This window comes from Urocitellus parryii, chromosome Y, assembly GCF_045843805.1.
Source record: "Urocitellus parryii isolate mUroPar1 chromosome Y, mUroPar1.hap1, whole genome shotgun sequence".
In the NCBI taxonomy this organism is placed as follows: domain Eukaryota; kingdom Metazoa; phylum Chordata; class Mammalia; order Rodentia; family Sciuridae; genus Urocitellus; species Urocitellus parryii.
The window spans coordinates 19,460,536-19,604,714 of record NC_135548.1 but is presented as its reverse complement, the minus strand read 5'-3'; the positions used below and the strand labels follow the sequence as shown (position 1 = coordinate 19,604,714).

The following is a 144,179-nucleotide window of genomic DNA, read 5'->3' as shown; positions in this document are numbered from 1 at the left end:
TCTAATCCCAAACTAGACTCTCCACTTTGAATCATGCTTTCAGATTTTGCCACCAAACCCAGAAAAAAAATCTCGCTTCCCTCTACAAGTGGGATTCAGAGTTGGTGGTCAGGCAGGGAAATTTGGTGTCATGATGAATCAATGCTTTGGCTGGATCTTTGACTGAGTTTTTCCCCATTTGCTTGAAAAGTTAAGGAGAAGGCCAGATGATAAGCAGGAAAATTCATAAGTGGTGGAATGGTTTCTTCCAAGACTGCTGATCAAATATCCATGCTAACCTGAAGGACCAACTGTTGTTCTAAACGCCCCTCATGTGCACCTTTTAATTTGGTATGAAGGAGTTTGTGGTCATCCAATGAGAGGCAGCAAGTTGAGTACAGGATTGGGAGAGGTTATGACTCATGCCATGGATCAAGAAGGATTTCAGGGGCTGGAATTGTGGCTTAGTGGTAGAGCACTTGCCTCCCATGTGGGAGGTATTGGGTTGGATCCTCAGCACCAAGTAAAAACAAATCAACAAAATAAGGATGTTTGTCCATGTACAACTAAAAATAAATAAATAAAGGATCCCTGAAGTCCTCAAAAGCTGGCAGGACATTCCCATGTAACAAAATGTAACTTAGAAAATGGAATAAATGTAGCCTTCTTAAAGGCAAACAGCAACATATAGTTCTCCCCAGTTTCTGATGAGGAAGATGTGGTTTGAGCAGCAGAATGTTTAAAAAAAAAAAAAAAAAAAAACAGGAGTAAAGCTAACTGTAAACTCACTGTTAGTCACTGTGATGTGGCTGCCCCCCCCCCAAAAAAAAACATTAATGCAGTGTTGGGGTTTCTAGAAAACCCTGAAAAGGAGAATAGTAATTCCCCGGGGCTTTGCACACTTGGTCCCAGCTAAACACTGCCTGCTAAGGGCCCAGAGGCTTAAGAGTCTGTGTTCTAGGTGTGGAAATTGGATCCCTGGGAGCTAGGGACCTTTGTGCAGGATGCAGACACCTGAGACCAAAGGGAGAAGTGAGTCTGGAGAAGGCAGGATGGATTACAGATTTCCTATGATGGTTGAGCTGCCATGTAAAAAAAAGATGAATCTGATTTCTTCAACAAGGTCAAGGTTTAAAGGTTTAAAATAAAATACAACATACAGAGGAAAGAAGGGAGGAGGAATATATATACACTTATTCCTCAATATCTGCAGAGTACTGATTGTAGAACCTTGCAGATAATCAAAATCTAAGGATGCTCAAGTCCCTCATATAAAATGTCACAGTACTAGCATCTAAGCTAAGTACATCCTCTGGATGACTTATACTTGATATAATGTAAATGCTGTGTCAATAGTTATTTTACCCTTTTATTTGAGGAATAATTACTAGTTAAAAATACTATGTACATGTTCAGTACAGGTGAGTTTTTTTCTTTTTTCAAACATTTTCAATACTCAGTTGGTTGGACCCATGGATGCAGAACCCTCAGACACGCAAGGCCAACTGAATGACAGTTGCCCATTAATGTGTTTGTACCCTTGCTAATTTGCCGATGTCTCCCAAGGCAGATGTCCCTCCCAGATTGAGGATAAGAAAAAGTGACCCAATAAAGCCAGCCAGCCTAGGGCCTCCTTTCTTAAGTGGCAGAGGCTGGACCAGAACTCAGATTTCCCACCTTACACCACATTCATACAGAACCTAAGTCTTCAGGTTGTCCGCGCCTCTGTCTCTGTGCCCAAGAAGAGCTCAGAGGAACCTGCTTTCCAGAATTCTGATAGAACCCGAAATGCTCACTGTAAGCTCATCAGCATCTAGCCATGTGGCCCTAGAAGAAATGTGGGCTTTCAATACTATTAATAGGTGTGGCAATGATGGAGGCATAGAGTTTTCTTAAGGCATTTCATAGGATACATTTAAGAAACAACCCAAAACAATTGGTGTTTAAAAGAAAACTCAGTACTTTTCTTTTTTAAAAAAATCCAAAAGCACAAACACAGGTCTAATAGCACAGGTGTTGTCCTGTGCATCCATCACCACTGTAGAAGCAACACAAACATCCCTTGAACAAGCATCTCCATTTGCCAGCCTCCAATCTGCCACTCATTGCAAATGCAGTCTACACCAAAAACTTGCTTCATGTAAACAAACACCGAAAACATCCAACTTGATCCAACTTGACAATGCCGCCATCTGTACACTGCAGCAGTCAGCCTTCATTTTAACAAGAGCTGGATAAAACACCAATTTAGATGCCCTTTCAAGTGAACAGGACACCACCTGTGTGTGAAAGACTTGGGAAGATGAAAAATACATTGGAAACCCCTCAGGGGTTAAAAATGCAAATAAAAAAATACTTTAAGGAATCACTAAAAAACTCCTCAAACAAGCCAAGAGACCTAAAGACAAATAATATTTTAAAAAACACCTACATTTATATCTTATGAAAAAACTGGTACAGTTGCCAATGAACTCAGCACTGGCTTCCTGAAGAACAACTTAGTTAAATATAAAATAACTTACATGTTGACCTGGTCCTCCACCTGTTGGAAACATACTGCACAGGGGGTGTGGGTCATTTGCATGAAGATGTTCACACCTGTACCACTGATCATAGTGAAATCATGAGAACCCAGACAAAGTGCTCAGGGAAATTCTCAGAGGAAAAGTTAAGCAATACCAATAATGATATACTATGAAAAGAATATGGGGAATAGTTGCACATGAAAAGATTTATATAAAAATGTAAAGTGACAGAGAATGGAATTTACATACTTATTATAACTACAAAAAATCTATATTTAAAGTTACATGCAATTAAAAGATCTTAGTTCTCTTACTGTTATACTGGTTAAATATATTTAAAAATATATATAGTCTGTCCGCAAGGATAAAGCTGTCCCCCTTTCCTGTGCATCTGCCTCTAGAGCCTTTTCTTGTGGTCTGATTTCCTGTGCTCTTCATGCAGCCAATGGAGAGGGTGGCCAATGTTCTTGCCACAAAGCTAGACTAGAGAGCACATATGGCACATACAATGGAAATTTCTGGATCCTATCAAAAAAATCAGGTTTGGGGTAAACAATGCAGAGACATCTCAGTGAAATTTGACAGGAGAGACTGAGACCACAGGAGTTACCCCTGATTCTAAATAGTCTGTCAGGAACCCAGAGTGTCTTGCAAGGGTTCAAGATTCCTTCCTACACTGCGACTGTGGGTCGCTCTGCAGCCCTCATAACTTAGCCCCACCTGGGCCCTTCTCTCACCCCTCCCTGCTGTCAAAGGTCTCATTTCTGAGAAATTATACAGAGCGCTTTCCTCGCCCTGCACCAGCCTAGCACTTCACCTACACCATGAGTCCATTCTGTCCTAATAACAGCTCAACAGGGAGGTACTGGTATCCCCTATCTCATCCATGGGGCAACTGAGGCTAAGCAGGTAACTCCCAAGGTCACACAGCAAGTGGAGAGCAGAAATGGGACTCCAATGGAATTGGACAGGGCTCCAGATGAGGGCACTTTGCTGCCCCCGACCTGCAGTGATGAAGGGCCTGGCAGTAAGCCATAGTCCAGGCCTGTCTACCCAAGAGGCCTTACCCCACAGCACATCCAGAGAAGTGCCCTGGGGGCTATGGATTTTAAACTTTCCATGTTAGAAACATAACCTGGAGAAGCACTATGCATCCCTCTCTCCCCCTAAACACACGATCAGTGTGTCACCAGGGGAGGTCAGGCTCGGACCTCCCAGGTCTGAGCTCCATACTAGAATGTAGACCTGTGTGGATGGGCTCAGCCTTCTCTATTTGTGATTTTAAAAAACATTTTTGACAGTCTCACTATGTTGCCCAGGCTGACCTTAAACCCCTAGATTCAAGCAATTTTTACTGCCTCCTATGTGGTGAGACTATTGCCATGTGCCATCAAGCCGGGTTTTGATTTTTAATAGTTTTTAACTAAATTTTTTTTAAAAAATTGTGGCAATGGAGATTGAAACCAAGGGTGCTCTACCACTGAACCACATTCCCCAGCCCTTTTTATTTTATATTTGGAGACAGGATCTTGCTAAGTTGCTCCTACCTGAGGCCCCCAAGTAGCTGGGATTACAGGTATGCACCACCATGCCCCAGCTTTATTTTTTTTTAAATTAGTTGAAATTGTATGTCCAATTGTACGTAGAATGTGTAATATTTTGATATACATATACATAGTGAACTGATAATTGTGATAAAGGTTGTTAACATATTCATCTCTCCATATAGTTACTGTGTGTGTGTGTGTGTGTGTGTGTGTGTGTGTGTGTGTGTGTGAACATGTCAGATCCACTCTCAGCAGATATCCAGTACATAACACAGTGTGATAAATTACAGGACATTAGACCTCTAGGGCTTACAAATTCCATGTCCTAGAAGTTCTGTCTCCTTTGACAACCATCTCCCCATTTTCCAGGGGGTGATGATAAATGCCTGCCCAGTGAGAGTGAGGAGCTACTGCTCTGGTCCTTGCCTAACAGGTGAGAACTGAGTTTGAGAGATTAAGTGGTGCAGTCTCTCAGCTGGAACTGGGGTCTCCCAGTTCCCAGGTGGTGGACGCCCCCCCCCCCCCGTGCATCCCTTCCTCCGAACCACATGTTCAGTGTTCAGGGTGGTGTCCACACCAAGCTTGGTGTTGCAACAGATCTTAATGGGCTACAATTTGTAAATGCCTATGTGTCTCTGGACCTCTGATTTCAGAGTACAGTGCTGGTTTCTATTTTAGTTTCTTCTGGTTATCCAAGCCCTTTATTGGGAAATGGGCAGAAAGAGAAAAAAATAGTTTCAATTGTTCACAGCATACAAAATTTGGGGGAACTTTGGTCTTCTGAAACTCCAGCCATGAAAGTTCGAAGTGGAGAGTCTGAGTGTAGATCCAAGACTTTCTCCAGCACAAAGCTCTTCTCCAGCAACTTCCCCACCACTTCTCAAGCTTATTAGTAGTTTTCCTCCCTGATTAGAGAGTGAAATAAAAGAGAAAACCTCATTGACACTCTCCTGAACGTGAACAGTCGAAATACAACTCTTGGGGTTTTAAGAGTTATAGAAGAAAATGATCACATTGAACCAGAGCCAGGCATAAAAGTTTAGACCTGGGAGAGGGCTGGGCAGGAAAGAACCAACCCTTAGACTTGCTTGTGGACTACAATTTGAGTAGCAAGACCCTGAGAATGGGAGTTTGTGGACAGATACCTTAGCATTCCAAAAAAAAAAAAAAAAGCAACATCATGTTTTTGCCATAGTACCATCTCACCTGGGTACAGAGCCTCATTCATAATTAAGTAATTAATAAGCAGACGGTTCAATTAAAGTAACTCATATTCAATTAAAGGAATATGCAAACTCCAAATATTATATGCACAGTCACTATACAAATGTACTCCCACGGTGTTATGGTTTAAATATCAAGCATCCCCCAAAGACTTGTGAGTTGAGGGCTTGGAACCCAGTGCAGTAATGTTCAGAAGTGTGATATTTTGGGAAGTCACTGGAACATGATCTCATTAGTGAATTAATCCATGATAGCTGGATGGATCTGGGAGGTGGAGGAGGCTGTGGGAGGTAGAACGTAGTGGAGGGAGTGGGTCCTTGGGGACATGTCATTGGGGACTACACCTCGTCCCTAGGTCTTACTCCTTCTCTTCTATTTCTGCCTGCTTCCCAGCTGCCATGAGCTGAGCAGCTTTCCTGAGCTGCAGCCTTCCACCATCATATTCTAGTTCACCTCAGGCCTAGAGCCATGGAGCCAACCATGGACTGAAACCTCTGAAACTGTGAGCCAAATAAATTCTTCCTCCTTTCACTTGTTTTTTCTCGAGTTCTTGTCACAGCAACAAAAAGTTGATAACATGCATATTTACAATTGAGTTTTATAGTAAGAAGAAATAGAGAAATTAAAGCAGTTGTAGTAGAGAGGAAATTGTTTTTCCCATCAACACTGGCTTGGTTTCAATGGTGAAGGATCACTTTAGCTCTCTTTTAGATAAGTTTGACCCAAGTCTAAAAATAAAGAGGGTCCTAGCCCCTACTTCCAGCCCCCAAGCAGTTGCATTTGCTCTGCAGCCAAGCTGGGGACAGAGTGGTCAGAATCATGGGTTTTATCTGTCAAAGTCATGAATTCAGCTCACATCAGATATAAGCTGGTGTTTGGTGTAACGGTCCCTGACCTTTATTCCTTCAGCTTTCATACCTTAAGGTTTCTGAAGAACACAGGAGGTCAGAAAAAAGCCCACTTCATAGCTCACCACAGTCTGAAGGCCAGAGGGAGAGAACAGAGCCCAGAGGCTCAGGTGACTACATGTGGGTCGCCTTCCGGGGCAGAAAATGTTGGTGGAGCAAGCAGAAGAGAGTGGGGTGTTGGGCAGACGTATATCCACATCCAAGTGTTCAAGAACCACCAAAGGGAGTAAGCTCTCTTTCTGCTGACTGGGAATATTCTAGTATGTGCCCCCCCCACACACAAACACAGTCATGAAAATGATAAGAGTTTATATTCTTTGGAATCACATCCAACAGATATTCAAGAAAGATACTCAGAAAACTTTGGCAAGACATCACATTTGTCCATTTGCTGGAACTCAGTTTTACTCATCTCAGAATCGGGAGATTAGGCAAGAGAAAAAAGACTTGAAGGAGTAGTTAGGAAAGGAAAGATGTACATTACTGGGATATAGAGAAGGGGGAAATAACAACGATTGTGAGCTCCTTGAGAATGGAAACTGGAGCTTCAAGGGGTTTCAGGTCATTTGTTTTACTTCCTTTGTTCACAGATAAGACTGAAGCTGAGATGCTAAGTGACTTCCAAAGGAACAAAGCTGAGGCCTTAGGGAACAGAGTAGGGGTCCTCTGCTGCCATAGGACAAAGGACCTCTGATCTTGTCAGGAGGCCCACCTTCTCAGGGATGCCCAGGCCCTGAGTCTTCATCTAATGGTGGCCTCAGTACAAATGCTCTCCCTCTCACACATTGCTTGTGGTAGCTTACCTCCTCCCCCCCCCCCCCGGTCTGGAGATGATGCTGGCCCTTTATAGGGAGGAGCCACTGGCTCAGAAAGGACCAAGACCTAAACTCAATTGGAACCAGAAACTGAGCAAGAAGAAGCCTTTCAGGCTCTGCCCAGGGAGGGACTCTAGATAGGGAAAGTTCCACCGTTTTGGGTATGGAGGAAACTCATCAGTCAGCTCCTCTGAGACAAATCCTGGTGCCTTCCCAAATCTCAGTGTGCTTGTCCACTGAGGTTGGGCATGTGAAACTGTCTGTCTTAGAACTGTTGTGACAATTAGTAATCCTCATCTATGTAAAGCACTTAATTGTAAACTACACATTGCCAATGCCAGCTACTGGGCATGATCACAGATCCTCAGGTTCCTTCAAGAATCTGCATAAATGCTTTGGACAGAGGGATCCATCTTGTTGAGAAAAGCCATCTATTTCCTCTACATTGTTTCATGTACAAACATGTTGAAGTATAAGCTCACCACAGCTTGAATTTTCAGGTACCTCAGTGTATTGGGGAGCAGTGAACTTTTCCTGAAATTTGTATTTTCCAAAGTCAGAGTACTCTCAAGAATATAACTGTGATGGCAGTAGGATTATATATGTGTATGTAAAAATAGATATTGTGACCCAGGCGACAGAGACAGGGAGTCAGGAAGTTACATATTTGTTAATTTTAAAAATTCATGGAGAAATAAAAGGAGAAAAATGTGTCAGAGGTTGTATACTATGTATCTAGGATGAAGCAAAAGCAACTCCAAGTATACACCATGCCTCCTATCAGATGCCTCTACTTCTATTCTTTAGGATTATTTTTATAGATGTTACGATAAGTAGTCAGAGTCTAGTAGGTTATGGGTTAGTGTCAGAGATTCCATATTTCAAATGGCAAAACGGAAAATGAGTCTAATATATATGCGAACACGTGCCACATAAAAATCTTCCACTGTCATCCACCACAATGCCTTGACATTACTATCAACCCAAATAAGACACACTGACAGGAGAAGAGGAAAAAAATCTGTGAATACATATCTGGAATTGGAAATTCTGAGGAGCTCACAAACTTGGGTGTGGCAGAAGAGATCCCAAAAGTAGGGGACAGGGTAAACATTCCACAAACATGGAACTTTGCTGGCCTAATGACTTCTTGACTATCTGCCTCTGACATTTGTGCACTAGAAATATAGCTTTGTGCTTTAGCTTCCTTTGCAGTGAGACCATGGAAGCTTGGTCTCAAGTAGAACATGGTTTCATATTTTCCAATACGAACAGGAGGCAGCAGAGCTGAATCCTCTCTTTGTAGGTAACTGTAGCCATTGGGGTATGAATGTCTCCCTGGGTGGATTGTGAAGCCTTTGGCTCACCCTCCAGTTTTAATGGCATTTCTTGCAGCTTCCCTGGAAAATTGGTGTTTGTTTTTGAAATACATAAAGGTCAACTGGGACACAGTGCTTGAGGGAGCTCTGTCACGTGGGGTGAGTCAGGGAATGAAGGAAAAAACACAAACTGGGCTGCTACCCCACATATCTTTCCCACTTGAGCGTAGCAACTTGATTCTGAGCATCGCACCAAATCCTCTCCCCACAACAACATGCCTTTATATTTTAGGGTCTGCTGGCTGCATCTTGTCAGTCACATGTCATTTGGAAGCCAATGACAGAAGCACAGGGGCCCACCACAGATGTTGGTCACACACCTGCACTCCATTGCTCCAGGCCCACTTCCCTACTGGCTCCTACTCACTGGCATCTCTGTTCTTCACCATGGTCAGGAGTTCCACTCAGTCAAAAACGGCACTGGCTGGTTCAGTCATGATGACCAACAGGAGATCTAAAGGTTCTCCAGGGGTTTCTGGTCATGGGATTCTCAAAAACTTCATGGTATTGGCCTAGCCATATTTCAAGAATGAAGAAGTTGGCACTGTGGGTTTTGATTCATTCAGGAGCCAGTAAGTGTTGAGGAATCTCCTTTGAGTAAAAGCTCTGGAGATCGCATGCAGGCAAGACTTTTCATGGAGTGGCGGAAGGTCACAGGAATCCAGGCCCATCGGCGTCTAAAATATGAGGTTCATGTGAGTTTTGGCTCTCAACTATAGCTGAAAAGGCTTTAACAGCCACATCATGTGAAATCCAGGCTGAGATTCACAGTGCTGTGGAGAAAGCCACCCTCGGCCTACATCTCAGTTTCCAAAGGCTCCTCTAATGCCTGGCCTTGTAAAATCCCAACACAATTCATGGCTAGAGTTCTCTAAGATCAGTTCCAGAACTCAGTCTCTAATGGCATCACACCAGAGTTCAAGCTGAGGTGGACCCAGTCATCTTTTCCAACCACCACACAAAAGACCACAATTCTAATAAAAACACTCCCACATGGCCCTCCTCTTCTTCCATACAGACAATCATCATAACATTCTGGCTGGGGGTTTCCATAGGGGGAGCAGTCTAAGATGGTGTGCAAAGTAAGGTCTCATGCCCATCATGTGCCAAATGTCATGGTGGCCTGGACACCCTTCCTGAGAAACAGGATAGATAAAATGGGCCTGTAGTGAATACTGCTCTGCTTCTCCAATTAGAGGCCTCCTGCCTGCCAGGGGTAGATTCTTTATGCATACTGGACTCATGAAAAATCCCAAACACCTGTGTGCTACTTACTGGAGGGCTTACAACAACTCATTTGACCCAGAGGATCCCTGTTCTTACTTCATAGGGGTCAGGAGCCTGACCAGAGGAAGGCAAGAGACTTCATCCAATATTACACTTCTTTTTCATCCTTTTAGATTTGGATGGACACGTGGGATTTTTCTTGAGTTTCCAGGGGTGCTGAGAATGTAATTCACAGCCACACACAGGGCCAAGGGTCTGATTCAGACAGCTTTTATAAAGCACTTTACCTAAAGGCACAGATTAGGCCTCTACATTTCCATTTGAAACTGTTTTCCTGAGGATTCCCAAAGGAGTGTCCGAAGGCAAACAGCTCCCGGACATTCAGGGGAACAGAACAATAGGAAGGAAAGAAGCCTGGAGAAAACTTTTCTTTAATTGAACTCTGTGGCACTGACAGCTCCTAATCATGCTATCTATCCAAGCAGGGATTCTCCAGAGAGATCCTTACCAGTCATGCTAATATTTGACTTTTCTGAGATGCTTGGCATTCCCTTCAGCAATCCAGCCCATGGCCATGTCACCGAGCTTGATGGTGGTACACGTCTTGGACACAAAACCATGAACCCCTTCCGAGATTGGCCCAAATTCAGGAAGAATACAGGAACTTAGGATCTTGGTAGGTGTTGCCCATCTGCAAGGCAAGCAGCAGTCCATTCATAAATTGGCCATGAGGAGTCCTGCAAAGATTTCCACTAGACAGGACACATTCACGGCTGCATTCTTCTCTCTACTCTCTTTAACCACAAACCCAGTGGGATCCACTGACATAGGAAGACTCACTAGTTAACAGTCCATTTCAAACCAACAACAACAACAACAAAAAAAAGTTTTTCCTTTATGTTCTCAGAACATGAGACAAAATGACAAATTGAAACACACAACCACTTAGACACACAAACCACCCCTGTATTTGGTCTGCATCTATCCACTCTGTCCTCTGATTGGTGGGTGAATATATGTTCTCCAGCAGTGGCCTGTCCTGTCTCAGCTCTGTTCTCCTTGGCCATCTCTGTGTAGTTGTCAGGAGCCAGCAATGAGCCAACACTTCTTTCTCAGGAAAGGCCCCTGTTCAGACCATTCCAGGCATTTGGCTATCCACACATCAGTAGGTGCCAGGAAAGAATGACTCTGGCCTTCATACAGACAAACAAGTGAGCCCATTGGGACTGGAACTGCCTCTGGGTGCCTCGCCTCCTGGATCCCAAGTTCAGAGAGTTCCATCACCACGGAAGTGAGGTGAGGTCACTTCCTTCAGGGAAGTGAATGAGGTCACTGCCTTGGCAACTGCTTTGTCCTAACAAACAGTTGTTTCCAAGGGTCCCAGGAGATGGAGGCTGCCCCACCTTCCTGTGACATTTTCACAAGACATAAAGGTCTATATATCCTAGGAGCCCAGGATCAGCAACCCTCACAGGCCTGATTGTGTCCATCTTCCCTCCACAGAGATCAGGCTCCACCCTGCACTGACTCCCCTATGGAACAATACCCAACAGAGTTCAGCCCCAGCTCAGGTCAGCCTTGCTGAAGGGTTTTGGAGCCTGGCCCAAGTTAGGCCTGGCTCCATCCCACCACCGGCCGACCCCCACCAGCGCTCAGGTCAGACCCATGTCCGCCTCTGCCCATAGGAAACACCTTCAGGAGCTCAGGCTCCTGCCTGATCAGCAAAGGCCAGGTGCATGGGAGCCTGGGCAAGGGTAAGCCAAGTCCATCTGGCCACCTGTATACCCCTGAAGAGGGCCTGATATGCCCCACTGTACTGCAAGCCCTATTCCATTCCACCACTGGCTTACCTCCAATGGAGCTCGTGCTCTGTCCTTATCAGCCTATTCCACCTGTGTGGGAGTCCTTACCTAGGGTAAGCCTTGATCCATCCCGCCACTAGCTGGGTTTTGTGAGACAATATAGAATTATTCAGAGGTGAAATTGAGTATATCATGAGAGCTGTAACCTAATCAGGGGATTAATTCATTTGGTGGGTTAATAATTGGATTAATTAGTAACCTGATTATAGGTGAGTAGGATGTAAACAGGTCATTATGTGTGAACTTTTATGTTTATAATTTATCCCTAGCCAGTGAAGCTCCCTCTCTCTGTTCCTCTCCCCCTCTCTCCCAGGGGCCATGAGTTGAGAAGCATTCCTTTACCTTCCACTATGATGTACTGCTTCACCTCAGGCCCAGATCAATGTAGTCAGCCTAGATTTGACTGATCTACTGAAACTCTGAGCTGAAACAAGGTTTTTCTCCTCTAGGTAGTTTGTTGTGTATTTTGGTGACAGTGATGGAAAGCCAACTCACAGAGTGGATAAAAGAGGCACCAAGACATTTGGGTGCTGGAGAGCTCAGTTGATCATCATGCTTGAGGAATCAGCATCAGTCAGTCTATGGGGATACACATGCTCTGAGGCAAGTCTAGGATGAGGCAGTACCAGATGTACTATTAGAGTGTACTCTATTGTCAAACCATACAAAGATGTATACAGATAAAAATAATCATTGCCTCAGTTTCCCTACAAAATTTTCCTTCACCTCCAAAGATATATATTTACATTTATATTAATATAGACAAAACAAATGGTGTTTGAATTATAAAATAGTAGTATGTGGCACATTTTCATGCAGCTTGCTTTATCACTTAACAGTTTCTCCTGAATGAGCCAAATGGTCCATACACAGACATATAACATATTTTTTTTTATTTAGAACACCATAAACTGAGATTCTAATTTAATTTGCACTGAAATGTGTTAAAACAGAAAAAAAATTATGAAACTATGTTTCTATCCAGTAACATGTCATACATGTTCACTTACTGAGGCATTATTATGTCAAGAATTTTACAATATGCATATTCTAATTGTTTATTAAATGTCACTTTTTACAGTTTTGTTTTTGTTTTTCCTATTATTAAAAGTGTTCTGTGACCCTGTGGCCCTGAGATGTGTGCTGGGGTTTTCAGGAAAGGCCTGGCAGTGACATGGAGCAGAAGGACTCTATCCTGAACCATCCTGACCCTGGTGAACACCCCATAAAAGTGAGGGTTCTACTGCAGAGATGACTCCATCTGATATTCCTATCACCCATACACCATTAACCATGGACTCATGACCATCACAGCCACCATCATCCTGCTCTCCACAGAGGAAGCCTTCTTTGTGTGAACCTACTGTCTCTACTCCTGCTTCCTCTTCTATAATGACATGGCTGTCCTCTACAAGGTGGTGGGCACCTTCCTGATTGGGGTGGCCATGAGCCAGTCTTTGACAGACCTGGCCAACTATATGATCAGTTGTCTGAGCCAGACTGGAGATGGGTCAACTGTTTGGTATATGTGCAGCTGGAGAGGATGTGCAGGAGGAGCCCTGCCAATGTCACTGAAGCCAGGCTCTCCTCCTTCTGTGGACACTCCTCCACCAGGATGTACTGTGTGCTGTTCTTGCAGATGCAGTTCTGTGGGAAGTTGGCACAGCTGCTGAGTCCCAATGTGCAGTTCTTCGTGGTGGCTTTTACCCTGTACATGGGCTACACCCCCGTGTTGGACCACAAGCCCCACTTCCATGATGTCCTTGTTGGCCTACTGCCAAGGTCACTGGAAGCTGACCTCACTTTTTGATATGTCTTTTCAAAGCCTGACTCCCTCATTTTTCTGTATGACTTCTTCAAATCCTGACCCCCTCATTCCTTCCTGGAGGAAGTGGCAGAGCACAAGCCCAGCCTGTGTTCGAAGTTGATTGTGGGAGAGGCTATGTACAATCACTGTGGCTGACTGGTCTTCTGAACCAGGATGGCCAGGTGGTCATCTATGGGCCAGCCATACCCTGGGCCCTGGTCAGCAGGAATGCTCAGACAAGACCCAGTTTTCCAACTAGCAGCAGTGGTGAACCTGTGGTCCAGGTGTCTTGGGGGCTGGCCTCCTTGGTTCTTGAATCAAGAACATCCTGATTCTTTTCCAGGATAAAGGCACCCCATGCTGCATGGTAGGTGTACACGTGGGTTTCTACTAAAGCAAATGTTTGTTGAGGGCCATCCTTCCAGAATGGCCACCTGCTTATCTCTGGCCTGCACATGGAGTTCTCTCATGCCCAATGTACCTGAGCAGTGAGCTTACATGTTGTGGATCCCAGGGCTGTGGCAGAAAGGAGGTCTGGTTGTGGATACCATGGGCTGAGTGCACTGAGGGAATGCAAGCCCTTGGTGAACAGCGAGACACTGAAGCCTTCAGTAGCTTCAGAGACCAGCCAGATTTGTTCCACTTCCTAAATACACCCTCACCCCTCCTCAACCCTCTATATACCCCTAAGGTCTCAGAGTCTCTCTATGTGTGATGAAGATCCTGCCCTCTGAACTGCCTGTCCAGCAACACCCCTCAACCCTGCACAGACTTGGTTTCCAGGCTCTATAGGAAACACTGTCCATACATTCTCTGTGCCCCCAGTCCTGATCATCTGTCAACACAACTGGTTCTGAAGCTGGATGTTGGGTTGGTACCTCTCAGTCATTTCAGAGCTTGCCTTTCAGTGGGAGACTTAGTCATAAATTTTGTTTTTTACCAAAAATATAAAAGAATAAAAATTGGTTTTCCATTTATATCTGTTTATCATTTGAATGTTCGACTTTATTATTGGCCATTACCTCTTCCCTACTTGGTAAGAAGATTATATATATCCATGCTTCTTCTATATACTTTGAGTGATTAGTCAACATTTTGGCACCATAATGAAATACTGGAGGCAGGCTACTTATGAAGAAAAGAAGTTTATTTAGCTCACAGTTTTGGGAATTCAAGAACATGGTGGAGCACCAGCTCAGTTCTGTACAGAAAAAGCAGCAATCAAGATATCAGCACATTTGGATCAGTTTCCTAAATCTCCATTCCTGCAGTGGTGATGTTAATGGGTACAGATATATACCTGGATAAACACTGGGCTGCATTATAGGAAAAGTGCACTGGGCTTGAAATCCCATTATTTTGTCACATACAGTGAGCAAGATGAGTTAACTTCTTCAGAAGTAAAAATTAACTCATCTCTCAAGGTTTCTCACTTTAAAAACAACCCTGATAAAATGATGGGTAGGAAAAGATCAGGTTCTTGCATATTTATCATATCTAGCAAGACATGTGAGAATGTGACAGACCCTTGTAGGAGTTTTCTTCAACAATAACCCTCAGCTTTCTTGTGATGTTAATAAGAAAGTTTAGCTATTATGAGTCGCTGTGACATATACAGTCCTTTGGCTATTCAACAAAGTTGCAGCTAGTACAGAGAAAGTCCATTGATACTTGTATAATTATTTTACATTTTTCCATTTCACCTAATTCTATTATTTAAAAACATGTTTTAATATTGTTTCTTGGGCATCCTGGGTATTATAGCATCTGAAAATAATGTAGATTGCCCATGGTTTTCTAGTACTGAAAGTAACTCATTTACTGGAAAAGGAAACATTCCTTATTTTCATTCATATTTTTTTCTTCTGTATTAACACAAGTTTTCAAATCAATTTTGAATAATAACGATGATAGTAAATATGCCATTTATGAGGTTATTATATCTTAACTCCAAATCTACCATTTGATACTAAGCTTGTGATACTTAGTTTGGAAATTTGCAATTCAAATCACATTTTTGCTTTACATTTTGGTTCCCCATCAAGTCTACAGAGAGAAGTATTGCAAGAAGATCCCAGGCTGGGTTGTGATTTAAACATAAAGAAATAAAAATAAGTTTGTAGGGTATGTGACAGACTCAAGGATTCTATTTCAGGGAGTCAAAATGGGAACTTGAGGGGATTTGTTTTTCTTTCAAAGTGAGTTTATTAAGACATACACATTTCCACATTCACGTTAATTATATAATAAGTTTAAAATTCAATACAATTGACTTAAAGAAGAAGTTTGATCAAACTTTTTCACCAGCCCTCTGGAATTTTAATAAAAAGATGAAAATATAAACTTCACATCTATTGTTGACATATGTTAGGCAGCCCCCTCCTTGTGTAATCTGTATAGTTTGTTTTTGGCATTTTCTTTGAAAAATTTGTTTTTTCTCTTCTGAATAAAAAAAATAAGTGTATTTGTGTTAAATTTAGAATGTTTAGCTTTTCCATTTATCTTTCAAAATAATTCCCAGGCTGTGCTCCGATGTTGTGTAAAAGTTACCACCCAATATCATGTTTTCTAAGAAACCTTTTCTTCAAGGCACTGGCAATTGTAATTTAAAAATAAAATAATATAACTAGTATTGGAAAACTTTCTGACAATGGGTCTCAAGAGCTAAATCAGATTTCTTTTAAGACAGAATTTAAAAAAAAAATACTGAGGGACTCATACCTGACAATTCTGATAAAACATAAAACCTCCCAAAGCCCAAACTATTAGATACATCATTTAAACAGGATAGAAAATTATAAAATGGAATTTCACTTCATTTTATTTCTCAAATACATATAAATAAACCATTTTAACCATCATGTTTGCTAGCAGAATCATGAAATAAAAACAACTTCTGCATTCAAGGGAAAAATTGTAAATGCTCTTTTTTTACCTAAGAGCTCAACTTATTCTTTGTTGTTTTCTACACCTGTATTTAAAAATCATTACCAAAGGCCAAGAGTCAATTGGTTTACCTGAATTGAATAGTCAGTAGGTTCTATTGTTGCTACATACAGCATGTGTGTCATTTAACAAGCCCAGGACTCAAAATGTTGGAGCTTTTCTAAAAAAAAAAAATATATATTTAGGAATACTTGAGAATTTCAAAGTGACTCTGAAAGTCGCATCCTAAAACCTAGTAGACATTCATCCTGAGCATTTCATGGGTACTGAAGCATGTCTAGTATGCACACAAAATTACTTGCTCAAATTGACTGAAAACAGAGAACAATACTTAATATTAACAGAAGTTGCATAATTAAGACTACTCTCCTTTTGTTGCTTATTTCACAATCTTTTAAATTTTCTCACAATAAAGAGACCCTCAAGCCAATTTTTCTGATTTCAGTCATTGAAAAATTAAGACATTTCTTTCAAATCCATTATTAGTGAAGAATGTTTTGAAGGAAAATGTTTCCCACAGAACCTAATACAATTTCTCATTGTTTTTCAAAGTTAGAAAGAACTAATGCCTGGATTTGATATTTTTTCAGACTAGCAAACAATACTGATAGGATTCATACATAGATTTTTCTGACATAAGCAGAAAAGTCTGCTAACATTCACAACATTCCTACCACTCTTCTTTCAATCAAAAATATGGCTGAGAATTAGCAGTTATTTGTTGTCAGTACAAATACACATTTAAACTTTTATTTTTTGGCTAAAATTTTAAATAGTCAAATTTTATTCCACTTCCAGGGCTCAAATAAAAAAAAAACGAAAATTAAAATGGGCAACAAGGCCCATATGCCAAAGTTATTTTTAACCAGTAATTGTAACCTATTGCTAGTAATTATTTACATATATCTGCTTGTTTTATGAAATAAGCACTGGTAAGTTATATAGGAGAAAATTTGCAAGAATGGTACTTGCCAATGGGTTATCTTAAAGCTTCTGGAATAAATAAGCATTTAGAAAACATCAGCTCTTAAGCTTTTTTTTTTTTTTAAATCTGTAATTTGAGTTAACAAAACATTTTCTAATATTACTTTTCCACTGTTATATTCTGGAGAGTCTAGTTACATGTAACAAGGGTGATTTATTAAAAAAATAACTAAGTCACATGTAATGGAATGCTATATATTTGCTTTTAATATGATATGGAAACAGTTTAAAGCAGAGAAAACAATCTTTCAAATCAAAGTACTGTAAATAAAGTTCATTTTATGTACCCCCAGCAGAAAACTGTAAAAACATCACAATCAAAAGATTACCCACTCTCCTCACCAGGCAAAAAAAAAAAAATCATCACAATTATTTTATTGCTGAGCTTAACATTTCCCTAGGATGTAATTAGAAGTTGCAAAGCACTTAAAGCTTCAGCAGTAACTGTTAAAAGTGACACAGTACAAAGCTAAAGCTCAAAAGGTTTCAGACTGCCCACCCATCATTCACCACTTCTCACCCCACTAATATGTAAAAGCTCCTGTTAATTTTTTTTTCTTTTTTTCCTTTTTGAAGTTTTTTTTTCTTTAAAAATTTATTTGCTGATTGTTTTTCTTGGTTAGTTAGAAATATTAATGCTAGTTTCAATAATAAATGAATTAATTAAATATTTTAATAGACAGAAGGAAGAAAAATGTTAAGCAAATATAAGGGAAAATTACTTAGGACACTTTTTTGGTTTTAAAAGGGAATGTGACACTTTGCAGTCTTGAAGTGCTGCATTATTGCTGTTTGTTTGTTTTATCAAAATCTCAAATTTTGAGAATCACTGAAATCTAGACATGGTCTGAATGGAAAAATATGGTGGAAAAAAAGCAAAAACAGAATAATGAAGGAAATTTAGCAAATATATAGTTCCACAGCATCATCTTTTCCATTTTGAAAATAAGTCTTTACAGGTGTGTTTCCTATCTTGATTTCTGCTCAACAATGTTTATTATGTTCTGAATTCAACAGTAATTGATGTGTGCTGAAGGCTCATTTATTTCTTACTAAATGTCATTAATACACTTTTGTCCTCTTAAATTTGAAAGAGCTGCTACCCATAGGAGGTGCTAAATCTTCATATAATTCTGGATTCTGTGTTTAATGTCTGTCTATCAAGGGGACAAGGGAACAATGTTCTTTAATGCACATATTTTCTCTATCCATGTGTAAGAAGCTAAAACTTTAATTTTGTTAATAAAACTTACGATTGAGTAAAAATAAACACTGATTTTTAGTGACATTTGAAGCACTGTATTTAGTTTTGCTTGAAGTACCGTAGCTCCTAATGCTGCTTTGTTTCTATAGAGTTATATATTTTTTTGTATGTTTTTTTTAGAGAGAGAGAGAGAGAGAGAGAGAGAGAGAGAGAGAGAGAGAGATTTTAATATTTATTTTTTAGTTTTCGGCGGACACAACATCGTTGTTTGTATGTGGTGCTGAGGATCGAACCCGTGCCGCACACACGCCAGACGAGCGCGCTACCGCTTGAGCCACATCCCCAGCCGCAGAGTTATATTTTTAAATATTTGTGAATTAGAGGAATTCATTTACTGAAAGAGTAGCAGAAGAGGCCAAATGGGATGTTAAAAACAAAGCAAAATTGGAAAAGAAAACATTTCTTAATTTTAAATTGGTTTATAATTCATTTGCTGATTATATTTTAAAAATTGATAATCTTTTAAACATTTATTTGAAAGGAAAGCAACAATTGTAACTTTATCAGTGAATTCTTCATAATATATAAGAAAATATGAACTTCAAAATCATCACTACATTCTTGAATTTTCAAAATTACAATGTTTTGTCACTTTACCTTGTGTTTTTATTGTTATATTATTGAGAATTGATTATTTTTCTTTTAGAATTTCTTGAAGAACAACAGTTGAATTTCCATAAAGGTGATTAGTATGTTTCAAAAAAAAGTTAAAAATTATTTTCATGTGGAAAATATTGGAACCCTGGTGTTCTGCCCTAACCCTAGGGCAACAGTTAGTTTTCTGTGCTTCTGGTAGTCTCTTTCCCTATCTGTTGAATTCCACAAGCCCACGCACAGACTTTGAGCAAAGCTCCTGTTAGAGCTGTTCTGACAGGGGTGTCGATGTCCTGGAAGCCCATGAGCCTGGGATAGTAACGCCATCTGTGCGCAGGGGCCAGTGATGGGAGCATGGAGCCAAGTACAGGGAGGGGCGCCGAGGATGAACCACCTCTATCCTGCTGTAAAGGCAGAGCCAGAGGAGAGTGCCTGGGCCAGCTTGCCTGACCTCCTGAACTCAGGTATGAACTCAGCAGGTCTTCACTCCACCATGATGTGCCTGCTGCAGGAAAACTGAGTTTTTACATATTCTTGCACTTTCCTAGTTTTCTTTTGGCTCCCAGCCGCTGTCACTCCTGTTGCCTTGTTTGCTGTGGGCATTTGAATCTTGGAAGATCAGGGGAGCTGCTGGACATGGTGAAGGCATTCATGCTTTTCAGAGCGGGAGCCCGCTGTTCGGGGAGAGAGACACCAAGGTTTGGGAAAGCCAGGCCTCACCCAGCAGGTCAGGGTCATAACTTTTCCCCACAGAGGCTGAGAGAGCCTGTGAGCCAGGGGAACATGCAAATGGACATGCCTTTTAAACATTTCTGGTGAAGGGATTTAGATTTCTAATCCTTTCTCCTCAGTCCTTCAAGTGGAAATGTGAAGTCTGGGATGTAGAGTGCATTCAGATACTGAGAATCCTTATGTCCAGGCTTCCTGTGAGATCCTGCCAGGACCCAAATCACTAAGGATAAGTTATAAGATAACTACCTAGCCTCAGTTTCCTATACAAGCTAATTTTAAAGATCCTTAATTGCAAGAGTGCAAATATAATTATATGGACATTTTTTTCTTGTAGAAAACAATGTATATAGCCAGTGATGAACATATCAGGCATTTAAATATAATTCATAAAATGCTACTTCTTTTAGTTACCCTTGTTTTTGCATATTACCTTTTTGCTCATAGAGATTAGGAGTGCTAACTAAGTACTATTTTTTTTGTATTTTTAATACTGTAAATGTAATAATAAATTAAATAATTTCTGTAAACTTAAATTATGAATTGTGATTCATAGTTTCTTAGATTTTTTTACACAAAAACTAATGACTAATAATTGGTAAGTGTGGGTGAGACTAAGATTTAGTGACAGATAAACCAAATTGTCACCCCAAAAGCGTAATCATAAGCAAAAGTTATCCCTTTCCTGTTGATGGAACGCATAGCTTATCCATAGCTTCCTACTATAATTATAGTTCTCTTTGTTTCCATCCCACAGGCAGCATTTTTTCATTTGGTTCTTTTGTTTCAAAGCTGCTAGTGTCAAGTTCCAATTTTGAACCACTAATCTGTAGAGAGATAAATATTAGAATTTGACACTATGAATTTAGACTAGTAAAATGATAATTTTGTCTGCTTCAACCCACTCTAGTGATATTTTGCAATGTTGGTTGTCACAACTGTGTGTGGGATATATAGTGGGTTTATGCCAGAAGCATTCTACCATTCATCTGACCACCTCCTAACAAAAAAAGTTGTAAAAGCTCAATGCTGCTGATGTTGAGAAATTGTATGAATCTCTCCTATCACTTCATTTATTACTTCCCTTCTTTCCTCTGCTGTCCTTTCCACTCTGCTCACATCACTCTTTCTTCCTGTGTTATGTCTCTATAACAGGGACAACATATCTGAGATTAAAATTAGAAAAGATTTATTTTGGCCTGGTATTTTGGTGTGGGTCAGTCCATGATTGCTTGGCCCATTGCTTTGGGTCCGTGGTGGCACAGTACAACATGATGGGGAGTGCATAGTGGCTGGGAAGCAGAGAGTGAGAGAGAAGGAGTGGAAGAAGGGGTTGGGATGCCAATAAAACTTTTAAGGGCATGTTACAATGAACATACTTTCTTCCACTAGGCTTTTTTGCAGCACCTCCCAATAAGGCCACAGGCTGGCAACCAACCTTTAGTACATGAACCTTTGGTGGACGTTCAAGATCAAAACCATTATTCTGTCGTGTTCTGCTCTGCTCTACTCTCCTCCTCTTCTTTTTCCCCCAAATCTTCTCTTCCTGTGTTATCTTTCTATTTTTAATCTGTCTTTCTCTTGGCTGTCTCTCTCCTTTCCTCTTTATACTTTCTACTTTCCCCAATGGAGGTGGTAGTTTTAAGTGGCAAATTCCTGAACTGGAACAAAAGGTTTTGTTTTGCTGCTTTTAGTTTGTTGTATAGCTGGGATAATTTGGTTCATTAATTGCACAGAAAATAATTCTTGAAACTAGTGACAATAACTTTAAATATTTTTGGATGGCATTGATCTAGAGCTTTTGTGTTTTTTAAACTATGAAATTTTTCTTATAAAAGTAATTAAATTTGGGCATTATACAGTCCTGCATTGTAACAGGTTTGCTAGAATAAATTTTGTTTATTTTTATGTACATACAATTAGCTGTCTTAGAGTTACTTGACTATATATTTCAATGACCCTTTTTACGTTAGTTTTCATATGCCATTGTCATATAACCCCCGTAAAATACATAGCAATACATTATCTTCATTATTTGATTTAATAAGGAAACAGACATAGGTCAAAGGACTTTCCATATTGTTGGGGCAAGTTAGTGATGAGGAAGACTAAGATTTGGAGGTAGGTATTAATGCCTGGGATCCTTTTAAAGTCACCAATTATTTTTAGCCCATTTAATCTTCCTAAAAACCCTTGAATTGAGTAATTGTTCCCACTTTATAGATAAGGAAGTTGATTTAGAGAGATTACACTCTATATTCAAGATCACCAAACTCATAATGTAATTTAAAAATATTTTGTTTCAGTTGTAGGACACAATAACTTTATTTTATTTTTATGTTGTGCTGAGGATTGAACCCAGGGCCCCCCACATGTCCTCAGCAAATGCTCTAAGCAAGCCACAACCTCAGCCACTCATAATGTAATTTTTACTGTTTGCATTGAGCTGTGTTGCTTCTTAAATTATAATTCTTCAAAAAATAAAATTGTCAAATTTTGTATAAATTCACAAAATCTATGATTACATGACTAAATATTTCTTTTGACATGTAGGTTAATTTGCCACTTGAATTGGTTGGTAAATTGAATGTTTGTAATACTGCTCAAAGTTGAACCTCTGAAAGTTCACTGAGTTTTTTTTATCATAAGGTAGCTCTTTTTGCTATTTAGAATATATTTTTTGAGACCACTTAATCCAAAAATAGTCCAAGTGGTAGCTCTCAGCTGTTTTTTGAGCATAGTTAAGGCAGGTGTCCAGCATGGTGGGATTTATGTTGCCATTCTGATACAGATAGATTTATGCAAAGTTAAGCCTCCCATTTATCTCATTTTCTAATTTGATCATATAGACAAGTGAAATAAATTGGGTAGTCATTTTTTGCATCATGTTTGAGGCTGTTTCTTTCCATTATAACCTAAACCTCAAACTGACTTGACTTAACAACAGAGTAAATTATAGTAATACAGTTTTTATTTTCTTTGTGAAACATTTGGAGTTTATTCTATGCTAAATGAGCATGTCATTTTTGTGAGGTGATAGGAACTGGTGATAGTTATTTTATTTCCTAATTGGGGAATTTAGGAGTTTGTTACATTTCCCAATTAAATCCAAGAAAGGATTTTGAATTTGAAGTGTCAGGTTTTACAGAATCAAGCTAGATAATCATATTATTAGGTAAAAAATATATAAATTTAAATAGTTAAGCTGTATTTAAAAGATTTTTGATATTATTCAATTCTTTGTATAAGTTTTAGTGGTTGAATATTAAAATATTTTATATAGTACATTCATTGGCTGGATTTGGACCATTGATAATATGATATTGTGGATTTTGGAGGAAGGGAAAGAAGGAGTCTGACTTTTGCTAGTGTGCATGTATGTTGGACATGAAAAAATGCACTTTTTTATAAATGATGAAGATTCCAAACTTGACATTATGTTGCATTATTGTAACAAATATTTGTATTACTTCAGTGAGGAAAAATACTAATATCTAAATACTCATTTATTAGAATAATGAGGAGATCACCATTAAATATTGCTGAAATAAAGCTGAATTGCATACTTTCTAAGCAACAGAGAACTCTGCTTTTTGAGATCACTGTTCTCCCAGAAGGCGAAAAATGTTCTTATGTGGAGTTTGAAAAAGCATGGAGTTTTAAGTTTGGGGGATTTTCAAAAGTTAGACAATTTAAGGATTGGTTAACTTTAAGCTTGAAATTTTAGAGACTGACTGACTTTGAGGACATTACTAAATTCAGGAAGTTGGTGATTGGTTGATTTTCTTCACTGAATAAAAAGTCGACCTTCAAGATTGATTGGTCATGGCAAATTTAAAACTACAATTGTAGTTGAGTTTTTTCCATCTTGGGGCAAGAGCAGAAGAATAATCTTTTTCTTTCTTGAAGTTGAAGAATAGGTACTCTTTATTCTCTACATTTATGTTACACATATTCATGTTAGCTATTGTGATAATAGAGTTCTGGTTTTACTTTTGAACTTTTAAAAAAAAGGTAACAAATTTTACATTTTGTTATCTACCAAAATCAGGATTATTTCATATTTGGGACTCAGGCTGCTTCAAGAATCATTTATATAGTGAAATGGATTTTTTTTGGTAGAAGTATTGTAAAAATTATGGTAAAGATTGTGTTACTTTTAGGTCTATTATTCTGGTTGATCATGTATTTGCCAAGATTAACCTTCACAGATGATGAATTATGGAACTGAAAGTTTTTGTTTTTTATTAGAGATATATGTAAAATAGAATATTTTTGGAAGGAAAGTTAACTAGCAATTATTCCTGTTAACATTTTAGAAGGTTTGATGATTATATCATGTCTTTTATTTGATAAGATATGCTGAATCATTTTAGTATCTTTGAATCACACTACAACAATTATTATATCATAGCACTATGTATATAAATTCATTCAGTTGTTTAATATTTATAATATATTTATTTTTCAGAATTAAATACAATGTTACCATTTATGACTGCTGGAATTTTAATAAAACATTTTTTAAAATTGATATATTGTAATTTCATTTAATTTTTTTTCCTGTATAGATTTAAGATAAAGTGGGGCATTTATTATCTTGGAAGGAAGGGAAGCCAAAGAGAGTTTTTCATATAATTTCTTTGTTATATTCAAATTTTATTTTAAAGTACTATATTTACATATGTAATAATTTCAGAATAATTTTTAAAATAGTGGGCATTTATTTTATATAAAGCCTGTACTTTTTTTCTTAACCTCAGTTTTTGTGTCATAACTTGTGACTTCCAGATAGGTATTATTTAGTAATGAAGCTATAATTGTGATTTTGATAAAATAATTTTACATGAAATCTCTTGAAAAAAATGTAAATTCTGACTCTTATTTTTGTTTACTGGCCAAATTTATTAACCTATGAGGATCACCAATTACATTAATCTTAACCCAACATTAAAATTGATATATGCAAAACAGCTATTGTTCTACCACATGGTATTCAGGAGTTTTATTCTTAAGAGTTAAACTTCACAAAATTATACTTAATTAGCACCTGTATTTTATAAGGAAAAAATTGTTGTTGTCCCAAATGTGGTTATTTGTTTATTTCTGTGATATTTATGATATAAAGTAATTGATTTCAAATGTGTCTCTTTGCATATCCAGTGACTAGTTGAGCATTTATTGCCTAGTTAACTGATTTTAAAAAGGATCATAGGTGAGGAGGTAGGCTGTCTTTTTTAATTAATTGAAAAAAAAGGGAGCATTGTACACTTTTCAATAAAAGCTTTGTTTTCTAGTCTTTGCTAATAGGTAAAATGTCATTTTCTGTTTAATTTGCATTCTTTGATTGCTGGTAAAGCTGAACTTCTCTTTATTCGCTTGTTAGCTGTGTGGATTTTACCTACACTTGCCAAATTTATGAAATAAAAATACCTCTATTTTTATATTTTTGCTATTATAAATGTGAATTTCAGATAAATAACAAATATTATTTTTAAAGGTGTCATGCAATATAGGGGATCTACTTATGCTTGAACAAAAGTCAGTGTCTATCTGAATTTCAAATTTAATTGGGCATATTGAATTTTCTTGTAATGCTCATTTTTTTAATATATTCATTTTTAGTTTTCCATGGAACTTTATTTTATTTACTTATGTGTGTTGCTGATAATTGAACCCAGTGCCTTACACATAAGCTCTACCAATAAGCTACAAGCCCAGCCCATGGAAAAATCATTCTACTTTCTGGTTTTTATCAAATTGTCAGTTATATTTCCTGTTTTTGTAAGAGTACTTTGCATAAACTGAATATTAGTCCTTTGTCTTTTTTAGATGTTTCAAAAAAATGCTTCTGGTGTTTTCTGTCTTTTAACTTCATTAACTTTGTTGAAAAAACAAGTCCATAATTTCAACAGAGTCAGTTTAATTAAAATTTCCCCATGATGCTTAGACTTTTATTTTATTTAAAAATTTTCATCATTTACAGTTGCAAATATATTATTCTATCTTTTATTTGTCTTATAGTATATATATATATATATATATATATATATATATATATATATATATATATTTATATATTTAGTCTATTTGGTTCTATTTCATGGGAAGAGAATTGGTGGCTCCACATTTAAAATGGCTACATTTATGATGGTTTGATTCAAGGATTTTTTTTATCTTGAAAGTAATATATATTCAGTAGGACAGTATTTCAGATTTTGAATTTAATCTTTTGTTACACTAGTTATATGCAGCATAATATTTGTTTGTAAAAGAAATTAGATCCAGTGGTTAGCTATCACTGAGCTACATTTCCAACTCTTTTTTATTTTGAGACAGGCTCTTGCAAAACTACACAATTTGACCTGCAACTTACAGTCCTCCTGACTCAGCTTTGTAAGGAGCTGAGATTACAGGCAAGTGCCATCATCCTTGCAGGATCTTCTTTTTTCATGCTGAACAATAGCATGGAACTGAAGATCCCAGATCATAAATCCACCATGAAGATAAATGACTGGTACTCTAAATTGTTTCATGCTGCTAAGCTGTGATGTTTGGTAGGACAGGTATAATAAACATATACCTGAAATTTATTTTATATTATAATTGTTTTGAGATGTAACTAATTTAAGTTGAGGACGATTTTTATTAGGGATGAGGTTAGAGAGATAATGGGAGGAACAGAATTGGGAAGACTTGTAAACCATGGTGAGGACTTTGTTTTTTACATGAAGTGAATAGGAGGATTTTCAACAGAGGTGTCATAATCTGAAAAATGTTTTTAAAAAGAAGCTTTCTGATGACTATTGAGGAAGGATTGTATGAGGGTATGGCTAATTCTAATTAGAGACAGCTAATACTTCTCCATTATCCACTTCCTCCTCCTGTATTTCTAGAATGAGATGCCCTGTGGTTTAGATGGCAGCATGGCTATTGGTTAGACAATCTAGATTATATCATTTTCTAATGTTAGTATTGGCGGTGTGGTTAGGTTTAGGCCAGTTATATATGAAGAGCAGTGAAATATGCAACTTCTGAGTTGTCTTTTTAAAGGTCCTTGTCCTTGATTTTTTTGTGTCCGTCTTCTTTTCCCTTCCACTGACTGTAATGGCAACTGCCTTGAACTTATATGGAATTCCTGTCATGAGGGTATCAGCCCCAGAAAACCTTGTGGAGAAAACCAGTACTGCTTGCTCTCCCAGCAGCCACCTTTGTAGCTCCATGTTGTTTCATGAAAAAGAATACATTTTTTTCTTCTTTGAGCCAATGTATTTTGGTATCACTTCATTAAAAATATTTAACCACTATTCTATAAAATACCAAAATTGAGTACCTGAAGTGGGGTATTTTATAATAATAAAGTTAAAATGCATGACACATGCTAAATCATTGGCTGAAATACTTTATAAAAGCATTATAAGCTAAAAAAAATTCAGTGACTCTCAATTATACAGTGGTACAATATTTGGTGAAAATGCCACCTCTGATAATATTTATATGGCATCAATTTCTCTATCCTATCTATACCTCCAGGGAAGTAGTTAGAATCAGATTGCTAATATAGTGAATACTGCTTGTTTCTTTACTACAAGAGGGCATCAAACAACAAGCAAGTTAGTTTGTATTTAGAGTTCAAAGTGTGTCTATAGTTTATAACTATTGGATATTATTTTTCTCCATTGTTAGTGGTCTGAACTGTCAGGAGGAGCATTGAGGTGGTTGGAAAAAATTGCTCCTGTGTGCCAATCAGTGATGATTAAACTACTCATTCTCAAAAACCTCCTGCTAGGGGGAGGGGAGGGGGGATAGTAGGGGATAGGAAAGGTAGCAGAATAAAACAGTTACTAATAGGGCATTATGTAAAAATGTGGATGTGTAACCGATGTGATTCTGCAATCTGCATTTGGGGTAAAAATTGGGAGTTCATAACCCACTTCAATCTAATGTATGAAATATGATATGTCAAGAGCTTTGTAATGTTGTGAACAATCAATAAAAAAATGTAAACACTAAAAAAAAAAAAAAAAAAAAAACCTCCTGCTAGATTTTCTCGGCTCAACTCTGGAAGCTAGCCCAGGCAAGAATCAAATTAAGTATTTGCTTTTTACCTGAACCAGTCAGTTGAATTAAATAAAAGCTACAGTTTGAAATATAGTCTTAATTCCCTATAAAATAAATGCTTATTTTTTTAACCATGATATGTTAGCTGTGGCTCTCTTCTATGTCCTCTGTCACACCCAAGATTTAAGCTGAAGAAATATTGCCATGTGTGTGTGTGGGGGGCAAATTGCCATTTTTGAGACAGAGGAAAAAAGAAATGGCAGAACCAGCTTATTGGAAGTGACATTACATTTGTTTATATTTTACTGGCCAAAGCAAAGCAAGTAAATGACTGAGTCTGAAATCACTCAGGTAATCAGGATCATCTCAAGTCATTGATGTCATTGGGGTGAAAAATCCTCTTGGTATGAATCAGATGACTTCAAGGAACTTAGTTGTAAATCAAGAGAGAGAGGGTTAGATCTTTCACTGGTGTCAGAAAAAAAAAGAGTTGACAAGTTTAATATCCATGACAAACAAAATATTTAGTTGTGATTACTTTCTTGTGGCACTGACAGAAAACAAATAGATTTGGTTTTCGAGAGTATTTTGTTGTCCAAAATCAAAAAAGTTTGACTTGCAAAAACCTGTGGTGTTTTGATGTTGCTTGACACTTAAGTAGTTGAGTAACTCTTACTCCCAAATATACACCAGCAGGAAGTATACAATTAGATCTTTGCTTCTCTGTTGAAGCACATTCTCTTCTGTGTCCACTTCATATATGGACAGAAAAAATATTGGAAAAGAAAAAATCTTCCAGAGGCCAAGACAGGGCTCCCACCATCAAATGGATAAAAAATTTATTTCAGGGAACAGAACTTTAATTTAACCAAAAAAACATTTTATTTTGGAGCATGGGTTCTTTGCAGTTCTTTTCCAACAGAATTTCATTATTGATAAACTAGGTGTTTGGAATTCTTTTCAGAATAAACACTTAATTGTATTTGACCATTGTATATTAGGTGTGATGTTGATAATATATAGCAAAGATTAGTTATCTGTTAGTTATAGGTCACTGATAGGGAAGAAGCCACATGATACCTGTTGAAGTGGGTTGTCATCATCCAGAGCTCCTAGACTTTGAACAAATTCCAGTAATTGAATGGAACTTTCAATTAACTCTTGAGAAAGGAAATGTCTCTTGTATACTGGGAAGAAGACATACCTGCAACTCTGATATTTAGCTAGGTATATAGTCTCTATATAAAAAGAAACTATATCTCAGGTTTCTTATTGCTAGATAAAGTCACTAAACCAGTTTCTAAGTTTGGGCAGTGAGGTGAGAGTGAAGGTGATGTGTGATGCTACTCTTAAAACACATTTGTATTACAAAAGATGTTTGTCTGTCATACTCTTTTACCCATCCACTTTCCTACCCATGAAGTGTTGGTGAGCTAGGGACAAGAGAAGTGCCACAAGAAAAGCTATAAAGAGCCCACTGGATGACCTGGCATTGGATGACCTTGCAGAGATGAGCTGGCTACCTCCCCTGAACCATTTGCATGCCCCTGTACCCTCTGTAAAGGCAAATTTACTATCTATCTATCTATCTATTTATTTTTAGTCATTGAATTTTTGGTCTTGTTTTATAGCATTTTAGCCTATATTTTAATGAATACAGATGGCAGTGCTCTAAGTAATAGATACACATAGCAAGTTATATTTGGAATTATTTTTATGTTTTTTTTCAGTTGATTTTTTTTTTTACTTTTCTTTTGGAGATGGGTGTTGGGGATATGCCAGGAATTGAATTCCTTGACATTTGACCTCTGAGCCACATCCTCAGCCCTATTTTCGTATTTTATTTAGAGACAGGGTCTCACTGAGTTGCTTAGTATATCACTTTTGCTGAGGCTGGCTTTGAGCATGCAATCCTACTGCTTTATTCTCCTGAGATGCTGGGATTACAGGTGTGCATCACTATGCCTGGCAATGTATTAAGCATGATTAAAGATTGATATCCCAAATACATGAAGAGTTTCCTGAAACTTAATTATGTAAAAATATTAAAGTCCAGGGTTGGGGTCTTGACTTAGCGGTAGAGCATACACCTTGCATGTGTGAGACCCTGGGTTAGATCATCTGCACCACATTAGAAAAAAATAAGTATCTGAATTAAAGATATTGTGTCTGACTATAAATAAAAATTTAAAAGTTCAATGCATAAGTGAGGAGAGTATTTTAGTAGTTAACAAGTAGTACAGTAAAATGTGGGAATGTTCCCATAATTTTTCCCATAACTGGGAAATCAAATAAGTGCATTTTAAATCAACCTTGAGTTACCACTTCCATTCTCTCAAAGTACTTAAAATAATTCCATGTTCTTGAGAGTTTTAAAGGAAAGGAGCCCATTCATACCTGTTTGTTTGTCATGCTTTATTTCTAATCACTGCTTTTCTTTAAATATTTTGTGTGATTTCAGACTCTTGTACCTCATAAGTATTTACCCATTACCTCCTGGTCTCCTGTCAGATCTTCACACTTTCAGAGCTGCAGTGAGAAGCTGGGAGCATTCCCCCCAACTCAGCATTGGTGAGCACCCTGCTCTGTGGCCATTGGCATATGAGTCAGTCCTTGCCACTGGAAAGTGGGTCTTGAGGTTTGGGATGGTCAGATCTTCCGGTAGGGTGTGACACCCATTAACCATTAGATGACTGTTGTCCTAAAATCATTGAATTTTGATGAATGTTTTAATGAACTAAAGCATGTTGGTTGTTGAAATAACATGATTATTGGAGGTATGAGTTTGGCAAATTTTTGTAATTAGTACAAAATGATATTTTTAATGTAATTTTAACTGTACTTGAAAAGTAATATACATAAAATGAGCTTCTTTAAACTTTTAAACTGTTGATAAACTTCTCAAATTTACTGTTGTCTTTATGAAAAAATATGTAATTTTAAAAAATCAACTGAGGTCTGGGGATATATCTCAGTTGGTACAGTGCTTGCCTCACATGCACAAGGTCTGTGTTCAATCCCCAGCACCACCATAAATAAATAAATAAATAAATAAATAAATAAATAAATAAATAAACAAACAACTGACAAACTTGACTTCTACATCCTCCATCACAAAATTACCTCTGGGCTTCCTGTACTTTTATGTTTTCTAACATGTAGCAGTATGGGCCTCCATGTTTTTGTGAACTTTTAAGTTTAGTTGTGTTTATGTGAGTGGAATTAGGTCCTCAAGCATATTTGAAATTACACTGTATCTTGATGCATATAGCTTGAGATATTTTATTTTCTAAATAATTGTATCTTATGAGTGTATAGAGCTTCGTTTTTAGTTTACAAATGTGTTCCCATTACTGGCAATAAACTCTATAGTTTCTAATGATGTCAAATATAATTGGTAATTGATTTCTTAAACATATTTTGAGTCTTGATCATCTTTCTGTGACCAATATAGAGAATTTCTGTAGACAAACTTTTGTTCATTAGGGAAGAGAGACAAATCCAGAGGCACTTCATATAGTTCCCTAAGTGCCATGAGCATGTGATGAACAAAATGCAAAGGAAGGCAGGGGAGAGAAGAAGTTCTTTTTTTTTTCTTTGTTTACCAAAGGAGTTCAGTTATATGCAAGATTCCTCACTAGTGAACCCTTCAGCCGGACTTCAGAAAATGGACAAAAATTTTTGCCAGGAGGAAGGGATAAGAAAAAGCATGAACAGAAAGGCAAAGGTATAGAAGTAAAGGATATGTGGAGAAGCCACTGAAAGACGTTAGGTATATAACATGATCAGGTTTGTTCTTTTGAAAGAAACTTGAGGTCAGTGTGGAGAATGATTATAACAAGAAGACAGGAGAAAAGTGATTCTTAAACTCTTATGTTTTGTTTTGTTGAATGTTTTTCCATATAACAGTTAAGTAGGCATCCCCATATTTTAGAATGCAACATAGGTAAAACAAACTGTATTATACACAGTTCTAGCCAGTCAGCTTTGTGATCTTACTATAGCTGTACATAAGAGTGTCTCTTCTGATATTCTGAGTAAGAACCAGTGGACTAAGGAAAGAGATCAGCTAAGAGGCCATTGTAGTGTTCCTCTATATTTGGCTGTGTAGACTTGGTGTCAGAGTGGATGTATAGGGGTAGGGATAGAAGGAATTACAGACCAGTGTTTCTCAAATTTTTATGTGTATATTAATTGCCTGGGAATTAAAAGATAGGTTCTGATGCAGATGCGGAAGGGCAAGGCCTGAGATTTAGCATTAGATAGGTTCACAGTGATGTCAATACTCTTTGTCCATGGACTATGTTTAAATAGCTACAGTAAAATAACTTGACTGTGAAGCTCCAATGACTTTATGATGATGTCATCATTTGAAATGGGGAACATAAGATAAAAGAAAGGGGAGAATTCAAGGATTTTGTGTCTTTGTGGGACATTCAGGTAAAAAAAATGTTATTGATAACTGGAAATTTTGATATTATGGATAAGGGGGAAAGTGAGACCTAGAGATAAAAAATTGTAAATCAGCATTTTATACCTGGTAGTTAAGGCTGTGAGAATTAATGAAATTACCTGCAAGAAAGAGGTGAAATAATATTTTAAAATGTACTGATTTAAGAATTTAACTGAATCATAGAATTTTTAAAAACTTTTTTTGTTTTTAGTTGTAGACAGACAAAATACCTATATTTATTTATTTTATGTGATGCTGAGAATCAAACCCAGTGCCTCATACATGCTAAGCAAGTGCTCTACACAGAGTTACAACCCCCAGCCCCTATTTACTTTATTCCATTGACCAGCAATTGGGAAGAAATTAGAGAGCTTCCATTCTTGGGGTAAATTTAGGAATGAGATAGTTGCCTTTGGCATACAGCCTTCTTCTTTGGTAATGACCATAGATGAAGTTAAATATTTCGTAGATCACTTTAAGAATGCCTTGAAATATCCTTTCTTCTGAAACACTGTTCGTATAAATATACATATTAAACATCTTCAGTATACCAGGCATTCTTTTCTAAGCTCTGGTATAAAAAATAGCAAATGAAATGAATCCAAGATACACTGGCAATCATGAGGAGATGGAAAAAAGTAATTACAATACAGTATGGTAAATGCTGTGATAGGGAAGTGTATGTAGGGTGCTACTCTAGCACCTACATCAGGAGCACATGACTTAGTGGAAGACTTGGAATGACCTTCCTGAGGAAGTAGCATTTAAACTGAGACCAAAAGCCTGAGTGGAGTTGAACTAAAAAAGAGAAAAAGATGGACATGCCAGCAATGTCACAGAGGGGAGAAATCCCTGTAGGTTGGTGGAGTTCAGTATATCTGACCCAGCGATATGTAGGGTGAGATTGTTAGGAGGTGATCTTGGAGAAGTAAAAAGAGTTTATACTAGGCAGTGACTCCTGGAACTTGGGATGAGTACAGAAAATGATGTAGAAAGATACACTGTTATTCTACCTTGGTGTGGTTAAAGTGGTAGTCTTATGCTTATGGTATAGGCTTCAAAACCTGTATTATAATTTAACTTTCAAAAAAATTTGACAATTTGGGAAGTGCTTGGATAAAGGCATAACTTTAGTGCTTCTGGGTATCCATGCTTAAATGTGCCTTTACTGGTATTTTTAAATGGGGCTACAGTGTTGATTTTCTCACTCTCTGATATAAATCAAATGTATAATTTCACACATGTAGTTGAATTTTATTTTCTGGACCAGATTTATAAACTATATGAAAATAAATATATAAATATTTATAAATTGTTTGGTTTTCAAAATGTTCCTAAAAGTTAAGGATTCCCTCTGTAAACTATATTATAAGATATCCTATATACCAGCAAAGTATAAAAAATGAAGTAATTTTCTACACATAATTTTTTACACATAAGTGTAATTAATAGAATGTAAAAGGTAGTAGAATGAAACGGTCATTATTAGTGTATGTGTATATGTGACTACATGACCAATATGATTCTGCAACATGTGACTCAGAAAAATGAGAATTATATCCCATCTATGTATGATATATCAAAGTGCATAAATGCATTCTACTGTCATGTATAGCTAATTGAAACAAAAATAAATAAAAAATTGAAATATAAATTTCAGGACTGTTCCAGAAAGTACATAAAAAAAATCTATGCATAAGAATTCCAAATTTAGATTATCTCTTCTCAAAAAAGTAAAGCATAATCTGTACTCCTTAAATATGGGCTATCTCTACACAGTGGAAAGGAGAAAAACAGAATAGCCTTACTCTAGAAAACCTTACCATCACTACCTTAGCCATGTGACTAAAGTTAGCATCAAGAGTAATTATCTTTATAGTGTGAACACCCACAATAAGGTTCTGAGAATAGTGCTTTAGTTTTGTAGTCTTCCTCCTCCACACATGTAACACCAGTCTAATCATGACAACAATGACAGACACATTTCAATTGAGAGACATTCAGAACTTTCAACCTCATAAAACAAGAAGTCCTAGATCAATTAGATTTGACATTAACAAATAACATCAATCATAATTTGCCCACTATTAGGGCTAGACAAGGTTTTAGGAAAGAAAAAAAGATTAGTAGAACAAGAACAAGGTATAGCAGCACCAATTCAAATAGATAAAGAAATAAATAAACATGGATTGGGTTTTCAGAAGGGATCACTGAGACAATAAAAATTACTTGGAAATCAGAAAGACCAGTATGGGTTTCTCAGTGGCCCCTGACTAAAGAAAAGATACAAGAAGCCCATGACCTGGTCAAACAACAATTAGCAGAGGGACATATACAACTTTCCATATCTACAAATAATACTCCCATTTTTGTCATTAAAAAGAAATTTGGTAAATGGAGACTATTGCAAGATTTAAGAGCCATTAATAATTAGATGGTTATTATGGGACCTGCTCAGTTGGGGATTTCCCAATTGTCTGCTTTGCCAAAAACCTGGTATGTTTTAGCTATAGATATTAAAGATTTTTGTTTTGTCAATTCCAATTCATTCTAAGGATAGTCCAAGTTTTGCATTTACTATCCCTGCACTGAATCATGAAGGTCCTGATTAGAGATATAAATGGAAAGTACTACCACAAGGGATGGCTAACAGCCAGCCCAACTATGTGTCAAATTTATGTTAACAAAGCAATCCAGTCACTTAGAAATCAGAATCCTAAACTACAAATATTTCACTATATGGATAATTTATTGTTAGCACACAAAGATAAAAACACATTGCTAGAATGTTATGTCACTATTACAAACTCATTAAAAATTATAATCTAGAGATAGCAATAGATAAAGTAGAATTAAATTTTCCAATTAATTATTTAGGAGTTCTATGATCCTCAACCATGGTCTGTCCCCCCAAAATTCAATACTAGTAGATCAACTTAAATCACTTAATGACTTTCAAAAGTTATTAGGAGACATAAATTGGGTAAGGCCTTATCTAGGCATACTAAAAGGAGAGTTGAAACCTTTATTTGATATCCTAAAAAATCCATCAGATCCAAATTCACCCCGCATGTTAACACCTGAAACAAGAAAAGCATTAAAAATCATTGAAACATATATGGAAAATATGCATTTGGATAGAATTGATATAAGTTTGCCATTATTATTTATTGTACTACCAACAAAAAATATTCCTACAGGAGTGTTTTGGCCAGAAGGTCCATTATTATGGATAAATTTAACTTATTCTTATAACACTATTATTACTAGGTATACTGAGGCTGTAGGACAATTGATACTCAAAGGAATAAAAGCAGCAATGAGAGTGTTTGGAATTTCTCCCAATAAAATTATTACTCCATATACTATGGATAAAATTGATGACTTGGCTAATAAGTTAAATACTTAGGCAATAATCAATTGTAAATCTAATGTTTCATTTGATAACCACTTACTATCTAACCCTTTGTTGTATTTTTGGTCATATCATCCTATAGTTTTCCAAAAATGACAAGAAAAACACCTATCATGAATGCATCAAATATATTTACTGATGGGTCAAATAATGGTACAGCAACAGTAGTTACCCCTGATGAGACTTTTATATTTTTAGTGCCCAAACAATCAGCTCAAAAGGTGGAGCTTAGTGCAGTATTACAAGCTTTTGTAATGTTTAAGATTCGGTATTTAATTTATTTTCTGAAAGTCAATATATAGTTAATGCTATAGTATCTCTTGAAGATGCCGTGTGGCAGCTTGGTTATTTTGTGCCCATCCAGACTTTGGCAAATGCAACCATCACAACTCTTTAATTCTACAAAATCCTTATTACCTCAGAAGGAAACTCTGTGCCCATTGAACAATCATTCATTCCCCAGCTTCTTTATCTGGTTTGGGATGTTTCATATGAATGGAATCATAATATGTGGCATTGTGTATGCTTCTTTTAGTGTATTATTGTCCTGGTCTGTTCATGTTGTAGCATGTAACAGTACTTCCCATCTTGTTTGGCTAAATAATATTCCATTGTACGCACATAGCACATGTTATTTATCCATTCATGAGTTGATTAGTGTTAGAATTGTTTCCACATTGGTACTATTAGGAATAATACTGCTATGAATATTAGCATGCATAAATTTGTAGATGTGTTTTCATACCCCAGAATATATGCTGAAGAATGAAACGGCTGGGTCATTGCCAGAGGTACCCATTCTGCAGTCAGGACTGTCATCCCTTGTCATCATCCTGCCTGAGAAACTACCATGTCTCATATGCAGAGATCAGTATCTCTACTTCCTTTGTTCCAGTCCAGAAAACTCACCAGTTTACAAACCCCACCAACCTATAACTTACTTCTAATTTGGAATTTATATCATATGGTGTCCTCACTTACCCAGCCTGTGCCTTGTGTTGAGCTAAAGTCAAGTCTCACTTGAGACATCCTCAGCTCTGTGACAAAGATTGGGCCATGATCTGAGTTTGGCTTTCATTTGCAATCCTTTTACCAATTCAGTCTGACAGCTCCTACTGCTTCTCTCATTAGTTTCCCAAAACAATACATCTTGATATGTTTATTCTATCACCTATATCTATATCTATATCTATCTCCTCATGAGTCAGACAGGCAACACTTACTGTAGAAAGAGAAGACCCAAAGTAATATAGTGTGTGGCTTTAAGATGACTGCAGAATACCTGGCACTCAGGAATGGGTCTACAGCAACAAAGCTGAGGAGTGGACACACTTTCCTTGCTGCTGGATGTTTTGCATTCTTCTGCAGTTTTGTTTCTTTGCATTGATGCACATGACCCATCCAGCCAACCCTGGCTGGCCCTACTGGTCACATTTGAGGATTTTGTCACCCTTTGGGCTCAAAACCCTAATGTTTGAGTTATTTTTATTGACAGATTTGTTTTATGCACACCTCATTGGTTGCTTACCAATAACATCTAGATTTGGGTTCTTTCATACCCAAACCACAACACATTTGTGTATCCTAATAGTTTATACTGTGTATATTGTTTGTTATATGAACCTAACCTTCATGTTTTTCCTCAGATTTTTCTCAAAAAAAGTACCAATCTACCTTGTTCTAGTGGAGCTGTTTTGGTCAAATGTAAGCAGTTTGGGTTCTGTTTAGGTAATGAATTCAAGGGTTTGATGACTCAGTTTGAACTTTATTTCACATCAGTAATAGAGCAATTTATAATTTATCTGAATAAAATATTTCCTTTTCCTCTCACTGTATCTTTAGCCACCCCCCACTCCTTGTTGCTGAAGAGAAAAAAAAAATCACCTTTGATCGTTTTTTATGGATTTTTTTTTCCTTTGAAAGCAATGGTGTACCAAAAATGGGCGCAGTGCAGTGTTCCAGAATCTACCTTCAGTATCAGTGTATTGGGCCTGAAGAAAGTAAGACTGTAGGTCTTGGGCTTCAGGCATCTTCAAGGTTGAAGGGAGCAAAATCAAGAAGGAGCAAGATGAGGGAAAGTGAACCTCTGCACCAGTACTAATAAGGAAGGTTCACTTAGTCCAGAATTATATTTTGACATACAATATAAAACCTTGTTTACAAATGATAAATTTTTTTTAAAGAAAATGAAAGAAAAAGGCTTAAACTCCAGTGCTAGAGGTCATATAAATAGGGCTAGGGCTTTCTTTGCAGTTGCTAGATGGAATCCTTTCAAGCCACACACATGATTAAAAAGAAAAAAAAAATTTACTAAGTTCTGAGAATCACACCAAACACACACACACACACACACACACACACACACACACACACACACCACACTCCACAAAATAGGCAACAACTGGCTGTACCCCTGTGGGTATGTACCTGTAGGTAATTTGCATTTAATGTCGAGATCAAATATGATGACTGGAATTGCAAATTTCCAAGTAAATGGAGAAAATTTCTGTGACAGAATCAGACTTTCTTATCTTTAAACTGGGGCCAAATAGCTTATAATTAACTTAGGACCATTTCCATATAGTACACAAGTTGTTAATATTCCCACATAGTAGAGTGACAGTGGACTCAACTTTAGGGTAGCCATGAATATCTTAAAAGAACTCTATGGTTGTATTTCTTTGTATAATTTTAAGATCTACTCACTAGCCCTTCCTCTAAACAAATCTATAGTTTAAGCTTATGACACTCTACACACACTAAATCATTCACCAAGTATGTTTTAACAACGCATGATTAGGGAAGGGGTCCCAAGATGTCTGGTGGAAAGACCCAGAAATTTAATGCCAGGCAGATATAAATGGGAGAAGTGGCTCAGCAGCAATAATACCAACAAAGAAGATAATGACATATGCCCTTGGAACCTGTCTATTTCATCAATAAAAGAAAAATTAGAATAGCCATTTTCCATTGTGCTTATATTAGAAGCAATGTTTAGACACTACCACTTAGCACTACCACCTAAGATTAATATATCAGGCAGAGGATATAGCTCAGCAGTTGAGCGCTTGCATGGCCTATGTGAGAAACTGGGTTTGATCCTCCACATCACATAAAAAAATAAAGATATTGTATCCATCTTATAAAAATGTCTTTTAAATCAATATATACTAGATACCAGCCATTCAGCCCATAGTGTGTTGTGATTCATTGCCTTCATGCTGACTTTTTTGGCCAATGGCATAGGCACCATGGGACTCACATAGCCATGTGCCCTCAGCAACTTTCACTCTTGGGGAAATTGTACTTCCCATCCTATAGAACAGCAGTGCCTTTGGGGACCTAGCCAAAGGACTTGAACACATTTAACACTTGATGGAGGGAATTGAGCTCATCCACAAGTACTGGTTCAATGTGTTTCTTCTAAGTCAGCCTCCAATTCTCATTGTATTAGTGAGACTTGTTTCCCATCAAACAGGGAGAGGACATTGCAGTCCTACTGGCACATGAGACACAAAAGACTCTCACTTTTCAAAAATCTTTAATAATGTAACAAATCTATGGGCTCTGACCTCTATGTAATTATCTTATGCTCTAGGTTAGTTCCCTTTACTACTACCTCTGGTACTGAATCTCCCTCCTTCAGTGATAAGTGGTTACAACTGAGAAGCCAGAGGAGACACATTGAAATAGTTCACCCCATGGGACAGTGTCTGAAGGGATTAAAAGTGGATATGCCTTTCAGGAGACTTAAGAAAGAGTTAGGTGGCAGAGTAGTCCAGCATGTGAGGTTGGTTTGACATTCAGAGGGGTGGGGCAGAGGGTATCTCCAGAAAGACCATTGGAATGAGGATGTGGTCTGTTGATTTGGCATTCGGTTAACTACGGGATGCTGTGCAGCCACCAAAGCAAGTTGCAGGAGAAAAGGGTCCTCTGCCTTGGGTCTGCTAACTCTGAAGGCATAACATCTGTGTTTATGGGAGTTCCTGCTCCCACATAATATCTGAAATGTGGACTTTAATCTCAGCATTGGCAACAGCCCTGGGAGGGCCTGTCTTGATGGACGCAGTCATGCCATATCTGCGTTGTTTGTTGACCCAGTACAGGAATGGGCCGTAAGTGAATGTTGCAGATTTCATCACCTCCACCCACTGCTGGGCACGCTCCTTCCGCTGCAGCTTCTTCCTCCAGTGTAGAAACATCCTGCATCCACCAATTATCAGAGTGCCCAGCCCCAGCCACACAAAGTACAATGGGACCCACACTGAAGCAGTAAAAAAAAAAAAAAAAAAAAAAAAGAAAAGAGATAAGTTTTCTGACAGCTGTAGCTTGAGTCCTCAACTGATTCTAATTCCTCTCCTTGATTTGGCTCAGTCATCGATTCATTCTTTCCCTCCCTCTTGCAAGACTTGCCACATTGTCTTCTGATAGTGTTCAAGCTATTTTGGCAGGAAGTTGAGAGTCCACTTTGGCTTTTGACAGGTGAGGAACACTAGGTGTAACAGGGGCCATGACTTATGTGGACTCTTTCAGAACTTCCGGCTCCCAGTCCAGGACCCATGCCATTCTTCAGACTGAGAAGTCTCACTAAGGGCAAGGTCCTTGAGGACGTCAAAGCTCCCCACTTGACAAAGACTCCCATGTATCTTTTATATTGGGGCAGAATGTTGTCTATGTCTTCGAGGAGTCCTGCCTTTTCTGGTGGAGTCTATCTATTAACTGCTTAGCACTTTATGGAGGCAACCACCACCCCATGCCTACAAACGTTATTCCCCTACTCTCTAAGGATGAGAGGGGCACTTACAACCAGGAATGTCCAGGTCCTCCACTGGGGAATCCATCATTTTGAGGCTTGAGGAATCCATTCGTACGAGGCTTGTTACCAGGACTGTGGCTCTGGACAGAATGAACTCACTCACTCCTCGCTCCACCAATGGGAGTCCTCAGAGGGCCTCCAGCCCCATTATTTCTTCAAGATGAGGTCACCGAGTTCTGAGCACTGGGAATTCCAGGAGTGGCTGTTGTGGAGTGGGTGACAGTTAATGGAAGGAAGTGACTCCATCTTGTGACCTGTCATGAGCATTGTTGTCTTCCCTCAAAGAATGGTCCCAACACAGAATTGTCTGTTTCCAACTTCATAAGGGATACTCACAGAACAGCCCCCAGGAAAGGGCCTTTACACCCTCAGGATCTTATAGTAATGTTGTGAAGCATTAACACGGAGAACTAATAGATATTCTTAAAGAATAGTATATAAAAGACTCTGTTAGGTGAGAAATCTATGTCTCTGAGCATACAGATTTTCTTTTTAAATTATTTAATTAATTATTAATTTACTTTTTTATTTGTTTTACTTAGTTACACATGACAGTACAATGATCTTAACATATCATACATTTTTATCAGATGGGATATATTTTCTCATTTTTCTGAGTATACAGGTTGCAGAATCACATTGATCAAGCATGTGCTGGAGATATAGCTCAGTTGGTAGAGTTCTTGTCTCCAATGTAAAAGGCCCTGGGTTCAGTCCCCTGCACCACCAAAATAAATCTTAATCATTACTTTTTACTTGGTGTTGATCATCAAAACCAGGACCTCATACATGACAGCCAGCATTCTACCAGTGAGCCAGAACTCCAGTTTCTTATATAGCTTTTCATATACTATTCCTCTGCTTATTGAAGATCTGTTTCAATGTGCAAAAGATAAAAAAAAAAAATATTTTGTTTCCTACAAGGATTAGAGCCAGAATAAAGCTGTGGTGAGGGTTTTTTATTGTAGGTGTTAATTGCTTTTTATTTTCTCTTTAAGACTCTCAGTTCAATCTTTCAACGTTTAGATGGTGTAAGACCCAACTGCAGGAGAAGTAAAACAAATAATGAATGAAAATGAATTGGCATATTCCATGAAAACATGTTCTGTGAAACAATCTGAAAGTGGAAAGTGCAAACAGTTTCTAGAAATATGAGGAAAATGAGATAAATTATATGAACATGAGCAAACTTGTCTTTCTTGGTCTTACTCTTACCTAACTAATATACTTCTATTTCATTTTTTTTTTCATTCCTGTTACTTACATCTAATATAAAACCATCAATGCCCTATATTGGATTATTGCATTATCTTTCTAGTAGGTCTTCCGCTCCCATTTTTCTCCCTCTATATATCATATCCTCACCAGCTGAGTTCTCTTAAATTTTGCTTGCCTGATAGGGAAGCATAGTATACTGGTTCAAACATAGACTCCAGAATCAATCTGCCAGTTTTGAATCCTAGATTTTTACCCTACTAGCTGTCTGACATGGACATGTCTATTAATTTTTTGAGCCTTAGATTTTCTGCTATAAAATGGAGATAACTACAGTACATTCTTGAAAGCTACTTGAAAATTAAACATATTAAGCTCGATAAAGCATTAGAATAATGCCTGGCAGAGAGTGAGGGCTATAGTTATGTTCTTAAAAGAATAAAAATAAATATTATGTTGAGAACATGCTTGCAAATGTTAAGTAACTTCTCATTGCTTTCTTTCTTCCTTTCTTTCTTCTTTCTTTCTTTCTTTCTTTCTTTCTTTCTTTCTTTCTTTCTTTCTTTCTTTCTTTCTTCTTGCTTTCTTTCTTTCTTTCCTTTTTTTGCATTTATAATTCTCCATTATTCCAGAACCTTCCACAAGAAGCTTCCTGAACTCATTTCTTCAAAGTACTCATCATCTATTCTGCATATTTGGCCACCATATATGCCTTGGTTTTCATTGCCACTTACATTTTCCTGCCTCAGTCTTCTCTAATTAGAATTTAAGAAGCTATTTTTGGCATTTCATGAATTTTATTTTAGGTATATGTACTAATTATGAAAATAATAATAAAAGGAGTAGTCAGGTATTATGCCTAATTCTTCATATGCCTTATTTCATTAAATTCTCATGACTACTCTCTGAAGGCAGTATTGCTATCCTCACATTATAGTTGATGAAGCTGGAATTAGTCTCATAAATTTCAATGCTGATTCATAAACTTTGCTGATATTATAAATTAAATTAAAATTATCAGACTATGCTTTCCTTAAAATAAGACAATGTTTTGACATGCTTTTTTTATATAAAAAGACAAAGGAACCTTAGGCTGCATTAGGTGAGTGGTTTGCTTAAGTTCTGAGAGGTAATGAGTTCTTTTGTGTGCTATATTTTCTTTAGCTAGACTACATTTTAATTAGTATATTCAATTGGGACTTGTGTGTGTGTATGTGGTACCAGAGATGAAACCCAAGGCCTTCCACATGCTAGATAAGTATTCTACCAGTGAGCCATCATCCTTGATCCTTGACAGTCCAGGTTCCTGTGGATCCTGCGTTCTGCAGTGAAGAGGGGCATCCTCCATGCAGGAGGTCTGAAGGGGATTCTCTCTAATTATTCCCTCTAAGCAGAAGTTGATGACCCCAGCTATAGATCCCCCTCTACAAGACTTGATGATGACATTGTGTAGTTATAATTGAACAACCCAGAATCGCCTTGTGGCTTAAGAAGGTTCCTGCCAAGAACCTATAGACTATAATGGAATAAGCAGGATCCTGTTAGTGTCATGTTCCTTGCAGTAGGACTTTGCCAGTTGACTGGCAAAACCAATGTAAACTACTCATGGCTGCAAGAAATGAGCCATTGAGGAGAGACTCAAATAAGGGGCCAGAGAGAGGACTCTTCAGGTTGGGAACTGAAGTTGTTGCTAACTCCTTCAATCCTGAACCTTTTTGGGTGGGTTTTCCCAGGACCTTGGCATCATGGTCAATGGAGTCAACCCTAGAGTCTCAGGAGGCTGAGAAGAGAAGGGATGCAGAAATACACAATCTCCACCAGACACCCAGGTGGGAGGTGCCTCCCGCCTGGAGGGGCAAGTTTCCTCTTCCAGGGGAAGGCGGGTATAAGCTCCTCCCAAACACAGATGAGAGGCATGTCCCGCCTGGAGTGGCAAGTCCCCTCTACCCTGCCTGCAGCAGTAAGTACATGAGCTCCCCTACCCTGACATCGATGTAGGAGGGGTCTCCCTCCTGGAGGGGTGAGTATTCTCTACCCTGGCTGGGGAGGTATACTAGCTCCCCTCGACACCAAAGATGGAGGGGTCTCCCGCCTTTAGAGGCAAGTCCCCTCTAGCCCAGTTGCCATATAGGAGCTCTCCCCAGACACTGAGGTGGGAGAGGTCTCCAGCCTGGAGGGGTGAGTCACCTCTACCCTGGATACACAGACCTAAGCGTCCCCCCAGATACCCAGGTTGGAGGGGGTCTTTCTTCTGGAGGAGAGAATCCCCTCTACCCTGGCTTCAGAGGTATATGAACTGCCCCCATACCCAGGTGGGTGGGGTCCCTTGCCTGGAGGGGTGAATCCCCTCTACCCTGGCTGGGGCTGGTTACAAGCTCCCCCTGATGCCCAGGTGAAAGATGTCTCCCGTCTGGAGGGGCGAGTCCCTTCTACCCTGGATGCAGCTGTTTAGGAGCCGCCCCCCGCCACACACACACCTAGGTGGAAGTAGTCTTCTGCTTGGAGGAGCAAGTCCCAACTACCCTGGCTGCAGCATTATATTAGCTCCCCTACCCTGACACTCCAGTGGGATGGGTCTCCCGCCTGGAGGGGTGAGTCTTCTCTAATCTGCCTGGGGCGGTATACTAGCTCCTACCAACACCAAGGTGGGAGGGGTCTCCTGCCTTTAGGCACAAGTCCCTTCTACCTTGGCTGCTGTGGTACAGGAGCTCTCCCCAGACACCCAGGTGGGAGGGGTCTCCTACATGGAGGGGCAAGTCCCTTCTCCCCTGGCTGCGGCAGTATAGTAACACCCGCATCACTCAGGTTACAGGAGGGGGCGAGTCCCCTCTACCCTGGCTGCAGCTGCAGTATAAGAGCTTCCCCTGACACTCAGGTGAAAAGGGTCTCCTCTAGAGGTGTCAGTACACTCTACCCTGCCTGTGGTGGTATAGGAGCTCCCCTCAAAACCCAGGTGGGACAGATCTCCCGCTTGGAAGGGCCAGCCCCCTCTACCCTGGCTGCAGCCATATATGAGCTCCCCCCAAAACCCAGGTGGGAGTGGTCTTCTGCTGGGGGGGCGAAGCCCCTCTAGCCTGGCTGTAGTGGTATAAGAGCTCCCGCCAACACCCAGGTGGGAGGGTCTCCCTCCTAGATGGGCGAGTTCCCTCTACCCTGGCTGTGGTGGTATACTAGCTTTCCCTGACACCCAGGGGGGAGTGGTCTCCTGCCTTGCAAGGCGAGTGCACACTACCCTGGCTGCAACGGTATAAAAGCTCCCCCAAAACACACCCATGTGGGAGGGGTGTCCCACATGGAGGGGCGAGTCCCCTGTACCCAGGCTGCTCCAGTATACAACCTCCCCATAACCCCAAGGTGAGAGGGGTGACCCGCCTAGAAGGGTGAGGTGGTATACATGGTCCATACAACACCCAGGAGGAAGGGGTCTCCCGCCTGGATATGTGAATCCCCACTACTCTGGCTGCAGCAGTATACAAACTCCCCCCCCCCACACACACACACACAGGTGGGAAGGGTTTCAGGCCTGGAGGACGAGTTTTTTCAACCCTGGCTGCTGTGTTATAGGAGCTACCCATGAAAACCAGTTTGGAGGTATCTCCCACCTGGAAAGATGTTTCCTCTCTTCCCTGGCTGGGGTGGTATACTAGCTCCCCCACACACACACACCAAGGTGTGAGGGGTCTCCCGCCTTGATGGCGAGTTCCCTCTACCCTGGCTGCTACAGTATAAGAGCTCTCTCTCTGACACCCAGGTTAGAGGGGTCTCCTGACTGGAGGGGCGAGTCCGCTCTACCCTGGCTGTGGGGGCATAAGAGCTCTGCCGACACCAATGTTGGAATGGTCTCCTGCCTTGAGAGGCAAGTCCCCACTATTCTGGCTAATGCGGTATACAAGCTCCCACCGACACACAGGTTGGAGGAGTCTCCTGCTGGAGGGGCGAGTCCCCTCTAGCCTGACTGCAGAGGTATAAGAGCTTTCCCCAACACCAAAGTGGGAGGGGTCTCCAACCGGGATGGGCAAGTCTCCTCTAGCCTAGCTGAGCGGTATAGTAGCTCCTGGAGGAGCGAGTCTCCTCTACCCTGGCTGGGGTAGTATCTGTGCTCCCCCAACCCCCAAGTGAGAGAGGTCTCCCGCCTGGAGGGGTGAGTCCTTTCTACCCTGGCTTCAGCAGGATATGAGATCCCCCTGACCCCCAGGTGAAAGAGGTCTCTGCCTGGAAGGGCAAGTCCACTCTACCCTGACTGTGGCAATATTGGAGCCCCAGGCCACCCCCAACACCCAGGTGGGAGAGGTCTCTTGCCTGGAGGGGTGAGTCCCCTCTTCCCTGGCTGCAGCAGGATATGAGCTCCCCCTGACACACAAGTGAAAGGTGTCTCCTGCCTGGAGGGTCGAGACCCTGTTACCCTGGCTATAGTGGTATAGGAGCTCCCCCCACACACACACACACATGGTAGGGATCCCCCACCTTGAGGGGCGAGTCTGCTCTATCCTAGCTATGGCTGCATACACATTCACCTAGACACCAAGTTGGGAGTGGTCTCTGGCCTGGAGGAGCAAGTCTCCTCTACCCTGTCTGCTGAGGTATAGGAGCTCACATAGACACCCCCTAATGAAAAATAAATGCTTCGTTGCATTAAGTTTTCTGGCTGTATTGCGGGCTCCAGCACTACTCATTTTTGAGGCAATAAGAGTCGCAAAGAGTTTTCAGTGACGGGGGAGGCCCATCTGGGCAAGTTTATGATGAATGTGCTCCCTTATGAAATCAGTCTGTAGTAGTTGCTTGATTAGTGGATCTTCTCACCATGGTGTAGTAGAGTTTGGGGCTCATGTTTCCTGCTTAGGTAAAACAGGAGGTGTGCTATCTGCATTCTCCATACAACAGATCATTATCCTTCCCAACAGCCCATTCCATCATGCCAGACTCAGATGCAAGCCCTGAAAATCTGTTATCAATGATCAGAATCTCATTAACATAATCAAATGCAATTAAGTTGCCACTGGTTTCCAAGAACAGTTTAAAAGCAGCTCAAAACTTTAAATAAGTCTCTGCAAATGTGGGAGCCCAAGAGAGACTTGAATGATCTCCACCCCTCTGTATTTGTTCACTGAATACACCAGCAGGGGAGGATCCCGAAGGGGAGGATCCAGAAGGGAGAGGCTGATAGTCCATGCTGTACTGATAATTTAGAGTTGATCAGAATCTCACACTTTGAATTGTGAAACCAAATATCATTTAAAAAGATAAAAGGTTCTGGGGATGAATGTATAGAATGACAATAAGATAGATCTTAATAAAAACAAACTCATTCATTTTGAACATAATGGTCATCAATCATAGGTTGAACACTTGCTGCCACTTCTCAATCTACAGTCAGGCAGTGAGGCAGCTCTCTGCAAGATGAGACATAAAAGGTTGCTTGGGAATCGCCTGTTAAGTTCCTCCATTGTAGTTATAGCTTTGAATGGAGGCATAACATTGGAGGTTTCTTAGTAAAATGAAAATGCTCTATGCAGACAGGTGATATTTTCCAACCTACTCCAAGGGTAAGTTTTGGAGCATGGATGGAAAGCACAGGGAGCCAGCCATGGAGAGAGGGAAGAGAGATGGTCCTGTGAGGCAATGGTGATGGAATGAAGATGTTGAGCATTAAGTTGTAATCAAGGCAAAAAGGAGAAGCTGAAGAAGGAGGAAAAGTGCACGGGAGTAACTGCCCACCAGGTAGTCAGGACTGGCTGCTCCAACAAACATGTGCTTTTAAATGTTTTGCTATGTGCATTTGCTCATTGGTTATCAAAGCATGGTGCATTTCATGAAAACACATAATCATACTTGTTAGGACTGAAAGGAAAATACCTGTCACTTTGCCTGACCCACTTACAAGTCAGAAAGCTATCGGCATCCAAGAGGGGATTTGATAAATTCTTGCACAAGTTCAGCCCAAGGCCTGATGGAGCTCAGTGGATCCCAAGTAGAAACTAATTGGAAGGAACATGGGAAATCAGGCATAGGGTGGAACTTCCTATAGTAAACCATGGATATATGGTCATCAAATCAAAGCTGAGGCAAGATGAAGGAGCTAGAAGAATGTGGTGGGGCGGGAGAAATCTCATGGTTTTAAACAGGTTGGGATACATGTTCAAAGACCACATCAAAAGTTGATGAGGCAAGGCATCAGGAGCCAAGAGCATGATTGTTTTGGGTGAGCATTGATAAGGTTGTGGAAGTACAGACAGAATGGTAGGACATTCAACATAGGTCCAGTCTAGCAGAGGTAAAACTATTCAAGATGAGGCAAAGTGAGGGGAAGGAGACTCAGCCGCAGGAAATGGACCAAACAGGCTCAGAGCTGGAAGGTAGATTCAGGGAGCTATCTGGGGCAGAGTGGGGGTGAGGGTACTTTTCACCTCCTCACTGCAGGGGCCAGGGACCCTGAGCTTCCTGGGGACTAAGCAGAGGCAGCTCCCTCTGCAGTGAAGAGCTGAATCTTCCTTCAAGTCTGTTTGGATCCATCCAGGGTTTTGCTCCAGTACATCGTAACCACTCAGGGTTCTGGGTGGACTAGCTGGATACTCCATCAGATCACCTGGGGGAAAACAAGGACTCATCAATGTGGGCACTAGCAGAACTCAGAGCAAGGAGGGAATCCATAGGCCAAAGACACAACTGTGGCTCAGCCAGTAGAAAACCCAGGTCTTGACCTCTTCTAGTTACAGGAAATATTTATAACTTCACTCGAGTATCAGGAAACAGAGGTGCTGATCTTGCAAGTATACCAAGAATTTCATGCTGCCCGCTATGTGGCTCATAAACCACTTCACCTGGACCAGCCTTCCTTAGCAGAACATTGTCACTAAATGTCTCCACGCCTCACCCTATTTATTTGCCAGTATCAACTTAAAATCTACTTAAGCCCCCATGACCAAAACTGGAGAGAAGTCCACTGTGGGTCATGCTTTAGGGTTCTTCCTATTCCTTTAGATTTTACTGAAATCCATGCCTTATTCTTACTCTAGGGTGGAGGTCTACCCAGCATGAATGCAGAACCAGCTCAGAAGTTCAGGGCAGGCCAAGCATGACCGGTTCTCCTAACTCCATCCCATTCACCAAGGGCCTCGTACCCACATGGCACTGTGTTTCTACATTTCCCACATTTCCCCAGTGCCTGATGGTCCACCTCCTCCATGACTGAGCCTCCCTTTTTAACCCTCAAGCCATTGTCTCTGCCTCTCCCCATATTTGAACAAGCCCAATTTCATCCCTCCAGGTAGACCTAAGCCTGGAAAGCAAACCAGCAGCCCACACCACTGGGCACTTTTTCTGATGCAGAAAGGATATTTGGGGGGGGGGGTCTGGCTTATTTCACTTAGCACAATGTTCTCCAGTTCCATCCATGTACCAGCAGATGTCATGATTTCATTCATTTAGTGTGCCAGAGTAAAACTCCCTGTGTCTAGGTACTATGTTTCCGTTATCTAGATGGACACCTGGGCTGGTTCCATAACTTGGCTATGGTGAATTGCACTTCTACAAACATGCACGTAACACTATGGTGTACTGATTTCAGTCCTTTTGGAGTGGGACACCTGGGTCATATGGTGGCTCTAGTCCTAGTCTTTTGAGGAATCTTCATACTGATTTTGAGTGTGTTTGTACTAATTTGCAATTTTACCAACAATGTAAGTGCACTTTTTTCCCTTCATCCTTGCCGGCATGTTATTATTATTTGCATTCTTGATGATTTCCATTGACTGGAAGAAGACAAAAATCTCAGTGTGGTTTCAATTTGTATTCTTTAATTGCTAGGGATGTTGAATTTTGTTTCATCTATTTGTTGACCATTTGTATTTTTCTTTTGTGAATGTCTATAAATGTATGTTTGTTTAGTTCTTTGAAATTTATTTATTGTGTTATTTGGTTGTTTATTTTTTCCTTGGTTTTTTATTTTGTGTGTTGTGTTGTGTGTGTGTGTGTGTGTGTGTGTGTGTGTGTGTGTGTATGTGTTAAGTTTTTGCGTTCTTTATATATTCTAGATATTAATGCCTGGTCAGAGGAATAGCTGGCAAATATTTCTCTCCCATTCTGCAGGCTTTCTCTTCATGCTCTTATTTCCTTTGCTGTGCAGAGGTTTTTAAATTGACATCACTCCACTATGGATTCTTGGTTTTATTCCTTGAGCTTTAGGGTTCTTGTTAAGGAAGTCAGTGCCTATACTGATATATTGAAGTGTTGATCCTATGCATTTTTTTTTCTAGCAGTTTCTTATATGAAATGAAGTCTCAGGGTATAATGGAGTTTGTCTGATCAAGGCACATATAGTTTGGCTCATAACACTATAATAATTATATTTTAAATATTTTGAGGAACCTTCATACTACTTTCCAAAATGGCTGTACTAATTTACACCCCCAACAAAGGTGTGCAAGAGCTCTCTTTTCTCTACATCTTTGCCAACACTTTTTGTTCATCTTTTAGATTTCAGACATTCTAACTGGTATAAGATTACATCTTGTTGTGTTTTTAATTTGCATTACCCTGATGATTAGAGCTAACAAGCATTGTTTAATATATATGTTGGTCATTCTTCTTTTGAGAAATGTCTGATCACTTCATTACTCATTTATTAATAGGGTTTGTTTTCTCTATATAGATTTCCTTATTCATTTTGGATATTGGTCCATTTTCAGATGTATGGTTTGCAAATGTTCACCCAGTGCATGGTTAATCATTAAAAATAATATTAATTATCTCTTTACTCTGATGATTGTTTCCTTTGCCATGCAGAAGCTTTTTAGGTGAACACATCCATTTGTCCCTCTTTGTTCTTGTTGCCTGTGCTATGGGGGAGTCCTAAAATCCAAGAAAGATAACATTGCCCAAAGAGATGCTGTGAAGCCTTCTCCTTATGTTTTCTTCTCCTAGTAGTTTTATACTTTTAGGTCTTATGTTTAAGTCTTTTACTCATTTTGAGTTGATTTTTATATGTTGTGTGACACAAAAAGGATATTATGATAAATAAGCCAGGCTCAGAAAGACAACTGCTGTATGATCTTATTTACATAACGAATCTAGAAAAGTCAGTCTTATAGAGACAGGGTAGGAAAAAAAAAGATCATTACAAAAGACTAGGGAGGGAGTTGGGGAATGGGGAAAGGGAAGATATTGATAAAATGATGCAATCTTTATAGAATGATCAATTACATTGCACAGTGACACAGTTATTGGTCCCCATGTCTGGTATATTTCAAAATTACTAAGTGAATACATTTTTAACATTTTCACTATAAAAAAAGATCAGTTATTGAAGTGATGGATGTATTAATGAGTTTGATTAAATCTTTGCATAATGCATACATAAATCAACACTTCATATTGTAATCATTAACATAGATAATTATTATTTGTCAGCTAAAAATAAGTGAAAAGAAAAAAATTCCTCAAAAGAATCAGCCCAAATTTTGTCAGCAAGAAGAAGCCATTGCTAATATTTTATTGACTCATTCCAACTAAATATATAGATATGTAAACAGATAAATATAGCTTTTAAATCATATAAAAGTATAAAAGCTTAAAGAGTCCTAAGTGTTTCCACATCCTTCCCAGTACGTGATATAATCAATCTTTTTCATTTTAGACTTTCTAATTAGTGTGTATTGTTATTGCTGTGGGGGTTTAATTTGCATTTTCCTAATGACTAATGGTGTAAAAGACATTTTGTTATATTTAATTGTCACCTAAATATCTTCTTTAATGTACTTATTTATTCAAATATTTTGCTTTTGTTTTAAAATTGTATTTGCTTTCTTATTATTATTGAGTTTTAAAGGCTCTTTACAGATTCTGGATGATGACTTTTATCAGATATATGATTTATAATTTTTTTTTCCATTCTTATCTTTTCACTTTCTTCGAGGTGCCTTCCAAAGAGCAAATTCCACCTGTCCCCCCACCTGCCCCCAGTAACTTGAACCCAGGGCACTTAACCACAGAGCCATATCCTCAGCCTTTTACAATTTTTTTTTTTTAATTTTGAGACAGAATCTCTCTACATTGCTTAGGATCTTGCTGATTGCTGAGGCTGGTTTTGAACTTGTGATCCTCCTGCCTCAGCTTCATGAGCTGCTGAGATTACAGGTATGCACCACCGCACCAAGCCAAAGGGCAAATGTTCAAATATTCTTAATTCTTTAAAATTATCTGTTTATTCTAATTGTTTATACATGATGGCAGAATGCAATTAATTTCACATTATACTATAGAGCACAATTTTTCAAGTCACTGATTGTACACAAATATTCTTAATTTTGATTAAGTCTAGGATATGTGCTTTGTTTATTAATCATGTTTTTACTTTTGTATCTAAGAAATCTTTGCCCATACCCCAGGACACATACATATTTCCTGTTTTCTTCTAGAAGCTTTATAGCTTTAGGTTTCATATTTAGATCTATGATCTATTTTTGAGATAATTTTTATATTTGGTACAAGGTATGAGTCAAAACTCATTTTTTTATCATGCGACTCTCCAATTACTCCAGTCCCTTTTGTTTAAAAGAGTATCCTTTGTCTATGAGATTCTCTTGCAACTTTGTCAAAACTTAGTTGATTGTACTTGTGTGGATTTATTTCTGGGTTCTCTATTGTGTTCCATTGATCTCTTTGTTTTTATTTAGGCCAAATGGTGTCATGTTAATTAATTTAAAAGTATTACATTTGATTGTACTCCAATTCTATTTAACCTTATTAAATTTTACTTTTAATAGAAGAAAAAAAACTGAGTCGCAACAGAAGAAATTGTTAAACTTCAAATAAACATTTCTTTGCTACAGGAGACGTTATTTCCTAGCAGATCCTCCTAAAGTTATTTACAAATTAAGAAAACCATTAAAAGAATAGAGTAATCATGTATTTGAAAATTACATTTTAATTTTAGATGGTGCAAATTAACTATGAGCGACCAACACATTAAAACATTAGCATTTTAATTCTTCTTCTCTTCTTCCCTCCCTGGTGTCTAATTTTTCCTATGGTGATTATTGTTTTTACATTATCAAGATTTCAAATTCATTCTGCAACTGTAATTGCCAGAGATGTTTAACTTTACGTGGAGTTTTCTCACCACCCAATCTTCTGTCACAGTGTCTTTCTTTAATCCAATCCTTAATTGCGTCAATGTTACATTTCAAGCACTTTATGAGAGCTATCCTCTTCCCCATGATCCTGCGTGTCTGATAGTGTGTGCCGGTCATCTTCACCCACCCACGGCATCTGAGCTGTGCCAGGTGTCCTTGGGTTAACCGTTCTTGCCCTTAGGATGATGGAAGTACTAATTGGCAGGATTTTGTCGCTGGGTGGTACTGTGGAGGAGTCTGCAGGCAGGAGGATTGCTTCACTTGTTGCTCATTTCCTCTTTTTTCTAGGTAACTGAATGACTTATTTTGTCCTAAAGTCCAAATTGATTCACATTTCTAGGCAGTGAGAAAAAATAACTATGGAGCACAATATTGCACTAAAATGTATATATTCAGTTGTCCTCTCTATCAAGTGAAATGTTCTCCTATTATGAAAATCCCTTCTGTTTTATCTGTTGTATGTTTTAAGAACACAAATCCTTATGTCACATCATCTCTGTCTTCAATAACTGTTAGCTTCTCTCTAGCATCATCTGCTTGCATTTTTCATTAGAATTTTTTTAATTATGTCAAATTTGTCTTTTCTGTCATTAGTTTTATTTTTAGCGGTGCTTTTATTCCTGTTTCTTGTAGTTAATTACATATTATTAGCCTTCCAATAATATGATTTGATCCTTAATTTGTTCCTTTAGAGCTGTGACCTCTTAAGAGATTGTGAGAAAATTATTTGTGTCTCTTAATTGCTTTCCCTTTCTGTGTATAATTTTTTTTCATCCTGTCTCTGTCTCTTCTCTACTTTATCCTTACCCCCTTACTGTATTTTTTCCTTTGGTTTGTGTTAATATTTGCCTAAACCTTCTCCAAGGATCCTATTTGCTCTGAGAGATGGAATCTTTTGTTGTTGTTGTTGTTTACTTGTTTGTTTTGATACTACTATGCATCTTTATTTTTTATTAATTTTTTATTTATATATGACAGCAGAATGCATTACAATTCTTATTCACACATAGAGCCCAATTTTTCATATCTCTGGTTGTATACGTAGTATATTCACACCAATTCATGTCTTTATACATGTATTTTGAATAATAATGTTCATCACACTCCACCATCATTTCTAACCCCATGTCCCCTCCCTTCCCCTCCCACCCTGCCCTATCTAGATGACATTTGCAGGTAAATGGATGGAGTTAGAGAAGATAATGCTAAGTGAAGTTAACCAATCCCCAAAAAACAAATGCCGAATGTTTTCTCTGATATAAGGAGGCTGATTCATACTGGGGTAGGGAGGGGGAAAATGGGGGGGAATAGAGGAACTCTAGATAAGAGATGAAATCTTGACTCTCTTTTCAATCTGAGGTTGGTTGGATTTCTCCTCTGAACTACAGTTTGAGGCCAGTGTGCTACATTCTCCCTACTCTTTAATACCCACAGAGAGACTGGAGAGAGAAAGGGAGATTATCTGAGAGGAAGGCAATCTTCATTAGAATTCTTGGACTCTGCTCTTTCTTTTAAGATTCTGATGAATCCTCTCTCCAGAACTCACCCCCCTCAGTGGAGGTGGAGCCATTCCCTGGGGGATTCTCTTGGGCTTCTTATCATTTTCCCATCATAGTCCCAGAGTTTCCACCTCTTTTGAGGTGCAAACCCATTTCCTATTCTCAACAAGCATTATTTCCACGATTCTGGTTGGAACAAGAAAAGGATTGGCATTTTTTAATTCAGCTTGTTTCTTTCCAGATTTTGAAAGATAAATTTTAAGCCTCAAGATTCTGTTGACTCACCAGAAAGGAATTGATGGATCTGAGCTCTGCTGCCTGTCTGCTTCACTCCAAAATTATTATTTTCTCTTGGCTCCAGGTTTTGAAGTTGATTGCATTGTGTTTGTTATGCCACTGAGGTTCCTGGTAGTAACAGGGAGGAGGCTGTTTTTTCAAATTTCGAATTCTGTAGGCACGATGTGGGGGTCAATACCAGTGCAACCTTAATGAAATTAAATAATGCTTCTTCACATGGTCTGCTTGACCACTGGTAACCCAAAACCAAGACATTTCATTCTTCCATTGGTCAAAGGCTGATATGACAATATAATGTCACAGCAGCCAACTGTGACATATCCTTGAAGTACCAGCATGCCCTTGAAGTATTCCTCACATATATTCTGTTGTTTGGGGAAGGAGAGATTACTTTAACCCTTTCCATCTGTCACTTAAGATTTATCTCGTTCAGTATCTGAGCTCCTTAGAAATCAATGTTCTAATTAGAAAACAGTAGCTAATCTGGGCAAATGCTAATAAATGAGAGTTGTGATTTGTCTAGCAACAGGAGAAGCACTCAGCATTAACAATTAAAATATCTATAGAGAAGAGAGCTTTTTTTTTTTCTTACTCTTCCCCTTAGCTGATTGAGTTCAGCCTTATGCTATAAATAGCTCTTATAATTTATGGCTATCTATTTGAAAACCAGTCCACAGTTTAGGAACTTTTACCTCTGGGGTGCATAGATCCTATTCTGTTTCTCAATGATAAGGGGAAAGTATTGTGAGTTCAAATCTGGAGCTGCCTGCCCACAAAGACCAGACCACATTATAGTCTACCAACACTCTCCTGGGCTTCACTATCATACATACAGATATTTTAGTAATTGGTTCGTCTGCAAGAAGAATTACTGTTGGTGAATAAAGACAAAATGATGGGCTAAAAACCCTTCTGAACCTCAGTCATTTCAGGGATCCACAGGCTAATGTCAAAGTTCACATCAAAGGCATGAATTTAGAACTGGCTGAACAGGTCTTTCAAAAACCACGAAAATATATTTTTTCTACATTGAATACATTAACTGAGTAGTTACCAAAACACTTGTTCACCCAACTGACGTCTGACCTGTCTGGATGAAGGGGAAAATAGTATGTTTAGATGGAATGGAATAGGGTTTTTCTAGATTGCACTCTGCAAAAGGACCCTCCTTGGGAAAAGTCACTTGGTGCTAGAGTAAACCTCACATTTTAATGGAGGGTGTGTTCCTCACAGAAGAAGATGCTTGAACATCTAAGTGTTTTCTGTTAGTGTTGTCTATGCCATCCTATATTGTTTACTTACAAGTACCCATAAGGGGTCCCTGAATCTGACATATGGTTTTAGGACTCCAACTGCTATTTGAACTCTTTCCACTATGTTATGTGGATGGCCTTTTCTGATCAGCTAACAATATCACCTCCTCTACTAAACCCATAACATCCTCACCCTTCCAACCAACTGATTACTCCCTCCTTTGGGTTCCACTCTACCTATATGTTTTCCAATCTAAATACCATAATCTTTACTTCCTTTCTTTTGGGGGGAGTGAGGAGGTAGCCAGAGATTGAACTCAGAGGCTCTTGACCACTGAGCCACATCCCCAGCCCTATTTCGTATATTATTTAGAGACAGGGTCTCACTGAGTTGCTTAGCACCTCTCTTTTGCTGAGTTTGGTTTTGAACTCATGATCCTCCTGTCTCAACCTTCCAAGCCGCTGGGATTACAGGTGGGCACCATTACACCCAGCAGTAATCTTTACTTTCATTTGATTGATTTCTTGTGCATCTCTTCCAGGGACCTGGTTTTATTATTTTCAATGTACAATGCCTATATGCTTGTTGAATATACAAGAGATTACTGAACTATTTTGAAGCACCAATTCTTTGCTAATATTTGTTGGAATTCAGAAGGACGTAGATTTTGTCTTTGTTCAAACTGAAAGTTTTGGTCCATGGCAGACCACTGCAGCACTTCAGGGTGGGAGGGCCTTGGGTGGAAGGAGTCAGCTCCATCTCCGCTCTGGCCTCTCCATCCACTTCCACAAGCACAGATTTGCAAAGTTCACTCTCCTTCTTGAATGATTCCAATGGCTTCTTATTACCTAAATCTAAAGCACAACTATTAACTTGACGGAAGAGTATCTCACAATCATATCCTCACCTACTGGATTACTCAGAGATTGAGAGTATAGACCCGGCAGCTCTACTATTAACTTGCTGCGTGACCTAAGACAAGGTTCTTAACCTCTCTGTGCTTCAGCTTCTTTTCCTGGTAAACTGGGGGTAATTATAATAGAACTAATATGGTGCAGGGACCATGTGATATGCTAATATACACAAAGGTTTTGGAGCCGCGCCTGGAACATAGGATTGTTGGGTGTACTACTTGCGGGGACTGCCTGCCCACCCTAATTATGGTCACTTTTCTTGTGCCACCCCACAGCACACTCCAACCATCAGCACACAGTTCCCCACACACACCACAGTTGCAATTTCATGCTTCCACGACTTTGCTTTACTCCCTGTGCCCATCTACTCCATTCCCCTTTAGGTTCTGGGACTCAGACAATTCTCACTTTGGAAGGTCTTCCCTAAGGCCCCAAGACAGTCCCTCCCTGAGACCAGTGGCACCCCGAGTGAGTGTCCGTTTTGGCAAGTGTCACTTCAACAATTGTTTCTTTTTTTTTTAAATTTGAGTTACCCTCCCTAGGGCATGGGTCACCCCCATCTCTTCTCTAAGTACATAGATATTCTCCTCTATGCCTCCCGGCAGACCTACCATGCGCTGCCAAGTGGGTTGCACCTTTGTCATTCCTCCATTCTTTATGGGTAGGAATCTATGTCCTGATCATCTCAGACTCTCCAGCACCTAGCAAGCTGCTCAGTGCATAGTGGGTGCAGAGTTAAATTAGTATCTCTTAACTGAGTCAATCAGAAATGAGCTACACTTGCCAAGAGCAGTGGCACACCCCTCTAATCCCAGCAGTTCAGGAGGCTGAGGCAGGAGGATTGCAGGTTCAAGTCAGCCTCAGCAATTTAGCGAGGCTTTAAGCAACTTAGTGAGACCGTGTCTCAAAATAAAAACTGAAAACGGAGGGGTATGTGGCTCAGTGGTTTAAGCACCCTTTTGTTCAGTTCCTGGTTCCAAAAAAAGAAAGAACTGAGCTACACTCTCAGGAGAGATGGGACCATGTGCAAGGACAGTTAGGGACAGAATGGTGGCTGTTGGATCTGAAATTCATCAGTGCCATAAACAAAGACGGCTGTAAGTCCCTCTCGCCATCATTAAATCGTTATTACTATATGAACATTTTCCATAGTGCCCAGAGGTTAATGTGCTCTCGTTTGATTCTGAGCGATCATATAATTTCAGGTCTTTCCAAGGACATAATAATACAATTCACAATGACATTTTATTCCATGTTCTTGCTTCAAGGGTCATATGAAAAGTTCTGTGGAATTTTGCCTGGCCCTTACCTCCTGGGTTGCCCACCTTTGATAAAGGGTAGAGACACTCACCCTGACAACCTGTTCTTCCCGTTGAGCACCAGATGGGAATGGCCACAAATGGTCGAGAATTAGCATCAGGAGCTGATGTTATAGTTTCTATGGCAATGACCTAAGACTATAAATACTGTAAGGGGGGTCCGGCGGAACGTCGGAGGGAGAGACCGGAACTTCGGAGGGAGAGACCACACACAAGAGACTTACTCCATGCAATTGGCAAAAGGGGATTTATTGGGGATCCATTCCAGCGTACTGGGACTCTGTGCCCACTCAAGAAGGGAGCGCAGCTCAGAGCCCAGAGCAAAGGTCAAGCAGAGCTTAAGTACACTTTTTGGGGAGGGCGGGAGTCTTTGCATACATCAGAACAAATCATCATGAGGCACGGGGAAATTGAACAACAACTCTGAGACGTGATTGGCACATTCATTGGCGGGCGAGGGTGATTGGTCATTCGTAAAAGGGTTACACATTCAAACTGATTGGTTTGGGCCCTGTGAGGAACTGCACAGGGCCCTAGGCTAAATGGCCAGTAGGGTGTTGTCTTAACTATCTCAGGAATCTGGGTGTAACAGAGGAACTTAATAATACCTAATCTTTTACGTTCAAGCTTTCCAGCTTAGAAACTTTACCCTTTCAATACAAGTATGTATTGCTTATTAATTGCTACAAAGGAATATGCTTTTTATAGTTGAAGCTATGTACAAGAAATTCAAATGATAAGTGTTTCTGTTTCAGTGCGTATCCCCTTTCCCTAGAGCATAGAGCAAGAACTGTTCTGTTAGGCAGAAGAAAATGGTTGAGATCAAAACTGTTAAACACACTGATTGAAATATCTCTGGGTGACCTTGAAGCTGGTCTTAGTGGAGGGAGAGCCATAGCCAGCCCTGGAAGTCCCTGCATGGGGTGCCAACAGGAGCAGATCTGCCCAGCAAACTCGAGCCTGGGGTCCAGACTATTTCCAGGAATCCCCAGATTTAACTTAGTCCATTCCAATTATGTGAAGCCGGCAAATATGTGGGGTCACTTTGGGATGATGATGATGATGATGATGATGATGATGATGATGATGATTTGCAGGGAGAGGTGGGTGGGGGAGTAGATTTCGGGAATTGAACTCAGGGGCACTCCACCACTGAGCCACACCCCAGCCCTATTTTTTATTTTATTTAGAGACAAAGTCTCACTCAGTTGCTTAGCACCTCGCTTTTGCTGAGGCTGGCTCTGAACTCTTCCTCCTGCCTCAGCCTCTTGAGCAGCTGGGATTATAGCATGTGCCATCACACCTAGGCTTTTGGATTTCTTGAAGCACTAAACCTGGTGTGAAGTTTAACCTCTTCCGATTGTGTTTTCTAAGGAACTACCACTGCTGGAACGAAGCGTGGATGACCAGGCCTGATCTTCCTGTGGGATTTGGAGCCTGGCAAGCTGTGGACAGCACCCCTCAGGAAAACAGCGACGGTAAGGCTGCATCATCCTCAAGGAAACATTCCCCTGATGACATTTATTTCCATTTTTACGTTGGCATTTGGGGTCTGGGCAGGCGTAGGGTAGGTACTACCTGTCAATCAGATTAGGTTTCTTTTCAATAGTCAGCTTTACCCTGATGAGTTTACAACTTTTAGAAAAAGAATATAAAACTTCACATATATAATTCATCTGCTCTTGCTTTGATAAGCAGTTTTGAAGACAAGAGGAAAAAATAACTATGTAAGCATTTTTAGTAGGCTATAAAATACAGTTCAGCCTTCCCTGGTCCACTGTGATGGGATATAAAGAGAGAAAGAAAATAAAGAACTTGACAAATAATTATAGATCAGTCTTTAAATTGTTCTTCCAGAACCTGTTTTTTTTTTTTTTTTTTTTTCATGTCACTTGATTCCTTTCAAAACTTGGGTGTGTGGACGTTGGTCTTCTAATTTGCCAATGCTATGAAGTGGTGGCAGTCATGTCTGACCCTCTATTTTCATAAGTCCCTCAGCCCCCATTTCTCTTTAATAAGTTCATACAAAAAAAAGTTAGTGAACTGGGGATGGTTGATAATCTATGTCTACTTCCTCAGGTGTTGATAGGAGATAGCAAAATGCATACATATGCATTTATGCAGAAACAGTTCCTATTCATAGTGGCACTGTATTCTAAGACTTGGCTGAAAGGAAGAAAGTTTAACACTTTCCGCTGTGCTGGGTTGTAAGTCATGAGACTTCCAAGAAGAATGGCAGCTAATCTCTTAGTAACTATGGTTAAAATTTAAAGAATGTTAGAAAAATAAACATGACCCCCCCCCTCCAGGGCTTTCCGAATGCAGCTTGGGCATTGGCCAGGGTGTGTGGTTAAAGTCCAAATTCTATAGTTAAACTTGACATAGGTCCAGGATGTCCAAAAACACAAAACAAACAAACATCACACCTGCCAAAGACAATTAACATTCCCAGCATACCAGGAAGTAGTTTAAAAAAAATCAAGGGAGAGAAATGAATTACAGTAGATGAGGTAGAGAGAGAAGATGGGAGGGAAGAGGAGGGGAGGGGGGATAGTAGAGGATAGGAAAGACAGCAGAATACAACAGTCACTAGTATGGCAATATGTAAAAACGTGGATGTGTAACTGATGTGATTCTGCAATCCAATAAAAAAAAAAAAGGGATAAACCCTAGGAGGCCAACAGCTTCATACAAACGTACCTGCATCTGTGTTTGTAGGTAGCAAAATAGATGCAGAAATAATGCTGCCAGGTTCTTTCCCTGACTTCCAATTTTGGGTTGAGTTTCTCTCTTTTTTAAAAAAATATGTTTTTAATTGTCAGTGGACCTTTATTTCATTTATTTATATATAGTCCTGAGAATCGATCCCTATGAAGCTCTTTTGATGACACACAGTGGTCATCTGCCCTCTCTTGCCAGGGAAAGTATGTGGGGAAAATCAGTGATAAAACCAAGGCCTGGTCTCTTTAGTGCCATGCTCAGTGCTATGGCCTGTCCAGTATGTGGGCAGGATTAGAGACAGAAAAAACTCATGCCACCTTCCCCTGTGTGACCCAGGCATGTACCGGTGTGGCCCTGCCTCGGTTCAAGCCGTCAAGCACGGCCACGTCTGCTTCCAGTTTGATGCACCCTTCTTGTTTGCAGAGGTGAGTGGAAAGCCGAGGAAAGCACCATTTCCCTCCAGACCTCTGAACACTCGAAAGGATAAGACGCAAGATTGTGACGTCCCCATTCCCAGGTACAGGGTGTATGCTTCCTGTTTACAAAGCTAGTTAAACAGCTTTCCGACCTTCAGGACCTTAATGTTAAATGAAATTCTTATTTAATGGTTTTCTTTCCTTGATGTTTCTCAGTTGTTTTCTACCAAAAGCAAATAATCTCCTAACCTTAGCTGAGTTCTCTGTGCCCACAAACTCACTGGTATCAGCGGCTCCAGGGAAATCAGACTAACTGGATCACTCAACTGAGATTGGTAAAGACAGTCCATGAATGGAAGTTTCAGGGTATTTGTCTCCTGTCTCAGGCCAGCCCAGCAATCTGTGTAACACAAAACACCCACACACATACACACACACACACACACACACACACACACCAAGTGTGGTCTTTGGGCACTGCAATCCACATCCTACTACTCCAGGCTCATTATAAGGAGGACAGAGAGGGAGGTAAAAAGGGGGCTGCTCCAGTGGAGAAATGCAACCCAATTAATGGGTTCATGGGACCCTTGGGTCAAGAGTCTGAAATTGCAGAACGGATTAGGGAACAGAGGAAGAGGGAGCCATTGAAGGGTGCTCCAAGGAGAGCACCCACGATCAAGTGAAATGTAAAGAGGTGTCAGGTAAAGAAGGCTCGGCTAGGAGGCTGCCCAGGGGGTGAGGGGATGTTTGAAAGGCTGAGAGACAGAACTTCCCCGGAATATATTTGCACCAAAAAACACACTGAACACTCTCTCCCGTGCATTGAGTTCTTACTAGGTAGTCACTTTGCCTACCCTTTGATGCTCTTAGCAATCCTTTAAAATGGGCATTAAGATTCTCCCCCTTCTCCAGAAAGGAAAATTGAAGGAAAGAGTCTTTAAATGACCTTTCCACCCTCATCTAGCTAATAAATATTAATCCTAAGATTTCAGCTCAAGCTGGTAAAGTGCTACAGGCAGCATATGCTAAAAGGAGTAAATGGTCATTAGTAGTGTGTGCCAGGCCCTGTGCTGTGGAACTCAGAGGCTCCTGCCCTTGGGAAGCATGATTCCGGTTGGGAGGGGCAGTGTACCAACACACCCATGAGTGGTACGAGGGCACCCTGAAACTAATCAGGTGAGCAGTACAGTCAGCATAGGATCTGCATTTATGCCTAGAGGTGCATTAGCTGGGAAACTGCACCCAGGAAATGAAGCAGAACATCAAAGAGCACAAGGCACTGTCTGAGGAAAGGGGGACCCAGGTACAGACAAGGTTGAAACCCCATGAAAGTGCACATGGTCCCCCACTTACAATCGCTCCATCTGTGATTTTTTCAACTTTGCCTTGGTGCAAAAGCCATGCACATTCAGTAAAACCCATGCTTCAGAGTTTGAATTTGGACCTTTTCCTGGCAGGATCCTCTTGGGTGATGCTGGGCAGCAGCCACCAGCTGCAGCTCCTGATTATCCCCCATCAGGGAGAAATAAAACCAACCCCAAAAGGCCGTGATGCTCAGCTGAGGCGCTTGACAGGTCAGGTGTAGTAAATCCATTTTCAACTTTGGATCTCTCCAACTTACAATGCACTTATTGGGGCACAACCCTATCATAAGTCAAAGGACATCTGTGTAGCCCTAGTAATAGGAGCAGAGCAACATGGGGTTGCGTGGGAGAGATTATTAGTACTTATTTAGGCAAAGGTGTTAGAAAGAGGGAGGAAGGAATTTTAGAAAGAGGGGGATGACTGGAGCATCCTAATGCCACGTAGGGCAAATCAAACGCTCTGCAGACCAGGGTACCAGTGAGGCACCAGGCTGTCCCAGGCTGTCACACCATGAAGACTGAAGGAAGTCCACTTGGGAAGCCTGATGTCCTGAGAGATTTGTCCTTCATCTTGGAAGCCAGGGAGAGACCTCACTGAGGAGGAGTGGGAACCAGGGCACTGGTGGCCTTGTGGCACATGGATGGGATGAAACTGTCATTGGAGGTAGGGGACCAGCCAAGGGGCGGAGTTACCCCCTCCCTGCCAGAGATGACAATGGCCTGCACTAGACACAGGACAAGAGCAGGGGAAGGAGGAGGCAGCATGGAGCATGGGGAATGAAGCAGGTGGTAAAATAAGTGTCAATATTCAGACAGCAAAATTGCGGATCTGAAATCCATGAAAGGAGCTGCTTTCCCGGCACTGTACCTGCCGCCATTGCAGCTTCTAGAAGTCTCCGGAGACCAGGCAGACTGTACTTGGAATATTATCTGTTTGATTTCACTTTGGGATTTGAAGATTTGTACAAACCTCCCCAGCTGCCATCAGATAGTTTACAATGCTCCGAGAAGCTCTTAATGGGAAATCTCTATAAAATCCACAAAACCCTCTTTTTATATTTTTTTTATTATGCTTTATGGCTTCGACGAAGGAGAGAGGGGAAGGCCCTTCCTGCACAGGCGAACAGACTAATGGCTGCTAATGCAAGCACTTTGGGCTGTTATTAAATATAAATCAGGGTGTTCGGAATGTCATAGGGATTTGCAGGTTATAATCACTTCCCTCTCACCCACCATAGAGTTGTGCTTTGGCAGGGTTAGGGGGAAGCTCTGGGGCTAAAGTGGGGGACTGAACAGAGCTGGAGGTCCGCACGCAGGGCAGGGCGCAGGGCAGGGTGCAGGGTGTGCCTCACATCGGTGGCTCTGGCTCCTGCCTCCCCCTCCTCCTTGCTACATCACCCTCCCCTTGCTGTCCCAGGATTTTCCTGTTCTTTCCTCTCATGGTGACCACGGTCTCCATCATCCCTCCCTCATTCCTGGACCAGGTCAAGCATCATGTTCACTGACTTATCTTAGAGAAATGCTCATGGAGAGAATCCTCCCTTCCTTTCTTCCTTGGAGGAAAGTGATCCTTCTAGATCTCTAGATTTCTGCCGGCCCTTGAAGCCTGGTTTCTGACCCCTGCCGGCCTCATGCCCTCTTCACCATGGTGAGTCCCTTCAGCTCTGAAGGTCCTCCTGCCTCTTCTCTCCCTAACCCAGGGTGGCCCAGGGCTTCTAAAAAGGTGAGAGCAGAGGGGCTCTGTCACTGGGGTCATCCAAGTCCCCCGGCTCAGCAGACACTTGGGTTCTTAGCGAAAAATTCGCTACTCCTGTTAGCAAGACATTTTGCAGATTGTCTTTGAAGAGGTTGCTCTTCCATCTTGACTTCTGATTGGCTCGCTGCTTTTTGCATCTCATTCCAGACCCACACAAGCATGCGCACATGCACATGGGAACACTCTGGCCCACACTCCGGGCTCTGAGACGACTTTTGCAGCAGCCCTGATGGCCCCTCAGGTCCTCTTTAACCATCCCCACAGTTCTCGAGGCTGTTCCTTCTCTACTTCTGGGCCAGTCTCCATGGCAACTTGTGCAGCTGATTCTTAGTAGATACTTTGCTCTCAATTCAAACTTGTCAATGTTTGAAAACTTGCAGCTCATCTTCTAAACATCTTCCATTCAGATCTAAAATAATTCATCCATTCATTCAACTAAGAGATAAAACTTAAGAATCTTTTTTTTTTAAAGTTTTCTTCTTATCCTTCTTCATGCATCTTGTTGGAAATACCTTTAAAAATAGCCCAGATCCAACCATTTCCCTGATCACCATCCTTACCCTCTGAGCTCTACACACTGCACTGAGCTCTCTGAAGTTGCCTCCTAATTCACCTCCCTATCCCTGCTCTTATTCTTCTCCTATCTATTCTCCAAAAAAACAGTCAGAATTATCCTTTAAAATGTAAATTCAAAGTTGTCCCTCTCCTGCCCTGAATCTTCCAGGGGAAGATTCCTAGCAGCCTTACAATTAAATTAAATACGAAGCTTCCAGAGTTTCTGAGTGATGCGGTCCTTTGCTTTCGGGACACCCCACCACTTGCTGATTTCCCTCCAGCGCTCTTGATCTTCTTTCTCTTCTGGAAGCATCCAGACATGCTCTTGAGTTTTTACCCACACTGTCCTTTTGCCTAGGAGAGGGACACTCTCCGTTTGTCCTCTCCTCCTATGGGGGTGGAGGACAAATTTGCATGTCCTGTTCCCTCACTGCATTCAGGTCTCTGCTTCGGTCACCCCTTCAAAGAGGTCTTCAGTCTCTCCAATCCTACTTGAAAGATTGCTACCTGCCCTGATTTTTTCCACCTGCCCTGCCTTCATGTTTATTTTCACCTTTCTAAAATAGAAGCATCAGGAAGGTAGAATCTGTTGTATTCTCACTGCTGAGAGCATATTCGGTGTCTAGCAAATTGTTGTTCTTTCATTGTTGAATGATACGATCAAGCAAAGGAGCTGCTAGAATCGCATTGAAGAGAAGTGCTCCAGTGCTGGCAGTTCTGCTGGGGGGAATGGCATGTGTACAAAACACAAGAGAGCACACACAGAGGCCTGGCACAGTCCCCAGCTGAGGACAGGGCCAGCACAGGGATGGTTAATTGGTGATTGTGCCAGGAAGGTCTTCTAGCCCAGCTGGGCACCCACTGCCTCCATATGCTCCTGACAAAGCAGCATGCTCTCCACGGATCATTCAGTGAGGTTATCTCCACTTGGGAAAAAAATGGACAAACCAAAGTCAACTCTGTCCTGGGTCCTGAAACTAAAAAAGCAAGTCCATCCTCGGCAGAGGTCTCAGCTTCTCCCAACTGTGCAGATGCGTTTATATTCTGTGGGTGGAAGTTTGCAGAGAGAACCCTCGAGCCTCTGAGGCCTCAGTCCACCTTTTCTGAGCTCCTGGGCCTCTGAGAAATGACAGAAGCTACATGGGAAGTGCTTGTGTCTGATAGAGAGGCAAGGGTGTTGCATCAGGAAAGAATATCAGATTTCGTGTCAAGATGCTCAATTTGACATGAGCATTACCCCTTCCATCTGTAGAGGTAGAACTACATGATCACTAAGACCCTTCTCCATTTAAAACAGGGAGAATAAATAACCCTGAAACCTGAAGAGTTTCCATAAGTAACTCTACCGACCAGCCCTGTGAAGAAAGTATTATGTAAACTAGGTTCAAAGAGACTGAGTAACTCAACCAAAGTCACACAGCTCAAGTGCAATATTCCTTGCACTACACCCTTGAGCTTAACAATGGTCCTACTATATAGAGTCATTTGGTCTTGGTGGAGCCTATCAGTGTTTTTTTGTTTGTTTTTTGTTTGTTGTTCTTTCTTAAAAGCCCCTCAGTGATTCTTCTATAAAGAACCATTACACTAGTGGCCAAAACTGAAAAGAAAGCTTGCCAATGTCACTTGGAAAGAGGACTTTCCCTCCACCTCATATATATATATATATATATATATATATATATATATATATATATATATATATATATATATATATACACACACACAAAATCCATCCCATCTATGTGTTTCCCATTTTCTCTCTACAAGGGACAGGGTTGTTGGGCTAGACTGGGATTTTAGCCTCAATTAACTTCTTAACCCCTGCTCAAGGGGAGCCCAGGATTTGCCACCTTGATATTTAACCTGGTCTCTCTAGAAAGCCATGAGTTGCTGTGAGGGCTGTTATTAAAAGGCTATTTGTTTCGACAGCAGCAGGTGGAGGAGGAGCGCCCTGGGCATGCATGGCCCCCTCCAGAGGGAATGCCAAAGTTCTCAGGCAACTCACTTAAAATTTCCTTAACTTATTTCTGAAAATGACAAATATTCCTTAGATAGGTTCTCTGTCCCTTCCTGTCCTGATGCTTGACTGCATGTTTGAGACTTTTATTTCATGTGGCTAGCACCATTGAGTTCTGCTGAGGACTGGGGTCACCATCAATTACCCTCAGAAATCTGAGTCTCAAGTGTGGAAACACCAAAGCCCCAAGCCTGGTAGTATTCATGGCTCTATGGGGTCATATGGAGGAGGAAGTCGACTATGAAGCCCAGGTACATCAGCCATGGGCCAGCCCCAGGTGAAGCCCAAGGGGATGGTCCACGGGCCAGCCTGGGATAAAGGTCAAGAGGACAAACTAGGAGTTGGCTGAGGACTTAATACTTCTCCACTCACTCCAAGCCACAATCACTTTTCCTGAGCCTTCTGAGTTTTGGCAATCTCACGTCTAAAGTACGGATAATGATGTAGACCTCACAGAATTGTTGTGTTTCAAGATATCCTTGAAACATTGTGGATATTCAGGAAATGTTAGCTACCTCCTTCCCTAATAGAGACCAGACTTCATAAAAATTCACAACATTTTGTGGGAACATGGAGAAAATTTGATCTCTGTAACCTCAATTTTAAAAGTTAGGAATACAACATCTTGTTTCCCCGGTACCTAATAATGGCCATTTCATTTTTACTCAATTTTGAGATTTTTCAAGTCATATTCACATAGATCTGATCTCAGTCTGGCCTCAGAGCTTCTATAAGGTTGGCAGAACAAGTGTAGTTAATTTTCATGTTATAGAAGCAGGAACTGAAGTTCATAGAGGTTAATATGACCTTCTCAAATGAATGCACTCAGGATCAGAGCGTCTGGTAGCTATCCCAGTGTCTCTCTCAAGGCCTTCCTCCCAGGTGCTGCACCTGCCAATCCCCCTGACTATGTCAGTCTTCCTTCCCTCCATTCTTTACTTCTCAAACTCCTAATCATCCTACATGTTTCAACTTGGTTGCTACTTTCTAGCCAATCCCCTTTCTCTGCCACCATCCCAGGTACTCCCAAGTATCTTATCTTCCTAAGGTACTTATTATACTGAAATGGAGGAGTTCATTAAAATTGACCAATACATCTTTTAAAAAATATAATAGACTTAGAGTTCCACCCAAGACCTTAACAACACATTTTCTAATTTTTTTAAAAGTTATCCAGGGGATCGTCATTCATGAAATCTCCCTTACTACTGTGTAAGCCTTATTTGGAGGGACCAAATCTATTCTGTTCATTATGAGAACTCTGGCACTTTGAACAACATCTGAGAATACTATTAAATAATGCATACTTATCAATAACATGTGCTGAGTGTGAGCTCTATGTCAGGCACCATGATAAATAGTTTGCATGCATTTATTTCAGTTAATACTGCTAGCCATCAAGAAGGAACTATTATTACCCTACTTAAAGAGAAGGGAAATGAGGCTGAGAAAGGGACTTGGAAAATATATAGAAAATACATCATGAATATGTATTTTCATGTTTCCTACCTGCTACTATGCTAATCAAGGAAACACCCAAGAAAAGTATTATAAAAAATGCAATAACAGTCTCTGGGAGAATCAATTTTAAAGCACAGATTTAGAACCCTGGAAGAGTTTGGGGATCATGTATTATGGTCCCACGATACTATTTCCAAGTAGCACATTTTGCTTGCTGAACCACCAAAAAAATTCCTTGAACTTCTCTTGGATGATCTAGTCTTATCCTTCTACTAAAATACTTTTGGCTGCAAGTTACAAAATTAATATGGCCCAAACAGTTGGAGATTTGCTTTTCTCATTTAAGAGACCCTGCAGCAGGCAGTTCCTTGGGTGGTTTAGCCACTGAATGGCATCGCCAAGCCCACAGACCCTCTCCTCGTTCTATTCTGCCAGCTTCTGATTGGCAGTGGAGTTTCTCTTTACTGTCCTGAGGTGGTTGTGGCAGCTTCAAATATCACTTTGCATGGAAATATCTGAAAGCAGGAAGAGAAAGACAGACTCTCCCACGTACCTCTCTCTCCTTTTGCAAAGGAGGAATTCTTTCTGGGAAGACACCTGGCAGACCTCTTGTCCTAGAAGGAGGTCACACCCTCTACCAGCTTAAAAGAGGTGCAAGAAGGCAAGAAATGGACATAAAATCCTTCTGGCTGTCTCAAAAGTGGCTGCATTTACCAGTATGAAAATGGGAAAAGGAGATGGTTGCTGCTGATAGCCCCAGCCCCAGATAGCCTTCATTTAAATTACTCATGAGTACTCAGATGCATATTCTTACTTCAAAATGATCTTACAATGAGCGTGGTCCTAGGAATCCAGTGCTGTTGAAGAAAGGGATGATGCAACTCTAGGGATCTCTAGATGTCCACCCCCATGGAAAGTTAAAGATTTTGGTGACAAGAACCTTTTGATTTTGCCTTTAAAAAAAGTACAGACATAATATTTGTACATCTTTATGTATACATGTGGTAATTTGATACATGTATACAACGTGTAATAAATCAGGGTCATAATTTCCATCTCTTCAACCATTAATTATTTTTGTGTTGGGAATATTTTACTCTTCTAGTCATCTTAAAATATATTCTAAATTGTTTTAATCAATAATTACCCGACTGTGATAGACAGACGGACAGAGAGAACAAATTCTTCATCTCTTTTATTTTGGTGTTCTCTATTGAAATACTTTCCATTCTTTCCCAATCTTTAGTAACCACTCTTTCACTCCTTTCTTCCACAAGATTGACTTTTTAGTTTCCACAAAGGATAACATGTAGGATTTGTCTTTCTGCATCTGGTTTATTTCAACTAAAATAATGACCTCCAGTCCCATCTGTGTTGCTGCAAATGATAGGTTTTTGATTGTTGCAATGTCTGAATACCATGGCATTGTCTATACACCACATTTTCTTTATCCATTCATCTACTCATGGGCACCTAGGTTGATTCCATATTTCAGCTATTGTGAGCAGCGCTTTGATTGGCAACAAGGTCCTGTGATGATGACGAATGTTCTCCTCTCCTGTTTCCAGGTCAACAGTGATCTTATTTACATCACAGCTAAAAAAGACGGCACTCACATGGTAGAAACCTTGGATACCACCCACATTGGAAAACTAATTGTAACCAAAAACTTGAAAGAGACGGCATACAGGATATTACTGATACTTACAAATTCCAAGAAGGTAATTTACCTCAATTGAATTATTTTTTTTAAAGTTTTGCTCCAGTTCATACAGCATACAGTCACTGTCACCCTGAAATGTGTTTTAGAAAACACATTGGCATTTGAAGCATTTGGAAGTCAAAATTCTCATGAGTGAAAGACACATCACAGCTTCAGTTCTCCATTGTAGTTTTATTTGGTTGCTTGCTTTGGGCAGAATTCTCCTTCCCTTGGCTTGTGAAATGAGTTGGTTCAAAGTTGTATGTATTTAAACAGAATATAGAATATGTTCTTGTTGACAAGGACTTTCATTTTAAATAATCCTTTTAGAACACATGGTATAACTAATATAATCTTTTTTTTTTTTAAAGAGAGAGTGAGAGAGGGGAGAGAGAGAGAGAGAGAGAGAGAGAGAGAGAGAGAGAGAGAGAGAAAGAGAGAGAGAGAGAGAATTTTTAATATTTATTTATTTATTTTTTTTAGTTCTCGGCGGACACAACATCTTTGTTGGTATGTGGTGCTGAGGATCGAACCCGGGCCGCACGCATGCCAGGCGAGCGCGCTACCGCTGAGCCACATCTCCAGCCCCATATAATCTTATCTTTAGTCCAATAATAGAAATTTAAATAACTGCTTCACATTTGTTTAGTACTTTACAAATTATTTTTAATACATTGTTCCACTGAATTGTCATAGAAACCCCATGATGGAGGTAATTTAATATTAATAGGTTAGTAATGTCTCACTAATTCAGGTCAATTACGTTGAAGGCCAGTTTCAATTATAAAATAATGTTATAGTGGGTTTTTTTGTTAACTTTTATTGTACAGAATACTCCAAATGACACTATTGAGTTCAATTTCATCTCAATCAATACTGAGTGTCTCCACAATTGGTTTGGTGTGAGGCCTTCTAGCAGAGAGCAGGACATAGTTTCTGTCCCCAGGCAAGAGATACGATTATTATTCAGAGAACAAAGAAGATGGCTACTTGATCCAACCAAGAGATGCAGAAAGTGAAGCTCAGGAAGAGAGGTCACAGACCTCAGCTAAAGAAAGCTGGACAGAGCTTCCAGGAAATAGGAACATAGTCCACTATGTTTGGGGTCCTGCAGGCCTTAACAATGCATCATGTTCAGACGCCCAGTGACCAAAGACAAAGCTTCCCAAGGTCAATCAGGGACAGGAGGTGAGGATGTTGGGTGTCTTAATGGGAAACGTGGAATATATTTTGCAAATGATTCACCTTCAGATATTCTAGAGTGCGGCATTTATTTTGGTGAATGGATAAAAATGATAAGTAATTAGCATATACCTAAATATTTATCGGTATTCCTGAAGTGCTAAGGAGTGCAGGAATTGTTTAAAATATTTTAGACAGTCTCCTTGCTCTTATTTACAAAAGCAATTTGCACTATAAAGAAAAAGCTTGCTGAATTAAAAATGAGGGTGCCTCATGTTAGAAATTCAGAAATTTTGTCATTTGAACTAGTGAATTTTTACTGCATTTCTGAAAAGGTTGCTTCTCTCCTTCAGTTCGTTATTATCATCCATGGCATGACATAGATAAAAAGGGTTCTCTTTCCTTTTCCCTGAAAGAAATGTTAAAAAAAGCACAATAAAAGAAAACAAACAAGCAATGCCCTCTTATTATAGAATTACGAACACAAAGATTTAGAAAGGGAAAAAAAAAGAAATTCCGTAGAAAATGTGAAAGAAACTAGCTGCAATGTTCTCTCATTAGATGTTCCTGTATTCATCTGTTCAACATCTTGCACTTAACCATCTGCTGCATTGCAAGTACTATCTGGGGTGGGGGCTTGCAGGGACCTGCCTTCCTCTCCAGCTGCAGAAAAAAACAGAATCAACCACTGGCCAGGCTGGGTGAGAATTGCTCGGCACAGGGCAGACAGATGCTGTCCCCAACCCAGACTCGGTTCAGGGAGGGCCTTGTGGTCCTCAGCATACATATTACTTCTGCTGTACTTACAGGGGCTGTCATCGTTTTCCAAGTAGATTTGAAGGAGCAATTCACTTATTCCCATCTTGGGGCTTGACTGGCCCCCAGAAGGGGTGCTGTGGTTTATCCACCTGTTTAATCACACTGAATCAGCACCTCCTGTGTGCCAGCGCACTGGGCACAGAGCAGTGATGGTGAAGAATAGATTGGAAATGGCAGGGAGCACTGGGGTGCAAGTTCTCCAGGAAAAGTCAGGGAGACAGAGAATACAGTGTGGACTTTCTTATTCTGGAAGAATGAAAGGTGAGCTCCTGAGCTCAGAGCAGTCAGCAAGCCACACAACTAGATGTCTTCTCCAAAACAGGCAGCAGAACCCAACTGCCATTAACTGTCAGGCTCATCGGTGACAGGTGACAGTGAAGCCCAAATCAGGAAGGGGACAGCATCCGATGCCAGGAGAGGAAAGATCAAAAGTATTCCATGAAAGAGAATTTGGGGGATTGGTTAGACAAAGACTAAAATAAATAAAATGCACCAAATGTTTGTAGGGAAGACTTCTGAGGACCTGGCTTCCAGAATTGGGCAAGAAAACCAGGATCAGGGCGAGGTCAGTGTGTGTTCTGATCCAACTGGAAGACCTCCTACATCCACATACATAGTTGTAAGAGACCACCCCCCCCCATGCTGCTTCTGAGCTGGAGTTTGATTCCAGGTGAATAAGTAGTCTCTTAATCAAGGCTGGCATCTACATTTCAAACTCTAAATTTAGAAAGGATGGCGTGGAGTGCTATTTGGAGAAGGATGCTGAGAATCCCTCTGAACGGTGAGGAGGGTGATGGATTGTTGATGTCTGCCACGAGCAGACAGTAAAGAGCTGGCTGTGTGCACGCCACTCTGATCCTCATAGCGAATCCCTCATATAATTTCTCTGCATCCTCAAGCACTGAGTGTGGATACTAAAGCATGGAGTCGAGTAAAAACATAGAAAAGAACTTCTGACCAGACTTGGGGATCAATCATTTTAATTAATTAAATTGCAAGAAGATCATTTTTTCCACTTTGACAAATGAAAACTTAATATCAATTTTATGACTTTGTTTTTTTTTTTTTTTTTCAAAATATAAGATTCAGCAACTATAAAGCATTGAAAACCAGAATTCGGAAAGCTTACACTGTAGTGATCTGTCTTCTTTTATGATTGTGTCTCCACCCCAGTCCTTCTTTAATACATTAATTATGACCCCTCTGTCGCATATTTTCATCTCCCCTGCTCTTTCTATTAGCATTGCAGTATTTGCTACATTAAGCAAACAAACAAAAAATTTAGCAGGGCATGATGGTGCACACCTGTAATCCCAGTGGCTTGGGAGGCTGAGGCAGGAGGATTGCAAATTCAAAGCCAGCCTCAGCAATTTAGTGACGCCCTAAGAAACTTAGTGAGACCCTGTCTCTAAACATTAAAAAATAGCTGGGGATGTGGCTCAGTGGTTAAGTGTCCCTGGGTTCAATCCCTGGTACCAAAAAAAAAAAAAAAATCACAAAACCCTTTTCAAGTGTATTCCACACCAAACGTGCCTCGTTGTGTCTTTGCAATGTGTTTTCATCTTGAAAGAGCTGCCTGAATGTAAATCCTTTCCTTCCCTTCTTTTCCCATTTCCTTCTTTTCCCATTTGCACCCTGATTTCTGCTCCCAGCATATCCTGGAAGCTCTTCTTCATAATTTTGGGTGATGATAATTTCTTCCAAGAAAAATAACAACTCTAGCTTCCCCACCTCACCCTCCCCTTCCTTCAGTCTAACCCCTGCCTTGCTGCTCAAGGGATATTACCTGACATTTAAGCCAGAGCCTGTTATAGCACTGCTCAAAAGCCCTCACTGTCTTCCCGTTGCATTCAGACCTTTGCAATCACAAGGTCTCTTTTTGGTTGATTCTTTGACACTCCCCCCTCACTACACCTCTTGGCAATGCCCCACAGACATCAGACACAGCACCAGGCACACTGCTGCCAGTTCCTCCAGCAACCCAAGCTCCTGCTCACCCCCATGCCTCTGCTTACTGTGTTGAAAGACCCCCTCTCCCAAAATGCTCCCTGCCCCCAGGCAGGTCGAGGGTCTCTCCTTCATATCCCCAGACACTCCACCAACATCTGCCCCAGCATCTGGGATGTGCGTGTCTACACTGCGATTGTTCTCCACTTGTCCCTTTGGTGCCCATGAGGGCTGTGTTTCCATCATGCCTCGCACTTTGCCTGAGACATCACGGAGGTTATCACAGCACCAAATGACCACCTGAATGGTCACCAAAACAGCACTTTCCAGATGGGATTAATTGCATGTAAAATGATTTAAACTGGACTATTTAAACTTATTATGAAGATGGAAGCCTTCATAATAATTTTAAATAGTTTAGTTTAAATCTCTGGCTGAAAGCAGCTTGTGTCTGCAAACCCAGATCCTTCAGCCAGGAGGCCCCAGGTCCTGGGGACTCAGAGGCACATAAGACAGACCCTGTCCCTGGAGCTAGGACTCACCAGGGGAGGTGATGTCATGCAGAGGCAAGTGCTCTGATGAGGAAAAGGAAAAAAAATACATGTGTTTTAGAGAGAGATGAGAGGACTAGGGTTTGGGCACACATTGCACAGAGCTGGGAGGGGCTCAAGCAGCTGACATTGGAGCTAAGATCAGGACATGAGAAGAGGCTTCATCCAACATAAAAAGATGGTATTACTTCCTGGTTAACAGGGAGATATTTTTACCTTGCTCCTGAAGGCTACAGAGGAATCTCAGAAAATACAATCTCTCTTTAAATCACCTCTCGTATCACTACAGGATTGCCCGTGGCCCTGAATTTTGTAAGATACCAGAGCACAGAGGATAACTGCTGAGAAACAGGAATTACTCTGTCAGGCTCTGGGAAACCTCAAAATTCTCTCCTGCTGGGCCCATCCTTCCTGTAATAGCCCAGTCGGCCTCTGCCTGGCAGTGCCCTGCTCTCAGGGCACATGATTCCCCAGAAGGAGGCCCAAGGGTCCACCAGCCAGGACATCTCTCTGGTTGCTCCCAGCTCTACACAAGCTTTTTCTCCTCCCCTTCCCCTCCCACAGCCAGCTCAGCTTCTGTACCCAAAGGCAGCACCTCTCTCCTCTCCTTCCCGCTGCTGGAATTTGCCTCCTGCCTTTTACCTAAATGCATATTTGGCCCCCATCCAAAGTGCTGATCATTACTGCCCTCTCTCTCACGGACCCATCTGCCAGATGATGTCCGCTAAAATATCTCACAGCACTTTCTGCTGCCCTGGCTCCACTGCCTGCTTCCCTTCATTATCTTCCTCCTATTGATCCATCAACATGTGCTGTAGCCAGTGCTTGTCCTAGACCAACTGTTTCTGGCACATTCTTGCAGTCTTGACAATTGGGGAAATTGTTCACACATAGACACACACATCCACCTTTGCACACAACACCTGCTGGCGTTTCCTCTGTCCTTCCAGAGGGTCTTCCATTCATTATGCATCTACTCCCTGTGATCCACCTAACCACTCCACGATGAAGCTGTCCTGATTTTGCAGATGTGGCAATGGATGACATCATAGTGCCTCGCTGGTGGAGTTGTTGGATGAGGTGGGGCACAGGCATCTATCCCAACACCTGACACATAATTAGCACTTATTAGGAGTCATGATTAATTGGCCTCTTCACCATCACTGCATTCAATTATTCACTAAAGTAGAAGATAATATCTTAACATTAACATAATTATAAAAACCAGCATTCCTTATTTAAAGTGTCTTTTTTTTTCTACTAGTCATTGTGGTGACTGATTTTTACAAGTCCAGGAATTTGCCTTCATCTCTTCATCTCTGTCCTCCATGATGCTTGAGGATATCAGAAGCACCAAGCTCATTTCTGAAGCCAAACATTTCATGTAAAACTCTGTAGGGACAGTTAGCCTGGAGTCAGGCTAACGGGAATTTTCCTCTTCCAAAGAAAACCCTTTCTGCATCTCCCCCTGCCCTCATCTCCAACCCAATCACTTCAATAACTCTGCAAGACAGTTCCTCAAAACAGCATCCGCATCTCAAACTGCACTAGAACTTTGGTGCATTCCCACAAAACAATGGACAGCCCTTTAAACACAGCTCAGGATCAAGAGTATCTGAGATATTTGTGTTCAGGAAAATTGAACAGGTCTCCTTTCTGGAGTGTTTTTCTTAATTTTTTTTTCATTTTTAATTGGTGCATTATAGTTGTACACATTGGTGGGGTTTGATGTTACATATTTGGACATGCACACAATATAGCAGTATGATTTGGCCAATATCATTCCCCATTATTTCTTCTTTCCTTCCACTCCTCCTCCCTCCTGGTCCCTTTTCTCTACTCTACCAATCTCCCTTTGTTGTTTATGTGATCTCCTCGCCCTTTCTTTTCCTGTTTCCTCTCTAATTTGACCTTCTGAATTTGGCTTATTTCACTTAACATAATGGTCTCTAGCTTCATCCATTTTCCTGCAAATGACACAATTTCATTTTTCTTTATGGCTGAGTAAAACTCCACTGTGTGTGTATCTATCACACTTTCTGTATCCATTCATCTGTTGGACACCTAGGCTGGTTCCAGTTTGGCTATTGTGCATGGTGCTGCTGTAAACATTGGGTGTGCATGGGGATTCGAGCAGTGGCATTACTGCTTCTCAGCAAGCAGGTGAGACAGGACTTCTGTAGGAATTTTTATCTCAGAGCCTCTGATAGGCCTCAGAAGGCTGTGAACCTTTAGCTATCTCTAGAAGACTCAGGGATATTCCACAGGATCTATCCCAGAAACAGGGAAGACTAGTTAGCATCTTGCCAGATCCCTATGTCCTGGGGTGGCCATGATTTGAGAAAACTTTCTGCCCTCTGCCAACAGCCAACTGACCACCTTGGAAGGTAGAGAAGGGTGGGGCAGGAGCCCTCCAGAGTCAACACAGAAAGGAATAATTGGAAAAGGCTAGATTGGGAAGAGAAGGAAGAGGGGCTTGTATTTGGGAGAAGGAACATCCAGGAGCCAGAGAAAGCTTATATTGCAGGAGGCGGGACAGAAAGAGACAACTATTTCCAAAATCCTTGCTTAGTGGACTCCAGATTCCAGCTCTATGGTTATGACTCAGGGCGGGAAAGAAATTGACACCATAGTTTGAGACAAGTTCGATTTTTAAAATTTTACCAGCTGCACCCTGCACTAAAGGCCCTGGAGAAACAACCTTAAGAGCAATACGTTTAGTAACCTTCTTTCCAGACAGACCTTGGCATGGCCACCTACTCAACCAGCAGCCCGGGCAGGTCACTGCCTCTCCAAGAACCTCATTTTGCAGTATTTATAACAAAAATAATCACCAGGAAACTGGTGGACCTTTCCAGGCAGCCAACCAGGGCAGTGTGGTGTGTTTATGCAGATAACCTTCTTTTTGGTGGATTGTATTTTTCCCCCCATCATTATCTCTGGGTCTTTTCTAGGTCAAGAGGAAGAGCAGCTGGCCCTCGAGACAGCGCTCATGTATGGAGCTAAGAAGGCCCTCAACACAGAGGGCGTGGTCAAATCGAGATCAGACGTGGACATGGACTTTAAGGTGGAAAATGCTGTGCTGGGAAAGGACTTCAAGATCACCATCACCTTCCGGAACAACAGCTCCAACCGTTACAGCATCTCTGCCTATCTCTCGGGCAACATCACCTTCTACACTTGGGTCTCCAAGATGGAATTCAAGAAGGAGACATTCGACGTGGCGCTGGAGCCCTTATCTTTAAGCGAACCAGGGTGTGCTTCTCTCAGAACCTGGTATCTGGCTCTCTGTCCCAATGACTGACAATGCCCACTCAGAGCTGTCTGTCAAATTCAAGTTCTCCCCAGAGCTCAGGAACGTGAATCACACAGGCAGAATTCTCCTATCCTAGAAATCCTCAGTTTTCATCTTTTCTATTTCAGATATAGAAGTGAACACTGAAATGTTCAAAGCCAAGAACCCCGTGAGTCATGAAAATTAAAAGTCACCTCACTTCTGGCTACCCAAAGTGTGGTCCCCGCACCAGCAGACCAGCCATGTCAGCATGTCCAGGAGCCCCTTAGCCATGCAGAATCTCAGGACCCACCCAGGACTCCTGAATCAGAATTTGCATTATACTAAGATCCCATTCCAAGGGGATTGCACTGTAAAAGAAACTGGGAAATGTGTCCAAACGACCCATCTCTGAAAATAGGCCAGTTATTGGTATCTCTCTCCTGAGATAGGAAAGGCTTTTGGTGTGTTTTGCTTTACTTACCAAGAAGGTAGAGAGAGAGATAAACTCTGCGTAGAGGCTGTTTCTTAAAATTGATTAGCGAGACGTCTAGGGAGAGACCCCATCCAGAGAGGAAGCTGGAGGCAGAATGTGCCATCCAGGAGCTGTGCAGGGCTTCTGGCTCTCTGCTATCTCTCATGGGGCTTTCTAATCAGCCTTTGCAGCCTCCCTTGCACACACATTTTTATCACTATAAATATTCAGAATATTTTAAGCAGAGTGGAATCAACATGCTTTAGCTTGCATCCGGGATTACAGTTATGGCTGCTCTCAATTTTCCTGGGGTTGCTGGTATCAGTGGCCACACAACTGGCAAAATGACTCAGCCCAAAAGGAACTGGTCTCTGGGCAGAGCACGTGAAGTTGGGGGAGAGTGGGAAGGAGCCGACAGTTTAGGGCCCCAGATTTCTGTTGACCTGACACGTGGCATTGAAGGAAAAATGAAAAAGGGGAATAAAAGGTATGCACACAAGTTTTATAAAGCAGAGGCGAGCAAGATTGATGTGCACCCCCTTGGTGAAACACATGTCTTAATTGTTCTCAAAGTTTCTAGATCTGATGACTCTCCCAGCCCACAGTATCTCTCAGAAAAATGCGGAAGTATCTCTAAAGATTCTAATTCCAAGAAACCTCCCAGAACGTGAAGGAAGTGAATAGGCCTAGACTCGGTAATGTGGCTAATGGATAAGAAGCACCAGGGTATTTTCTTTGAAAACTAGAAGATTTAAGACTTTTATTATTATTATTATTATTATTATTATTATTATTATTATTATTATTATTATTATTATTATTATAACAATAATAATAAACGTGGCCCACCCCTGTAATTCCAGTGACATTAGAGACCAAGGCAAAAGGATTGCAATTTCGAGGCCAGCCTCAGCAACTGAGCAAGACCCTAAGCAATTTAGTGACACTGAGTCTCAAAACTAAAGGAGGGGGGGGCAGTGCTGGGGATGTGACTCTGGGTTCAATCCCCAGTACCTATGTACCTCTGGGTTCAATCCCCAGTACCTATGTCTATATCTATATCTGTATTTAAATATCCATGTATCTATATCTGGATATCTAGATATATAGACTGAGGAGGAGACCAGTCCTTGTAATTGTTTAGAACGGGAGTCCACCCCACAAACTTGGCCTCTTCTGCACACAGCGAGTTCTCTTTTTGTTTATCCACCATGGTATGACATAGCTAGCATGCCAACACCACACCACTTGGATCCTCTAGTCACTGGAATTGTGAGCCAAATAAACTCTTTTCTTTATAAAGTACACAAGCTCAAGTATTTTGTTAGAGCAATGGAAAATAGATTAAATCAGGAGTAAACAAAATGATGGATACAGGACATATAAGAACTCTTTATAAGAACTCTGTTTCCAGTGAGCTGAGGAGCCAGTGGAGGGTTTCTGACAGGTTTTAAAAGCTCCAACAGGTTTTAAAAGCTCGTTGTGTTGAGAGACTACAGGGGGAGCAGGGCCCAGACCTAGAGACCAGTTAGGATGCTGTTGCAATTTTTCACCTGAGAGATGGGGCTACAGTAACAGAGTAGTGAGAACTAGTCAGATCTGGGCATGTCCTGAAGGTAGAGGCCACCTGATTGGCCCATGCATTGGCCATGTGGTGTGAGACAAGGAGACTGTGGAGGAAACTGCATGTGGCAATACCTTGGTGGGATCTCAGTAAAGATGAACTTCCAACATTGTGGGAACCTGAACTGGGAGGATGAGTTGATGTGTTCAAGACCCCAAAGAGCAGCCAGAGGCAAAGGAGGTGACAGAGTCCAGGTCCCATTCAGGCAATGATGGGAGCCCAAGGCTGCAAACTTGGCCAGTTCCCTTGCTGATGCCCCTATTCCCTATAGTCCAGCACATATCCCTGGACAGGAAACCAAACAGCTGCCCTTTCCCCCTTCACAAGGGTTCTGTCTGTCAATGCCCTTCATGGTTCTCCTTAATCCAATTAAAGAATGAGCTTACTTGAGTTATGGACTAGAAGGCACAATAATTATTTTTATAATAATAAAAATGATCCCTCTGAGTCACAGATGTAGAGACAGCTCACCAAACCTAAGCCTGAGTCAATATTGACATAGCCCTGCCCACTCAGCCCACCCCAGGGCTGATCTTCAATGGCAACTCTTCCTTTACTTCACAGATAGGTGGCACGGAATTACCTGCAATAAACTGCATATTGCCATCTGAAATAAACTGCCATCCACGGCAAAAAGCCACATCCTTGTAGACCTCACTCAAGCACTCTGAGGTGCCTCTATTGCAAAGAAAGTTTTCCAAGTGGGATGGGAGACATACTTTCCAGCCTGATGATTAAAGGGTGTGTGTGGGCCAGAATCAGATTAGGAGATCTGAATAACTTAAACCTCCCAGTACCTTCAAAGGTGCTATCATTTCCACTTGGCTATATTTAGTTTTCTTTGCTTTTTGGAAAAGAGTGGAGGCTGCTCCAGTCTGTGTCTCCCTTGGTTTTCCCCAGACACCATAAATGATATTGGCCTCATCCCAGCTCTGCAGCTCACAGAGTAAAAATCTATTCCTCCTTCTCTTGCCACGTTTAATAAACTTTATCTAGAACAATTTCTTGTGCAGTGGCAAAACACAGCGCTTACATAACGAACTATTTCAGGAGCACTGTTCTCTTGGGCTCCGAAACACAGCATGATTTCTTTAGTGCTGTGTGATTCAGGGAATGTGCTCCCTCTGAGAAGAAAGGAGTCCTGAAGCCGAGATTATAAGGGTAGCAAGAGCGTGTCCCACTAGCCTAAGAAACCTTGTGGTCAAACACGGCCCCTGTAGAAATATGCAGGGGGGAGTTCATTTTTTTATCACACTTACTGAGCACAGTGTCCTCTTAGACCTGACGCTTTTCCACTCCGTCCATCCAGACCTGGGGATGATGAACAGGTCATAAGCTCATTCGGGGTCATACTTAATGGAGAGAGGGCTGGAGTCTCACTCACTGGATGGCAGGAGGACGTGGGGTCCAGAATCAGGTGCAGTGATGACTGCATGAGTGGGTCATTCGAGAAGCAGCATTCAGGGATCAAAGTCAAGGTAAGAGCCTAACTTCAAAGAATAGGCTCCGAATAGAATAGCACTCTCCTGGGAACCAAGCCAACCTAGCCAGTTGTTGAGTCCTCGTCTCCAGTGGACTAATAAATTCCAGCCATCTCCAGAGCTGCGGGCAGGATTGCTCAGCCCTGCTTCTATTGATGCTGCACCCCTCCCCGACTCAGGCAATGGCAAGGCCCTACTGAGGTGGATGACGCAAGGCGTCCATCCTCTGGAGGAGCGCAGTATGTTTCTGGGAATGGGCTGATTTGTTTTTGTATTCCTTTAATAAGTATAGTTGTGATTTCTCATATGACCATTAAGTATGAAGGAAAAATCATGACTTTCCCAATTAATGCAACTACTTCTAAAGCATAGATCTGTTTGCTCTAAATGCAATGGTTCAGCTGTGGAGTGTAAATTGTTAATGTCTAATGAAAAACTCCCTGTATTCCTGTCAAGGAAGTTTTCAAGAAATTAAATTAAAATCTAGAGAAGAAAAATTAATGTTAAGAAGACAGATTAGTGCTTTGTAATGGGCAACTTGTTCTTGTTCCTGTGCACAATGGTTTGTGCTCTTACTCCTGGTTGATTAAAATTAATAACAAGTCAACTACTTGCCGTAACCATGGCATCGGTTCCAGTCAGTAAGTCAAGAAAGAATAGTCAAGGTATAGGCCAATAGTTTGGGACATTTGTAACTATTATTAAAAGTTAACTAAGCAGAAACAGCTCAAAACAAAACGTGAACTGAAAGTACAAATGCTTGCTTATGCATAAGCCAAGATACATTATTCTATTCTAATTGTAACTACGTAATATTTTATTTCTTTGAATAATGATTCCTGTTTTGTAACCACAAAGTACTGTGAGCCTGCCAAAATGAAAAGTATATATGATCAACTTCACAAGTAAAGATTGGGATCAACACCTGCACTTTGGTGTCTGTGTTGTTTCTCCACCCCTCTTTTGCCGACTCCTCACCATCAGTTCATCTCCTGAGACCCCCTGTTGGAGCTGGTCTCCGACATATTGACATCTGGATACCTCTCTCGTGGGGTTGTCCTGTGCCTTGTAGGATGTTTAGCAGCATCTTAGACCTCTACCCACCAGGTTCCAACAGCAACCCACCCCCAGCCTTTTTGGGACAACCCAAAAATTTTCTGGACATGGCTATATGTCTCCTGGAGGGGACAATACAGCCTGCCATTGACAACCCCCAGTCTAGGATGGCCCATCTTTTTGGTTTTCCAGGAATCCATGCTTGATGTTCTTTGGATGCAGAACTTTCCATTTTACAATCCAAACTGCCCTACATTTGCCCTAATCCTGCCAAATCTCCACCCCTTCTCGTGTCTGAGCCTCCTGTCCTGAGAGCTTCTGGCTTACACAGGCATCGCCTGACGTCTGATTCAAATCCTGACTCAGATGCGTGATGGAGTCAGAAAACTGGCTCTCGGTGACGGTGCTACTGCTGTTGGGCAGCCACATCTGGAGTGGCAAGAGCCTGGGTGAGAAGGCTGTTCCCTTCCTTGCAGCCAAGGCTTTCCACGGGGCTGGTCCTTCAGGGCTGCCCCTGGCGGTTGGAGCCATGTTTCCCAACCCAGGTTGCACATCAGAGTCAGCTGAAGAACTTTAAAAGAAATGACTGATGCCCAGCCCCCAATCTCCAACACCCTGACTCCATTGGTCGGTGTTGGGATCCGGAATGACAGGTTTTTTGAAGACTTCAGGTGGTCATGATGAGGAACCAAGACTGAGAACTCTTTTGATCAGGAGCTAGAGCAGTCACAGCTCCTACACATCTGTAAAGAGACTTCCAGTGTGGGCACTGCCCATGGCAGAGGCCTTTCCTGGACTCTTGGTGATCTTTAGGCTGGGGCTGGCTGCCACAGGTCCACTCCAGGTGTGAGAGTCCCACCAGGCATGATGACCTTGGCTGATGTGTCCACCCCTGAGAGGGCAGCAGTGAGTCAGGCACCCTCCCTGGGCCCTGGTGCTTCCTCGGCCACAGGCAGCATTCAGCCTCCTTAGGGGACTTCTTCTGTGGAGTTGGGTGGGCTAAAACGAGCTGCTCTCAACACTTAAACCACCAGCCATGGGAGCTGTTCCCTCAACAACTTCTTCAGAAAGAACACATTTTGGGCCAGACCTTGGGCAGGAAGGTAGAGGAGATGTTCAGTCTGTGACTGTTTATGGAGTGTGTGGCCTGTGGGTGGGTGGGGATGTAGGCATGAGTCACCCACTCACCTGCTGGGTCTGCCAGCTGATGTGGGGCAGACACCTGGCTCTGGCCAGGTGGCAGCAGATGCCAATGTACTCTGGGCCTCCAGAAGAACTGCCCTTTGCTATCTAGCATCCTGGGCTGTGGGAAATGAGAGGGAGGGCCAGAGCCACAAGACAGAACTCACCATAGCAGGATGATCAGAGGGGAGCCAGGACCACCCCCATCTTCTTGGTGTCACCCTTTGTGGCTTGTCTCCAGTTTCTAAAAACTAACAGCAATGACTTGAGGAAATAAGCATTTGGTCTTCTACATGACAAGTAGGAGAGGGAGGGAGAGAGAGTCCTAGGATGGGAATTGGGTACACCAACTTCCGTCTCTTAAATAGAAAAATCATGATATCAGATTGGTACAGAAAAAGCTGGAGAGAAAATATAAAGTGCTATAAGGACAAGGTTTTGGTAGTTGACAGTTTTGCCCAAGGGTGGTCGATGCCCTGCAGGAGATGTTGCTTATTCTACAAGGGGATGGTTCTTGGAACTAGGACTTTGGACTTCACTGTTCCCCATCCACCATCTTGGATTGACCCTACCCAAATCAAAACAGCCAATTAAAACACTCCTTGATCCTCCATTTTAGATATCTTTGTTATTGCTTTCCATTTTACAACAACAAAAAAAGCCATGTTTGGAGAGCTTGACACATTTTCTCTAGTAAGATTTCACTGAATATGAAATTTTCCAGCATATTCTTTCTTCACCCAAGAAACAGGAGGGCTTGTCCTGGATTGACTCTTTGTTCCATTTACCCCCAACCTTGGTGACTTATGTGCTAATGTGGGAAGGATGAGAGACCAAGGGGAAAAGAAAAGCAGATCTTGTCTCAGGTCTTGCTGACAGCCTGTTCGTTTTTCTTCCTGTCAGTCAAAAAAGAGGAGGTGCTGGTCAGAGCTAGGGAGTACATGAGCCAGCCACTGGAACAAGGATTCCTGCACTTCTTCGTCACGGCTCGCATCAATGAGACCAAAGACGTTCTGGCCAAGCAGAAGTCCACTGTGCTGACCATCCCCAAGGTCATCATCAAGGTCAGTTTTAGCATCTCAGAGAAGAGAAAAAGGCAAGGTTGTTCATTAGATGTGTGTGTGTGTGTGTGTGTGTGTGTGTGTGTGTGTGTCCTGCTTGAAAGAAAAATAATAGAGTTAGGATCCTCCTGTTCTTTGAAAGAACTAATCTGCCCTATATATAGTCACGCACATATAACACTCCTCGTCTCTTCAGATTTAAATATATAGATGTGACTGCAGATATAAATATAACCTGTGGATATAAACACACTTGTGGAGGAAGATCAAGATGCGTAATGCATCACAGAGACTCAGAACTTTCCGTGTCTCTGGACTAAAGTGGGTCAGGCATGCCATATGATATGTGAGCCGCCTGTGTCACCTCCCTCTGCGTCCTGGACAGTGGGATTGTTCACAGAGGTATAATTTTATACAGTAGGATCATAAGCTGAAATGTACAGTTCCGTGACAATGACTTTCACAATCAGTAGCAGATTGGAAGCAGGAAGTTCCTTTCTGCTTTTCCCTCTCAGTAACCCCCTCACCAATACCAAGAGGGCCACTTTCCCAACTTCCGTCACCGGGGGTTTGTTTTGTCCACTTAGGTGATGGTTGCAATAGTGCCTCACCAGGTACCACCAGACATTTCTGTGAAAAGCCCTCAGAGCCATGGCAGGGGAGAGCTGAGGGTGGGTGGGAAACAGGGAGCCTACTTCTCCTGCTTCCCAGGGGCACCACTGCAGCTTTCGATGGTGTCTGTCATCAGCCACCCCCTTGAGACCCCTTTGAACCCTCAAATCAGGAATCTGAGCAGCTGGCAGGGAGCTAGGGGGAGTGACACTCCCTGCCACTTACCCAGGGCTGAGAGCCCTTCCCTAGGATCTGGAGAACATTCTTCTTGAAGTGGTTACATGATAAGCAGGGATCCCAAGCAGCTGCATTCCCCTAAAGTGGTTATGAATCAAAGCTCCATAATAAGCCTATGATACCTTAATGGCCCTCCAGGTGGGGGGGAAGTGGGCCCAAGTGGGCCCAAGTGGGGAGTAGGCCTTCTTTCCTGTGAATCATTAGTGAAGCTGGTAACCATTGTGTGGCATTCAAAGTGGTGGCTTCCTTTGAGACTTTTTTTTTTCCTTTCAGTGACTGGGTTCTGAATGCCATTATCAAAGATTCACATGTATCAATGGGAGGTAGGAAGTAGCACATTTCCACTCCACCCATGAGAAAACTGAAGGTCAGATAGGATGTATAACTTGTCCAAGGTCACACAGCCAGTAAGTAGGAGAGCTGGGCCTCCAAACCTCGCAGTCTGGCTTATAGAGGCAGGGCTGCGAACTGGCTCCCTCCGCCCCTTTTCTTGGTTTGTTCCTGTGTGGAAGGCACCTGAGCCACCCTAAGGTGAGATCCACCTGAACCTGAATACAATGGTACTGCCCACTGAGGAATGTGGACTACTCCAAGCCCCTTTTAGCTCTTTCACCCCAGTTACCACCTGTAGACCCACCATGGACCTAAAAGGCCTTAAGAGCCTGGATTAAAATGAGGATGTGAAGGTTGCAGGCAAAATCAGAAACACATGCAAAACAGAGGAGTGCGTCCTGGGGCCGCCCCAGGGGTGCTTCATGTGGGGAGAACTGGAATTCAACAGCTTGAGAAACAGAGGGCCACATCAGGGAGGTCTGCCCTGCCCCCTGCCCAGGAAGGCTGCCGCTTCATGGCTGACTGTCCTTGGAGAAGGGTGCCAGGCCCACCCCAGCTGCACAGTGGAGACATCTTTGGCTGTTTTCTTGGGGACGTTGAACAGGGTCTGTGTATGGATCCTTTCCCACCAGGGGCGAGGCCTGCATACTCAGCTAATTACAAAGCAGTGGCTCGTCCCCAAGAGTGTCTCAAGAGAAAGCTTTTCACGTTATGGAGGCGCACGTCGCAGCACAACATAGAATCTAATTGCACCACTGATAATAATCTGGATGTATGAAGGAAACGGATACCTTTGATCTTTTAGGCATTATTAATTTGACGGAGTATTTGTTCTCTTCTGGGTTTACGGAAAGAGTAGTTTCATTCCCCAGGAGCAGAATCCGAAATACCTTACTCCACCAGTGAGCGGACCTGGGCCAGGAGGGTATACTTTACAAAGAGTTGTTTCCGTTTGGTTTGGTTTCCACCAAGGAATCAGGAAGGCTGTGCTCAGTGGAAACTAATTTAGAGGCAGGACATTTGACTGAGACTGGAGTGTGAGGGAGATTTGAAATCTGGCTTTTGTCACATTTGTTCAGGAAAGAGGTAAGGGTGTGGCAGCGCACATGAGCTGTAACCACCAACCTCCTGAACCCCAAGGGTAAACCAAATCCGAATAGGGCAGGAGGTGTTCCTAGGAAGTGTCTTACACCCTCAAAAACCGCAGAGGCATCTCCAACCTGTGAGAGGTCCTTCCTCATTCTGGAAACTCTGGCTACAAGCGGGGGCGCCTGGGACCCAGCTTAGCAGACTGGTGATAGGAAATCCAGGGCCATGGTCTGCTGATGACAGTTCTTACACTGCAAGAGATGGGGGCAGGGAAAGAAGACCCGAGGAAGACCAGGGAGGAGAGGGAAGAGAACAGTAGGAAAACATGGAATTGAATTGTCGCACAGGAGACCTCAGCAAGATGAGTTAGATGCAGATGCATTGTATAAAACAGGAGCTGGAGAGGGAGTTAAATGCAAGCCAGAGTGCAAAATCTACAATGGCTTGGAGGTCCAGCATTATCTAGGACATGTGTACCCAAATGCTAGGAAAATGCTAGAATCCTTCCTCTTTCTTTTTGAGCCTGAATTGGACTCCCCACTGACTGAATCTCCCAAGGTCACCATGGATCAAAGTGCCAGGCATGGGGTGGAAAAACAGGAGAGATGATAAGTTATGGGTACATGGCCCTCGGATCCATAGCTCATGGACAAGAGGAGGGATAAGGCCAGCACACGGTACTAACAGTGATAGAACCTGTGATCTATTAAGCACAAAACTACTAGGCACTTCTCTCTCATATTATCTTTTGGAATCCTCCGTGTCACCCTACAAGGTAGGGAGGTATTAGTAGAATCTTCATTTTGCAGATGTCCAGAGAAGATAGTACCTTGCAGCATAGGGCTCTGGAGCCAATTATAAGAGTTCAAAACCTGTTTTCTCAACATAATACCTGTGTAACTCTGCACAGATCATTGCACCTCTCTTAGATTCTGTTTTCTCGGGTGTGTCATAAAGGTGATGGCAATGCTGGCTTCCTGGGGTTCTTGTGAGTTTTAATGAGCCAGTGGATGTCTGCAGCCTGAATCACAATAAACACCTGGTATATGTTGGTTGCTGCTATTATTGCAATTTCATCTGTTTGCAAGTGACTTGCCCATGATGGTGCACCTGGTGAGGGAAGGCGAGGAGCTTCTAATCTGGGTCCTTCTGATTCAGAAGGATATGCAGGTAACCACTGGGCTGCTTTGCTCTCACCCTGGGACTCTCCCAGGAAGCAGGGTTGAGGACTGCTTTGACTAAGAGGTCTAGGTGTTTTGAGAGAGGAGAGATCACTCAAAGTTGAATGCTCATGACTTAAGACTCTAGAAGGTTAGCTGATCCTCAATAAATCCATGGCATTTAACCAGTACAGATGGATGGAGAGAGCATTCTAGATACTAGAAGAAAACATGAGCAAGGGCAGGCAGGAGGTAGATGGCAGGTGTGGAGAGCAGCAAAGAGCCAGCCTTGGTTGGGGTGGAGGTTGGAAGCCAGGCCTGAGTAGTGATGACCCAAGAAAGGCAGCTTAGGGCCGTTTGGAGGTGAGTGTCACATTTATGGACGAGAGCTTTGCAATTGACTCTGTGGACAAGAGGCTTCCGTCCCCAGAGCATGGCTAGAACCTGGTCATCAACTCTGTCCTCCCCAGAGCCCTCCTTTCTTTCTCTTCGAGGTCTTGGACAAAGCATTTTCTGGTAACTTCAAGCTCAGCTGATACTGGAGTCACCTGGCAGCTAGACTCCAGCTGCTCTCACCCAGCTTCCTTTTTAGAAGTTCCTGGAATGTATTGGGACCCACCTAACTGCATCTAAGTCATTATCAACCAAAGCCATTAGACCAATGGCCACACATTCTTATATCCCAATAGATTCCATCTTGGATTTGATTGGTCCTCGTGGCAATAAAGTTTGGGTTTGGGTTAAATTTATTTCCAATTAACGATTCCCAGCACCCACCATGTGTGAGTCATGGTGTGTGATCCTCATATGGAAAATGGCAGGGAGAGACAGTCATTAAACTTTAATGAGCACACATATCTTTCCTCATTCTATCAAAATATTTTGATGAAAAAGTGTATTTTATTAAAAGCAGACATAGAATTTTTCTCTGCCTTCCCATGTGCTGATTGTTGTAAGCTGATTTAAGTTAGGAAAAAGCTCTTCAGCATTTTAATTCATGATGAACAGCTGGGTTTTTGAAGAGGCTGGGGCCACAGCAGGGAATCCAGCTGGTGTCCAGGCTACAGAGTGGCTTGTCTGGGGCCTGTAGCCCATAACATGGGAACAGCAACCAGTGCCTTTCTCCCATTCTGAGGGCAGGTTTTACAGTTTTCAGTCCTCATGGAAATCAACTGCAACAAGACAACCAGGAGGGTCAGCAGCAACCCCTGATGTAGAGAAAGAGAATCGCAGTGGCTAAGACATGGGCCGGGGGTCAGACTTCCTGGTTCATAATCCTATCTGGGCTGTTTGGGGGATAATATCCACTTCATATGTAAACCGGTGACGATAATAATAGGTCTTACAAGAAGTGTCTCTTTCAACACCCCCAGAGAGTGTTCAGGGACTTCTTCTGGGCAGGCTTCTCTTAAGGGCAACACCTGGACAGACTGTGTCTATATGGGATGAGAGGGAAACGGGGGACCAAGTCCAACCCACGCATCATTTTCTAAGCCCTACAGCCTTGTGGGGAGCTGCATTCACCATAAGAAAGGGTTCCCTACTCAGGCACCATGGTGTTCCTCTGCAATCCCAGCAATTCAAGAGGCTGAGGCAGGAGGATTGCAAGTTCAAGGCCAGCCATGGCAACTCAGCAAGACACTGTCTCAAATCACGATTATTTTTTAATATTTATTTTGTAGTTGGACATAATAGCTTTATTTTATTTATTTATTTTTAGGTGCTGAGGATCGAACCCAGGCCTTGCATGGGTTAGGCAAAGCGCTCTACTGCTGAGCCACAGCCCCAGCCCTCAAAATTTTTAAAAAGGGAAAGGGGATGTTGCTCCTGGGTTAAATCTCCAGGACCAAGAAAAAAAATTAAAAAGAAAGAAAAGAAGGGCTCCCCCCCGCCCCCTGCTACCTGGCCCAGGGGCACTGCAGCTCAGCCTTGCATCCACATCTCTTCTGACTGCCGACACTAGTGGGGTTGGCCTCAGCCAGAATCCTGACATTTTGTTCCAGCTGGAGCCTTTCATTAAATGTCCACAATTCTTATTGACATTAACCTTGGAATCCTCAGATTCCCTGCTGCCCATGTCCTTGAGTGAGGCAGGCGGGCTGCTGAGATGAGTGCTGGGGTCCTGCTCCTTCAGCATCACAATTCATACACCTTCATCCCAAGGACAAATTAAACTTGGGGGAACCACCAAGAGTCCCAGAGTACTTGACAGCCACTAGGTGAGATGAGAGCTTCATATTTTTTTCTCAGTTGGAACCCAAATATCAATGTCATCAAACCATAATAAGGAAACAGAGCCTCTGTTCTGATCATCCTGGGCCCTGATCATTTTCCTCTGTGTGTCAGTCACTTTGCTGTGATAAACACCTGAGGTAAAGCAACTTAAAGGAGCAAAGGTTTATTTTGATCCAGGGTTTCAGAGGTGTCAGTCCATGGTGCCTGGACCCTATTGTTTTGGGCCTGCGGTGGCTCAGTACTCATGGCAGGAGTGTGTGGCAGAGGAGGCTGCTCACCTCCTAGCAGCCAGGAAGTAAGAAGAGCCAGGAGAAGGGGCTGGAGGACAAGGATCCCTTCAAGGACACGCCCCCTAATGACCTGACTTCCTCCTATGGGGCCCCACCTCTTAAAGGTCCCACCACCTCCCAGTGGCACCACAGGCTGATGATCAAACCTTTAACACATGGGCCTTTGAGGCCTGTTCCAGATCCAGGCCATAATACTCTCCGTGCCTCTGACCAAGCCCATTCTCTCTCCAGCTTTCCTGTGCTCTCAGATACTCCCTCCCCTTCTCTAGAACTCAGCCCACCCCACCCTTGAAGAGGGAAGTCAGGGGCTGGGAGCCAGCAGGGAAGTGGATTAATCCATTTCTCTATGGTTCTCCTCTCTGTGCCTCATCCTTCCCCTAGGGGGATGTACCGGTGGAAACTGCCTCACCATCAACCAGGAAATTTTTTTTCTCCCTTAAAAACTCAGATTTCATACATGCTAGTATGTTTCAGATGCTGTGCCATCTGAATATTACATTGAATTGTTCCAGTAACTGCATTAAAAAACTAAAGACCAGAGATTTCAAGTGACCTGCCCAAAGGACACACAGTGGCAACCCCTGAAGACCTTGAGTTCAACTAACTTTCTCCTTAGCCTCCCTTGGAAGATCATCATACACACACACACACACACACACACACACACACACACACACCTACACTCTTCCCAGACACACTGCCCCAGGCCATCTGCGGAGGAAACAAAACACATTTCTCTGTGAGTTCCTGCCCTCGGGGACTCTGAGCAGATGAAGCCTATTTACCCCAGGGCACCCCAGGTTAGGCACCTCCAGCCACACCTTTAACAAGCTTAGGAAGCTGACTACCCATTCGTGGCTATTGGTCATGGAGAATGATGGCCACAGAATCAGACAGATGTGAGCTGGGCACGTGCTAGCTCCATCCTGGGTGAGTCCTGCTACTCCCAAGTGTGATTGCCATCCCGCCCCCCAGCACTGCTCTGCATTTGAGATAGAAAATGAGACATCACTGTCTGCCACAACACCTAAATCATATTGCAGTCTGTGCATTTCTCCATACTCTATGTTTGTATAAATATGTCAAGATATTCTCTACTGTCATGTATATCTAAAAAGAACAAATAAAAAAAGACACACACACAAAAATATTCTAGAGTAAAACCAGACCCACCTACCTGTCTTGCAATTCCACTATATTGGGGCTACTGGATAGTCTTTTAAAAATTGTATCTCTACCTTTACCCTAAATAGAAAATCCTGTTATCATCAGGTAATGTATATCAAGGTCTCAAGGCCACCTTGTCACATTTCACTCGGGTGTAGGAATCTAATTCTTTCCCCACGAAGTCAAAAAGAAAGGTAGGTGGTAGATGTGTTTTCAAATTTAGTTCAGGGTCAACTTATAATCATTGTCCTCAATGGTGGTTTTAGTGATAACATAAAAAGCTAACACTGCAAATGATTCTTCAGTGGATTTCAGAAAATAAAGAAGCTATTCTCACCAAAAAAAGTTACTATTTTTATCTCTAATCTGTCAGAGATCACAGTGTAGGTAGTGTTTAAAGATGAATGTTTTAGAATCAGAAAGACCTAGATTTATATCCGGGTTGGTTCTGCCAACTTACTGTCTCGGCAAGCATTTTTATTTATCTTCTAAGTTTTACTTTTCTACTAATAGAATAGAGGTACTAATAATAAGGTCTACCTCCAAGTCAGACCTATAGGGATTAAATAATGTAAGTAAATTATCATGTAAGTTAAATGATGAAAATCATAACTGTATTATGAACACTAAATAAAGGTAAGTTATTGTCCTCATTGTTGTTGTTATGAAGCAGTCACTATAGGGTGTCATTAAAGGAGGATGTGGTGCTAGTCTATCTCTATTCAAGTCTCATCACTTACTCTGTGAACTTAAAACAGTTGCTTAATGGTTCTGTGTCTCAATTTCTTCATTGTAAAATGAAGACTCACAGAATCTACTGCATGGGTAGGGGATTAAATAATCCTCATGTGAGGATTAAGAGAAGTTGATAAAGCTTTCAATGATGATGGGAATATTCTAAATCTATACTGTCCAATATGGTATCCATTAGCCACATGAGGGTCTTGAGCCCCTGAGGTATGGCTAGTGCCCCTAAGGAGATGAATTTTTAAATTTCAGTTAGCTTTAATTAAGTGAATCAGCTGCATGTGACTAGTGGCTACCACATTGACTAGCATAGACTGACCTCACAACCTGACCATGCTAACCTTTAGCGTTATTCACTAAATGCCAGCCCAGGTCTTAGCTGTGAGCAAGGCAGGTGCTGGAGCCAGTGAGCAGAGTTTTAAAACAAGCATTTGCTTCTTACCAGCAGTGACCATAAGATGAGGAAGAAGGAAAGAACTCAATTTCAATAATACATGGAAGTCGTGATTGAAAGCACTTGAAATAAGAACTGTTAGGTGAATCTCATAAATTGTGTGAATCAAATTGCCAACTTAATTCATTCTCACTCGTTTTCAAACTTTTTTTCTTCATTTCAGTTTCAATTTTGGAAACGGTTATACATTTTGTAGAGCCATGGAAGATTACTTGTGGTCTCCTAAAAAGTAATTCCTTCCTAAAAAGTTTACATAAATATCACTCCATCGCCCCTCCTTTGGTGTGTGTGTATGTATGTGTGTGTGTGTGTGTGTGTGTGTGTGTGTGTGTGTGTGTGTGTGACTTTTCTGTTTAAAAGAATGGGAGTAGATGCTCATAATCATGAAGTAGTATAAAGAACAAGAACTCAGGCTGGATGTGATGGCGAATACCTGTTATCCCAGTGGTTTGCGAGGCTGAGGCAGGAAGATCAGAGTTCAAAGCCAGCCTCAGCAAAAGCGAGGTGCTAAGCAACTCAGTGAGCCCCTGTCTCTAAATAAAATACAAAATAGGGCTGGGGATGTGGTTTAGTGGTCAAGTACCCCTGAGTTTAATTCCTGGTACCAAAAAAAAACAAACCCAGTATGTCAATATTGGTGAGTGGCATGTAACTGGGGAATGCATCATATTAACAGATTGGTTTTTAAAGAACAGAGATATTTTAAAATAGTATATTGAAAGATAAATCATAGCCATCAAATAGTTGGAAAAGCAATTGATATCACCAAGTAAGACTTACACATTTTTTTTTCTCAAGTCAGTGTATTAGATATGCTTCTGTAAAGTTGATACACATGAAAGTTCCTGCTTGATCTAACCTTCTCTGGGTTGCCTAAAGTGTCTCTTTACTTAAGGTTGTATAAGAGCAAGAACATCAGAAATGCAGCTATACTGATAAGGAATTGTTTTTTATAGCATTAAAGAAAAGAGAGTTGTGAAAATTCATGAAAGAATTCAATAAGAACAAACCTTGTCTCCCAAAATAGTCATTGATCTCAGCATTTCATAGACACCGTAGCATGACACAGCACCTGATCAACACATAACATGAAAATACTATGTGTAGGCTCCATTTTCCCCAGAGGAAATGGGAGGGAATACCTCCACCTCCATTTCCCAGACAAGGAAGGGTGATATGGACCACTGGGCAGATTTTTATATTGGGGTTGATCTGAGTTTTTAAGATTCAGTATCATCTCAGTAGTCAGGGCCAGGAAATTTAAATTCTGAGGGCAAGAGACAAACAACAGAAAGGGGACATCAAGTCTTTGTTAACTGCAAAAGAAACACACTCCAATCAGAGAACAGTCCCTCCTTCCACCTCACCATCTCCCCCAAGTCTTTCTCCATCAGGGACATTCAGGCATTGTTGATATACATGTGTCAGCAGCTAATCACAGAGATAATTGATGAGGCCTGGCTCCTGAAATTATCCAGAAAGCCCAGTCTTCTGAGCATATTCCAATCTGAAGTTTACCCACAAGGCCCAATCACATATGAGGCATTCCCAAGTTAAATGCCACTTACCAATACTGACATACTAGGGTTTTTGTTTGTTTGTTTGTTTTTGTTTTGGGTAACAGTCTTCCAAATTTCGGGTTGAGCATTCCTAATCCAAAAAAAGCTGAAACTTCCTCAATGAAATCAGGATGTTCAAAACATTTTGGATTCTGGAGTATTTCATATTGAGGATGTTTAACCAGAAAGTCCATGCCAATATCCTAAAATCTGGAAAACACCAAAGTTTTTCAGGTAAAGGCACTTCAAGATAAGGAATTTCAGAGAAGGAACATTTGACCTGCACTATCACATTTGTAAGGGTATACTTTGTTTTCCACAGCTCAGGAATCTTCTTGTAGAGCCAGCCCACCACATGGGAAAGGTTCTTAGTTGGGGTTCATGGGCTCCTCAAGAACCTGGGAAAGACTTTATGAGTTCATAGTGAATCCCCTAAGATATTTAATCCACAGTGTATGTATCTTGCACTTGTTGATGCGTACATCTATGGGGAGGAAGGGTTAGGAGCAGCTATCAGATTTATCTTTCAATGTTTTTATTAGGACATTATAATTATATATAATTGTGGGGTTTATTTTGAAATAATCATACCTGCATGGGACAGAAGTTGCTCCCTTTCAATCCCCGGTACTTACCTATTTTCCTCCCTCCTCCCTCCCCCATTGTCCCTCCTCAACTCTGCTGGTCTCCCTTCTATGTATTTATTGGTTTTTAATGGGTGCTTCATAAATAGACCTAAAGGTGAAATTCGCTGTGGTGTGTCCATGTTTGTGCATAATGCATAATTGCTCATAGATGGACTTAACACATAATTTGGTCAACTTCATTCCACAGTTCCTTCCTTTTCCCGTCCCTACTTCTCTCTCCCTCAAACCCTTTCCTCTACTTCACTGATCTCCCTTGAATTCTCCTGGGATCAACCCCCGACTCCACTTTTCCCCCTTATTTTGTTCTGGCTTCAGCATGTGAGAGAAAACATTCAACCCTTGACTTTCTGAGCCTGGCTTATTTCACTCAGCATGATGTTCTCAATTCCATTCATTCACAAGCAAATGCTGATTGATTTTTGAGGGCTCAGGCCCATACCTGTAACAGTGTGCCATGGAGAAGGGAGATGGCCCCCAAATGTTTTTCTCAGAGACAATTAAAATCATCATAAGCAAACACTTTGACCAGTAATGTCTCTGAAGCATCCCCACATTCTCTAATTTAGAGAGTTTTTTTAAAAATAAATATTAATCTTTATTTTGTATTTTTAAAAATCTAGAGGATTTTTAAATTCCTTAAATGTGGGGAAAAAATGTCCTGGACACTCCAGAGGATTAAACCAAGGGGACCATGTAACTAACATATTTCAATGTACTTCAGTGTTTACATTGACTACATCTGGGAAGAAAGTAACAAATTCAGAATGACTTCCACATGTTTTGTCTGTACCAATGGTTTTTAACTGGGCGGGGGGGGGATTTTCCTACCCAGGAAATATTTGACAGTTTCCGGAGCTGCTTTTGGTGGTCATGAGAGGTGTAGGGGTGCAATTGGCATCCAGTAGATAGACCCAGAGATGCTGCAAAATGTCCTACAGCCCAGATAAAAAGATGTCAATCATGTTGAGGTTGACTCTGGGCTAGACCTTGACTCTTGGCTATTCCACAGCCTTCAAACCAAGTTAATCCACTCGCACTCTGTCCCCAGCAGCCAAAAAATTAATGTCTGGTTCACATTCCAGTGTGTTCCTTATTTAATTGACCCCTCTCCCATTGAGCCTGATTTATTCACAGTCTTGTCACCGTGGCTCCAAATCCAACATTGCTCCCCACCCAATTTGGAAAACTCCCTTGCTCCTGCCTGGTGTCTGGACCTCAGGACAAAATGGTTTGGGTTGTCTTGTGAAGGCCTAGTTGTTGCCTTTGCTGGCCACCTCTGGTCATGGAGTCCTAGGCTCTAAGTGCAGCCTCTCTAGTTAGAAAGACTTGACCTTGAGTCCCTTTCCAGTCTATAGCTTCAAATTCTCATGCAAGATACTTATTTCTCTGAACCACAGTTTCCTCTTTCATAAAATGGAACTCCAGCACCAATGATCCTTCCTAGAAAACCTTATTCTTCTTAGAGAAACAACTATTATTATGTTATCATCTCCTTTCTGGGTTCCTTGGAGCTGATACAAATTCAGCTCTCGTGTTGTGGGGCTTATGTGAGAACCATAAATTCTCAACTGGCGTTGGTCCTTGGTAGTCAATAAAGATGCTGAAAATAAATGAATTAAAACCTCCACTACTTGAGATTCTAACTTAATCGTTTGGCATAGGTTAAGATCTCCATAGTTGTAAAGCACTAACTACTAGTAGATAAGGCACACAAACCAAGTGTACCTGCTGGTGTTACCATCTTGACCATGTCTGCTCCACTCCTGATCCCCCTGAACCCATCTCTCCACCCACCTGCTGCCCAGGACAGGGGGTTACGAATGTAACAAACATGAGGAAGTTGCTGAAGGTTTTGTTTTCTTACAGATTTTAAAAACAAAAAAATTCCATAGTCATAAACTGAATCTTAAACCAAGACTTAAAAAGTAAAGCCATAAGATTTTATTCTTAGCTACAGAGTCAGTAAGCAAGGGTCCTTTTCTCTGTGTAACATCCTTCCTTTTTACCTCCACAGAAAAGAAACTTCTCTAGGTTATACACTTGCAAAAGAAATAAGGTCTAACAATGACTAGGTTGTTACCTGGAAAACTCAAGCAACCAGCAAATTCCATTTCTAAACAGTTTATCTAACTTAACAAATATTTACTGGACACTGGGTTGCTATTGGAGTTAAAAGTATACTAAAATAAAAAGTAAATAGAGCTACCTAGAACATCACTACTCCAAAAAACACGAGCTATAATGTGTTGCACCTTTGCCATGAACCTTGCAAACAGCTTTCTGTGCATTATCTCATCCCACCCCTTTCTTATGAGGGAGGAATTGTTATATTATTTTTTTATCTTGTTCTCAAGTGATTTAGGTCTTGTACAGATCTACCCATTTGGCATACACACGCCCTAAGCAAAAGAAATTCTATAGTCCCCTGGCCATTTTCCAGCACATTAAGTTTGTGCTGGGAAAGTATGCAGTTACAAGTGCCTGGTGCATAGTAAACACGGTGTAATGGATAATAATAATAATAACAATAGCCTTCTACAAACATCACCCCATATGAACATCAGGCCAGTTTTACAGAAAAGAGATTCTTGGAGAGTATTAGTGAGTCACCTGGGTCCCCACTGTCAGCAAGGGTCAAAGCTGGCATTGAACTCTGGTTGTCTCTGCTTGACAAATACCTGATACTTGGGGGAGTTGTTATGGACAAATTCACCCACAAATAGCTGTATCTTGTCCTAGACTTCTACCCTCCTGGGATCCGCTATTGCAGCTGTAGCTGAAAAATTCTTTCCCCTGTTTCAGTGTCAAGAGTCTTCCTCTTCAAGTTCAACAACAAGGACTCTCTCCTTAGATATTTAAAGCAAGAAGGCACGAGCCCCACGGAGCATTCTCTCTCTCTTGAGCTCAGGAATCCTTCACGTCCTGGTAGGAGGTTTGAGTCCTTTCCAGAAGCCAGTTCACTCAGCTGCCCTGTTGGAGGAGGCTGCTGCTACACCAAATGCACTCCCACGCCACCTGCGGTCACGAAGCAGCCAGTGGCCACAGCTATTAACTAGAACTCTAATTAGGATGGTTTTTATAATGAGGGAAAGAGTGTGATTCTAATTAGTAATTTTCCATCTTTTTCTTCATAGGTATCCATAGTCAGAGCAATAGGCTGGCCTCCTCGGGCTGGTTGCACATACTATAAAAACTTCAGCAAAAGTGAAAATGGGGAAGGAAACAGAGAAGCAGGAGAGAGGTCTTACAGGCTACTGATGAGCTGTGTTCTCCCTTGACTCAGGTCCAAGGCGCTGCAGTCGTCGGTTCGGACATGGTTGTCACTGTTGAGTTCACCAACCCTTTAAAAGAGACGCTTCAAAATGTCTGGATGTACCTGGAAGGTCCTGGAGTCATAAGACCCAAAAGGAAGATGTTCCGGTACGTGCTGGGAGAAAGTGGGAAGGCAGCGTGGGGCTGTGGGACGCTATCTCTGTCCCTCTGTGTCTTTTCTGATCAAATCTACTCTCTAGTGAAAGTGTCGAAGATGCAACTCCTTGATGGATCTGGTCTGTGGGGCATGGGGTAAAAACAAGTTTGGTTTGACCATCACGTCCATCATTGAATCCTTAAAGCCACCCAGAAGGGAGATACAGTTACCAAGTCTCTTCTTTTGTTGGGGAATTTGGAGCTTCAACAGGTCAGTGGCTGCCTCCATGACACACAGCTCAAAAGCAGAGAGCCGAATTTCAAATTCAAGGTGGCTGATTGCAGAACTCATTCCCATCATTTTGACACATGACTCCTCATGTGTCACCCACTAATCTTCACTGAGCACCTGCATATGCCAAGTAGGATTTTGAAAGATGCCCTTTCTATGGGTCCTTTCTTTCCAACTCCACCTCTTAGATTTAGCAACCCAATCACTGTGGTTCCATTGGGGCCAAAAGGCTGCCCCAGGCTCTGTAACAATATAAATGGAACTCAGCCTCTTCCACACCCAGCACCATCAGACTGAGCCCTGCTGGTTTGCTTCTGTGGCACCTATTGACTGTGACTGTCCCCCAACAGGACAGCCCATTCCACAGTCAGGTAGCTCAGAAAACATACCTTTTCTACCTTGAGATCCTACCAATGATAATTTTGTTATCTGGCCTGACACAAAATAAGCTCCACGACTCTTCCATCGGATGACTTGCAAATGTTGGCAAGCAGGTGTCTCATCTTCCTTGAGTCTTCTCTACTTGGGACCAAATACCCACCCCGACTTCATCTTTCCAGCCACTAATGTGGTTTTAGCTCCCTCCCTCTCCCGCACTGTGCAATTTGTCTGTTGCTCCTCTTAAAGTGTGACACTCAGAATGGGTCCCAATCTTTGAAGTTTATTACTTTCATTTCTCCCACAAATAAGTCCCTGTCAGCATCCATCAATCCAGCACATTTCCTATGGGGTGACCTTCTAAGGCAAACAAAGGAAAGTGAGAGGTTTGGAAACCACTTCATGACCATCTATGTTAGGAATCTTCCCAACACCTCTTATGGAAGCCACCCCACTCTGTAAGCTGCAAGGCCTCACTCATCCTTTCTGGGACACCACCATTACCCACAAAAGATTCTCTGCATTTCTTTTCAAATTGCAGGTCCCACAGTTTTCTGCATCCTATCTTAAGAGATGCCTTATTACCAATGCAGTACACAACACAGAAAATAATTCGAGTGCTTTTTTAAAAATGGCAAGCACAAGATATAACAACCTGCCTGTATTAATAGGACAGTCACAGGGGGAAAAAAAAGAATTAAATTAGAAATCAACCCCAGCGCGAGGGAGAGGTCAGCCACCATAGCCCTGCTTTTGTCAGAAACGACAGTCTTGCTCACCCATTCTTGCAACTTCCCACTCAAAATCAGATGCAAGAATCGCTCAGGCAAAGTGAAACATGTTTCCTCTTCCAAACAGCCCTCTGCTGTATCCAATTTTTCCTTCTCGAACAATAGCCACACAATCTGTATCTGAGGGTACTGGAAACTTCTGCTAGCTTCACACCTTGGCTGTCCCAAGAATCCTGCGTTGCTCAAGGTGAACACGGCTATGCTATGGTTTACCTGGGTGTTCCTCAAAGGTGCAGATGTAAAAGTGTGGTCCCTCGGGTGGCAGTGTTGGGAAACTCTGGGGACCTTGAAGACATGTGGCCCAAGAAGGTTTAACGTTCCATGCTTCCCAGGCCTCCCTCCCATCTCAGATGCTGGGAGGTTCCGTTTCCATAGATTCTTTTCTTTTTTTAAGTTTCTGCACTTCCAGATCACCCAATAATTCATCCGCCAGATTCATTTTTCTCTTTTAAAAAATGATCAGGTTCAGTGAGTTATTTCAAGGGAAAACTTCCCCAATTTTGTGACTTGAGTTTAAGCTTTGTTTCCCAAGTAGGATAAAAGCTAAGCCTCCACACACAGAGGACAAACCGTAGGTAGCTGCAGTTTGTTGTTATAATAATCCCATTTGCCTGTGTGCATTCAAGATGATAAATGGCCAGAGTATCCTGATAGCTCAGCACATTACTGAGAATCATTTATCACAATGTCCATCCCCTGGAAATGAGATTATTCCAACATTACTCCATTTACCAAAATGAGCAAATGATTTTTTCTCACTTTCTCTTATGCATTTATCTGTAGGTCAAATGACATGCATGTGCACCTTAACGTTGGAATATTTTCATATGCACCCATCGTTATGCAGATCGTTATATGACCAAGAGCAAATAATGAGGTGAAGCTCAAGATCTGGTGACTATTTGAGGTGGTTACCTACATTGCACGGTCCCAGGTCAGATCCTTAAGCAGGACAGTTGTTTCACAAGATGCTTCTGATTGATCACGTGAGAAACCAGGGTCAAAAGAACCTATGGATCTGGGTAAAAATAGCTTCTGTTGACAAATACGTATCTTTAATACATATTGAATTGATCACTGTAAATTAAGGACAGAGAGTTGCTTTTCTGTACACAGACTCAAAGAGCTTTTGTAAATTGTTCTGCAGAGAGTTCAGGCAAAGCAAACAATAGCCACAAACGTAGAGGTGATAGGAATAATAAAAGTAATACATTTCTGACATTTCTTGACACTGACCGTGTCTTGCCGCAATTCCAAGTGCAGTACAAATATTAACCCACCTACCCTCTCTCGCTCTGTTCAGCGTCCAACAGTGTCCACCTTTTATAGGGGAGGAAAACAATGTCGAGGTCAATGTTTTTCAAACCTTGAAACATAAAATCAACTTACTGGGTTTGAAAAACTACATAGGTTATGTACATATGCATCATTCCCATCATTTTTTTTTAAGTCACTGATTAAAATAATGTAGAGAGCCACACTTATAAAGAACAAACTTAAGGAAAGCATTAACAAATATTAAATTAATATAGACATTTTAGATGATCAGTGTCAAAGTCAATGCCTGGAGCTGCACGGTAGAGAGAGCTCCTGAGGGCTCAGATGCCTTCTCCAATTCACACGAAAAGAGGTGAGAGAAAACAGGATTTCTAACATAGTGCCTGGATTTCTGAGATGTCAGGCCTTTAGCCTTTTGACCCCAGAGGAGGTGAACCCAGAGTCAGCTGAAATACACATTGTTTTATTGATGTTAGAGGAAATCTTGGCATTTTGACTTCACACAGAAGAGGTCAGGTCTGTAGGTATGTGGCCCTCTGTTTCTCCCTTCCCTTTATCTCTGTCAAGTGACAGTGTATGGTCCCAGGCCCCTGAGGGCAAATGGAGGCCCATCTGATTGAGGTCCTTGGGCCACACCCGACTTTCCTTACAGTTCTATTTCCCACTGACCCCCACCCGCAGGTTCCCAGTGCAAAGCTGAGCACTGTCCCCAGCCCCTTTGCCTGCCCTGCAGGTCCCTCCAGGAGGGAGGGTCTTACTCCAGCTTATCAGCCTACTCCCCAGGGGGATCTGTGGATCTAGCCAGAGAATTCCTTTTCTGAGTACAAGCACTCTCTTAAGTGCCCCGACAGGTCTCTGTTCATGAGAGATGCCCCATCGTCCTTTTCTGACCCCAGTTCTTCCCACAGTCCCAAGTCCCTTCTCCAAGCTCCCAGGTCCTGAGTGCAGAGGAGAACACTGAGATTCTTGTCTGGCTCAGCCATTTAGCTATTGGCAATGGTGGAGAAGCCACTCTATGTCTTTGAAGTGGACTCCTCCTTACCTATCAACTGGGGGATAAGAATGCCTTCATTGTTGGGTGCATAAAAAAATGCAGCCCAGGGGCTGGTGCTGTGGCTCAGTGGTGGCTCATTTGCCTAGCATGAGTGAGGCACTGGCCTAGATTCTCAGCACTACATGTAAATAAATTTTTAAAAAATAAAGGTCTATCAACAATTAAAAAAAGAAAAAAAAAAAAGAAAAGAGAAGAAATGCAGCTCAGTTTCCTTGTCCAGTTAATTCCATTTTTCTCCTGAATCCTCATCCCCTATCTTCCCATTCTTCTGAATCAAGGCCTTCAGATAGATAGCCTTGGTCTCCTGTGTGCTCAGAAAAGTATTCATTTAAACTTATCCCTCCCTGCCTGGTGCAGACCCCAGCCATCTTCCAGGTCCATGCACCACTGGGAAAGAGCAACTAAACCACCACTAACTACCAACTAAACCACCACTAACTACCAACTAAACCACCACTAACTACCCACTAAACCAGCTATAGTTTCTGTTCAGCCCAAAAGTCCAAAATGACCCAAGGCTTGTCCTTGCCTGAATGTTGCCGTGACCTAATGATTTGATAAAACTTCCTCACATGGCTAATTTATCTAGTGGGGATTATAGATGGAGGAGCAGTTCTATCACTCTATCGTTATCTCATAAACAAAGACCTTGGTATAACTGAAATGACAGCAACAAACATTTTCTGAATTTTTAAAATACTTTCTGACTATTTCACTACATACTAGATCCTGTCCTGGCCTCTCTGCTCGGATGATTTCCTTTAATTCCCACATGGGTGCTATGGGATGATCCACATCTTCATTTTGCAGATGAGGAAACTGAGGCTTAGGGAAGGTCCATCTATTCCCCATGTTTTTACACCTAATAAGCAGGAGTATCAGAGTTAAGCCTGGGTATCCTGAATCCAGAGTCTATGGAGCTTGTAACCACTAGAAAATATTTCATCATACAGACACCAGGCATTACACGTTAGTCCAATAGCATGTGAGTTTTGTCCAAAATAGATAGATCCATTCAAATTTTCTTTCTCTCTGTGGTCCCATCTATCAGGCACCTATCCCCACGGCATAGGCCCCATGCATAATCGTGTTCATTATGGTACAATACCACGGCACGGACAAAAATGATTTTTCCTCACAATCTCCATTTTAAAAACTTCTAAGCTCAAAACTGCTAAGTATTTTCAGAAGCGTTAGGTCTCCAAACCCACAGGAATTCAAATTCAGAATGTATCATTTCCAGTGACCACAAAGGAACTTTGAGAATCAGTAGGTCGACGTTGAATGAGTCCTATCTGGAGTGAGTTCCACCTTGCATGGAGGCCCGGAGAAGCCGGACTGGTCTGTGTCATTTCCAGGTGGAAGCAGTTGGTTGTTTTGCTTTGGGCCAGACCTTTTTAGCAGCCTTCATTTGGCTTGCTGATATTCAGACTTTTGTGAAATTCAAAATAGTCAAAACTCCATTTGGCAGGAATGTAGAAAGAATAGACAGTTGACTATAATTTCGGCTCTTCCATTATCTGGACCTTTAGACTCTGTGACCTTGGAGATTCTCTTATCTATAAAATGACACAGTTGGACTAAGTCATTTTTAAAGCCCTTGCCCACTCCAACATGCTTGCCTCAATAAACCCATGGAATAGATTCCTTTTTATCTTTCCAAGATGCTCATAATGGTCTTGATTCATCTCCCTTCAACTCCCCCAGAATAAGGCTGACCCAGGTTCCAGTCCAGGTCATCCAGCACTTGCCCTCCCTAAGAGTCAGTAAGCAGAGACCAGGAATCCTCCATGCACAACGCTTGCAGGAAGTCTTAAATATTGAATGAAAGCAAAAGTCTTTCTTGAAAAATAAAACCTGTGAAAAAAGTAAGCACAATGGTCAGAAAAGGAGTCGCATGTAAAATAAAGTGTAAAATACAATATACATAGAAAGAGCAGGCACTCAGAAACACCTGGGGTCAAATCCCGTCTCCACCCATAGACCATGTGATCTTGGAAAACTGACTTCACTGCTTGATTATCTATATGTCAAAGCATGTCTATCTACTTTGAGGCACTGTCACACATACAAAAGCTGCATATTGTTTCCTCCCAGAGTTACATAGGAGAATTTGTGAGAAGGATCCCATGAAAATCTATATTTCCCCAACCCTGATGGACCTCAGTCATCCCCTGAAGTAGGCTTGTCCTCAAGACTTGGGGAGATAGTAGAGCATGCACTGAAGAAGAAGAGGAGAACTCTAGGACCATAAAAGATTACCCTAAAGTTACCAGGATAGACATTGTCAAGTAACAGAAAGCTGAATTGATTGAAGGAATACAATATGGTGGTTGAGAGGATTAGCAATTAGCACAGAGATACTCAAAGGCAGATGGCAGCAAACAGGGTCATAGTCCAGATGTTCAGCCTGGGAACAAGGTCTCTCCCCTGGGGGTTGGGAAGACCTAATTAGAGGGTCAGAGCCTCAGCAATGGCAGTTGAGGATTCAGATAGCCATCTAATCCCGGAGGAAAGTAGAGTTGGTTGGCTCATTGTTGGTTGGTCTTCCCAGCTTTCTGTTGTGAAGCAGAGGACGTATACAGGTGGAAGGAACCATGCCCCAATGGGGCTGTTGGTGAATGGCTCTGCAAAGCCTCAGTAGGGACCTCATTTGGGTTCCTATGTGCTGAATCAGCCAGCCAAGTCCTTCAGTCCTCTGGCCACCATCAGCTGAGAGGAGGAGGTCAGGTGGCTCAGATAAGGATTGTCTGCTTCTTGATCAGGTGGGAAACTGAATCCACCAACCTCTCGTCTCTTCTCCATCCTTTCAGTGAAATCCGGCCCAACGCCACTGTACAGTGGGAAGAAGTGTGTCAGCCTTGGGTTCCTGGCCATCGGAAGTTGATAGCCAGCCTGACCAGTGACTCCCTGAGACACTTGTATGGCGAGCTGAACCTGCAGATTCAAAGATGACCTTCCATGTAAATGCACAGGAGGCTGAGATGGACCCAGGCTTGGCTTCTTGTAGTGTTGGCTAAGGATATTATAATGCAAAAAGAGCTCTTGCTTTAACTTAGATGTGAAGGCTCAGGCAGGACTGGAGGGAGCCTGAGAGTGGGGACGCTATATACAGCAAAGACACTCTTTTCCAAACCTAAGCTATCTAGCATGAAAGTTAGTTTTGAATCACTCTACCTTCCAGAGGATTCTGAGAATTAGCTTTAATTAAGCTCTAATTAAGCTCTCATAGTGCATAAGAGCAAAAGTTATCATTTATCATCACAAATGGCTTCAGCGCCAAATATCAGAGGGCTTCACTTAATGGGGAGATTTGCTCAATACCTGCCCTCATTTAAAACTTCTGATTTCAAACTCAGCCTTCTGGGGGCAACGTACTCCCCCAAAGGGAGAGAAACACATGACCCCGCTCTTAGAATTCTCTTCCCCTTTCCTGGAATCAGGTTCTACCCTCCTTTTTAGAATCCTTTTCCCAGGAATCTGAACACAGCATCATTTTTCTTCTTGGCAAAGCCAGGAAAAGGTCTTTCATCTTGCACCTGCAGCCAAGAGAATGCCTGCCAAATTTCACAGATTTACCTTTCGAGAAGATGTGGCCCCACATTAACAAATTGCATTTGTGCAAAACTTAATCACCTAGGAGGAGATAAGGAAGCAGGTGCAATGCTCTGATCTATTGAATAATGTAGTTTTATGGTGAATTTTAATAGGTGTCACACTGTGGCCTGATCAGTGGGAACCAATATCCCTTACTTTAACCTTTCTTGGGGTATATAACTAGAAAGTAATGAGGCTGGTTTGGGACTGGAGGAATACAGATAATTCTCCTTAATTAGTGATTATAGTTCACCTGTCTTCCTGGGATCATCTCCTTCACACAATGACACAGGTTCAGGTCTTTTGTCAGAGATAGAATGAGCCCAGCAAGTTGGAGAAACTGGTAGATTGAGTGACTAGACACGTAGAAGAACAGGCAACCACTGAGTCTCTCTTTCCCTCATATTGCCTATGTTGAGATCTCACCTCAACACCCAGGTGCTGAAAGGTAACAGGAACACAGCCCTGCAAACACCCAATGCCAGTTCTGGCCCAGTGACAGGATGCCAACATCATTTATATTCTGCACCAAGGCTCCAACAGACAAGGTTACTGGTATTTATTTACAAGGCAGATTTATGGTCAGAATTTCTCATTGAAGTGCTTCGGGTATGATTTAGGTGAGTCGGTTGTCATTTTTAGAAAAAAACAAAACATACATAGACAGTCAGAATAGCATGCTATGTTCTATAAAACTACATTTCTCAGCCTTTGAAACTGATTTTGCACCTTCAGTGCTAAGTAAGGAAGGTTACTGGGTCCCCTCTATAAGTATATCCCACATAATTCCATTAAGTCATCTCCCAGCATGTGCCAAGCCTTCCAATACCCAATTTTTTAAATGAAATGCATTTTGCTAGACTGTTAAACGGGCTTAACTTAGTATACTGTTATTAATGCAAATGTGATATATGCTTAAAATAAAGTTAACCTGATTATATTTGCATCTGCATGGAAGTGAATGTTGTTAATTTTTACTCCAACGTATAACTAGCCTCAACTGCTTGAGAAACCATTCTGTCTTTGCTGTGGACAACTCACCCCTGGATAAGACAACAAACACTTGTCCTTTGGAGAAAATGACTCTAGTAGATACAGATGTCAAAGTTAGCTTTTCTCTCCTCTTTACTAGCCACATTCACTGAAGGAGGACGTTTGCATATTCAATTTAAAAACTAGCTTCCAAAAGCTGAAAATGCTCCATAACTATTTTCCCATGAACAATCTCATGAACAATGAAGATGAATTAATATATGGTCAGCATGGAGATCCATCAAAAAGAACACCTGCTATGGTCTTAGGATGGAAGACACATGGCCAGTGTGTATAAGACAGCCCACACTCATGCCAAACCTGGTTGAAGAATTGCACCTCAGATGGAGCCTCATACTTCTTCCCAACTCAAGGCAGAAATTAATAATTGATTTGAATTTAGTACTCAAGATGAAATCTGCTTGTCATGACTACCTTCAACCAGCGCACCCCCGTTGGCCAGTGGGACTCCACGTTGTGTAACAATGCTGCTATAGTTCGAATCTTGGGTGTCCCTCAAAGAGCCATGTGTTAAAGCCTTGGTCTCCATCATGACACCTCTAGGAGATGGTGTGGTCTCCAAGAAGGGGAACCTACTGGCAGGTCTTCACATATGGGGGTGTGCCCTTGAAGGAGAGAGTAGGACCCCAGCCCCTTCCTCTTTGTTTATTTCACTTCCTGACCTTAAGGTTGACAGCTTGGCTCTGCCACCCACCCTGTCCTGATGTGCTGCCTCTTCCCAGGCCCAAAAGCAATGGTGCCAATCAACCGTGCCCTGAAACCTCCAATAAGTGAGCCAAGCTAAATCTTTTCTCTATAAGTTGGTTTTGTCAGGTGTTTTTCATAGAAATGAAAAGCTGACAAACATGGGTTTAAAAATCATATTTTAGGGCTGGGGATGTGGCTTAAGTGGTAACGCGCTCGCCCGGCATGTGCGGGGCGCTGGGTTTGATCCTCGGCACCACATAAAAATAAAATAAAGATGTTGTGTCCACCAAAAACTAAAAAATAAATATTAAGAAAATTCTGTCTCTTTCTTTCTCTTCTCTTCTCTCTCTCTCTCTCTCTCTCTCTCTCTCTCTCTCTCTCTCTCTCTCTCTCAAAAAAAAAAAAATCATTTTAGCTATGGTAGCAAGCCATGCACGTCAGTTAGAAACAGACACTGTGAATTTTAGTTTCCACTTGTGTTAGTCCTTGATGCTTTTGAACAATTCCTTATTTGTGTTTTGAGTTTCAAGGCAAAAGAGGGGTAACAATATTTGTTTCCACAAGGTTCTTCTGGGATTTATAGCACACAAACCTTAACAACAAGACACACAAAGCAGAGAAATAAGGTAGATGGATGATAGATAGACAGATGTTGCGTGTATTTTTTCAAATAACTTCACCTCACCAAGAAGTAAATATAGCTATTTCCAATCTACTAATGAAGAATGTTGATTTGTATTATGGCGAATCAAGCTGGGGGATAGGGTGAGAACTGAGAACAAACTCTGCTTTCAGATAAGCATTTTCTGTACACTCTAATCTCAGAATTTCTAAAATGCTGACTTAAGACCAACTTCAAGGGTCTCTGCAGAGCTGCAGAATAACAAATAAAAGTATCTATAAATTTGTAATAGGAATGTGGGGAGACATGGAGTTTGTGGTAGACTCATTGGCAATCAAAAATCACAGAATTCCACATGGAAGGTCACCATGTATGAATATCCACCCACGTGATTATGAAGTTAATCATCAATCAACCCAACCATACAGCCATGTTCATTTACCACCATTAGCCAACCATCAGCCTTCCAACCCTCTATCCATCCTTTTCTCCAATCACCTATCTATGTATCCATCAGGCATCGTTCTAAAGCCAAGGAATTCCAAGATAAAAAAAACCCATGCTTCCTGCCAGAAAGAGTATAGAAGTCAGGAGAGAATCAAGATAGAGAAACAGATAAAGTACAACAGGGTAGGTAGGATAATAAGGTATGCCCAGAATGTCATAGGAACAGAGAGAAAAAGGTCCCTGGAGAAGATTACCCCCATGTCTCCAGGAGCAAAAAAAATGAAAGGGTTAAATTGGACCAGGAACAAAGAGTAGGAAATAAGTTAGAGACTGACAGAGAGGATGTCACATAACAAGCTAGTGGGAGGAGTACACGTGGCCCCAATCAGCTTGGTGTGACAAGATGGTAAGTATCCGGCGAGCAGAGGCAGGATCAGGAACAAAGGCATCGGTCAGAGTTGGAGCACCTCCTAGAATGACAACATATTCTACTGTGGAGCAGAGCTAAGAGAGGCTGCTAGCAACTAAATGGATGTAGAACTAAAAATTGTGGGTAGCTCAAGGAGGAACAAGGCCAAGAGAGTGTGGCGTGGGAGACCTAACTCTCAGGTCAGTGACAATGGTATGAGATGGGAGGTGTGGCCATGGTTGAGTTCAGGAATGGGAAATGAGATCAACCAAGGCCCAGAGGAATGCAATGAGAGAGGTAGCCCATGGAAATCCATCCATGCCAAACACTGATAAGAGGGTGTAACACACAAGCTCCTGGAAGCTCAAATCTGGGCAGCCAAGTAATCACCAGGGACAGGACCATTGCACACCCACAATCTTGCCTCTGGGGTCATGGTCAGTTCTGTCTCCAAGCAAAGGTCTCTGAGTCAGTACCCAAGTACTCCCAGTCAGTACTGCCTCCAGAGACAAGTCTGTTCTGTTCTCAGCACACGAACTCATTCACAGTTTTACCTTCCTAAGCACCTACTTTTTAGAAGAAAAACAAACCCCAAAAAAGAAGCTTTTTGGTGCATCTGTTAGAAATCACTTTATAAGAACAAATAAGTTTTTTAAAAGGCACCTCAGTTGCATCAGGAAAAGGAACGAGGAAATGGTGTTCACCTCACTTGCCAAGAATTACACTAAGCATTTTCTGTCTCTCCAGACAGTGTACATTTTTAGAAAATACCCAGTAAATTTTCTGCTGATATAATTTTTGAGCTCCCATAAATCTTCACACTAATTATTGTTCTAAAACTTGAGTAATTATCTAAGCAATTAGATAATTGGGGTTTCCTCAACCCCAAAACTAACATAAGGTGTCCTAATGAGTATTTCCTGTTAGTGAAACCCATGGGCCTGAAACAGGACTCTTCTCTCTGGTTTGAGCAAGTTTAAACAGTAGGAAAGTAGAGCATGAAAATTAAAACTACAATCAGACTTACAATTTTTTATCTCAACAAGCAAGTTATAAATGACCATAAAATTACAGATACTCTTCCCACCCAGAGGTAAGGTCAATATTGTCTTTCCTTCCTTGAGTCTAAGCAGCTCTGTGACTGCTTTGACCAATGGAAAATATGCTACCTATTCTAAGCTCTCACCTCGGGAAAAGGGAAGCTTCTACTTCTTGTCGCTTGAAATCCTCTCCATAGAAGTCCTGAGCTTCTGTGCAAAAGCTTAGCTACTTGGAGACAGCCTTTCTGGAAATACCACACATAGACACTCCAATTTGCTGTATCCAAATTCAGCCTTCTAGCTACTACTCTCAAGGCAAAAGACTAAGTGACGACTTTGGGGGCATTTTGGGCCAGCCCACCCACCAGCTGCAAACCAATAAGTGACCTCATTCAATGACATGGAGATCCAGAAGAATCATTCTCTCAAGATCTGCCAAAGTTCCTGTCCCATCAAGTTCTATAAAATAATAAAACTTAGTCACTGGGTTTGGGGCAATTTGTAATGTTGTACGATATCACCAAGATACTTTGCCTAACAAGCTCAAGGAAAAGAGTAATTCTACAGATTAATGCTATTCTTTGCTTTAAATCAACGGTGGTTTTGAGCATTGTCTTTTCTTTCTGGATAGAGAGAGAGAGAGAAAAAAAACTATATATACATTTTTGGTTTATCCTCAGCCGTCTCCACATATTTCAGGAAACCTAACTGGTTCTCCCAACTGAAGTGGTAGAAATATTGCCAGTGCCTTTAAGTTTTCCTGTGACACTGTGGTTTTCTGGCCCTTTCACTATCCTCATGTCCACCAGAATCTGGATGCTACAGGGACAACTTGAAGATGAGGGAGGGGCACAGTGATGAAGGAAGACAGTCCTCTTTCTCAAAAACTTAGGAGATGTGCCTTCCCACTGAGAACCTCAAAGAGAAATCAGGTCATCTATCACCCCCATAAACACAAATTCTCTGAGAGGTGAAGTTCTTAAGAATGGCCAAATGTCCTGGTCATGAACCCATTTTATATATATATTTTTCTCTTTGGACATTCAAAAATACCTTGACATATACACAGGTTATACCAGTTTAGCTCTACCTATATAAAGCAAAAAGAATAAAATCTTTTTTTTTTTTTTTTTTTGGAGGTGGGTACCAGGGATTGACCCCAGGGACATTCAATCACTGAGCCACATCTTCAGCCCTTTCTATATCTTATTTAGAGACAGGGTCTCACTTAGTTGCTTAGGGCTTCACTAAATTGCTGAGACTGGCTTTGAACTTGAAATCCTCCTGCCTCAGCCTCCCAAGCCTCTAGGATTATAGGTGTACACCCCTGAGCCCAAGAAAATCATTTATTTGTATTTTAGTTATACAAGATGATTATCCCTTATCTAAAATGCTTGGAACTTCTGTACAAGTGTTTCAAATTCCAGATCTTTTTTTTCAGATTTTGGGTTATTTCCACAATCATAATGAGATCTCTTAGGAATAGGACTCAAATCTAAACACGAAATTCATTTATGTTTCATGTACCCCTTAGACACATGGTCTGGAGGTAATTTTAGACAATATTTTAAACAATTTCGTGCATAAAACAGAGTGGCTTTGTTTGGTTGGTTTTGTTTGTCCTTCTGGGTATCAAATCCAGGGCTTTGTGCATGCAGAACACATACTCTATTGACCTACATCCCCAGCCCCATGAAGCAAAGTTTCATGAGGTGGAATTTTCCACTTGTAGCGCCATGTTGGCAAACTGCTTCAGATTTTGGAGCACTTAAGATTTTGAGTTTTTGGGCTTAGAGATGTTTAACCCCAAATTTACAGCCATTTAGAATAAGGAAGGTCAATGAGGGCTTGAAACCAGGAGTTTCATGTAAGCACGACTCAGAAACTGCCCATGGATGTGGGGAGGGACGCCAGTCACAGTTTGCTGCAATGGATGTCAGTGACCCTAGAATTAGCCCTGAAACTAAAAACATGTAATTTCATGCTATGATTTCAGAAGTAAGTTAAATAAATGATGCTTTGATTGTGTGCGGGTGTGGTCGGGGTTGGGGGGATGTCCTCAGCACCCACTAGTGGTGACAACGAGTCAGCCATTCTTCTACCCAACTTCTATCTACTGGGGACACAGGGCCACTTCAGAGGCCCAACGTGTTTGTGCAGGACTCTTCCATTAGAGCACTGTCCAAGACCCACAGACGGCCCTCCTCCCGAGGACCCTACAGAAGGCACTGGAAGTTCATCTCTCTGGCCTCTCCTCCATGTTCTTTCCTGCGTTTCTGACCTGCCATTCCACACCTCTGTCCTCAAAGGAGTGGGTCTTAAGTTAGATGGAGGCTGACCTTATGTTCTGAACCCCAGGTTTAATGTGGATTTGAATGTTGTCTTTATCACAATGACATCTTTATTCTCTTGCTTTTCCTGATCCTTTATCATTCACTTATCTTTGGCTGTTTCTGGTCTAGTCCCCTTTGGCTAGTATTTACCTGCATTTTACATGTGATAACTATATCTCCCAGGGACATTCAGATGGCAAGTGCACAACCCCACCAGGTATATTCTACCCAAACCAAACCCACTGAGGCTGAAGTGCTCAGAGTGGTGATTTGCTACCACCACACTTGCCTCTTGGTCCATGACTTTTATTGTAGACATGAAGCTGAGTTCATTAATGTTATTATTTTGTCTTGACTATAACCATGAAAACAAAACTTATGGCTCCAATAAAGGATTCTGCCTCTTTATGCTGATCATTACAAAGAAACGCTGGGCATCTTCAGTAATACCCCAATTAGTTTTATTGAGTGCATAATGTTAAAAACCCATATAGACCAACAAAATGTTATGATGACATGAAATTAAATAACAGGTATAATACAATAAAACATCCCCTCTATGATGAAAAACAATAGGCTTCAGTGATATCTTTGCTGGCAACGCTAGCCAGAAAATGAAGGTCATTATGCAGGAAATTTAAGCTTTAAAAAAATCCCATGCTCACTGAAATAACCTCAATTTAGAAATATAATATAAAACCATTAGAATTCAACCATATTTTTCTTTAATCTTGGAATCTAAATTAAGGACACCCTGGTATCCATGCATTCTAACTAGTGCTTAATGTTCCACTCAGTTAGTGCTCAACACGCATAAAATAATAACATTTAATGAAGTACTGACTATATCTTGCTTTTTGAAAATTAATACTTCAGACAACTAGATATCCAAACAATTACCTTATCTTTCTTCTTATTAGTAGCATTATTACCCGTAAAGTATGCCACTAAATTACCCCTGGTTACTTGGTCCTCTGCAGAATTGAGAAGTAACTAAGAATCCTGCTAAAATAGTGACAGAAAAGATTAGCCCTGGGCACTGCTGGTAAAGTGGAAATTGGCACAACCCTTTTGAAAAAACTCTTTGGCATTATCTATTAAATCTAAACATGCACTGTGAGCCAGTAATCACAATCCTAGCTATATTATTAAAAATATGCTATAGCAGAACTAACAAATAAGCTGACACATTTGTACAATTAAATCATAGGTAGCAGTGATAATAAATATATAATAAATATCTCCAAAAAATGCAATATGATATAAAATATTAAAATACAAAAGAAAGAAGTGCCGCCTAAATATAGAGAAAAAGAAGCCAAACAACTAAAAAGTGTACACTGTAACATGATTCTATTCTTTTAAAGATCAAAAATAGGCAAAACTAATCTATAGGGTCAGAAGTCAGGATGGTGGTTACCCAGAGGAGGGATAATGACTAAACAGGGACACAAGGGCTCCTAGAATACTGGAATTATTCTGTTTCTTGATCAGGGTATTGTAAAACTTCATTGAAATATACATTTGTGGTCGTTTTCATTATTCATTGCTGTTTTCATTATTCATTGGTGAAAAATTACTCCCAAAACTTAAGATGCTGTAAACAACAACCAACCCTATCTCACAACTTTTGCTTTCAGGAATCCAGTGATGGCTTAGCTGAGTCCCGTGGCACAAGGTTTCTCACAAGACTGCCATGGGAGTGAGCCAGGGCTGTGGCCTCATCTGAAGACTGGACTGGGAGATGATCTGCTCTCAAGCTAATTCACGGGTTCCTCACCTACTGGTGGACCCAGGTCTTCAGTTCCTGGCTGGCTATTCCTTAGTGGCCTCTCTCAGTTCCTTGACATGCAGGTGTCTCTATAGGTCAGCTCACAATTTGACAGCTGGCTTCCATCACAGGGAGAGAGCGAGTGGGCAAGATAAGTCTAGCAAAACAGAAGCCAAACATCTTTTTGTGACCTAATCTCAAAAGTGATATTCCATTACTTTTGTCATGTTCAGACTCTTAAAAGTGAGTCACATTGTCTATCTCAGAGTCAAAGGGAGGGGATTATATAGGAGAAGGAGTATTAAAAGACAGGGATTATTGGGGACTATCTTGGTTATACTTTAATTAAATACCAGGCATGGTGGCACACACCTATAATCCCAGCAGCTCAGGAGGTTGAGGCAGAAAGATCACCAGCTCAAAGCCAGCCTCAGAAACTTAGCAAGGTCCTAGCAACTTAATGAGAGCCTGTCTCAAATGTTTTTAAAATATATATATTTTAAGGGCTGTGGATATGACTCAGTGGTTAAGCACCCTTGGGTTCCAATTAAAAAGAAAAAAAAATGTGAGAATTACCACAAGGTCTGTCTACACGAGTCGTTTGGTCATGATATCATCCTTCCTTGGCTTAAGAAGTCATCCAGGAAAACTTCCTGAGCTCTGATTGCATTTCTTGAGGGGCTTTTCTCCTAACCCGAAGACTTCAAACAGCAGAATTCACCTTCTTGGTAGAGAATCAAATGAGCCTCTTGACCTGCGAGTCAAAGGCTCAAATTCTCTAGCTAAGAAGACAGTGCCAAGAAGGGAAGGGTTGAGATTCTCACGTTACAGACACAGCCCAGAGAAAGACCTGGAAAACCAACACTCTTCACTATTAATGTTTGGACCACCTCAGTGGGGACTCACATCATTGTACATAAAAGCAAGTAAAGACACAGAGATTGTGGAGTGGACCATGTGTTAACACACAGGAACAGAATGCCCTGTCTGCTTTAGGGTCATCATCTCTGCCATCTCCGTTGTGCCTTGGCTTCCCTGATTTCTACCAAATGTGGAAAGAACTTGTGGTTTCTGACTGACCCATCATAATGATTTCCTTTGCCAAAAATGACTAGCAGCCCCAGATGCTTGACTGAATAAAGCCCATTTAGTCAAGCATCTACTTTCCAACATGTAAGAGAAGCACTGTGTTTGGAGTCCATATTGTTATGTGTCTGGTGCATTTGATAAATTAATGAACTGTTCTCACACCCACCCAATGCAGTGGAAAAGAAATGTTATTCTCCCTGGTATTCCTTAATTCAAGCCATCATCTTAGTTACTCTCATTCAATCACTTTCCATGTCACCCAAATACCAAGGTTCTTTGTCTCCAGACAGTTTTCTTTTGGCCATTCTACCTTCCAAAGTTGACTAAACATCAAATCCCAAATACTATCAAAAAGAATCAGGATCAAGATAAGGTGAGAATAAGAACTTCACTGCTAACATAACCTGTTCAAACATATCCCATTTTCTATCTGCTCCCTGTGGAGTAAATATCCTGAATCATTCTAACCTGGGTTATCCCAACCAAGTTTTCCCAACATCTTACCTATTTTCCGATGCATGAGACAATTATCAGAAAATCAGAAATGATCACTTTCCTCATGTAAGTGTTAAAGTAGCCTTAAACAACTCTACAGAAAATATGCAGTGACTCCATGCTCCTTCCTGGCTTTTGGGATTGAGGTTCAGGTTAGATTATTTCAGGGAATTTAGAGATAAAGATATAAAGAAGGGAGAAGCTGGACTCTCACCTCAAAACCAGGCACCATGCACTAAACTTGCCATGAATGCAATTTCCAGCCTTAGACCAAGTTACCAAAGTAGTGAGTTTTCCAACTCTAGACATGCCAGAGCAGAGCCTGGGTACCCAGCCCTCCCGTCTGTTGGGAATGGCTTCACGGGATTCCTAAACTAGGTGAAGGAATAGAAGATGTGATTTCTGAAGTCACTTCCAAATCTATGAACCTATTATTATAAATTTCTGTATTCAATATGACACCTAATACTTACCCATCCACACTTTGAACTGAAACATCCTCTGTGCCGTTCAGTCTTTCCTATGACCAAGTTGACTATTATGGATTGTGTTTGCTATGCCTGCCCATAAATAATAATTTTCCTACCTTACCCAGGTGAGAACTTCATTCATAACTTGAGCCTCATCCATGCAGCCTTTTAGACCCTACTGTTTTTATCAGATAAAGACAATATGTCTTGGAGTGCCAAACGTGAAGGATAGAAGGCATAGCAAAAAGAGACAGAGTTCCCAATTTACTGGCTGGATTCTCAGACTTTTCCCACAGCACCTGGGGCCTAATTTTTAATGACAATCACTTTCCAATTAACCACCCACCATGGGATGTTGGTAAAATCAGAGAAAATAAAGGTCTGGAAGCAAAGAGATATTGAAGAGTAGACAACTGATAAGAATTCAGTCTCCAAAAATGACGGTTAATTATATCAGTTGGAAGACATTGAGTTTTCAAGAAACACTGCTGATGTTGAGAGGCATCAATCCATGGGAGGACATGTGGCACTCTGCCAGAGACCCACTCCTGGTTCACTCCCACCCAGAATTCAGACAAGCTTTGAGGTAGCTATGAAAAGATGGCAGGGCTGAGGGGAACCGCTACTAGGGAAGACAGCTGACCAACGGTCCAAGGAGATGGACATTCCTCCTACACCAGAGCTGAGCGAAGATCTCCTTCTTCAAATAGGATATGATGAGAAGCCCTGGGTACAAAGGATGGACCAGCATGGAACAGCAATGAAGTACCTAGGTCTAACCAGAGACCTGTAAAGGGAGAGAGCATCTGAAGAAGGGGGGCACCCAATTGTCCTCTACAGCTCAACACCCACTTCCAATGACTCCACATTTTTCTCCCGTCCAGAAGAATTACTGAACCCTTGCACCTGTGCAGTGTCCTTGGTCTCTGTGGAACATGTTTCTCACACTTCATCCACCAGGGGGAGGTGGAGAGTCTTCTGTGGTGCAGAACCCAGCTGGTTCCGTCCAGTCTACAAGCCTATTGAAGGTCATAGAAAAATCGAGACTGTTGTCCTGTAAAGAGTAAGGCATGAAGGACTGATGATATAATTACCACTGTCCGTGAGTGTCCTTCATCTTCACAGAGCACAGGAAATACCAGCCCTGCACTGAATAAGTGCAAGTTCAAATTTCATTCTTGCATCTGTCCTTTTGCTCCTCCTGAAGTAGCTTTCTGGGAAAGTGAAAGCCTTTAATTCCAGATAAACACATGTCTCGTTTCGCATGAAATATTAATGCCTATGATTTCCAAATTCAGGGGGCCATAAACTATGGTATCTGAGAAATCTGAATGAAAAGACACGATGCTCTGATACAAAGAAAATCTGTAGGTCCCAAAGGATGAGAACTGACATCGAATCTCTTGCTACTCCATGCACTGGCGCTGTGTGTTGAGGGCGGGAGAACAGCCTGGAACTGAAGAGATGGCCCTGACATGCCCTGCGGGTGCTGTTTCTTTTCCTAGAATCCATCTCCCTCCTCAGCCTTCGCCTGCTTGGAGGCGTGCTCAGCATCTTGCCTCCCCTGCCATCTCCTCTCTACTTGGCTTATTTGTATGTTCACTTCCAAAAAAAAAAAAAAAAAAAAAAAAAAACTGTTAGGTTTTGGAATTCAAGGAAAGTGCGATGAAAACACATGTGCATCTGGCTATGGCTGATCCTTAAATGGACCCAAATTAAAATCTGGGCAGTTCTCAGCACAAAAGCAACAGAAACTATGAAGGTCATCAAAAGAATCCTAGATTTGGCTACATTTTAATATTGAGTGTGTAACAACAAATCCCATCAGTATGTACAACTATATTGCACCCATAAAAATGTGGAGAAAAAGAATTCTAGATCTGGATGTTAAGAAAATCCAAGACAAAGACAAGAGTCTTTCCACTGAAGATGCAGTCATTTTTAGCAAGAGTTCACTTTACTGATTTTCATAATGATTCCCTTTTAATTCTTTTTTGTTTTGTTTTGTTTTGGTTGGTTGGTTGTTTTTGTTTTGTTTTGTTTCTTTGTTTTGGGGGTGTTAGTGCTGGGGATTGAACTCAGGGGTACTTAACCACTGAGCAACACCCCCAGCTCTTTCTTTCTTGTTTTTTTAAATTTTGAGACAGGCTCTCACTAAATTGCTTAGGGCCTCACTAAGTTGCTGAGGCTGGCTTCAAACTTGCCATCCTCCTGCCTCAGCCTCCTGAGCTGCTGTTGGGATTACAGGTGTGTGCCACCGCACCTGACTCCCTTTTAATTCTGATACATTTAATTCTGTTTATTTTATATAAAGAGAATTGAAAGAGAAAAGATGAATGAAAAGCCATTTCTAAGTTCAATGAAAATAATATGCAAACTATATTCTGCTTTTTGATAATCCCTGATCTTTTGATGATCTCCATAGTCTATAACCCCACAATTATCTATTCATTCCCTCCCCCATTCTTGTTGTGTGTTAGCATCCACATATCAGAAAGAACATTCAACCTTAGTTCTGTGGGATAGGCCTTATTTAATTTAATATGATAGTCTCCAGATCCATCCATTTACTGGCAAATGTCATAAAGTCATTTTTATGGCTGAGTAATATTCCATTGTGTATGTATGTGTGTATGTGTGTGTGTGTGTATGTGTGTATATATATATATATATATATATATATATATATATATATATATACATACACATATACACCACAGTGTCAAAACATACTCTATTGTCATGTAAATCTAAAAAGAACAAAATAAACAAATAAATAAATAAATAAATAAATAAATAAATAAATAAATAAATAATTGGTCTGCAGTCTTAAAAATTGTTTCAAGTTATTGAAGTAATTTTTCTTACAGAAATTTCAATACTAAAAATTGAAAATATAAACTAAAAAATAAGAATTATGAGTTTATCACATGTTAGTTGTGGAAATGCAGTATCATTTCATCTTAAATGCCAATTTACAATCTACTTTTTGGTTAGTATTCATCTCCAGAAGATAGACAGTCAGCAGATACGAAGGCTTACAAATTCAAAGTTATACTCCCCAATTGGTAAGAGAATTATTTTTCTTCTTGAATAATCAAAAATGAGGGCTCAGTTAACTATTTTGTAAGTGATCTGGGTAAGATCAGTGAATCCATGTGATCTAAAATCAGCATTTCTTCACATCACCTATATGATGCTTTCTATATAGTGAGTTCTCAATTAAAACTAGGTTGAATTGAGTGACATCTCATTTACGAGACAGACCCACAATCCAGAGGAAACGTCTGCTGGAACTCTTGCTCTTTACACTAAACTGATAGCATGCCTTTTTAGTGCTATTTCTTTGCCCTATGCCCAAAGGCCATCTTATGGTCCTCGAACTCTGCATTGTGCCCAGGGGATTTATTGACAATTAAAACTTATTTAAGGTCATATCTCATGTGGCCACAAAGGGACAGAGCGAAGGAAACAGACGATGCATGTCAAAGGCACTCAAACGTCCCATGGTGCGGGCAGACACAGAGACCCCACTCAGACACCTTCTGGGAAGGTGAACCCTGCAGCTGCCAAGTTCATGCTCGGGGACCCTCACTACACAGTCCCCCTGAAAACCCTGGGTGGGGGGCTGGCATTGTTGCACATGGTCCTAAGTGCTCATAACATTTTCAAAAAGAAGATATTTTCACCACAGTCAGTGATCAGTTCTCCTCCCCACTTGCCCACATGTAAGACGGCATTAGACGCTCCACAGGAATTTAGGGATGCACAAGGGACAGATGAATGGAAAATGGATTTGCTTTGCATTGAGAGGAGTCTATGAATGTGGTTCATTGTTCTTTGTGTGTATAAAGAAGCCTAAGAATGACGTCCAAGAAAACCACCATCTCTGCTTGCAAGGGTGCAGGGTCAAAGGTCTACCGCAGTATGACTGACCGAAGGAGCCCTGCACTGGAAACACATGGGAGAGCAAGTCTTAAACCAGAGAGTGTGGGAAGCTGGCCAGTGTGAACCTGTAAACTAAGGACTCAGTTCTAACCAATACTAAGTCAAAATGAAAGAACTTTTTTCTGTCAGATGCATCCTAAGATACCACGTATACTATAAAACACATCTTGAGGCTGTTTTAATGAGAATAATGTAAAACACAGTTATGAAAATTCTTGAGTAATCATTTCAACATTTGAACTCACGTGTTTTATGCATCCATCCCAAATCACTGGATGGCAAATTAGCAGTTTGATGCACCTCATCATAATAGAGTCTAGTGGTTCCAGATGAAATGTCATGAAAATTTCCATTGATGCAGTGAAATGGACTAAAACAACAAGTACATCAACAATAAATTCCTGTATGTATTTATCAGTAAGTACAATGTACCCAGTAATGGCCATTTGGTTGCACAATTATACAATTAAGTAACATAGTAGGAGCCCTGCACTGGAAGCACATGGGACAGGCTGAGGCAGGAGGATCATGAGTTCAAAGCCAGCCTCAGCAACAGCAAGGCACTAAGCAACTAAGTGAGACCCTGACTCTAAATAAAATACAAAATTGGGCTGGGGGTGTGGCTCAGTGGGCCAGCGTCCCTGAGTTCAATCCCTGGTACCAAAACAAAACAAAAAAGAGTTATACATGAATCTCAATTCAAAATGCATTTGAATTGCTCTTGACCCTGCCCCTAAATACAAGATAAAGCCTGCCATATTTTCAAAATTCTAGATCATACTAAAATTTAGATGTAACCAAAAGAAAGAATCTTAGTAGGAGCCAAAATGGAATCTGAAAGATTGAATTACCAAAGTCTCAAAATGTAAAACCTGTAAGTACTTCATCCTGCCTTGCTATTTACCTTTTAATTCAAATTGTCTTTTCTTCTGGCACAATTCAGGGAAGATACTATTAAGAGGGGTATAGAGGTGGAGGGAGTCGGGGACAGCTGCATGGGGCATTGAGCCCAGGAGGGATGAAGAGATGGAGGTAACAGAATGGGGGCTGTCAGAGCCTGAATAGGATGATGGTGGGCTGGGATAATTGTAGCAGCTCTGGAAAAGAGTATCTGAGCCCAAGCAGGATGAAGAAGAGTCTTTCCATGGGGGCAGCGATGGCCCAGAACAGATTGTTGGAGTCAGAACAAGATGTCAATGGAATGAAAAGACAGTGATATCAACAGGATGGGCACAGACCAGTGGAGCTCATGCCAGGAGAGAAGGTGACATCATGTGGCTTTGAAAGCAGGCATAGGACAGGTAAAAAAGGGGTCCCCATGGCACAGTGGTGGTGAAAACCCGGGGCAAGGTACTAGAACCAAAGACAAATAAGAAAGGGACATTGGGAACCAGTGCTGGTGATGAGAGACAGGTGAAGAAATAGTAACTTAAAATAATAAAGGGGGAACATGACTTCTGTGATATTGAATTGGAATTGGAAGTATTAGTGAGAACTCATAGCTTTCCATAGGGAGATAAATGCAGAAATAAACATAAATACATGCATATATGTACTGTATACACATACCTATATCCACTCCCTGTGTCCACTGTTATTGAAACCCAGTAGCCATGAGCACAACCTACACTCACATTGTAGTTTCTAAACACCAAGAAAGAAACCAGGGTCCTTGGAGAAGAGGCTAATTCCAAGGCCGGGGCAGGTAAAATACAAGATGAGCCAAGATTGTTTTATGGCAGAAAGTGAGGAAGTGCTCAAAGAATGATAAGGATATGTCCAAAGGACCCGAAGTCTGCTTGAAGGTATAACTCCCAACTAAACCTAGCAAGTTTCAGCATTTTTATCAAAATAAACAATGATAATATATCATAATCCATTGCTACATCTAATAAGCTCTAATTTGGAAAAGCCCTAATTTGAAACGTGGAGAATGAATTATGACAGGCCAGTCACATATCCAACAATATAAAAATAAAAATGGATTAAACTCTCCAGTTCCAAGGCATTCTCAGGATGAATTTAAAAAAAAGTCTCAATTACATGCCATTTACAAGAGATATACTTCAATATAAAGATAGGTACGATTAAAGTAAAAAGATTTAAAAATATAAATCCCAGAAACCATACTCATCAGAAAGCTTAAGTAACTATGCTAATATAAGACAAAGCAAATAGAAGACAAAAAGTGTTATCAGAGATTAAAAGATCAATAAGTTAAAATGATAAAATAGTCAATCCTTCAAGGAAACAATAATCTCAAATACGTGTACATTTAATTTGTTGATTGAAAAATCTCTTAAAATCCTACTTACAATCATTTCTAAAGCATAAGCTAGTTGAAGATAAATGTAATCGGGCATCGTGGTGCACACCTATAATCCTAGTGATTCCCGAGCCTGGGGCAGGAGGATTGCAAACTGGAGGCCAGCCTCAGCAACTTGGCAAAGCCCTAATCAACTTAGTGAAACCCTATCTCAAGACAAAAAACAGAACAAGCTGGGCATGTAGTTCAGTGGTAAGTTATCTCTAGATTATATTACTAGTATAAAAAAGTTTAACAAAATATTTTTAAAACCTCCATGCTGAAAACTATAAAACATGACTGAGTAAAAATAAATAAGCAAAGAAATGATGGAGAGATATACAATGTTCATTGTTTAGAAGTCTCAGTATTGTTAAATATCACTTCTTCTCAAAATGATCTAGATGTGCAATCCAATTCCAATAAAAATTCCAGAAGGAATCATTGTAAAAGTTAACAAGCTGACTCCAAAGTTTTGTGGCAGTAAAAAGAACTCAAAATAATGTTGAAAAGAATGAACAAAGTTGGAATATATGCCCATGTAACTTGATTTTAAGACTTACTACATAGATACAGTAGATAAGATATTGGTGTAAGGATAATCCTATAGATCCAAGGAATGAAATCCAACCCAGATAGAGACCCACACTTACAGGGTTAAATTGAATTTCTGCAAAGATACCAAAGGAATTCAATGGAGAAAGCATTTTCAATAAATGGTGGTGGAACCATTAGACATCAAAGAGGAGATTAAGATAAGCTTGCCTTATAACTCAGATTTAAATGTAAAATGGAGCTGGGAATGTGACTCAGTGGCAGAGTGTTTGTCTAGCAAAGGAAGACCTGTCTTCAATCTTCATCACTGCTTCCCCAAAACAGATTTAAATGTAAAGCCTAAAAGTGTAAAGCTTCTAGGGAAAACAAACAAATCAAAAACAGTATTTAGAAGTTTCTCTTCATATTTGGCATGCATATATCTTATGAACAATTGATTTGACTTCTGGATATTTACACAAGAGAAATGAAAAATAAATGTACACTAAAAAGTTACACATGGCCAGGCACAGTGATGCACACCTGTAATTCCAGCAGCTCAGGAGGCTGAGGCAAGGAGGATTGCGAGTTGAAAGCCAGCCTCAGCAACATCAAGGCACTAAGCAACTCAGTGAGACCCCGTCTCTAAATAAAATACAAAATAGGGCTTGGTATGTGGCTCAGTGGGCCAGTGTCCTTGAGTTCAATCCCTGGTACCAAAACGAAATAAAAAAAGTTATACATGAATCTCAATAGCAACTTGAGAGAGAGAGAGAGAGAGAGAGAGAGAGAGAGAGAGAGAGAGAGAGAGAGACAGAATGTTCCCAACAAGAAAAATGATAAACAAATTGTGGTTACATTTGTGTAAGGAATATTTCAGACTCTCAGGTAGGAGATCTGGAATCTGAGGTCAAAAAGGTAACTAGACACCTCATGCCTCTCTCTAATGTACTTAAAGCTACTCTTTATTTCTGGCCAAACCCTATAATCCATTTACAATAGAGTTTCTGCCATTGGTGCAAACTCCCTAACTCAAGCACCAGTCCGGATAGATATGTATTCTATGGGTGATAAAAGCAAACAGGGTCTCAGGACCCCCTTACCAGATCCTTAAGGAGCAGTCACCATGCCAGTTGTAGGGAATTTCATGATGGCTTCTTGGCTGTAAAGACACTATCCTCTCTATAGGTATTTATTGCCTGCAATAAATGGACTTTTTCTCCTCGTTGTGTAGAATCATAGTGGTGAAGCTAGGAGGATGTCCTCTTGGGCTCTATTCTTCCTCCTTCAAGACCCAGTCATGAAGGGACCCTCACAGTAATGATGTTGCGTCACATCTTTCAAGCATTTTTATGTCTTTCCATGCTTGTAGCTCATCTTTCAAGGTCAGCTTCTTGTGAGATCAAGTCATGGGGTCCCCATCTAACTTCTGCCTCCCTCGAGGACTGTCTCTCTCACCTTATAACTCACCTTTCCAAACTTCCTTTGGTCCTTCTTAGGAAATTCTTCTTTTAGGTCCATCCACCCATAGAAGGCCAGCAGGAATCCCGCCAAGTCCCCCAAAACATTTCCTCACCTCAAACATCAAGGATGCCTGAAGACAGAGAAAGAATGGCATAAGAAAATGATTCCTGATATTTTCTTTCTCTAAATTTTATCCTCAAGATTTTCTATGGCTTGTTTATCAAGAAGAGAGAGACATTTGTTTTGGTAGTCACATGGGTTGGATTGAGGTGGTTAGAGAGGAGAGAGGGAGACTCACTCATCCTTTCCTCCATGCCTCCAAGATACTATACACACCTGCCATGTACTTTAAGATCATCTCTAGATGATGTACAGTACCTAACATTATGCAAATACTAGGTCAATTGATATACTCTATTGTGTAGAGAATAAGGTTCCTTGGTTGGTTTAATCCGTGGATATGAAACCTGTGGGTACAAGGGCCAGATTGATAAGAAGACTATATTTCAAGATCTCTATTATATAACAATGTGACTAAAGTTAATAATTAAAACATTGTAGTCTTGGAAAATATAAAGAGAGTGGATATTATGTGCCCTCACCACATAAAAGAATAAATACTGGTGGATGAGATTGGCCAAGTTATATTGTTATATTGTATGCACATACAAATATGTATCAAGGAATCCCACGGCTCCATGGAACTGTAATGCACCAATAAAAATATGGAAAAATAATAAAAGAAACTGTAGGTAACACATTTAGGGTTAAACCAATCAGGATAACAGCTGATCTCTCAACACAGACTCTAAAAGCTAGAAGATCCTGGAATAACATATTTCAAACGCTAAAAGAAAATGGATTCCAACCAAGAATCGTGTATCCGGCGAAATTAAGCTTCAGGTTAGAAGATGAAATTAAAACCTTCCACAATAAACAAAAGTTAAAAGAATTCGCAGCTAGAAAACCATCTCTTCAAAAAATCCTTGGCAAAACATTACAGGAAGAGGAAATGGAAAATAACATTGAAAACCAACAATGGGAGGTAGGACAGTAAAGGGGGGAAAGTAGTCAAAGAGGATAACAAATCAGGTTTAGTAACATCAATAAACAAATATGGATAGAAGAACAAACCATATCTCCATAATAACCCTAAATGTTAATGGCTTAAACTCACCAATTAAGAGACACAGGCTAGTAGAATGGATCAAAAAACAAGACCCAACAATATGCTGTCTACAGGAGACGCATTTGATAGGAAAAGATATACATAGACTGAAGGTGAAAGGTTGGGAAAAATCATATCACTCATATGGACCGCGGAAACAAGCAGGAGTGTCCATACTCATATCTAATAAAATAGATTTCAAGCCAAAGCTAATCAAAAGGGATATAGAAGGACACTTCATACTGCTCAAGGGAACCATACACCAACAAGACATAACAATCATAAATATATATGCCCCAAATAATGGTGCAGCCGTGTTCATCAAGCAAACTCTTCTCAAGTTCAAGAGTCTAATAGACCAACATACAATAATCATGGGAGACTTCAACACACCTCTCTCACCACTGGAGAGGTCTTCCAAACAAAAGTTAAATAAGGAAACTATAGAACTCAATAACACAATTAACAACCTAGACTTAATTGACATATATAGACTATACCACCCAACATCAAGTAGCTACACTTTTTTCTCAGCAGCACATGGAACCTTCTCAAAAATAGACCATATACTATGTCACAGGGCAACTCTTAGACAATACAAAGGGGTAGAGATAATACCATGCATCTTATCTGATCATAATGGAATGAAACTGAAAATCAATGATAAAAGAAGAAAGGTTCTTTTATCATTCTCATCACCTGGAGAATGAACAATAGGTTGCTGAGTGATCAATGGGTTTTAGAAGACATCAAGGAGGAAATTAAAAAATTCCTAGAGTTAAATGAAAGCACAGACACAACATATCGGAATCTATGGGACACATTGAAAGCAGTTCTAAGAGGAAAATTCATTGCTTGGAGTTCATTCCTCAAAAAAAAGAAAAAACCAACAAATAAATGATCTCATACTTCATCTCAAAATCCTAGAAAAAGAAGAGCAAAACAACAGCAAAAGAAGTAGAAGGCAAGAAATAATTAAAATCAGAGCTGAAATTAATGAAATTGAAACAAAAGAAACAATTGAAAAAATTAACAAAACTAAAAGCTGGTTCTTTGAAAAAATAAATAAAATTGACAGACCCTTAGCCATGCTAACGAAGAGAAGAAGAGAGAGAACCCAAATTACTAGCATACGGGATGAAAAAGGCAATATCACAACAGACACTTCAGAAATACAGAAGATAATCAGAAATTACTTTGAATCCTTATACTCCAATAAAATAGAAGATAGTGAAGGCATAGATAAATTCCTTGAGTCCTATGATCTGCCCAGATTGAGCCAGGAGGATATAGACAACCTAACCAGACCAATAACAATAGAGGAAATAGAAGAAACCATGAAAAGATTACCAACTAAGAAAAGCCCAGGACCGGATGGGTATACAGCAGAGTTTTACAAAACCTTTAAAGAGGAACTAACACCAATACTTTTCAAGCTATTTCAGGAAATAGAAAAAGAGGGAGAACTTCCAAATTCATTCTACGAGGCCAACATCACCCTGATTCCGAAACCAGACAAAGACACATCAAAGAAGGAAAACTACAGACCAATATCTCTAATGAACCTTGACGCAAAAATCCTCAATAAAATTCTGGCGAATCGGATTCAAATACATATCAAAAAAATTATACATCATGATCAAGTAGGATTCATCCCTGGGATGCAAGCCTGGTTTAATATACGGAAATCAATAAATGTTATTCACCACATCAATAGACTTAAAAATAAGAACCATATGATCATCTCAATAGATGCAGAAAAAGCATTCGACAAAGTACAGCATCCCTTTATGTTCAAAACGCTAGAAAAATTAGGGATAACAGGATCATACCTCAACATTGTAAAAGCAATCTATGATAAGCCACAGGCCAGCATCATTCTGAATGGAGAAAAATTGAAGGCATTCCCTCTAAGATCTGGTACAAGACAGGGATGCCCTCTCTCACCACTTCTGTTCAACATAGTCCTCGAAACACTGGCCAGAGCAATTAGACAGTCAAAAGAAATTAAAGGCATAAAAATAGTAAAAGAAGAACTTAAATTATCACTATTTGCAGATGATATGATTCTATACCTAGCAGACCCAAAAGGGTCTACAAAGAAGCTATTAGAGCTAATAAATGAATTCAGCAAAGTGGCAGGATATAAGATCAACACGCATAAATCAAAGGCATTCCTGTATATCAGCGACAAATCCTCTGAAACGGAAATGAGGACAACTACTCCATTCACAATATCCCCCCAAAAAATAAAATACTTGGGAATCAACCTAACAAAAGAGGTGAAAGATTTATACAATGAAAATTACAGAACCCTAAAGAAAGACATAGAAGAAGACCTTAGAAGATGGAAAAACATACCCTGCTCATGGATAGGCAGAACTAACATCATCAAAATGTCGATATTACCAAAAGTTCTCTATAAGTTCAATGCAATGCCAATCAAAATCCCAACAGCATATCTTGTAGAAATAGATAAAAGAATCATGAAATTCATATGGAATAATAAAAGACCCAGAATAGCAAAAACAATACTAAGCAGGAAGTGTGAATCAGGTGGTATAGCGATACCAGACTTCAAACTATACTACAGAGCAATAGTAACAAAAACAGCATGGTACTGGTACCAAAACAGGCGGGTGGACCAATGGTACAGAATAGAGGACACAGTAACCAATCCACAAAACTACAACTATCTTATATTTGATAAAGGGGCTAAAAGCATGCAATGGAGGAAGGATAGCATCTTCAACAAATGGTGCTGGGAAAACTGGAAATCCATTTGCACCAAAATGAATCTGAATCCCTATCTCTCGCCGTGCACAAAAGTTAACTCAAAATGGATCAAGGAGCTTGATATTAAATCAGAGACACGGCATCTGATAGAAGAAAAAGTTGGTTATGATCTACACGCTGTGGGATCGGGCTCCAAATTCCTCAATAGGACACCCATAGCGCTAGAGTTAACAAATAGAATCAACAAATGGGACTTATTCAAACTAAAAAGTTTTTTCTCAGCAAAAGAAACAATAAGAGAGATAAACAGGGAGCCTACATCCTGGGAACAAATCTTTACTCCACACACTTCAGATAGAGCCCTAATAACCAGAATATACAAAGAACTCAAAAAATTAGACAATAAGATAACAAATAACCCAATCAATAAATGGGCCAAGGACCTGAACAGACACTTCTCAGAGGAGGATATACAACCAATCAACAAGTACATGAAAAAATGCTCACCATCGCTAGCAGTCAGAGAAATGCAAATCAAAACTACCCTAAGATACCATCTCACTCCAGTAAGACTGGCAGCCATTAGGAAGTCAAACAACAATAAGTGCTGGAGAGGATGCGGGGAAAAGGGCACTCTTGTTCATTGCTGGTGGGACTGCAAATTGGTGCAGCCAATTTGGAAAGCAGTATGGAGATTTCTTGGAAAGCTGGGAATGGAACCACCATTTGACCCAGCTATTCCCCTTCTCGGTCTATTCCCTAAAGCCCTAACAAGAGCATGCTACAGGGACACTGCTACATCGATGTTCATAGCAGCTCAATTCACGATAGCAAGACTGTGGAACCAGCCTAGATGCCCTTCAATAGATGAATGGATAAAAAAAAATGTGGCATTTATACACTATGGAGTATTACTCTGCATTAAAAAATGACAAAATCATAGAATTTGGAGGGAAATGGATGGCATTAGAGCAGATTATGCTAAGTGAAGCTAGTCAATCTTTAAAAAACAAATACCAAATGACTCCTTTGATATAAGGGGTGTAAACAAGGACAGGGTAGGGACGAAGAGCTTGAGAAGAATATTTACAGTAAACAGGGATGAGAGGTGGGAGGGAAAGGGAGTGAGAAGGGAAATTGCATGGAAATGGAAGGCGATCCTCAGGGTTATACAAAATGTCATATAAGAGGAAAGGAGGGGTAAGTCAAGAGAATACAAATGGAAGAAATGATTTACAGTAGAAGGGGTAGAGAGAGAAAAGGGGAGGGGAGGGGACGGGGGATAGTAGACAATAGGACAGACAGCAGAATACATCAGACACTAGAAAGGCAATATGTCAATCAATGGAAGGGTAACTGATGTGATACAGCAATTTGTATACGGGGTAAAAGCGGGAGTTCATAATCCACTTGAATCAAACAGTGTAATATGATGTATTAAGAACTATGTAATGTTATGAACGACCAATAATAAAAAAAAATGAATTTGAAAGACGAGGTAGACTCATTTTGAGTTGCTTTACTCTTTCCTTCCCCCTGACAGCACCGTATCTTGCAAACTTCATTGCATTTAATGTGGACTTCACACTCTCCCTCCTTCTGCCCCTTCTTCTTCAGTCTTTGTCAATAAAGCCATGTGACTCCTCTACTTAAAAGCTCTCCTGTGGCTTCCTGCTTCAGTGCAAAATCAAGACCTTGGCATGGCTGGAAGGCCCCGTGTGGTCAGGTGTCTAGTTACCTTTCTGACGTCAGCTTCCAGACTTGTTACTCGACCTCAGTCACCTGGCTGGAGTGTGCTGGACCCTCACCTGCCTAGAGGCTTGCTCTTGCTGTTCCCTCTTTGTGGAAAGAGTTTATTTGGGAGATGCCCATGGTTCACATACTGTCCTTCTTCAGGTCACCTCTTCATGGAAGCCTTCCTGGTCTTGTCCACCTAAACTGCAGAAACCACCTGTTACACTCAGCTTTTTCACTGCTGTGACTGAAAGATCTGACCAGAACAATAAAGAAAAGTTGATTTGAAGGCTCACAGTTTCAGAGGTCTTAGTCATTAGAAGGCCGTCTCTATTCCTCAGGGTTCGAGATGAGGCTGGACATCAGGGTGGAAAATTGTGGCACTGGGAAGCAGCTCACATGATGGTCAGGAAGCAGAGAGAGAGAGAGAGGTCTCCACTTGCCAGGTACAAATATATACCCCAAAGCCACACACCCCTAATTTCCACCTCCTCCAGCCACAACTTACCACTTCCTACCAGTTAATCCCTATCAGGAGATTAATTCACTGATTGGGTTAAGACTCTCACTACCCCCAATGATTTCTCCTCTGAACCTTCTTGCATAGTCTCACACGTGAGCTTTTGGGGGACACATCACATCTAAACCACACCACCACCCCACTATGGCCTCCCAACTCCATTCTCCTGCTTCTTTGGTAAACTTTCTCCTTAGCACTCAGCTCTAAGCATACGGTGTATTTTATTTAACTAAATTACAGTTAGTTTTCATGGGGGATTGGTTTCAGGATACCCCAGAGATATCAAAATTCACAAACGCTCAAGTTCGTATCATAAAATGAAAATAATATTTGCAAAGGACCTATATCAATCCTCCAATAGACTTTAAATCATCTCTAGATCACATATAATACCTAAGATAGTATAAATGCTTTGTTAATTGTTGTTACATTTTGTGGTTTAGGGAATAGAACAAGAAAAAATGGTGTATATATTCAGATGAAAAAAAAGTTTTCCCGTTTTTGTTTTGTTTTGTTTTTTGTTTGTTTGTTTTTTTGGTACTGGGGATTGAACTCAGGGGCACTCAACCACTGACTCCCTGAGTTGCTTAGTACCTCCTTGATTTTGCTGAAGCTGACTTTAAACTTGAAGTCCTCTCTTCCTCAGCCTTCTGATCCCCTGGTTTTACAGGTGTGCACCACCATACCCAGCTTCCCCAATATTTTTGATCCTTGGTTGGTTTAATCCCAGGATGCAGAACTTATGTGTCTGAGGACCCACTGTGTTTATTACCCATCTCCCTGAATTAGAATATATGCTTCATGAGGGCAGAAATTTTGTGTGATTTGACTGCTGCCCTGTGCCCAGCACTCTGGCACATAGAAGGTGCTGATGCCACGTGCTGAGTGAGTGGGTGAATCACATCCACCCACTGAAGGGGGCAAGTCAAGCCAAACATGGGGATACATGAACTGCTCCCTCAACGGTGCTCTGCTTTGACAGATGCTCTTTGGCTATGACGATGATATTGGTGAAAGTTGACCTCGATGGCTTGTGCATAAAACTTTTTGTCACTAAAGGGACCGAAAGTCCTGGATGGGCAATAAAATGGTACAGAGGAGAGAACGGCAACCAAAGCACCTTGAGAACTGTCACTAAGCAGGAGTACTGTGGAAGTAACTCCTTGGCTCATAGGAAATAAAAGCATAGGATCGTGAGCCTGAACACCCTGTGTTAAATTCTCCATCATTGAGAAGTTGTCTTTCTGGGTGTATTTTAAATATCCCCACCTGGTACATAATTGATTCTGATTATAGATTCTTTTACCTGATTAGGGAGAAATACTGAATTAAGAGCAGACTTGTCTATTTTTTAAAAAATATTTATTTCTTTTACTTTTACACCTTTGTTTTTATGTATTTACTTTTACGTGGTGCTGAGGATTGAACCCAGGGCCTTGCACATGCTAGGTGAGCACTCTACCACTGAGCCACAACCCCAGGCCAGACTTGTATATTCTTACAGAGCATCATTCTCTCCTTTCAGCAAGTGTGGAATAAATAAACAGTATAATCCGAGAGGCTTGTTTGTTGGATTTTTTGATAGGGCAGCACATGGAATGGTCAAATCAGCCATGTAAACTTCTTAGGCCCTTGGCAGAGAATTGGCTTGTGCCTGCTGCCTGAGAAGGAGCCACTTGGGTCTGCCTGACCCAGGTCCCTCCTAAGATATAGAACAATGTCCCTGAAAACTCTGCTGTCCCCTTTGAAGTCAACCCTTGCCCATATCTGGACCCACAAGAGGAATCACATTTCATTATTTATATCAGCACAGATTCATTTTGCCTATTCTCGAATTTAATTTAAATGGAACCATACAGTGTTCCTGGCTTCTTTGTTTCAGCAAAATGATTGTGGGATTGGTCCATGTTACTGCTCACATGTGTGGAGTTTGTTCCTTTTCATTACAGGTATTTTTGTCTTGCTTCATTGTTTCACCCAGGATAATGGGGACTTCAGGGGTAAATGCTCAAACTGGAAGTAAAGAGGTATTTCTTTTCCTGGACTTCATCCAACTGGAGGGTTGCAGCTGTCATTTTAAGTCCCCCCCCCCCCAGCAGTTCAACCTGGCAAAGTTGAAACCCCCTTCTGAGTATCTCCATCATAGCAGGACAGTCCTTTGGTGCCATGAACATTACACGTTGTTGGGAATTGTTTTGCAGAGCCAAAGTCCTTTGACTCACAAAACGCCTCCAAATGCTGCTCTGGGGCTCTCCAAATATTCCCAGCACTTCAAATCCAGAGTCATTATTATTGATTTTCAAAGTTAGATGCTTACTACAGTGATTGCAGGGCCTTTGCAACCCTTGAGGTCTGTTTCTTTGGAAGAACATTATTTCATGGCAAAGAAGAAAGACAGCTGCGTTTTGAGAGCTCTCCCTCTGTCTGTTAACTTCTCCCATTTCTCTTTAAAGTATTCATTGATGTGTTTGAGGGTAACGAATGGCCTGTACATTTAAACGCAGAAAAGACCAGCAGCTTCTATCTTTCATGGTCTCATCTGTCATGCCCCTCAAGAAGTGGCTAACTCCTCCTCTCCCCACCTGCACACTCACACACTATAGTGAATTCCTATGATTTTATGCTGCCTCAACATCCATTCTGTGTAGGGGGCTAACTTTCACACTAGGAACAGGGTTCACAGCCTGGACCTTCCCAGGTCTCCATCTCCTCCCAGTTTGATTCAGATGGCTGCTGCCTTGATCAATTATCTCCTAGTGAATACCTCCTATGATACAACCTACTTGACTTACCCCACTGACTATAACACCCCACGTGGACTGCTCAGATATGTCACAGCGACCACCTCTCAATCACAGTGTGACTTGGTGGACCTTGTGCCTATCTGCTCAATAATACCCTGGACTAGACTCCAATAAAGCCTTTGGCCATGGGTCTGTCTCCTTCTCTCTCTTTCTTCCTATCCCCACCTGCTGGTTAAGCAGGCATGTTCTGGATGGCTCCCCTTTCCGCTCAGCCTCTCGAGGCACCTGCCCTCTTCCGTGGGATCTGTGAGTAATAAACTCCTTCTGGTATTTCCCATGTTCTGCTATGCTTCCTCCTTAGTGTCTGACCCCAGCAGCACACCTGCACCTGACTTTTTCCTTGGTTAGTACTTAGTACTAACTACTCCCTAGGCAGGGAGTAGCTATCTTGGTAGGAATAAAGTAGACACAAGTCAAAAACAGCCACCAGGATATCTCCGAGCATAAACAGATTTCCTGTGACAAGGACACCTGGTCATGGTCGGAGAGTTAGGAATTAGGTTGTCTGTCAGCATAAACAAGCACTCCAACCCCCTTTATTAAACCCATCAGGACAAAGAAGAGAGACCTTAAGACCTTAAGACCATATACACCCCTCCTTACCTCTCTCTTTCCAAGAAAGGGTACCAAGGTGTTAAGTCTCTCTGATGGATGGCCATGGTCATCAACAATGATGGTCATAGTCGCACTGCTGTTGAAGGGACTCGGAGAATCGTACTCCATTAATGAATAGATGTACTACTCCATGATCACTTCTCTCAGAAACTGTAAAAATTGATTTGATTGAGCTATTTTCATAGTTTCTAAAACTTGGAAAGCTGTCACTCAACACAATCTCTGGCCATTGATTCAATGAACCGTCAGACATGAGATACAATTTCTCCCTTGATATCAGTAAGTGATAAGGGGCTGAGAATGTAAACTCTTTTCAGTTAGCCTAGAAATTTCATAAAGGCTGTTGTCTTGCCCCATTGGACAAGGGTCAGAATAATGCACTAGAGGTAGTAATTCAAGTAACCATATGACCTAGAATAGCCCTGACCAAGAGAAAGATAATTCAAGTCAAATGGATGATTTGGAATGTCCTAGTAATCATATTGAAAAAAAAAGTGAAAAGAAATCAGTAGAGATTATTTCACTAAATTATCTTATTTAACCTTTATCCAAATATTACTATTTTAATAGGTAAATCAACATTTAGGGGTTTTTTATGTCTGCTATAAGAAATTATCAAATTCTGGAGACTAGAAGATGGACTTATGGGGGAAGCATTATTCAGTCAATGTGAGTATTATCGATGAGATGTTCATTTTTTTTTTCATACTGACGTCAACATTTTCAAAATTCAGTGTGTGGTTTGCACTTAGAGCACATCTTAGTTCTGACTGGCCACCTTTCAACTGCTCAGTAACCCCATTGTAGCTAGTGGCTACCATACTGGAAGAGAAGTCTAAAGCAAGGGTTTGCCACTTGGATGCACTTTGGAATCTTCTGGAGAGATTTTTTAAATCCTGATTTTTAGCCTACATGGCATTCTGAAGAACTCAGAGCCTAGGCATCGGGATTTCTTTAAAACTCCTCAGATGATTCAAATGTGTAGTCTCAAGACTGAGAACTCTGATGTAGAGCAAGAATAAATCTTATTCCTCTATCCTATTGAAAAATTACCCCCTTAAGAACCAGAGCTATTTCCCTGATGTCAAAGATTTAGAATTAGTGCTTGTGCTAACTTAAGCATTTAAATACCAAGTGTGCATGTGTGTGTGTGTGTGTGTGCATACAAATGTGCAAGCACTTAGCTTTCAGAATCTGAAAACATAGCACTCAATTTGACTTATGAAACCTCTGATTGGCTCTGAGACCATTCACACGTATTCATTTGTTCACCAGATATTCACTGAAAGCCTGCTGTGTACCAGGAAGTATGTCATTTCATCCAGGCACCTTCTACATATAGTTGGTGAGAGAAGTGGCTATGAAAGAATTATAAGGTCAAATTTTTCAGTGGGGTGCCTCCTGACTCTTCTGGGAACCCAGACTGCACACACATGCATACACACACACACACACACACGTGTTTGACAACACAGCAGAAGTATTCCTGGAGTTAGATCCAGGCAAATCCACTGTATTCCTGGAAAAACAACTCAGGGTGTACTCAAAGAGAAAGTATAAAACCTTAACAGGGACTCTGCAGCTACATCCAAATGGTAAAATGGCCCCTGACCCCAAAACATCACACTCCCTTGAAGCTGCCTGAAAACTTTCTCTTATCTCTGTTTGCTTTCTTTTCTGCCTCTACTTTGCTCTCCTCTGTATTTCGGGGTCTCCCCTCTTTCTTAGGAGATGGTGTTCTATGGCCTGCAATGCCTGCCTTCTGCTCTCCAACTTTCTTAGGTAACTATTATGATTGTTTTCCACACTCTCTGACTCGCTGTCAATTGTCTTCTCTTCCCATTCAGTACAAATTTCAACAGATGCTACCAGGATGCTCTTTCCAAATAGAAAATTCCTCCCCCATTTATTACATGTTCCTGATGTCCCACAGTTTGTACCTTCCTTTCCTATCTTCTTGCCTTCCCCAACCATGGCTATGTCCTGTCCTTTGGACAATGAGGCTACTATTTCCTGATGTGACTCTGTGCCCTGCTCAGCTTGAATTCCTCCCCTTCACACTAGAAGTATATATTCTACCCACACTTCATGGTTTTTCTCAAAAGTGTTCCATAATCCTCCCTGTCTTCCCTGAGGACAGGATACGTGTGGTGTCTTTGTCTGTGTGTTGATCTCAGTATTAGTTAGGTTTCTCAAAACAAAAAACAAAAAAAAAAAACAAAGAACCAATCACCTTGCTATTAGGGGACTTGCTTTAGGACCCCCTACAATTCCCCAAATATGAGAATTCTCAAGTCTTTTATGTAAAACAGCATTGTATTTACATATAACCCTCATATGCACATACCCCTGATAAACTTTAAATAATCTCTGTATTACTTATCTAATACAAAGTAATAGCTATGTAAATAGTTCTTATACTGCATTGATTAGGGGGAAATACCAAAGGGAAAAAGTCTCTTATGTTCATTACAAGTGTGATATTTTTCTAATATTTTCCATCAAAGGTTGGTTAAATTTTTACATGTAGAACCCAGAGCTATGAAAGGCCAGTTGTCTATAGCTAGGGATTTATTTCAAGGAATTGGCTCACAGAATTACAGAGGTTGGCAAGTCAAAAAATCTATAGAATAGACAAGAAGCTGGAAACTCAGCAAAGAGCCACTGTTGGCGTTCAAGCCTGGAGTCTGTCTGCTGGCAGAATCTGCGTTTCTTCCTGAGAAGCCAGTCTTTTGTCCTCTGGAGACCTTCAGCTGATTGGATGAGATTTACAGAATGGAGGGCAATCGGCTTTGCTCAAAGTCTACTGATTCTAGAGTGAGTCTCATCCACGGGTAGGGAGAGACGTCTTCACCGAACGTTCTTAACGTTTGAGCACACATCTGGGAACCAGGGCCCAGTCAGGATGACACTATTTAAACACTGTGACTCATCATCACTCCAGGCCCCTCCCGCATCCTACACATGCGATGCCATGATGGCTTTTCCAAGGAAGACCTCAGTGAATGGGGACTGAGTCCTGTCCAAACGAAGTATTCACAGAGGCCAGAACTGGCAAAGCAATAGAGCAATACTGTCCCCAGGCTAGATTCCTGCTGCGGTGTCCTACAGAGCTTCTCTTGTCTTTGAGGTCTCCCCGGGTCCTCACTATGTTTCCCTATAAGTAGTATTAAAAAAAAGAAGAAAAAACTTCAAATAAGGGCTGAGGTTGTGGCTCAGCGGTATAGTGCTTGCCTAGCACATGCGAGGCCCTGGGTTTGATCCTCAGCACCACATAAAAATATATTGAGTCCAACGACAACTAAAAAAAATAAACATTAAAAAACAAAACTTCAAATAAAAGTAATCATCTGTATTCCAGATAGGGGCAATGGGGGCACACCTGTAATACCTCAGGCTCAGGAGGCTGAGGCAGGAGGATTGAGAGTTCAAAGCCAGCTTCAGCAACTTAGGGAAACCCTAAGCAATTCAGGGAGACTCTGTCTCTAAATAAAATAAATAAAAAGGGCTGGGGATGTGGCTCAGTGGTTAAGTGCCCCTGGGTTCAATCCCCAGTACCAATAATAATAATCTTCTTAAAATTAGGGAAAATCTCAAACCACAACTTACAGGCATCAGAATGGGCAAATATGCCCTTGCTCATGCAAGACCATGAAGACTAACAGGGAACCACAAATCTGCAGCTGGTTTCCCAACCTGGGAACTTCTCCAGGGCTGAGTAGCCCCTCTTGACTTCCCATGGAGCAGACCTAAGGCCAGGGCAGTACCTATGAGCAGACTCAAGGATGCAGGGCTCACGAGGAGAAGAGAACAAGGACCGAAGGGAACCCACTCCCACCAAATTCCGATACTTCTGATCTGCTGGGCAGAGCTAAATAGGCAGTTGGCCTGCTGTCTAGAAAGCTCTAGGGGACTGCGTGAAGGACAGGCAGAACGGCATACCCTGCCAGACCTCCCCATGGCTGAATGCCTCCTTACTGGAACACACAGGAGTTCAGAGAGGTCCATTTCCTCTTTTCTTTTCCACTAAGACCCATATGGTTTCATAATGGCATTTTAAGCTAGCTGTTAATGTGGGTAATGTAGTTTGGGAAAAAGCAAAAAGGTCCAATTATAAGAATCAATATATTGTGTGAAGGGAGAAACAAAAGCCTCTATTAAATATGAAGCAGGGCCTCCATTCCAACCCAGCAAGGCCAAACAAGGAAACCGAAGTCATGGTGTGAGACGGATGCGGGTGGAAGAGAGGTGAGTGTTCTCTGAGTTCATTCATCCCTTCTTCCTGTTGAAAATGTTGCCTTGCCTCTGGGGAAATGATATTAGCTGAGCAATCCCAAGCCCAGCCGCCACAGAGCATAGGATGGGTCCTTAGTAATTATTTATTGAGTTATTGAATAAATGAATGGTTTGTTGATGCCATTTTTTTGAACCAAGACTTTCAAAATATAGCCCCTGACCAGCAGCATCAACAACACCTAGAAACTTCTTCATATGGAAAATTTCCCCAAACCTCTCAGGGTAGGACCCAGAAATCTCTGTTCTGATTCTGATTTATGACAAATTTTGAGAACCTCTGTGTCAGGCCAAGCCTAGATTTTAGCAGGCAGCCTACCACCCAACAACCACACATTCTTAGTACTACACAGATAAAAATGTGATGTGACACATGCCCTGCTCTCAGCCTTTTGTGAACACGTCTCTGAACTAGTGGCCCCTACAGGGTACAATCAGAAAACTTCATTCTACCCTACACAGTCCCTTTAATGATAGACCCAGCTGTGGGATTAAGTCTCCCTAGCTCCTGGATGAAATCCCCTCAAGACTCATCACTGACTCAGGCCCTCCATGGTAATGAAAATATTTTGATCTATTTTCGTTATAGGGACAGTTGCCATCCAGGAATTCAAAGAGCTAGCTGTGTATCAAAATTACTTACCACTGGATCTGCCTTGCTTCAAACAAGTCAATGAGGAAGGGTGGGCATAATCCCCTTGTTCTTGTCGCCAGCCAAGCTCCTCTGTTCCCCTCCATCTCATCCCCGCCATCTTGTTTATCCAAGGTAAGAAGGTGGGCAGGAAAGAGGGAGTGAGAAGGAAAGAGTATGAGAAGAGTTAGAGAGGTCTTACTTGACTAGGGTACATATGAGGGGCACCCCCATGGAATCCTCCAAGTTCGGCCTCCTTTGTATGGGTTATGCTTGACCATTCATTATGTTTTCCCCAGCACCTAGTAACTGTTAGCACTTTGGGTCTTTTTCCCTTCCTTTTGGTCCATCTCACCCCTGAAGGTCATTCTCTTGACTCTACTCAAAGAATCACCCTTAGACTAGTACCATGCACTCTGAGTCCCTGGGGAAAGCATGCACTTTGGGCCACCATCACAAACTAGCCACCTTCCCTTATTCTAAAGCCTGGCAGGTGGCACTCAGCACAGTCTTTCACCACCTGGAAGTGGAAATAAATACCAACCTCTGTCTGAGTCCCATGTACCTCAGGAGACAAACATCAGCTCCCCTGTTTTCTTCAACAACTTTCTCTGAAGGAATCCTCTTGCTAGTTTCTAACCTCCTTCCCTAAATTCCTAGATTTCATCTGTTCAGCCTGGAAGGTGAGTGGTGGATGAATACTGATAAAACTTACTTTCAGAATCTGGGGTTGCTATAACAAAACACCATCATCAGGGTGGCTTAAACAACACAAATTTATTTCTCATAGTCCGGAGATCAGAAAATCCAAGATCCAGGTGGTAGCATATTCAGAGTTTGAAGGACTCACTTCCTGGTTCAGATACAGTTGTCTTCTTGATGCCTCCTCCATTGGCTGAGATAAGAAGCAAGCTCTCTAAGGACTCTTATCAGGCCCCTAATCACACTCCTGAGGAATCCACCTTCATGACCTTATCTCATTCTAATCACTTCCTGTGATGGTTAATCTCAAGTGTCAACTTGAATAGATGGAGTTGTTTAGAAAATTGGTGAAGCATTTATTCTGGGTGTTATCTATCAGGGTTGTTTTCACAAAAGAGAAATGTGTGAGTTGGTAAACAAAGTGGGCAGGCTCTGTCTAATCAGCTGGTGGCTGAATGGAACCAGAAAACAGAAGGGGAATGAATGCTCTCTCTCTCTTTTCTGTGGCTCTTCCTTCTTAAGCAGGTAAGAAGCTTCCCTTGGACTTTAGCCTCCAGATTCTGGACTTACACCAACAACCGACTTATAGATCTCAGACCTCTGACCTCAAGCTGGGGGCTACACCATTGACCTCTGGCTTCTTGGATGGAGCCACACTACTGACAATTCTGACTCTCCAGCTTGCAGAAAACTACCATGGACTGTCCAGCCTCTGTGGTCATGTTAGTCAGCTCTCTGTTACTATAACAAAATACCCGAGATACTCAACTTGAAAGGGGAAAAGGTTTATTTTGGCTTATAGTCTCAGAAATTTTAGTCCATGGTTGAGTCTTCCTGTGATAAGTAGGACTGTGGTAAAGTGATACATTATGGTGGAAGTATACGATAGAGTAATGCTGCTTACCTCGTGGAAGCCTGGAAGAAAGAGGAAGAGGGGGTGATCCCAAAATCCCCTTCAAGGGTACACCCCCAATGACCTAACTTCCTCCCACTAGGTCCCACCTCTTAAAGGTTCCACCACCTGCCAATAGCACCACAAGCTGGTGACCAAGTCTTTAACATATAGAACTTTGGAAGATACTTACTCAAATCATAGCAGTGATCATTGAAGCCAGATATACTCATTCATATATATTTTCTATTTATTTTGTTTCTCTGGAGAATCATAATATACTTCCCAAAGTGTCTACCTTCCAGTGCCATCACATTAGGGAAATTCAACATGGGGATTTTGAGGGAATGCCAGCATTCATTCCACTACAGACATTCTCATGCCTCACTTTGAAATGTGCAGTTGGTTGGCATCCAGGTCTGTGGGATCTCAGAAATTGAGACCGTTCTATTTTAGCATCCTTGTATATTATACACATGAATAACTAATATTTATTTGGTGCTTCCCAGTTTAATAAAGTACCCCCTGAAGTGATAAGATATGTAATGGCTTTAGAGGAAATTGATAAGATCCATAGGAAACAAAGAGAAATGTTTCAAGTTTAGAATTTTAAAGAGAGAAGGATCGCTTTCATCTGGGGGGATAGGGTTGCCACTAATAGCTATTTGTAGCACTACAGGATTTTATTCAAACTCACCAGGAAACACCCTCTCCCCAAAACTTCAACAAATGATTTTCCAGGACAGCTCAGCTACTCTGACCACTGCTCCTCCTCCTCCTCCTCCTCCAGCCTCTCTCTCTCACTCTCTCTCTCCCATATTCCTGCCCCCTCCTTCCATCTTGCCTTTAATAGGTCCCCAAATTTGGAACTTACCTATTTGAAACCCTCTTAAAACACCTGCTACCAAACCATAGCTTTGGGGAATCCATACTGAGTTAAATAGGGGTCTCTCTGTACTGTCTTGAGTTCCTGCTTCAAAAAATAGAGAGATACAGAAGCAATGAAGCCATATCACGGTCCCCAACTGGGAACTGACCACACATGGCCAGTGGGCACACCATTACCTCTGGCCTCCATGGCCCTGAACAAACCTCAGACCCAGTAAGGTCCACACTCCAGCGGAACAGAAAATACTAGTGCTAAGGTTTGAATCCGTGTGTCTTCTCCAAACTTCATGTTGAAATGTAATGGCCAGTGTAACAGTATTAAGATGGGACCTTCAGGAAATAGTTAAGTCATGATGTGGTGTCCTTGTGAATGTCCTTGTGAAGGGACTTTGTCCCTTTGCCCTTCCACCTTCCACCATGTGAGGACACAGTGCTCAAGGCACTATCTTGAGACCAGAATAGACAACAAACTTCCTGGTGCCTTAATCTTGAACTTCCCATCTTCCAGAACTGTGAGAAACAAGGTCCAGTTCTTTATAAATTTCCCAGTCTGTGGTCTTTTGTTACAGCAGCACTAATAAACTAAGACACCTGGGGATGTAAAATCTGTTCCCAAGACCTCACCTCTTCTCTGTCCCATCCAGAGAGCACTGCTAATTGCTTCATTAATTATGTTCAGATAAAATTTATGACTCCACCAGAATCCAGAAGACCCTGGTGATGTGGACCCTGAAGAAATTGATCTGCCCTTCTGCACTGCAGGTGTCTCGGTGGCAAACCCATCTCCAAAGTTCCAGGATTCTGTGATCTACCATTCAGCATACCTCTGCAGAAATGAAGGCCGAACTTCTATACTTAACCAGAGATTTCAAATATTGATAAAGGTTGCCCCTTGCTGCCCAGACCCTGGCAAGAAAATATTAAGCATTCAGGAAAATGCATAAAGCTAATTGCTAAACAGCACTACAGAGCTGGATTCTCCTTAAGGGGCCAGTAAATGGAGCATGTGAATAATTTTACAGCACAAATAAAATCACCTCCAATTGTAGAGCATATATTTTCTGTCATGCTTATAAATGGGTTGATGGTACCTCCTGCAGCTCCTCCTTCAACGCCCCCTCACTCCCTGCCTGTAACTCTTTGAATGTTAACCTTGACCTCTTAATGCCAAAGAGTTGGATGTTTTCCCAGGTTTCCAGGCTTCCCCGAATTCCTTGCCTCATTCCTCTTCATGGAAGCCCACTCTTCTCTTGACACCTTGTCTGATGCTCCTTCATTGAGTCCTTCAGCCACATGAGCATCGTTTTCCACAACTTTCCATTCTCAGCCCCTCTTCTCCCTTCCTAACCCTCTACTTAGGGAACATCCCTTTCCAGGACATCTCACCACACCCCACCCCTCACCTGAGCTCCCATCCAACCCTGCTCAAACCCTAGTAGATACCTGGGTGCTCTTCTGGGTGCTTGGCATTGGACTCCTTTCCTATTTGGGGAGAATTCCAAGATCTAATGAGTCTTGGTGGGAGTCAGAGTCAGCACACTAGTAAATGTCAGCTTAAAAAGCCGGATACAGTTGCCACCCCATCCTCCAGGAATATATTCCAACTCCCCAGGGGATGCCTGAAGCCACTGATAGTAATAAACCCTGTAGACATTGTTTTTTCTATACATTCACTTCTATGATAAGGTTCATTTATTAATTCAGTACAATAAGAGAAAAGAGGCATAATAATAGAACAATTATAATGATTAAAATAAAATTCATTCCCTTTCTGTCACTTTATTATATATATTAAATATATATTATATATATTAAATATATTATATATATATATATATATATATATATATATATATATATATATATATTAAAGTGTTAGGCATATATATGTATATATACATATTTACACTTTATTATTAGAAAGTATTAACTGAATATACCAATGGGGTTTATAATATTCCTACATGTGCATATAGCATTCATCAATTAATTCCAAACACCCTTTTCCCATCATCCTCACCCCCTGACCCTTGCCAATTCCTAGCAATCATTGTTCTACTTTTGGATTCCGGGTGGGCTGTGTCTTGTGTGTGTGTGTGTGTGTGTGTGTGTGTGTATGTGTGTGTGTGTGTTTGTGTGTATGTGTGTGTGTGTATTTAGCTTCCACATATGAGAAAACACTCCATGCTGTCTTTCTGTGTCTGATATTTCACTTAACATAATATCCTTGAGTTCCATTCATTTTGCTGCTAATGACAAGGATTTCATTCATTATGGCTGAATAATACTCCACTGGGTGTATACCCAATTGTCTTTATCCATTCATCTGTTGATAGGTGCTCAGGCTGATTCCATATCTTAGCTATTATGAAGAGTGCTGCAGTAAACATAA

The 144,179-nt window shown here is 41.2% G+C and overlaps 2 pseudogenes; both read left to right on the top strand.

Moving 5' to 3' along the window:
• The first annotated feature begins 12,767 nt into the window (after positions 1 to 12,767).
• LOC144250961 (phospholipid phosphatase 2 pseudogene) lies at positions 12,768 to 13,276 on the top strand (annotated as a pseudogene).
• Positions 13,277 to 59,230: 45,954 nt separating this feature from the next.
• Positions 59,231 to 105,507, top strand: LOC144250960 (coagulation factor XIII A chain-like; annotated as a pseudogene).
• Positions 105,508 to 144,179: the final 38,672 nt, after the last annotated feature.